At 41.5% G+C, this 103,154-nt stretch overlaps 5 protein-coding genes and 4 pseudogenes across 5 annotated transcripts in view; 3 read left to right on the forward strand and 6 right to left on the reverse strand.

The window, feature by feature from the left end:
* Positions 1-316, reverse strand: part of LOC114700292 (vomeronasal type-1 receptor 4-like) — a 963-nt gene extending 647 nt beyond the window's left edge. The window contains exon 1 of the mRNA XM_028879882.2: positions 1-316. This exon is cut by the window's left edge and continues 647 nt beyond it. Coding sequence (XP_028735715.1) covers positions 1-304 — 304 coding nt within the window. The 5' untranslated portion in view covers positions 305-316.
* A 23,434-nt stretch (positions 317-23,750) lies between these two features.
* On the reverse strand, positions 23,751-24,711 carry LOC114700284 (vomeronasal type-1 receptor 4-like). The gene has a single exon (XM_028879871.2). The coding sequence runs from the start codon at positions 24,687-24,689 to the stop codon at positions 23,751-23,753; it is 939 nt and encodes a 312-aa protein (XP_028735704.2). The 5' UTR covers positions 24,690-24,711.
* Positions 24,712-29,285: 4,574 nt separating this feature from the next.
* Positions 29,286-36,325, forward strand: LOC114702049 (annotated as a pseudogene).
* On the reverse strand, positions 34,289-35,411 carry LOC114701964 (annotated as a pseudogene).
* Positions 36,326-37,360: 1,035 nt separating the features above from the next.
* LOC114700475 (putative vomeronasal receptor-like protein 4) lies at positions 37,361-38,281 on the reverse strand. The gene has a single exon (XM_028880098.1). It carries the CDS (start codon positions 38,264-38,266, stop codon positions 37,361-37,363), a length of 906 nt encoding a protein of 301 aa, XP_028735931.1. The 5' UTR covers positions 38,267-38,281.
* Positions 38,282-49,583: 11,302 nt separating this feature from the next.
* LOC114700417 lies at positions 49,584-58,315 on the reverse strand (annotated as a pseudogene).
* Positions 58,316-70,424: 12,109 nt separating this feature from the next.
* Positions 70,425-71,421, forward strand: LOC114702039 (putative vomeronasal receptor-like protein 4). Its single transcript, XM_028882282.1, has one exon. The coding sequence runs from the start codon at positions 70,519-70,521 to the stop codon at positions 71,419-71,421; it is 903 nt and encodes a 300-aa protein (XP_028738115.1). The 5' UTR covers positions 70,425-70,518.
* A 15,942-nt stretch (positions 71,422-87,363) lies between these two features.
* On the forward strand, positions 87,364-88,324 carry LOC114700505 (vomeronasal type-1 receptor 4-like). Its single transcript, XM_028880145.1, has one exon. The coding sequence runs from the start codon at positions 87,373-87,375 to the stop codon at positions 88,315-88,317; it is 945 nt and encodes a 314-aa protein (XP_028735978.1). The 5' UTR covers positions 87,364-87,372; the 3' UTR covers positions 88,318-88,324.
* Positions 88,325-92,630: 4,306 nt separating this feature from the next.
* On the reverse strand, positions 92,631-93,509 carry LOC114700395 (annotated as a pseudogene).
* Positions 93,510-103,154: the final 9,645 nt, after the last annotated feature.

The raw sequence follows: 103,154 nt of genomic DNA on the forward strand, positions 1-103,154 counted from the left end.
TGGTGCAGATGGAGAGGCCACGGCCCATTCTTGACAGGTAAATGACGATCTTACAGCCTATGTCATCTAGGAAGTTTCTCAAACCAAAAGTTGCTATTGTCTTTGACAATCCTTTTGCAAGAAGGATTATGATGTTTGCAAAAGCCAAGTGGATGAGAATAAGGTGTATGGGTTTCTTCTCAGGGCCTTCCAATAAACTGATCATGTAATTCACAGAAACAAAAATATTTCCCAGAGTGCCAAGCACAGTCATGAAGAGGAAAACTATTTCCTTAATAAATTTTAAAACCATTTCTTCTTTCATAAGTAGAAGAACTTGTATTCAGGACATAAAGACTTTTTCAAGAATGCATCAGTAATGCTAGACATTTATCTGAAAAACATTTTGCATAATAACATTTTCTGGTACACAAGAGTCAGTGATGAACACATGTACTGTTGCATATTAGGTCCCTGAAACTCCCCCTTTTCCCTGGGGACTCTGAGTCATGTGTATTCCCTGACAGGTGAGTTTGGGAACTGGAATAAAACTCTAGTTTTAAAGGAGATGTGTCTGAGTTCTATATAGGCAACATTGACTTGTTCGAATGTGTGTGTGTTTGTCTGTGTGCATGGATTGTCCTGGTTAGCTCTCCACATAGCTGAATTGAGCTTCAAATTTTCCCAGCCAAATTTCTTCTTTTTCTCTATTTCATCATATTCCCCCACACAATTTCCAAAGACCAAGACTCCTTTCTTATTTTTATCTTAATTAGTGTAACAATTTCTAGATTTGCATTTGGCATCAAAGCTTTAAAACTTCTATTTCTACATCCCAATATTTTGAGAGTTTTTATGTTGGCCATTCTGTGATTTCACTCCATATAAATGTTTACTAGTTATTTTTTTTCTTTAAGTAGTTCTCAATGTCAAGTCCAGTTGCACAACCTTTCCAGATAGGGTCCTACAGTTAAAGCTGAATGCTCAAAATACAACCCGAAACTGTTCATGTAACTACCAGGTTACAGCTGGGGAAGGTGTTGGATAGCAGAGAGCTGTGACCCTAGTGGATTACCTCAGGACATAGAAGGAAGCAGGGATGATGATGCGGTGACCCTAAGAAGGGGATAATGAGGTATTACACACTGCCCCCCCCCAGAGGAGTGCAGTGCTTGAGTCCCCGATTGCAACAGCAGGTAGCACAGTAAGCTGCAGCTTTTTGGGGTGAGCAGGGATCCCCATCTAAGAGTTCATGGTGGCATTTGCCCCTGTGGGGCCTTCGGAGCAGCAATTATGTCAGTTGGTTTTGCAGACTGCTTTTCCTCCAATCTGTCTGTCAGGCAGGCTGCTTTTTCACTCACCAGTCCCAACTGATTCCAGAACTTGGACCTGGGTAGAATATTATTCTTCATGTTCTGGAGCTCCATTTTCATTTCTCAGGCATTTGTGGTAAGCTTTGGGCACCTTTTCTAGGATAAGAGGAATCTGACTATTATGGTGGCTGCATGGGTTTGTGTGTTCTGAGTACTCAGAAGGCCTCCTTCCTGTTAAACTCACAAGATCACCTTAAATGTCTGTGTCCTGATGATCTCCTGTGTGTCCTTCATCGACCTAGCCTTCTTCCCAGGTGTGTGTCCAGGTGGTCTCATGACTCTAGAAATGTCATCTGTTCCTTTCAATGGCTCCTCTAGCAAAGAGGTAATTACTGCCTGTATCAGTGAGTTCTAGAAACCACAATACCATCCTAAATATCTGTACAAATGAAATATGCTCCAGATATTAATAGAAAGCACATCAGCATTCACTGACATATTTAGAATAAAATTCAAATGTTTTGTCAGTGATTGGAATCTGTAAAAATCCCTGCTTTCAGTTCACCCAAGTACTGATGGAAAATATTAACATTTTCCTGTTTGTTTGGTCCTTGCTTTCCCAGGGATTCCTACTTTTCTGGGCTTCTCTTCCCTTTTCCAAGCTTTAAATCACATTTGAGACCCACTGCTGAGACTTCTAATAAGTGATTTCCTTTCTACTGAAGTGACTGTCAAAAGAGGGAGAAGATGACTCATCTCCCATATTATTTGGGAAATGCTAAAAGAAATTAATTTTAAAAACAGGAGGGCCTTGTGTTTAGATTGATGGGTGATACCATGATGAGTCTAGCCTCCAAGAGCCCGGCCTAGGTTACATCCACCCATCCTGGTTCTCTACAAAAGAAACCAGCAAGCAGGCAAACAGGCAAAACTCAGAAGATTGTGGATCTTTGCTGCTTAGCACTGGGAAAAACTTAGGATAAGCTCTTTCAGAATGTGCTAATTCACAGTCTGAGTCCTACATAGCAGCAATTCTCAAGATGGGAATGATAACTGTTACACTTAGTGGTACACTTCCCACACCCACCAGACATATGATGACTGGGTGGATACAAATAGAAAACCTTCAAACTGGGGGTTATAAAGTTATTGTAAAAAAAAATGTGCCAATATTTGAAAAGTGAAAATGCATCAAAAGTGAAAAGTATAAATGTTACAAATACTAGTGACACTGTTGAAGTCACAATGCTGGCAAATTTATACCTAAAGAAAAGAAAGACAAGGACTTTTGTTTGTCTTTCATATATCTAGTTATTTTTGAGACAGAGTCTCCATATGTAAACCAGAGTGGCCTTGAACAACAATTACTAAGCCTCAGTCTCTCTAGTGCTGATGTTACAGGAGTGTATCATTATGCTTTTCTTGAATTTTCGACAGACCTCTGAAAATCTTATCTATCTTATTGATTCGTTTAATAAGGTAACCTTAGGCAAAGACCCAGCCAGAGCTCTGTCATGATCCTCCAGCCTGAGGATGGACAGTGATGCTTCAGCATTTCTGTTCCATTTCTGTATCTCTAAGAACTAGTCTCCTTTGGTTTTCTGGAGTCAGGGACCAGCCTCCTCAGGGCCAGAAGGAAAGCAGAGGTTCTGAGGATCACAGAGCCTCTCAACTGATCCATGGCTTAGTCAAAGGGAGAGACTTCTGCTTTAGTGAAACTCTCCATGGCACAGCTGAGGGGATTGAAGATCTTACCTTCATGAACTCACCTGGACCTCTGTGGTGCAGACAGTCTCTGGAGCAGCTCTGGGAGGTGACATTTGCCAGGTCCTATTTGTACTGTCAGGATTTGTGGGGTTCTTGGCTGCCATCAGGTAGTGCAGACTTCAAGTTTCATGTTGTCACGGTGTCGGGGGGAAGGAAGGCCTCTGCAGGGCCCCAGTCCCTGAAGTACAGCTTCCCCCTCTCTCCACAATTACTACATTGTTTTCCTCAGAAGTTATTTCAAGCTTAATTAGGATTTAATGATTTTGAGAGGAAGGATGTGAGGTGAGAAAATGAACAGCTAACCATGTTTCTGTGTACGGAGCTTCCTGCATTGCTAGACTGGATTTCATCTTCCCAAAGGGCCAAGCTGTGACCTGGAAGGGTCGACACAGAGACCAAGTAGTTTTCTTCTCCCCATCAGACAGGAGTAGACTAAAGGGTGCTCAGCACTGGAGATTGTGCTTTCTGAGCAAGTCCCAAACATGAACCAGGACAGATTTAGAGTCCCTTGTTCGACCTGTGCCTATCGGTAGTGAAGGCCTTTGTGGTATATGATTGCTTTTCATTCCTGCATCATATTAAATACTTTAAATATCATATGGAGCTTGAAATATAAATGCTTCCGCAATATTGACCTTATTCTAAAAGCAATCTTTACTCATAAAACTTCAAGGATGCTTTTTTTTTTTTTTTAAACTTACGTGTGTCCAAGAGTGGTCCTTCTGTGTACTTTTCATTCTAGTTCCTAGGATGCCCTTCCCATCCATAATGCAAAATGATATAAATGCACGTGAGTTCAGGACTGAGACTTGTTCTTGAAAGAAAGCATCACTGAGTTGCCTTGGGAGATGGGTTCGGGGTCATGGCTCTTACTCTGTGCCCTGCATGATGGTGTCTCTATACACATCGGTGCAAATGGCCCATCACAGAAGGTAAATGTCCTTTTCTGTAAATGAAATGACAGCTTTTGCAGGAACCAAGATTCTACCCTCTCTATTGAACCGGGGATCCAGGAACAGGGAAACTAAGTTGTACGTTACATATGTCAGGGTAGATAGAAACTGGAAAATAAGAGTTGTTGGCCAAATGGGTCCAGTGGGAGTCCCCAAACAACCCGGGCTGCTGCCAAGACGATAGGTGGCACCTCACAAACTGACAGCAAGGCCCCATTGCTGACCACAACACCTGCATAACTCGTTAAAGTGGAGAGGTTGAGTTGGTGCCTACACAGAGGCTCCACTCCCGTTTCAGCTTCTTTGGCGCAGGTTACTCTGTTTGCTCACAACAGAGAACCATAAACACCAAGCCAGCCACAGCCCTTTGACCTGCAATGGTGGCACAAAGCTCGTGTCAGTAGCCCACTAAGGACTGCTTTGACTTAAGGCGCCCAGGAGATGGAAGCCATACCCAACACTGATCAGGTGACCACGAACCTGAGAGCAGATTGCCCGGGGAGCTAGAACAAAAACAAGTAATACTGGTCTAAGAAAAGAAAACAAATGTAGTAATAAAATGACTCCAAATGATATTCTGCTGAGCTCATAGATTGGTGCCTTGTCCAGCTCTCAGCAGAGAAGCTTCCTCCTGCAGCACATGGGAACAACGCAGAGACCCACAGCCAGACAGTACCCAGAACAGGAGAGACCTTGGAACACTCAGCCCTTAAATGATATGTCTACATCAAATTCTTCCCCTCAGAGGTCAGAGAAACCTCTAGAAGAGAAGGTGGAAAGAGGGGATGGGGAACACCAAGAAAACAAGGCTTGTCTAACATCTTGTTTTATCTTATTACATTTAAAAGTGAATGAATGAGTGAACTGATTAATTAATTAATTAAAACCTAGCCAACAGTGTAAAGGTTAATGACTGAACTGTCACTTAGAGTTTCTCAGAAAGCAAGTTTTCTCCAAGAGTGGCACTGGGTATTTAACCACTGTAGGACAGGCCTCATGTTCAGGAGTAGCTAGCTGACTAACATATAATTGGACTACAAGGGTTTTTTTTAGGTGCTTTATTTGGTTTTAGCTTGGTGTTTGATGGTTTTCTTTTTGGATGTTTTTTGTTTGCTTGGTTGGTTTTAGGTGATTCTATTGTTGTATTCTTTCTTTGTGTATGTTTTGAGAGTTTAAATTTGGGTGGGTAGAGATGGGGAAAGGATCTGGAAGAACTTAGGAGAGAGGAAGAAGTATGATCAAAATACATTTAAATTTTAAAATTGCTTTAAGTAATAAGATACAATGATAATAACAAAAAGAAATTTAAAAATAATTATATCTGGTCCAACAAGAAGCACTTCCTTCTGCTGTCTTTATTTTGTTTAGAAAAATTCTAAATATCATCTTTGTCCTTGAAATACAAAGAAAATAAACAATTTAAAGCTTGTAGTGCTTTGACTGGGTTATTCTATAAAATATGAGAAGAAAGCAGAAAGAGAACCCTGCATGCAGCTTCCATCTGGGAGGAAATCTTTAGAGAAAACTGGCTACCTGCAGAGAGAGCACATGCTCAGAGGCACTGATGACCTCCATATGTCCCACAAGCTGACCTCATAGAAAGGATATTCTCTTGTAACAGGGTAGCACTTAAGAGTAACAAACCCTAGCTGGAGAGGTTGCTCAGTGGTTAAAGTACTTTGCTTCCAAGTGTGAGTGCCACATCTCTTAACTGCCTGACATTTTTTGTATCCTCATCTTTTACATCCCAGCAGTTGTTATGGATTAACTAAGGATGTGAACTGAGAAAACACACAACATAGAATCCAAACATGTTCTGTAACTATCTTCCTGTGTCTCCAGACTGGTCCTCTACCCACATTTCCAAGCTCTGAACCAGCTCAGGGACACACTTGGGCTTGGGATTCAGCATCTCAAGTAATTAAGAGAGCAGTTTGCAAGGAGTGGGGAGAATGTATGAATCAGAAGAGTAATGCAGTTTTGTGGTGGATCTCTTTCCTTCAAGCATGACAAGGCCATTGGCCACCATGAAGTAGAGTTAAGGTATGTGCCACAGAATACCCTTGCCTGCAACCTCAGCAATGGTGTACACAGAACAGCAGAGAGGAAGCTTGCCTTATGGTACTGTTAATGAGACAGTTCAAGTCTCACAGGGGATGGGGGGCAGGGATGTTTTCACATCTTCACCTCTTCCTGCCATAGCCGCATATTGTTTGGGGGGTATTTAGGAGGTGAAAGCTTGATTGAGGGTTGGGATCTTTTACTGTACAGCTCTTTTGGGTTTGTCATCCATGTTGGAGCCAGACTTTCTAGATGTAGATTGATGTCTTCCATGCACCTATAAATAAAGATGTACCCAGCTGATCCAAGTAAACTGGTTCACTCAACACCACTTCGAAGGAACCAATTCTTTGCACACTTTTGTACCCTATCTGGGGTGAACAGATGCTTTTTAATGTCTTCCTAGGAAAAGCCACATGACAGAGAGACTTTAAAGGTGAAGGTTGGTAAGTTCTGAGTAGCCACAGATTCATATTTCTAATTATATGGAAGAACCAGCCACAAGCAGGTTCACAAATGGAGGTAGTTTCTGAGGGCTGTAGGCTGCCCACCACACACTGAAGGCTCTGTTCTCTTTTGTATTTAGGCTCCACTTATTAGTAAAAACATGTGGTGTTTGTCTACATGCAGCTGACTTATTTCATTATCCTAATGTCCCACAGGGCCATGCTACTGATGACCAATTCATCCAACATAAAGAAATCATCGGCTGGACACGGTGGCTAACACTTTTAACCCCAGCACTCAGGAGGCAAGGGCAGATGGATCTCTGAGAGCTCCAGGCAAACCTGGTCTACAGAGCGAGTTCCAGAATAGCCAAGGCTATATAGAGAAACAAAAGACCCTGTCTCAAAAAACAAAAACAAAAAACAAACAAGATCAAAAAAAAAAGAGAGAAAAGAAAAAGAAATTATAAAGTTTGAGATGTTTATACTAGTCCAATTCCAGTTGTCAAATCTTATGTACATCACCTGAAGGGCACAAGTGAGTCACATGTCCAGGTTGCCTTCACAATCCTCTACTTATTTAGATTCTAAACTATTTCCATCATGTATTAAATTTTTAATTTATCTTCTGATCAAGATTTTGTTTGTTTCCCCAATCTACTCTGACTTTTAAGGGGAAATTGAAAATTACAACTCTATGTGCCATTCAGAGTCCAGACCATCCTTGGGCACTCGGTGTCAACAATTATGTATCACCTGTCTACCCTTTTAGAAAAGTTTTTAATTATTTTAAAGTTTATTTTGTGTGTTTATGTATTGGGGAAAATTATAAAGGCCACTCCACGTAGTTAAAAGGAAGATTTATTTAGTGGATGACTTACAAATGAAGGAATGGATAGGTCGCGGGGATCTGGGTAAGGCGTATCGCAATCCAGCGGTGTTCTCTGGAGCTCTGCACAATCAATCTCCACCGTCCAGGGTCCAGGCGCAGAGACCGCGCCCAGAGAGAGCACTCACCCATCCAGCTCTCGGGTTTCCAGCACCTCCCCTCACCCCGCCTCGTAGGCGTGACAGTTGCCAGAGTCTCAATGGGGGTTGGAACTTCCAGATCCAAGCTGGAATGGCTACCCACTACATCTCCCCCTTTTTGTCTAAATAAGAAGGTTCTAAACTAATACAAGACTATATACAAAGGAATGGTTATCAAATATTGTCCAGAAATAATGAGGGATAATGACCTAGATAAGATGTAACTACAACCAGTGCAAACAATATCAAGCAAGAAACACATTCTAATATCCAGAGAAGTATAGAGCATAGGTAAAATGCATGTTATAAAGATCATTCAAAGGTGTCCTATCCTAAAAAACCTGAATCTAATACTTAATATGTTCTATCTAAGATATTATATATACTAAGTTGTAACTATAACTGCTAGTCTTCAATCCCATCAAAGACCTGAGAAGGAACATAATGGTACCTGAGAAATGGTAGACGGATGCAAGCAACTTTCGGGAATCTTGTAAGAGTAGACCAAGACAGCTGGCAGCCTGGACAGTCACCTAATGTTTCTCAGCATTGTTGGTGCATTCAAATTGGCTACAGGCCTAGAGTATCTGACAGACCATTTTTAGAAGCAGGATTTCTGAAAGACCATCTTACTCTGTCTTGGCAGAGTACAGTGGTCACTTTCCTTGTGTCCCGCTTGTCCAGAAAGGACAGCATTGCATTTGTACTGTCAGCCATCAAGGCAAGGGCAGTTCTTTGCCCAGTAGGCCATTTTGTGCCAAAAAGACAAACTTCCAAATGGAAATGTCTTAGAAGCCCAACATTCTCTCGGGATCAATTGGTGCAGCCAGGAGCAATTGTGCCTCACGTCAACAGAATTCTAAGTTATTTAAATGCCATATTCTCTAGGTCTATGAAGTGTTTGAAGATTACCTGTCCATCTGACCTATGTATCTGTAAATCTGGATAACCTAACTAACGTAACTATAGAGATGACAGGCATAGGACTATAAATCTATAAATCTTATCTACCGAAATAACCTAAGGACTAAGGCTTCACGTAAATAAGGTAAACAGTCTATAAGCAAATGTATGGTGAAGAACGATGACTTCAAAATTGTGACAATACACAAGATATTTATAACAGAGTTAGGAATATATAGTGCGATATGCAATATGACAATAATCTTAAATATATATCAATATACCAAATATCTTAACAGAAGTAGAACATATATAAAGTATGACAGATATAAATTTACATTTGTATCAATATAAAAATGTTTCAAATAAGAGTAGAAATATATGTACATTATAACAAATATAGTTCTGTATTTGTATCAATATACAAATTATCTTAAACAGGAGTATAAAAATAGTTTACATTTGTATCAACATATAAGAATCTATAACAGAACAAATTACAGTGCAAATTGTCTAAGGTTGCTATTTTACTAAGTTTGTTTACTAGTATATACAATGATTTACCATCATATCTTATACCTATCTGTTCCATTTTTTCTCCCCCCCCTTATTTTTTTTTTTTTTTACAATACCAAGTTAATATTTTCTTCCACCCCCAACCCTATAACCGTCATCCATAACCCTGAGAATTATGAAACCTAAGGGAGAAGGGGCGTCGTTTTCTTAGAATTGCTTCCTGCCGTTTAGGGGGTGATGTTATCTCTGTTGGGTACTGTGAGAAAGCTCAGATAGTTAAATCTCAGTTAGACTAACTGTAGGTTCTGCAGCAAGTTTTAGAGTAATGAGTAAGATTGTCTGAAATTCTGGCAAGAAGTGTAGTATGATGATGATTACCATGGCATCATTCTGGATTGGGTAGAGTTGTTGTTGTTGGGGCCCCATCTTCCTTCTGGAGACTTCTGAGATTGCTATTGGAAAAACTTATTTGTTATCAAAAATGGGAGGTTTGGATTTAAAGAGGACATAGCATGTAAGAAAGGATTCTGAGAAATCAAGAGTAAACATGGAGAGAATTAGAATTTAGAAGACAATGGTCCCTTTTTATTGGTTTTCTTCTGTCTCACACCAGAGGGCTCTTCTGATACAGGACTGAAGAATCTCTCAAACTTTTCTTTTAGCAATATGCTTGGGTTTAGAGAAGGAGTGAGCCAATTCCATCTCCAAAGCCAGCTTGGTTATAATTGAATTGGAACCACAACTTTTTTAGATTGATAGAGAGAAAGATGTTAGACAGTGAGATTTTACCATGTGTAGATTGGTACCAATAGATTCTTCCTTTCTGTTGTAAATATCCTTATATCCAAGGCCTTATAAGTTTTGGAAGATGGGTATTTCCATTATCCTGGAAAGACAAAAACAGAACCCTACCCCACCCTTTGATTGTTAAATTTTACTTACAACTTGTAGAGATGTCACATTGGTGGATGATCTTTTACTTCTCTTTATTAAGGGGTTTTTCCTGTTCGAATCGAATTTTTATTAATTTTGTTGGTATCCATAGCTTTTCTTCTCCTGGTCTTAAAGGCATATGTCTCCAATGCTGGCTGTATCCCTGAACACACAGAGATCTACTAGTTCTTCTACCAAGTGCTGGGATTAAAGGCGTGTACCGCCGCCGCCGCCGCCGCCGCCGCCACCTACGCCGCCACCACCACGCTCTTGCTATGGCTCTAATAGCTCTGACCCCCGGGGAACTTTATTTATTAACATACAATGAAAATCACATTTCAGTACAAATAAAATACCACCATATTTCCCCTTTTCTATTTTAATAAAAAGAAAAAAGGCAAAAGGTTATAACTAACAAAAGAGAAACTATATACAAAAGTACAATAACTATATACAATATATACAAGTAACAAATACCTAAACGATGTCTAGTCCATTTGTATTTGACAAATCAGAGAAAATAATTCCCTTATCTATCCTATTTTGATAAGTCCAAAATGTATCTAATTCACTTTCTATCCTAATTAATCTTCAACTATAACTAACTAACCTTCAACTATAACTAACTAATCTTCAACTCCCTCAGAGTCCCAAGAAGGAAAAATATTAGCTAACAAAAATAAAAACAGGAAGTGCATGCAAGCAACTTCCAAAAAATTTGTGAGTTGACAGAAACAGCCAGCTGCCTGGACAGTCACCTGAGGTTTCTATGCAGTGTTGGGGCATCATCTTCAGCCTATAGGCTTAGCGTATCTGACAGACTCATTTGTGAAGTAGGATGTACACAAGGTCAACAGTTCAACCTCACATTGGGTGAGAGCAGTCCATATACCAGAAACACCTGAATTCCACTAGTGTCATGCCATGATTCAGGATTTTAAATTCTGGAAATTGATGATGGTTTTTGAATTCAGCTGTCCATTCTTCTTGACTGTGTATATATGGCTTCATCTCAGCATCCCCTTCTTCTCCACATCCCTCTATTAAATGCCAGTCTACTATCGAGAGGCATGAGCTTTCAGCTGCTGTTCCATTGCACAACAGAAGCCATCTGCCCTCTGCCTGTTAAGCTGCCTTGGAAGAGAAGGGTACTGTACCATTGCCGGATTGCGAAGGCCACTTCAGGGATGGTGCCATATTGTCCTGGCCTCAGAAGATGCCTTTTGATAAAGCCATAACCACACTTGTTTTAGCAACAATCAGTAGTCCTTTGTTTCGTGTCCTGTCTGTCCATTTTGTCCTGTTGATTCAAGGATACTTTGTTGTCCAGTGGCTAACTTTTGCCACAATGAAAGTTAACTCCATATGCAGTTTCTTCAATGCCCATATTTTCTCTGAAATAGATTAGTACTGCCAGGAGCCGACATGTCTCAAAAAAGAAAAATTTCCAAGTTATTAAAACATATTAAATGCCATATTCTGTAGATCTCTGAAGTGTTTGAAGATGACGTGTCTAAAATATATCTGCTCAATTTTAATACATATCTAATATGACTACAAGTTCTATTGTAATGTCTAACTACTAACTTTCATTTCTTTATATCCTAATAGTTGGTAATAATAACCATTCAAGGATCAGAAAATTGCATTACATTGTTAAATGAATGGTATAAATATAATTAGAAATATACATATAGCATTTTCTAACAATATCAATTTCAAATTGTATACAATATAAAACAATCCAATCCAATATAAAGTATTTAAAACTAGTAATTGTCTTTTCCTTTTCTTTCTTTCTTTCTTTCTTTCTTTCTTTCTTTCTTTCTTTCTTTCTTTCTTTCTTTCTTTCTTTCCTTTCTTTCTTTCTTTCTTTCTTTCTTTCTTTCTTTCTTCCTTCCTTCCTCCCTCCCTCCCTCCCTCCTTCCTCCCTCCCTCTCTTTCTCTCTCTCCCTCTTTCTTTTTAAACAAGAACCTTAAATCTAATCTCCTTTGTTTAGCCTTTTTTCTAACCCTTGACAACAACTTGTAAACAACCCCCCTAAACAATGAAAATTATCCCAGACCCAAAACCCATTAAAAAGACCAAAAAAACCACCCGCCCCACACCATCTCTTTGGGAATGTGGGCATCGTATTCTTAAAATTGCTTCCTGCTGGGTATGGGCGAAGTTATCTTTATCCTTGTAGTTCAAAGTTGATCTGTAGATGATGTTAGTGATATTATTATTGTCCACGTAGAATTGTTGTTGTTGTGGAGCCCCATCTTCTTCCTGGAGACTTCAGTTGATGTTAGGCCTGGCTGTGATTTCCTGCAGAAAACTTGTAAGAGACTCGAACACAAAGATATATATATGCAGCTAATTGATGCCTTTTTTCTAGAATTAGTTAGTACTCTATATGACCATTCATATCTTAACAAAGTTTAAAATGTATATATAATATATATTAATCTATATTAATCTTGTAAGTTTTGATATAAAATTCATACTTTAAGAAAAGTTTGAAGAATCAGAATAGAATCAAAGAATTGAGATTAGTAATAGAATAGTCCCTTAATTAATTTGGCTTTTGTCCTGTCCCATAGCAGAAGATGGCTCTTTTATTCTGGCATGATACAAGGAGTTTGCATTTTCCTTTTAAAAACATGCTTGAGTTTAAAGAAGGAGAGAGCCATTCTCCAACTTCAAAGTCAGTTTTAAATTTTAATTGAACTGGGACTATTAGAAGACCAATAGTGTTAAATCTTTAGAGAAAAGCAGAAACAAACATTTAGGAAGACATAAAATTTTTTAGATAATATATACCCGTACGCCATTTCACTCTGTTTCCTGGGATAGATGATTTGGTCCTTTTCTTCAGTTGTCTCATTTGTCCTGTGTTCTTCAGATTTCTTAACCTTCATTCTCCTAAAAGACAAACCAAAAACCTTTCCCCAAGACTAATTTTGGGGATATTCCTTTTCAGCAAGTTATTATCTGATTAAATGAAAAGGCATGTGTTACTGGTACAAGTTAGTTTAAATTGGATGCTCATGCTGGTTGATGAACTATCACCTCCTCTAATTAAGAGGTTTCTCTTGTTCAAATCGAACCTTTATCAATTTTGGTGGTACCCACAGCTTATCTTCTCCTGTAGAAACAAAAGCAAAACCTCGTCCCCAACATAATACATACCCTGGTTTCCATTCTGAAGTCAGCACATCCTTAAAGTATATAGGCTGATTTAATTCTGTAGTTTTTTCTATTATCCAATGTCTCTCTGCAGCTGTTGTTCCTTTCTCATTGGCATTCAGAAAATTCAAAGTTAGAAGAGCATTATGCAGTCTATTTCTGGGGGTTTTGTTACCCCTTTCTGTTTATTTAGTATATCCTTTAGAGTTCTGTTTGATCTTTCTATAACTGCTTGACCTATAGGATTATGTGGTATACCTGTACTATGCTTTATATTATAATAAGCAAAAAACTGTTTCATTTTAACAGAGACATATGATGGAGTATTGTCAGTTTTGATTTGTGCAGGTATACCCATGATGGCCATAACTTCTAGAAAATGAGTGATTACAGAATCAGCTTTTTCAGAACTCAAAGCAGTTTCCCATTGAAATCCTGAATAAGTATCGATGGGGTGGTGTACATATTTCAATTTTCCAAATTCTGCAAAGTGAAACACATCCATCTGCCAGATTTCATTCCTCTGAGTACCCTTTGGGTTACATCCTGCTGGTAATGGCGTTTGATTGTAGAAGGAACAAGTAGGACATTTCTTTACTATTTCTTTGGCTTGTTGCCAGGTTATGGAAAAATCCTTTTTTAAACCTTTACTATTGACATGATGATTTTTATGAAATTCTGAGGCCTCCAGCACATTTCCTATCAATAATTTATCAATCTCATCATTGCCTTGTGCTAGAGGACCTGGCAGACCAGTATGGGATCGAATGTGAGTTATATATAAAGGATGACTCCATTTCCTGATTGTATCTTGTAATTGGATAAATAGTGAAGTTAATTCTGAAGCATCAGGGATAAATTCTGCAGTCTCAATATGTAATACCACTCTTTGAGCATACTGAGAGTCAGTTACTATGTTGAAAGGTTCTGAAAAATCCATTAATACCAACAGAATAGCATACAATTCTGATTTTTGAACTGAATTATACGGACTTTGAACCACTTTACTTAAATTTTCTGATTTGTAACCTGCCTTTCCTTGTTTGTTGGCATCTGTATAAAATGTACGAACTCCAGATATGGGTTTCTGCCGTACAATTGGAGGCAAGATCCACTCAGCTCTCTTTATAAGATCAATGCTATCGCTTTTGGGATATTTGCTGTTAATTTATCCCAAAAAATTACTGCAAGCTCTTTGCCAAGGTTCACTTTCTGTCCATAATTTTTCAATGTCCTCCTTAGTTAAAGGTATGACAATTTCTGCTGGGTCTATTCCTGCTAATTGACGAAGTCTCAATTTTCCTTTCCAAATTAAGTCAGAGATTTTTTTCCCCATAATTTTTTATTTGGTTTATTTGGTAAAAATATCCATTCCAATATAATATCTTCTTTCTGCATTAATATTCCAGTAGGAGAATGCCTAGAAGGTAAAATAACCAAAAATGCAATCCAGCCTTGGATCAATACAATCCACGTGCCCTTCATGTACTTTCTTTTCTACCAAGGCCAATTCTTTCTCAGCTTCAGGTGATAATTCTCTTGGACTATTTAAGTCCTTGTCACCTTCTAAGGTTTTGAACAAATTCGTCAGTTCATCATTTTTTACCTCCACAATAGTTCATAGATGAGAAATATCTCCAAATAATCTTTGAAAGTCATTAAGAGTCTGTAGTCTATCTCTCCTAATTTGCACCTTTTGGGGTCTAATTTTTTGTAGCTCTATTTTATATCCTAAATAATTAATAGAATCTCCGCTTTGTATCTTTTCAGGAGCAATTTGTAATCCCCAGCAAGGCAAAATTTTCTTTACTTCTTCAAACATTCTATCTAAATCTATCTGCATTTGAGTCAGCTAGTAAAATATCATCCATATAATGTTAAATTATAGATTTAGGAATTTTTTTTACGTATCATTTCCAATGGGTGTTGTACAAAATATTGGCACAGAGTTGGGCTATTCAACATTCCCTGTGGGAGGACCCTCCATTGAAATCTTATAACTGGTTGAGAATTATTATAAGTAGGCACTGTAAAAGCAAATCTTTCTCTGTCTTTTTCTTGTAAGGGTATTGAAAAGAAACAGTCTTTTAAATCAATAACTATGAGAGGCCATGCTTTTGGTAACAGAGTAGGCAAAGGAATTCCAGATTGTAGAGAGCCCATTGGCTGAATTACTTTGGTAATTGCTCTAAGGTCTGTTACCATTCTCCATTTACCAGATTTCTTTTTAATAACAAATACAGGAGAATTCCAAGGGCTGGTTGATTCTTCAATATGCTGAGCATTTAACTGTTCTTCTACCAGCTCTTCTAAAGCCTGGAGTATCTCTGTTGTTAAAGGCCATTGCTGGATCCATACAGGCTTGTCTGTTAACCATTTTAAAGGTAGAGCTGCTGGTGGCTTTGGAACATCATCAGTTGTTGTGCCCTGTTCTTGTATAATATGGATGGCTGGTGACCACTCAAAATAATGCCTTCTAATATTTCTCTCAGAAACATGTGCTAGTTTATGATTTGTTTCTGAGATTGGAGGGATGTTAATCTGAGTATTCCATTGTTGCAACAAGTCTCAACCCCACAGGTTCCTAGTTATGTTAGCCACATATGGTTTTAATTTTCCTCTCTGTCCTTCTGGACCTATACATTCCAGCCATCTTGCACTCTGTCTCACCTGAGATAATGTCCCAATTCCTAACAGTTGAACGTTTACCTCCTGAAGAGGCCAAGTTGGATGCCAAAATTCTGGTGCAATTATGGTAACGTCCGCACCTGTGTCTACCAGACCAGACAACAAAACACCATTTATTTTTATCGTTAATTTTGGTCTCTGTTCATTAATAGAAGTTTGCCAAAAAATTTTCTTTATGTTTTCTCCTGAATTTTCTATTCTCTCTGTTTCATCATCCTGACCAGCATGATTTATTCCAATAGGCATTTGGTTATTTAATCGCTCTGAGCAGGGGTTTCCTCTATGGCTGCAGGAAAGATTTGAACTGGATTTGCTATGGGGGTCCTGCATGAGGCCCCTCTGGGAGTTTCCCGAAGACTGAGGCAAAGGATTACCCTGTCTGTCCTTTGTTGACCTACATTCCTTGGTTCAGTGTTTTCCCTTACCACACCTTCTGCATACTCCAGAAGGAAGGGGCATTCTGTTGCCATTGTTCCTTGAAGAAACATTGTTTCTAGGAATGACCTGTTTACAGTCCCTTTTCAAATGTCCTTGCTTTCCACATCCAAAACATCTAACATTCTTCAAACCTTTTGAAATTGCTTCTCCTACCCACATATCATCATGCTTATGAGCCTCAACATTAACTGTATCTCTAATCCAATCTTCCAAAGGTGCAGATCTTGCCTTTAATGGTCTGATTATTCTTTTGTATGCTGCATTCGCATTCTCAAAGGCCAAAGATTCAATTATTATCTTACTAGCTTCTGAATCCGAGACCATTCTCATTACTGCTGAAGCCAGTCTTTGTAAAAAATCTGTGAAAGATTCTTTTGGGCCTTGCATAACCTTTGTAAATGACTCAGTTTTTTTTCCTGGTTCCTCAACTCTGTCCCATGCATTCAAGGCTGCCAGTTGACATAAAATTAGGGTTTGGACATCATATAAACATTGTGTTTGTACTGAAGCATATTGGCCTTCTCCAATAAGCTGATCCTGGCAAACTTGTATTCCTTTATCCCTCCATTGTTTTTCTATGTTTTTAGCCTCATCCTTGAACCAAGTTAAAAATTGAGGCCTCTGGCTGGGTTCAAGAACAGCTTGTGCCAGCTCCCACCAGTCCTGTGGTACAATCCTATTATATGTTGACCAAGAGTTTAACATTTGCTTTACATATGGGGAATGCATGCCATAAGATGCTATTACCTCCTTAAACCTTTTTAAATCCAACATTTCAATTGGAGCCCAAATATTTTGTGTAGTCATTTGATCAGGCAACTGCTGTACAGTTACAGGATAAATTAAGGGTGACTGTGTGAAAACAGGCTTTCTTTCTGTAACCTTATGATCCAAACTTGAAACAACTTCACTGTTAATTTCTTCTGTCTGAATTTTTACAGGTTTAACAAGTTTTTCTAAAGCTGTTATCCTGGCACTTAAATTGACTATCTTTTCAAATAGTAAAATGAGGATAAGCATAGTGATAAACTGCATAATTCCAACAATTCTAATCTTCTCATATAGTTGTTCCATTGTCAGACTGCCTAAAATTTCAAACAAAACCCATTCTTCCAATGTACACATAAAACCCATTTTTTTTTAATGTGGAAAAAAATTCTCTTTTAGATAGTTTCCTTTAAAATATCTGATATGTTATGACTTATCAAATCTGCATAGAACAGTAGAAATCCGAGGAAATTTCAAAACAGCCACCTAGTGTCCGAGGTGTGAATCCAGAGAGAGAGAGAGAGAACAAGAAAGCGTAGCCGGCTAAAGCTTAAATCCAGCCACGTGTTCCCCTTGATCCTAGTCAAGGCTTGGCTCTGGCTTCCTTAAGCTCTGACCACTTGTGTTGGCTTCACAGGCAAGGACCCTGTTTGGCAGGGCAGGCCTGAGTTGTTTGTAGCAGCTCACGGTTAGTCTGGCCTGAAGCCAAACAGACCTGGGCCCAGGCTAGGAAGCTGGCCGCTTGGACCAGGGAGACGACCACCTGGGCTAGGGAGCCGACCCTTGCGGGAAACAGACCTGCCGCCAAGCCAAGCGGTTTTTCTTTTTCTTCTTTTTTCTTTCTTTCTTTTTTCTTTTCTTTTCTTTTTCTTTTTCTTTCTTTCTTTTTTTTTTTTTTTTTTTTTTGGTTTTCTGAGACACGGTTTCTCTTGTGTAGTTTTGCGCCTTTCCTGGATCTCACTTGGTAGCTCAGACTGGCCTCGAACTCACAGAGATCCGCCTGCCTCTGCCTCCCCGAGTGCTGGGATTAAAGGCGTGCGCCACCACTGCCAAGCGGTTTTTAATGGATTCTTGTCACATTGGGCACCAGATGTAGATGTAACCAACCGTCTTATTAAAATAAGCACAGAACCAAAGTCAAAGAGAAAGCCGAGAGTTCAGAGCTCAGAGCTAAAATCTTACCTCCCCAAAAGAGAGCTACTTCCTGTGTGTATGTCTTTAAATAGTCTTTCTGTTCTGCCTTCTCATTGGTTGTAAACCCAAACACATGACTGCCTCATCACTGCCTATAAGTACCACCCTCCAGGTCTTAAAGGCATATGTCTCCAATGCTGGCTGTATCCCTGAACACACAGAGATCTACTTAGCTCTTCTACCAAGTGCTGGGATTAAAGGCGTGCGCCGCCGCCGCCGCCGCCGCCGCCGCCGCCGCCGCCGCCGCCGCCACCACCACCATGCTCTTGCTATGGCTCTAATAGCTCTGACCCCCAGGCAACTTTATTTATTAACATACAATGAAAATCACATTTCAGTACAAATAAAATACCACCATAGGGTAGATTATTGAATCTAAATTAAAAAACAACTATTAATCTCAAATATTTTGTATTGGTTTGGACTTTTGTATACTGATACAAATTTAAGGACATTTTGTTACCACATATTGTATATATGTCTCTACTCTTGTTTATGGTATTGTACCTATGCAGTTCATTTAAAAAATGTAAGGTAAAGTTCTAGTTTTTGAAAGCATTATTATAAACTATATAGGATAATCAATAGTTAGTCATTTATAACAATCAAATTTGTGGATATGTTAGGTATGTTTTCTAGGTTAAAGAAATATATTTAAGATAGATGGTTTTAAAATATTTCAAAGACCTATAGAATATGGCATTTAAAATGTTTTGTTAACATAAAGTTTTTCATGACAATGAGACACATCAGTACCTGGCAGCAACAATTTACTTCAGAGAAGATGATGGGCACTGAAGAAACTCCTTACAGAGTTTGCTTTCATTGTGGCAAGGTTAGCCACTGAACAAAGAATCTGTTCTTGTCTTTGATCACTGACATTGTGCTGTGTAGACTGGACATGCAGGGCACACAGGAAAAAAACTAATGAACTTTGCCAAAAGAAGGTAGGACAGTCTTTCAAAATTCGTGCTTCAAGAAGAGTCTGCCAGATATTTTGCAGGACACAGAGAAAAGCGACTAATGAACTTTGCCAATATAAGGCAAGACAGACATTTCTTCAGATTTCCTGTTCATTGAGAAATCTGCCTGATACTCTAGGCCTGTAGCCTGAAGATGGATGCTGCAAGTTTTCAGAAGGATCTTTGGGTGATATCCAGACAGTCAGATGTCTTTGTCATTTCTAGAGCTTTGGAAGTTGCTTGCAATGTACTTTTTGTTTACTGAAATAATATTATCCTTCTGGGGTCTTTGATGGAGTTGAAGACCAGATAGTTATGGTTGCAGTTTTCCTTAGTTATGATAGAGAGTAAATCAGGTATAAAACTTTGGATTCACTAAGATAGGATAGACAATCCATTATTTTCTCTGAATATGCTAACTACAAATAGACAGAATATTGTAAATATAATTCTTACTTGACAACTGCTTTTGTTGTGTATAATTTTACTATGTTAAAGTGAAAACTTTTCTTCCTATTTAGACAAAAAGGGAGAAATATAGGAGAATGTTATTTTAAGGTGTGTTACTTTTATTTATGTTTCATTTGTTTAACTTTGTGAAGCTGTGTCACTGTGCCTGTCTAAAACACCTGATGGTCTAATACAGAACTGAACGGCCAATAGCGAGGCAGGAGAAAGAGGCAGGGCTGGCAGGCAGAGAGGATAAATAAAAGGAGAAATCTGGGAGCAAAAAAGAAGAAGGAGCAAGAAAAGGAGGGGGACATCAGGAGCCACCCAACACACAACAAGCTACAGAGTAAGAAACAAAGTAAAGTTACACAAGGGATAAAAAGGAAAAAGCCCAGGGGTAAAAGGTAGCTGGGATAATTTAAAGTCAGGAAAAGCTGGCAATGAACAAGCCAGTCAAGGCTGGGCAATTGTAAGTAAGAATAAGCTTCTGTGTGTGGTTTATTTTTGAGCTGGTTGGCGGGCCCCCAAAAAGACTGATAACAAACAACAGACAGCATTCTGTCAATAGTTGAGGTAAAGGCAGTTTCTTTGTCCAAATGGCTAGCTTTTGCCATAAAAAAAACAAAATCCATATGCAGTTTCTTTGATGCCCATCATCCTCTTTTGAAACAAATTGCTGCTGTCAGGAGCAGACATGTCTAATTGTCATGAAAAACCTTAGGTTATTAAACATATTAAAAAGCCATATTCTGTAGGTATTTTAAGTGTTTTAAGACCATCTATCTATCTAAATTTATCCAAGTACAACCTTGAAAACATACCTAACATGACTTTAAGTTTGACCATTATAGATGACTATTAATCTGTATTTCTTAATTATGCATTTCATTTTAAATGAGCTGCATAAACACAATACCCAAACAAGAGTAGAAACATACATACATTATAACAAAGTTAAATTTAAATTTGTATCAATGTACCAAAATCCATACCAATGTAAAATATTTTGAGCTGTATAGTTGTTTTTTGGATTAAAGTAGAATCAATAATCTACCCTTTTATCTTTAGAAAGAGATCTTTGAAGTTTAACTCCTTTTTTAGCTTTTTTTCTGACTATAACCAGTAACAACTTGTAACCAACCCCCTAAACAATGACAAACATTTAAAATCCATTGAATAACCAAAACCCACCCACTCTCCATCTCTTGGGAATGCAGGCATCATTCTCTAGACTACTTCCTGTTGTCTGTGGTCACTGGTATCTTTGGGGAAACTTGAGAAAATTGGGATAATTGTTAGGTCATGGCTAGAGTAGTTTATGAGGTTGTATCATCTCAGCTGGCAGTCTTGAATCTGTTTTGGATGCATAATTCTGAGGAGATTGTAACAGGCATTTTGAGATGCTGAATCACCTAGGCCATCTGTTTTTATTGGTGTCTGGTTCTTTTAATCAGAAAATTGTAGCACTAATCTTAAAAGTTCTTTTTAATAAAAACAAACCTGGAGCCAGGTATTGGAGTGAATGCCGAAAGATCAGAGAAGCAGAACAAGTCACAGCTTCCTCATCTTGCCAATTCCCCAGCCGATCTTGTTTCCTTAGACTGGAAGCTTCTGAGTCCTCATCCGGATGGATCTCAGCTGAACTGCTACTCAAAAGCCTAAAAGCTTAACCAGCTCTAGTTCCTGGTCTTAATGCTTTAAATACCTTTCTGCTTTCTGCCATCACTTCCTGGGATTAAAGGCTTGTGTGATCAACACCTGGCTGTTTCCAATGTGGCCTTGAACTCACAGAGATCCAGAAGGATTTCTGCCTCTGGAATGCTAGGATTAAAGGAGTGAATGCCACCATTCTCTCTGTATCTAGTGACTGTTCTGTTTTCTGACCCCAGATAAGTTTATTAGGGGGCACAATATTTTGGAGAACACAATACCACCACAGAAAATACATAAACTTTTAACAGTAATACATGGCAGTATTAATACAAGTACAGACTGTGCATTGTACACAAATTGGCCAAAGATGATTTTTTGTTTTGTGTTTGAGCGGGTAACATATACATTACATGTTTTGTAGTTTTTCTGGGTTTATTTCTTTATGACTGTAGCAAGGATTTTCAGGGGGTCTTCCCTGATCAAACATACAAACCTGGAATGAATCGACAGCCTCTCATTTCCTGAGGGAATAAAAGCACAACCTCTTCCCCAAAGTAACGTATTTTTACTTCCATTTTGAAGTCAAGACATTTTTAAGATATATAGGTTGGTTTAATCCAGCAGTTTTCATAATCCAATGTGTCTTAGCAGCTGTCATTCCTTCATTAACAATCAGAAAATATAAAGACAGAACAATAATATGCAGGATCCAGACTCTGTGTGATTCCCATCTTTATGTGGCTTATTTTTATTTGTTTTTTATATTTTTACTCAACCCCCTTTTTAAAGACTTTATATTTTTAAACTATTTTGTATTGTATGACTGTATATGCCTTTCTCTTTTCTCTCCCAAGCCTATGTATGTTTTTAAATACACTGTAACCCGTTTAGAGGTTTTTTTTTTTAATCTGGATATGTCTTTACTGAGCATCTGTATTGTTCTTTTAATTAATTTTAATTAATAAAAGCCTCTGTGTGTTTACTTGGGTCTAAGTGGCTACAAGGCAGTGGGAGCCGGGCAGAACCAGGAAAACTTCAGCTACACTTAACTTCTTTTTTAAGACTTTATTATTTTTAAACTACTTTTTATTATATGACTGTATATATCTTTTCTCTTTTCTTTCCCAAGCCTATGTATATTTTTAAATACACTGTAACCTGTTTAGAGGTTTTGTTTTGTTTTTTTTTTTTGTTTTTTTTGTTTTTTTTTTTTTTCAATCTGGATCTGTCTTTACTGAGCATCTGTATTGTTCTTTGGTTGCATGAGACCAATCTTAAACTGCCATGTTAGTTGCCTGGCACTGCTCAGTTTAGTGCATTCCTTGGCTCATGGCATTGGCAGCTGGCTCCTCCCCTCTTGGTTCCCTGAGAGCCTGGCTTCATGGCCAAGGGACTGGAGGGGAGCCACATTTACTGCCCCAGCTCTGGGAAGTTGTTGGATCCATGCTGCTGCCTAGCTGCTCATTAAGCCCAGGTCAGCATCCAGGAGCAGGCCTCTTGAAAGAGCCACGCCCATGTTTGCCACTAGCACCCAGCCAGGAAGCTGCCTCTTAAAGGAACCACACCTCTGTTTGCTGCTAGCACCCAGCCGACCCAAAAAAGGCAGTCACCAAGAAGCCATATTTGACTCCATTTGTGTGTGTTTGGAACCCTTTATTTCTCTTTAAACTTCCTCAGGTTTTATGTGGATCTACGTTGCCCCATGTTTCTATGTTGAGTAATAAAATGTTTGTCCTATGTTTTTTCCTGCAGAGAATGTTCACCAATACAACACCAATTACACTTTTCAGTTCATTCAAGTGTTATGACTGGTGCATTGGTCATCTAGTGATTGACTGCACAGTACACATCATTCTTTTGAAGTTCTGTAAAATCTTTTCTATGGAGGCAATCTTAAGACACTTTGATGAATCCCCAATACCTTTGTAGTACAAGCATTTAGCAAGCACAGCATCAGGCACAAGATATGGAATTTCTTGGACTAACAGGAATAAATCACTATAAATTTTGATAAAATTTACCAAATTCATCTTCATGCTTCCAGTTGTGGTAATTGAAAAGGCAATTTTACAAATTCTAATTAAAGTCATTTTCTCAGTGCTTGAGAGATGGTTCACTTAAGAGCAGTAGCTGGTTTCACTGAGGATCTGGGTTCAATTCCTAGCAACCACATTTTGGTTCATAACTATGAGTCTTACTCCAGTCAATAACAGGGCATTAGATGGTCTCATCCAGCTTCTAGAGTCACCAGGCATGCACAAGTTACACATACATAATGCAGACAAACTATTCATACACAAGAAATGAATACAAATATAGAAAAGCTAAAAAATTAAAGTCCCTTCAAAAGGGTGACAATATATAGAATGTGGTTTCTATACCACTATAATTTGCTAAGGTTTCCCTCTTTGTCTGCTCAAGGCTTGAGTCACCAGGAAGATTGTCTTAGAATAAACACATGCTTAAACTGTTTTGTGGGATTTTGTCTTATCAACAATATTGTAGATCTGAGATCTCTTTCACACTCACTGAACAGATAAATGAGAGACACATTTTCTTAATTTCTTCCACTGAGCATACCAACACTCAACCGGAAGTCCATCCCTGTGAATCAGCACAAGAGGGCTAAAAGTTGCATAACCCAGGACCAGAATTTCTTGGATACTCACCATCAAGGAATTGTATTGTAAAGAGAGACTTAAAAGTAGAGAAAAAGCACAGTCAGTCCAGTAGAAGAAAACAAAACAGAGCATCAGAAGGAGGACACTCTGGGCAGCTCTCAGCTCAGGGGGAGTTCTGTAGAGAAGCTTGGCTTTCTGAAGGTAGAGGACATGCTGGTGGTGCTTGTGGAGAAGAGATACCATGTAGCCACTGGCCCCTCCCATGGCTCCCTGAAACACTGCATCTCTCAGGACCATGAGAGGGAGAACAATCCACTTTGTTTTCTGACTTTCTAGCATAAAATAACAATAGTTGTCTTCACTCTTAAGCTGTGATATATTCAGGTTTATACTTGTGATGGAGTGGATTAGGTTCACACTTATTAAAGAATTGAGTATCCAAAAGAAAAAAAAGAATGGAAGGATGTGCCATGAAGACTTTGGTCTGAGCCTCCTCCACCCAGATGCTCTGGGACTGATGATGATGGCCTGGACCACAGTGAGGAGACTGCTGGTGCAGATGGAGAGGCCACGGGCCACCCTCTCCAGGTAAACAATGATCTTACAGCCTATGTCATCTAGGAAGTTTCTCAAACCAAAAGCTGCTATTGTCTTTGGCAATCCTTTAGCAAGAAGGATTATGATGTTTGTAAAAGCCAAGTGGATGAGAATAAGGTGTATGGGTTTCTTCTCAGGGCCTCCCCACCAACTGAACATATAATTCACAGAAACAGAAATGTTCCCCAGAGTGCCAACCATAGTCATTAAGAGAAAAATTATTTCCTTAATAAACTTCAAAACCATTTCTTCCTTTCCTAAGTAGAAAACTTTGTGTCCAGGATGCAAAGGCTCTTTCAGGAAAGCATCAGTAATGCTAGACATGGATCTGAAAAACACATTTTGTACAATAGCGCTTTCTAGTGTGCATAAGGCAGCAATGGACACAGGTACAGTTGCAGATTAGATCCTGGAAATGCCCCAGTTTTCCCACGTGGACTCTGACATATTGTGTGTGCTCTGACAGGTGAGTCTGGTAACTGCTATTCAAAATCTAAAGTTTTAAAGGAGATTTTTATTTTTGAGCTGTGCACTAGCAAAATTGACTTGTTCAAGTGATTGTGTGTGTGTGTGTGTGTGTGTGTGTGTGTGTGTGTGTGTGACTGCCTGCCTGTCTGCCTGTCTGTCTCTGTGTGTGCATGGATTATCCTAGTTAACACTCTGAATAGCTGAATTGAACTCCAAGTTTATCTAACCAACATTTCTTCCTCTGTTTCTCATTCTATTTCATCATATTTCCCCATCAGACTCCCAAAGCCTGAGGCTCATGCTGAATCTGTGTGCCTTCCCCACATCACCTCACAGACACTGGAATCCCTGCTGGGTCAACACCTGTAACATATCTCAGATTTAGTACCTCACCCTCCACAGTCTCCTCCTTTGTTGATATTCCTTTCTTGTCCGCATCTTGACTAATGTAACAATTTCTAGATTTGCATTTGGCTTCGAAGTTTTATAACTTCTATTTCTACACCTTAATATTTTAAAAGTTCCTATATTGATCACTCTATGACTTCACTCCATAAAAATGTTCGCTAGTTACTTTTTGAGGTAGTCCTCAGTGTCAACTCAAATTGTGTAATCTTTTCAGATAGGACTTGACAGTTAAATCTGAGTCATAGAAAGATATGCTGAAAAATTCATGTACCCACCAGGTTGCAGGTAAGGACGGTGTCTTGCAGAACCCTGTAGTGCTTCCTAGGAGAGGGGGTAGCAGACAGCTGTGACCCCAGTTCATGACTTCAGAATGTTTGAAACTCCAGTGAGTGACCTTAGGGCATTTAGGGAGCATGGATCAGCTGTCCACCAGGGGATAAGGAGGAGGTGAATGGGAGAAGGGGATTAATGAAGTATTATGTGCTGCTATGAAATGAGTGAAGTTTTTGAGTTACAACTCCTCAGTATTTTCTATATACAGTACCATAGGTTGGGGCATACTGTGTGAGCAGGGATCCCCATCTCAAAGTTAATGGTATCATTTTCCTCTGTGGGGCCTTGTGAGCAGCAGTTTGTCAGTTTGCTTTGTAGCTGCTTCTGATTCTTCTCCAACCTGTTTATCAGGTAGGCTTTGTTCTGCATTGGTCTGAGCTGATTCCAGAACCTTAGATTTTGGCAGGATGTTATTCTTCACATTCAGGAGATCCGTTCTCATTTCTCAGGGATTTATGGTAAGCTTTGGGCACCTTCTAGAATGAGAGAAAACTGGGTATTTCATGGGTCTGTGTGTTCTGAGTACTTGGAACGCCTCTGTTCCCTTATTCCTGTGAAACTTACAGGATTGTTTTAACTGTTTATGTCTTGATGGTATCACCTGTGACCTGCATGAACCGAGCCATGTTCCCAGATTTGGGTCTCTGTTGCCTCATGACTCTAGAAATGTCAGTTATTGCCTTTCAACTGCTCCCCTGAAGGATGGGTAGTTATTGCCCTATTATTGGGGTGTCCTAGAAATCGCAATATCATCCCAGATATCTGCACATAATGAATATGCTCCAGAGAGTAATAACAAGCACATCAGCATTAACAATTTAGAATAAAAATGCAATGTTTACTCAGAGGCTGGAATCTATAAAAAATCCCTTCAATAATTTGTATTAAATCCTGATGGAAATATTAATATTTTCTGTTTGTTTAATATTTGATTTCCTGGGAATTACTACTTTTTTGGTCTTCTCTTTCCTCCCACCCAAAAGTTTCAATTATATTTCAGAGCAGATTCTGATCTTCTAATTAGTGATTCCCTTTACTGAAGTGGACTGTAAGAGGAGGGAGGGGCAATTCATCTTCCACATTATACTGGGAAATACTACAGGAAATTAATTTAAAAGACAAGATGGACTTGTGCTTAGAAATATGGATGATCCCATGTCTGGAAATGAACCCCAAGAAGGTGACAGGTTATATCCGTCCATCCTGGTTTTCTAAAAACAAGGAAACAAAAGCGAAACAGACTATTTCTCTTTGCTGTTTAGTACTGGGATAAAATTTAGATGAGCTATTCAGGATATGCTAATTCACAGCCTGTTTCCTTGATAGCAGGAATTCTCAAGCTGGTAATGAAGACTGTTACACTTAGTGGTTTATATTTCTCCACACCTGACAGGCATACAAAAACTGCAGCTGATATAAGTATGTATATTATTATGTGATAGACTGGAGAGACTAAGGATGGATACTGAAGGAAAACCTTCAAATTAGGAGTTATGACATAATTGTAAAAGAAAACATGTACCAGTATTTAAAATTGGAAATGCACCAAAAATGAGAAGCACCAACATTACAAACACTAGTGATGCTGTTGGAGTCACAATGCTGGCAAACGTGGAGGGTGAAACAAGAAATTCTGTTTTTGTTTTGTCTTGTTATTTTTGAGATACAGTCTCCCAATGTGAACCAGACTAGCCTTGAACAACAATCACCTTGTCTCCGTCTCTCTAGTGCTGACATTACAGGAGTGTATCCTGATTGTCTCCAGGATTTGAGAGACATCTGAAAATCTTCTATGTACTATTGATTCCTTTAAAGAAAAACAGAAGACAAAAAACAAAGAAGCAACCTTATGCAAAGACCCAACCAGAGTTCTGTCATAATTCCATAGCCTGGGGATGGAGATCAATGCCTCAGCATTTCTGGTCCATTTCTGTGTCTCTTTTGATCTTTCTGGAGTCAGGGACCAGCCTCCTCAGGGTCAGAAGGAAAGCAGAGGTCCTGAGGATCACAGAGCCTCTCAACTGCTCCCTGGTTTAGTCAAAGGGAGAGACTTCTGCTTTAGTGAAACTCTCCCTGGCACAGCTGAGGGGATCGAAGATCTTACCTCCATGAACTCACCTGGACCTCTGTGGTGCAGACAGTCTCTGGAGCAGCTCTGGGGGTGACATTTGCCAGGTCCTATTTGTACTGTCAGGATTTGTGGGGCTCTTGGCTGCCACCAGGTAGTGCGGCCTTCAAGTTTCATGTTGTCAGTGTCGGGGGGAAGGAAGGCCTCTGCAGGGCCCCAGTCCCTGAAGTACAGCTTCCCCTCTCTCCACAATTACCACATCTGTTTTGCTCGTAAGTTTTTCAAGCTTAATTAGGGTTTAATGAATTTGTGAGGAAGGATGTGAGATGAAAAAACGAACAACTAACTGAGTTTCTTTGTACCGAGCTCCCTGAATCTCCAGACTGTTTTTCACCTTCCCAAAGAGACAAGCTATGATCTGGCAGGAGACCGGCTTCTGACACATAGACTAAGTCACTGGCTTCTCTTTCTTAAATCCCTGCTTAAACAGAATTAGAATAAATGATGCCCAGTGCTGGAGATTCGTGTGCAAGTCCCAAACAAAGAGTAGAACAAGTTTAGAGCTCTGTTCTACCTGTGCCCATTGTTGGTGACGGTCTTTATCTTAACTGATTCTTTAATTCCTGCACATTAAATATCATATGAGACTTGAAATGAATGTCTTCTTAGCCTTATTCCAAAAGTGATATTTACTTATTATATAATGTCAATGAAATTTATAAAACATATATGTGCCCAAGAAAGGACCTTCCATATATATGTCATTCTAGTTCCAAGGAGGCCCTACCCATCCCAGATGAAAAAGGATGTAAATAAATATACAGGACTAAGATTAGAGGTGATGACATCATCATTTTATTCTTTAAGAGAAAGCATCATTGGGTTGACATAGGAGATGTGTTCAAGGTCATGACTCTTACTCTGTGCCCTGCATGATGGTGTCTCCATACATATAGGGGCTGCTGACATTCTAGAAGCTAAAAATGCTTCTTCTGTAAATAAAATGACAGCTTTTGAGGAAACAAGAATTTGTATCCTCTTTGTTGAATGTGGAATCTAGGAACAGGGAAGCTAAGTTGTACATTACATATGTCATGGTGGATGGAAATTGAAAAATAAGGGTTGTTGGCCAAAGGGCCCCATGGAGTCCTTAAAACAATCCAGGCTATTGCCAAGACTACAGGCTGCTCCCACAAATTGACATCAAGGCTCCATTGCTTAACACTTCACCCACACTACTCACTGAGCTTGGAGATGTCAAGTCGATGCCTACATAGAGGCTTCACTCCGTGTTCCAGCATCTTGGGTACAGGAAGGTACTCTGCATGCTCTCAGAAGGAAAACATAAACACCAACCCAGCCACAACGCCTTATCTGCAATGGTGCACTGCCTGCCAGATACGCTAGGACAATGGTGGCACAAAGATTGTGGAGTAACCCACTCCTCAAGATGAAATCCACACCTGACACTGCTTGGCTAAGCAGGAACCTGAGAAGCAACAGCCAGGGACCAAGAGTAAAACCAAATAATACTGGTCTAAAAAAGGGGGAAATGTATTGATAAAATGACTCCTAAATATTATGCAGCACTCATAGATGAGAGTCTTGTTGTGCTATCAGCAGAGAAGCTTCCTCCTGCCGCAGATGGGATCAAACACAGAGACCCACAGTCTGACAGTACCCAGAGAGTGAGAGACCTTGGAACACACAGCCCCAAATGGGATGTCTCCATCAAATCCCTTAATCCCTCCCCTCAGAGCTCAGCGAACCCCACAGAAAAGGATGTGTAAAGAGCATTAGAGCCAGAAGAGATGAAAGACACCAAGAAAATAAGGCCCTCCAGATCAACATGAGCAAAGCTCCTGAGAACTCAGAGAGACTTGAGCAGCATGAGCAGGGCCTGCACAGGTCTGCACGAGATCCTCCGTGTGCTTCTAGTTTTTATTAGATTTTGGGTTTTTTTTGCAGGTAGTTGATGTGTGTGTGTGTACTTTTATTTGGTTACAGTTTGGTGTTTCATTTTCTTTTGGGATATATATATATATTTTACTTTGTTTTCTTGTTTTGAGAAGATTTTGTTATTGTTTTGGGTTTTTGTTTGTGTTTGAGAAAGAGCTTGAAGTTTGGTGAGGTAGGGAGGCAGGGAAGATGTGGAAGATCTTGGAGGTGAGAAGAATATAATAAAAATATATTTTATTTAAAAATATTTTAAATGGCAAAAAATATAATAATAATAATAATAATAATAATAATAATAAAGAAATTTAAAAATAATATCTCTGGTCCAAAAGGAATACTTCCCTCTGTTGTCTTTGTGATTATTTTTTAAAAACTTCTAAATAACTTCTTTGTCTTTGAAACATAAAGAAAAATAAAACAATATAAAGCTTGTGGTGCTCTGACTAGTTTATTTAATAAAGAACAAGAAAATCTCAGAAAGCTAGCTTTCATGTGGCTTCCATCTAGAATTCCATAGAGAAAACTGGCCACCACAGGCAGAGGGCATGCTGGGAGTCACTGGTAACCTCCACTGCTTGAAAACTTCCCACATGAAGACACTGTGCTCTTGAATCTTTTTGTTCAAGAGAACCTGCTCCTGCATAGGGATTTTGAGTTTGAACTGGCACATTTTTCTGTCTATCACCCACCTTTCCCTGGGCTCATCCCAGATGACTAGGCGTAGGAAGTGCTGAAACAGAATTGCTAGTACCTGATGTTAGGTTGCTCTAAAAAGCATCTTCCACTCAGGGCCTCTCACAGGCCTTGCTAATACCATCTCAGAACTATGTAGTCCTTCTGTTGGCTCTCCTTCCCTCTTACATTTACACTCTCTGAAGGCTCTCCTTTATCACTCTGCTCACACCCAACCTGGATCGTGCACAGTCTTATTCAGCATTAGCACATTTCTCTAATGCTTTCCTCTAATATACCTTCTCCTACCAATCATGGCCAGCTACAGCTCCAAGAGGTGCCTTTTAGACTGTGCCCTAATCTGCCATGCTTTTACTGAAAATTCTTCAATGGCTTCCTATTATTATTCTCATACTCAAACCTACACACAGTGTCTATTACTTGAATTTTTGTAGCATAGCCCTGATCCACATCTCATCATCTGCATGCCTTCCTTCTGTCAAAAGGTAAAAATGTTCTTCACAGATGTCCACATGCAAAGTACTACACTTCCGTTAATTTTTTGTTTTCCTTAAGGGATAATATGCTTGGTCACAATTCTATATAAAGCAAGAAGTGTTTTCCATAGATACAGCTTCAAAAGAAATCAAATGTTTTCAGGGTCCAAATGCACAAGGACACTTTCAATGAAAGAACCCTTGGATATAGTCCAAATAAATGATAGGTTTGTGTGCAAAACAATACTACATATTTTTATTCTTATTTTATTGTTAAATTGTTTTTATTTTCAAATTAAAATATGATCACAAAATCTCCCCCATCCCTTTTCTTCCTCCAATCATCTTCCAGTTACCCAATCCCTTGCTTTCTCTCAAATCTATGGCCCCTGGGCCCTTTTTCTTTAATTCTTGTGTGTATGTACATGTGTGAGTATATATGTGTGTTCCTAATTATAGATACAAGATGCTCAGATTATGTTATTTGTATGTATATAATTTCCATGCTGACAACATGGTTTTGGAAATATTAAATATTAAAATAGTCTGAGAGATATTCTGGGTATACCGTTGCATGCCTTTAATCTCATAACAGGGAGAGGCAGAGGCAGGCAAATCTCCGTGAGTTTAAGTCCAGTCTGGTCTATATAGTGTGTTCCAGGATAACCAGAGTAATATCTTGAAAACCAGACCTTATCTTGAAAAAATAAAAAACAAAATCAAAGTAAATTAAATTTTAACAATATATAAATAAAGATGCTCTGAAGAATAGTTCCCTTTGAGATTAAAGCTGAGCTTCCTGTTCCTTCAAACTATGACAGGTTAGGTATCCTTTCCTCTAATATGTCTATTTAGTTATTAGCAAAATAAAATAAACCCACTGCACTAATGGATGTAAAGGAAGGTGGCAAAGGAAAGAATCTGTCCAGCTTTATCCACTCCTGAGCAGGTCTTAGGTTGCCTAGGACAGATTTTATATAAAATAATACAATCTGTTTTTAAAAGCATGGATTAACTTAATGATCTGATATGTGTGTACATCAGGGCACCGCTAAATCACAGCAGCAGCTGAGACCCGGTGCTCACTAGGTCCCCGAGCCTGTGAGCCTCACCAGTGGAGTAGTCTCACCACAGCGGTCTCTCACTGGGCTATAACTGGCAGTTAGTCTGCAAGGCGGGCGCCTCAGTAGTCCCACTCTGACCCCAGAAGCCTGGAAGTTTCCTGGAGAGCCGCTGGCTCTGCTCTTGGCAAAGGAATCAGCCCCAGCAACAGCAACAGAGGACATCAATTCAGAGGCCAGAGGGAAGGCCAGGCAAGCACAAGTTGGGAAGATCTTTTTTAATGTGGGCAGTTACCTTTAGGGACTACCCACAACCGGGGCGGGGCTTCCCACATCCATCAGTATAATCAGAACAATTCTAGGTGAGGTTCCCGAAACAGGGGATTCTAATTTGTGTCAAGTTGACATAGGAAGTATTCATACTAGTGGTCTTTAATCTGGATTATCGAAACATTAAGAACCTAGTTTATCTTAGAAAAGAGCAGTATTTCAGAGACCCATTGCCTGGCCTACCTCTTGTTATACTCCGAACAGTTTCAACTCTTGGACCCATAAAGGAGTTCAGGCAGCCTTGGTTCCCCTCCAGGCACAATACTGAGCTACACAGAGAGAGTTCAAGTCCACTCCCTGCAAGAACTGTTTGGGTCTTTCTATTTATCCTGGGCAGGAACTGCAGTGAGCTGATGCACAGCTTTGGTGAAGGGCCCTTCACAGCCCTGGATCCCTTCAGGAGTCACACCCACACTGCTCAGAGGAGACAGGAGCCTCCCTGGGACAACTGCAGTGCAGTGTCTTGAGGACTGAGATGTCTGCATTTCCTGGGCCCGAGACTGTGCAGTTCTCTAGGCCCCCTGGTGTCTTGCCAATTGCCAAGGCTGTGCCAACTGGCTCCCACCACACAGATCCAAGATCACCACTGCAGTTCCATTGTCTGCAGCTCAACAGGATGCACTTTGCAGCATCAGGAAGATAGAGTCTGGGATTCCAGGGAGGAGAGGCGGGGAGACCTATGAACACTGGGATGTTCAGCACAGGCCATGGGGAGTGATTGGAAGTGAGGTGGAGACTCCAGTGTAAACAAGGTCAGCAAAGGATTTACACGTCAGTGTGCCAGGGAGGCCCTGGCCTTGAGTGCGGTCTCCAGACATGGGATGGCATCATGTGAGAGGGCCTGTCAGCCAGAGACTCTTGTGGTGGTACCTTGAGGTCTTCCTGGTTGTAATTGTTCCACAGCATCCACACTAGCTGCTCATATTCAGGAATTTCGCCACATCAAACAACTGTTGATCATTTTTGCTGGGCTGTGGTGACCAGACTTGACTCATTGTCACTTTCCCTCTCGCTCACCTCAGAGACGGACAGGTCAGCCACCCTCTCTCACTCTCCTGCTCTGGCTTGGGGAAAATTGAAATCCTGATGTCTGAGTGAAGCATTGTCTCTAGTGCTTTCCCAGTGCTAATGAGAGGCTACAGGTCACATGACAGGGATGGGGGTGGGGATGGGAGGATGGGAAGAATCCACTTTCCACCTGCCTAGGAACCCTGAAGTAGTCTTATGATGGCGATGAAACACGAATTGCTAAATGGTCTTATAATAAAATATCCGGAGCCAGGTATTGGGGTAAATGCTGAAAGATCAGAGGAAACACAAGAACAATCCACTGCCCTGTCTTACCTCCAGGACTCCTCAGCTGAAAAACCTCCAGCCCAAAAGGGCTCTAGTTCCTGTCTTCTCGAGTCTTATGTACCTCTCTCTGCCCAGTCATATCACTTCCTTATTAGTGCTGGGATTAAAGGCCTGTGTGCTTCCCAAGCAAAGGCATCAGATCTCAAGTGCTGGAATTAAAGACGTGTCTTTAATTAATTAAATTAAATCCCAAAGTACTGAGATTAAAGGTGTGTGCCACCACTGCCTAGCTCTATTTCTCTCCTAGACTGAGTCAATCTCGTGTAGTCCAGGATGACTTTGAATTCATAGATCCAGACATATCTCTGCCTCCAGGTGCTAGGATTAAAGGTGTGTGTCCTCACTGCCTGGCATCTATGTTTAATCTAGCAGGGTGTTTAGTTCTTTGATCTTCAGGCAAATTTTATTAAGGTACACAATCTATCACCACAATGCACAGTGCTGGACTTCTTAAGAAAAAGAAATCTATTACTATAATATTTAATTTAATGTTGTCATATATTATAATATTAAGGTAAATGGAAGTTTGGTAGGCAACAATATAATCCCATCATATGAGATACTGAGACAGTTGAAGATTAGTCTGAGCTATATACTGACTGCCAGGTCAGCCTGTGCTACACAGCAAACATTATGTCCCACAGCTCTCAAATTCACCATGGCAAAGCAGCTTACAATGAACATACATTTGGCTCATAGGAATAGATGTAGAATGTAATTTCTACACTTCTCAGTGAGCATACATGACATTAGAACACCGATGTTTCTGTTGATCAGAACATAGGGGCCGACACTAGCATAACCAAGTTCTAAAAATGTTTTACTATTTAGTGAAGTGGAATCGTGTGTCACTGTGAAACCTGTGTAGAAGGAAAGAAAGAATGAAATAGAAGAAAAGGAAGCAGTTCTAGAATGAGAACACTCCAGGTAGCTCTGATTTCTGGAGGGGAATTATTTCCAAGCCTGGAGCTGTGAAGGTACAGGACACGCTTGTGATGCTTCTAAGACAGAAAGCCACGGAGCCCCTGCTCCAGCCCATCAGACTCTGAAAGGTGACATCACGAAGAGTCATGAGAGAGAGGAAAAGCCACTTGATTATATTTCTGGATGGCAGCATATAGCAATGGCCAATGTATGTTCCGGGTGTAGACATGTTCAAGCCACCACCTGCTTTGATGTAGCAGAACAAGTTGGAGCTTATGAGAACATTACCAATTCAAAAGAGGAGGAGAAAGAGAAGAACTTGCCATGAGGTCTGTGGCTTGAGCTTTTAGGAAAGGGTGGCCTTGGGGCTGATGGTGAGAGCCTGGACCAGGCTGTGGAGACAGGTGGTGCAGATGGAGAGGCCCCGTGCCATCCTTGATAGATAAAACACTGGCTATGTCTCTGATCCCTGTGGTACAAACAATGATCATATTGAAAAATGACAAGTGGGTGAGAATAAGGTTTACAGGCTTTTCTCAGTCTCAAAGACAAAAGTACACAATTATCTCACAAATATTAGAACAGCCTTTACGCCCAAGGTAGTTTTTAACCTAGGTGGACACTAACATTTAGCAAAGAGTCATCATTATTTGAGAAATCCACAACAAGGGCTGTTGCACACATTTCTTGGGAAAGTTTCAACTCCTGTCCAGGGAAGGAGAGTGGTCTCAGTGGCCCTGCTAGGCACTGTTTAGTAGTCCTTCAGAGACTGTTGAGGTTTTTCCATTTCTTGCAAGGAGCTGATGGACAGCTCTGGTGAGCAGCCCTTTACCAGGCTGAGTCCCATCAGGCGGTACACCAGGAGCACTGAGGGGCTACCAGGAGCAGACATGTCTCCCTGTCCAGAAAGTCTGAATTTTTAAACCATTTTAAATGGAAACATTTGTTATCCCTTGTCAGAGTAAAACTTGGCTCTCTGCAATTCCCTGTTCCAGAGACAGCTGCATCTTTTCATGTAGTGCCAGCCTCATTCCTGACACCATGGTGAATGTCGGTGTGAACAGAGGCTGGTGCCGAGTATGATGTGGAGTCTACTGATGTCTTCGCCACCATGGAGAAGGCTGACGCCCACTTGAAGTGTGGAGCCAAGAGGGTCATCATCACCACCCCTTCTGCTGATGCCCCCATGTTTGTGATGGGTGTGAACCATGAGAAGTACGATGATTCACTCAAGATTGTCAACAATGCTTCCTGCACCATCCACTGCTTAGCCCCCCTGGCCAAGGTCATCCATGACAACTTTAACATTGGGGAAGGACTCATGACCACAGTCCATGTCATCACTGCCACCCAGAAGACTGTGGATGGCCCCCAATGGGGAGCTGGGTTGGGATGGCTGTGGAGCTGCAGAGAACATCATCCCTGCATCCACTGGTGCTGCCAAGGCTGTGGGCAAGGTCACCGCAGAGCTGAACGGGAAGCTCACGGGCATGGCCTTCCATGTTCCTTCCCACAATGTGTCCACTGTGGATCTGACATGCCCCTAGAGAAAGGGGCCAAGTATGATGACATCAAGAAGGAGGTGAAGCAGACATCGGAGGGTCCACTAGAGGGCATCCAGGCCTAAACTGAGGACCAAGTATTCTCCTGTGACTTAAACAGTGACCCCACTCTTCCACCTTTGATGCTGTGCCTGGCATTGTTCTCAGTGACAACTTTGTGAAACTCATTTCCTGGTACAACAATGAATTCAACTACAGCAACAGGGTGGTAGACCTCAAGGCCTACATGATCTCCAAGGAGTAAGAAGCCCACCTCAGCAAGGACAGAGCAAGAGAGAGACACTGGGCCGCTGAGCAGTCCCTGTTCCATCTCTGCCCTGACACTGAGCATCCCCCTCACAGTTTCCATCCCAGAATGCCAGAATAGCTGGAGGGACTTGGGGAGCCCTGCTCTCTTGAATACCATCAATAAAGTTAACTGCATGCCTTCCCCAAAAAAGAGTAAAACTTGAGCATGCAAAAAAAAATGAAATAAATTTCTACTTTCCGGGATTTGCATGCTCTCCTGCATTTCCTGATGAAGTTTGCAACAGGCTAAATTGTAGTGGAATTGATAAATGGTCTTATTCAATAAAAACCCAGAGCCAGATTCAGGGGTTAAAATCTGAGAGCTCAGTGGAACAGGAAATGCCACAAGCCAACCTCACCTCACTGACCCGTCAGCTTCCAAAGAGACCTGCTTCCTGTCTACCAACACCTATATGCCTTTCTGTTCTGCCATCTCATTTGTTCTCTGCGTCTAGCTACATCACATCCTCTTCCTGCCCAGCTCTGTCACTTCCTGTCTGTCTGTACAGACCTCCAGACCTTTATGGTTAACTAGTGTTGAAATTTAGGTGTGTGCTACCACACCTGGCTCTGTTCCCAGTGTGGCCTTGAACTCACAGAGGTCCCAACAGATCCCTGCCTCCCGAATGATAGGATTAAAGGCATGTGCTACCATGGCCTGACTTCCATGTTTAATATAGTGGCTGGGTTTTTCTCTGATCCTCAGATAAACTTTATTGGGTTGCGCAAACAAAGTATCACCACACTAAATAAACTACATGATCGCCATGTTGGGATGGTGGGAGCGTGAGAATCCCTGCCAGCTCCCTGAAGCCTGAGCCAGTCTTCAACTTTCTAGGACAAGTTGATTGTAAAACAAAACAAAGCAAAATATAATCTATTATCTCAACAATTTATTGTTGTGATGCATGAGAAGGGAAGAGCAAAACCATCCCAGCGTCTGTAGCTTTAGTTGGTAAAGAGTTAGGTGTGAAAAGGAATTTCTTATTTCTCAGGGGACACGGCAGTGCTTAGCAACACGGACGTCCCTGATGATCAGGATGAAAGGGCTGAGAACGGCATAACTAAGAACTAAAAATGCTTTGATGTTGAGTATTGTGGAATCGTGTGTCACTGTGGAGCCTGTGTAGAAGGAGAAAATGAAATCTGCCCAGTAAAAGAAAAGGAAACAGGCCATGAGAGTGAGAACTCTAAGGGCAGCTCTGATGTCTGGCCTGGAATCATTTGCAAACCTGGAACTGTGAAGGTACAGGACACGTACGTGATGTTTATACAGATGGAGAGCCATAGACCCACTGCTCCAGCCCATGAGACTCTGGAAAACGACATCACGAAGAGCCATGAGAGAGAGGAAAAGCCACCTCACTTTGTGTGTGGATGGCAGCATGCAGCAATACCCGGTATACATCCCGACTTCAGACCTGTTTGTGCTGCTGGCTGCTGTGATATAGTGAAGCAAGTTGGAGCTTATCAGGGAATTAAAGATCCAAAAGAGGAGGAGAAAGGAAAGAACTTGCCATGCAGTCTGTGGTTTGAGCTTTCTGCAAAGGATTGTCCTGGGACTGATGGTGACAGCCTGGACCACACTGAGGAGACAGGTGGTGCAGATGGAGAGGCCACGGGCAACCCTTTCTAGGTAAGTTATAGTTTTACAACCAATGTCACCTAGGAAGTTTCTGAAATAAAAAAATGTGGCTATGTCTTTGACCCCTATGCAATGAATAATGATTATGTTCACAAAAGCCAAGTGAATGAGCATAACATCTACATTTTTTCTCTGAGGACCCATGAAAGTATACATATGTCTCACAAATAAGATGATGTTCCCTAAAACTCCAAGTCCAGTAAGTGAAATGAAAATTAGTCTCTGGATGAGGTCTCTCCAGATCATCTTCATAATATTTCCAGCACTAGGAAAAACCCTTTTGAGAAGCACAAGGAAGTAAACATGATATGGTTCAGGCCTGTGGGTGTTCTGTTTTCTTTAGTGAAGAGAACAGTGCATTATGTAAATGCAGAGTCCTTTGTTACAGATACCTGAGTTCGTTCTTGCCCCTCCTGTTCTTGTTTCTAGGGATACAGCAATGATGCTGATGGTGATTGAACATAAACACCATGCTGATGCACTCACTGCTTTACAGAAGACAGTTCTTTATACCCTCCATCTCTAAACTTTTTTCCACGAGGACACCCAAACAAAGGACAACATCACTCAATTTCTGAGACATGATATGGAGCATCAACTTAGATGCCTCTCTTCCCAGATCCTCTTTGCCATCCTGTACACACTCGTCCCTCAAGTGTTGAATTAATAGAAAACTGGAGATACTCCAAATAACTGTAATACTTACCCAAATGGGGATGCTTTTCAGGGAAAGTCAGGTGGCTTTTCTCTGTCTCCAACTTTGAACTGACCTTGGCAACAAATAACACATAGATTAATTAGGTAGAGCAGCAGCAGCCCATTCCCTCACCTTCAGTGGGATAGGGTGATTAAATATTGTTCCTTATCACTTCGTGAGTGGGATGTATTAAAGGAAACCACACCCCTACTTATGTGCCTTTATTGACCAAGCCCTAAGAATGCATCCCAAGAAAGTATCTCCCAAGAAAGCATCATATATCAGCTTTCAGCTTGGGCATTTTCCTTTGGACTTCCAACAAAGGCACAGTCTAACATTTTGATTTTCAAGGTTCATCAAATCAGTGATTTTATCAGTCAATAATGCTATACCCTATAAATGACAAGCAGCCTACAACCCCATACTATTGTGAAGTTTTACATGTAACATCCATTCTTCTGTTTTTGCATTCTGCTTAAATTGAAGTGAGGATTAAAACACAAATGAATTCATGTTGCTTCCACTTTTACAAATCATAGTTTTACGTGGGAAATCTAAGTCTACTTTCTTCCACTCTTTAGTATTCTCTGCTGTTCACAAAGTTTATCTCCAGATTGCTTTCAGATTCTTCCAAGCACATGTAACACAGGCACTGACCCTGTTCCAAGGGGACATGTGATGCCCTCTTTGTGACCTGACTCCAGCCACCATCCTTCCTAGCTAAGTGCTGCCCACAGGTCACAAATGTGTCTCCTACCGTTTCCCTGAAGCCTCCGAGTGTGCTGTCCGTTAGCCTGCTTATGACATCCGCTGTGCTGACAACACCTGAGAGATGCTTTAGGACATCAGAACCTCGTATAAACCTGTCATGGAATGCTCAGAAAATGGCTTCTGAGTAAATTATTAACTGAATGTTATGGTTGTAATATTCTATGTAAACCACAGAGATGAACTGAAAGCAAAGATATTCTGGTTGTGCTCTTAAAGTGCTGGGGAATCCACATTCAGGAATGATTACTGTATTCCTTGCATGCACAGGGGTGGTAAATTTTCAAGTTCCCATAGGTCCAATGACTATCATGGACTACCTTTAAAGGCATCATCAATGTGGCTAAGTTTTAGTTGCATTATCTCTGAAATGATCTTTTTATGACTGTGTGTTTTAAAGGTGTACCTCTTATTTCTTTGAGATACCAATAATGTATACTGAAGTGAGGAATCTGTCACTGTTTCCTGAATAGTGTCACTCCTGCACTGAAAAAAAAATTATCTATTTAAATATATTCAACTGCTGGAGAGACATTTTTATGTAGATTTCCATTAATTTCTTTTTCAGTTTAGTTATTTTATGTGTATGAATAGATGGCTGGGTGCTCTTGTGTCCCTGAACCTACAAAGGTCAGGATAAGGCATCAGGTCCCCTGAAACTGGAGTTGCGTATGGTTGCTAGCTTTGGTGCAGGTGCTGGGAATCTCAAGAGTATCAAATACTCTCAACCACTGAGCCTATTCTTCAAACATGCATGGACAATTTAACACGCCTTCACAAACTCCTTACCTCTGCCATGCTTGAACTGATTAATCCAGTCTGTGTGCGTCCAGATAAATGAGGGATTTTACTGCAATGATGTGGTGGAGGCTTACACATATTCTAGAAGCTGAGGAATTCCAAAACTTTAGAAATAGAAAGTTCAGGATTCATAAGAACTTGCATTGTGACCACCCACTGTGGATTAAAATTCTGCCTTTCCCATTTCATATATTCATCATGTTAAGAATATTATTTGGCTTCTTTAAAAAGCATTTTTCACATGTAAATTGTGTTTTGTGCAATACAGGTGTATTTTAGGGAGTCAGTGAACTGACATGTGTAGTGCCTAGGGAAGAGCCCAGCATGCTTTAAAGAACCATTTTCTAAAAGCAGTTATTAGTGTTAGTATTTTGCCTCATGTCTGCTTGATCCACAATTCTCATATTCTATGGTTTACATTGGATCTAGGGAAGAGAAATTCACAAGAAATGAAATCAGGGTAAAGAAGGAAAGAGTGCTCCATCTGCAAAAGACTGTAGTCACTAGAGGTTACACAGCTCAGATCGAAGCTCCCAGTCCTTGGAGGGAAAAACACACAAAGATCGTGCAGAAGCTGTGGGAACCGGAGCTTCCTCCTCCAGGCTGCAATGCAGGTCTCCCTGTCTCCTGCTCTGCCTGTCCTGTGTAATGAGCAGCTCTGGCCCAGTGGCCGCACACACTGTCCACACGGCTGATGCAGCCATCCTGGATTGCAGGTAGGGAATGATAGACCATCTTCTCCCTGAATCCTGCCTCTTCCCTCTCCCAGAGTGACAGGGAGCCCACATCCTTGTCTCCTGCATGTCTGCCCTCCACAGATTTCTGTCCACACCAAAGGCAGCTCCACCCAACCATGATGTGCAGCACTCACCATGCAGTCTGTGCAGCAGCGCGGGGTGGGTGTCCTCACTGCACCAGCCAGGCCCTGTTTATCAACCTGAGACCTTAACTCAAGAGAGGTGTCAAGATGTCACCATCGGGAGTTTGGCTTCATCAGGGGAAAAGGCTCCTCCTGCACATCTCCATCCCTGAGGCCTGCTCTGCCTTCTCCCTGGTGCTCTGTCATTTCCTGAACCCAGGAACTTTCTGATTATAGTTATGGTCTCTGTGACTAAGGAGAAGGAGGGGTTGGGCTTTTGAACTTAATTCCAGTCTGTCCTCATGCCTCAGTTTACCTCCTTAACCAAGAACTGCTTCAGAAGAAATATCTGATACTCAAAGATGATCACACTCTGAATAATTTTCAAGCATATTTTTTATTAATAGCAAAAGATCATTTAGTACTACAGGCAGGGGCTACAGTCAGTGTCATGTTTAGGACAATCACTAGGAGACTGTGGGAGCCTCTGGGTTCTTAGTGCAGTTTTGAGTGTCTGCTGCATGCTTTACAGTCAGTCCTGAGTATTTTGGGTTTTTTTCTGTACTATTTTTTTCTTATTAAAGTTTTATACAAAATATTTTGATCATGTCATTCCATTCTCCCAACACCTCCCGCATCCTCCATACCTCCCTATGCAACTAACTCTGTGTTTGCTCTTTTGTGCTCTCTCCCACAAAAATAACAAAACAAAAGAAAACCTTAAATAAAGGAAATGAGAAGAATCAAAATAAAATAAAAAGCCCAAACAAAATGAAACAAAAGCGTACAAAACAAACTGTGGAGTTCATTGTGTTCATTTAGATAATGATTCCTAGGCATGGGCCCTGCTCTGGAGTGTGGTGAGTGTCACTCTGTGACATTTCAGTGGAGAAAACTGATTGTCCCTTTTCCCAGCAGGTATTAATTGCAAATAGTATTAAGGATGATACACAATTAAATATTGTTCTATCGTATTTTGAACCAAATTAGTCAGCATAACTTTTAAATGAATTATGAGCACACCTTAGGTATCAACAATGTTGACAGACTAACGCTGCCCATTCCTTCATATCTTTGATGTGAAAATCTGAGATGGAGCTGGAGAGCTGCCTATGAATAACAAGCAAAGGATTGCTTACTAGATATTTGGTTTTGAATTATTTTCAAAATAATATTAATAGGTTATATTAATTAACAATAAGATTGCAATGTTGAAGGTTTTTGCTGTTTGTCGGATAGGAACAGTTTGAAGTAAAGGCAGGAGGAACCCACAGCCAGGATCAGCCTGTGCAGACAGTCAACCTCCAGGCAGCCAGAGCTACAGGAAATGACTCTTTCTCACTCAAACTAGTACTGACACAAATAAACATGAACAATCATATCTGCAAGATGGAATCGAGACCTGAAATCCTTAAGTCAAGTGTGACTGTGAAAGTAATCAGGGCACAATTTCTAACTTGTTTGTTTTTTCTTCCCAAAGTATGTTTTGTTTTACATTAATTTATTTATTGGAGATCAAAATGTCTTTATCTGCAGACAATGACAGTTATACATAAATGGCCCAAAATATCCTGCCAGAAAACGTAAGTGACCCCCAAAACTCCTGCAGCTGGTAAACTCTTTCAGCAAAGTAGCTGGATATAAACTTAAGTCGGAAAACTCGGTAATCGCTCTAAATACAAATGACTAACAGACTGAGAAATAAATCAGAGAAAAAACACCTTTCACAATAGCCTCAAAAAACATAAAATACCTTTTGAAAAAAATTAATCACATAATTCTTTATTGATTCCTTGGGAATTTCATACCGTGTACCCCAATCCTGCTCACCTCCCAGTCCTTCCATAGCTGCCCCTCTCCCCCGCAGCATCTCCCCAGAAGGAAACTCCCTAAATTAATTAAAAACAAAAACAAACAAAAACTCTTTCCTCCATCCTTCCCACCTCTCCAACACCTCTTCATTCGTCATAGTGACACTGGGAGCTTCAGTGTGTCATGCAGTGTACCCTTTTGTCCAATCAACCCCACACAAACGTGCTCATTCCAGTGAGTCATTGGTCCGTCAAGACCTCTGGCCTCTGGCACACCATCATCACTGGACCCTCACTGAAACTCTTCTACCATATCCTGCTGTTGCCCAATGTCTGGAGATCCTGTGGCTATTGTTCTACAGTAGCAGTCCCTTCAAGTTCTCCAGCATGTCATAGATGGGGTAGATGTTAGGGTCTGCCAACTCAAGGCCCAGGTTGTGGGTCCTGGTTGGTAGCTGAGTAGTCAGTCCGGGCCACTGGGACTGGTCCCTCAGGTGAGGGGCAGAGCCAGCTCTCCTAGGCCCATGCCATTGGTGCCATCTCTCCCTAGTGCAGTGGTGGGGGGCAGCTCTCTGATAAAAGGTGGGACCAGCTCTCCTGCTGCTGTGTTCAGCAAAGAACAGGGTCAACTATCCCAAGGCCAGTGAAAGACAGGGCCAGCTGTGGAGCATTTACCCACCACCCCCACAGCTCCCCAGAGTTATCTTGAGTGCGAGCAGCAGAAAATATTAGATAAAAAGATTTATTGCAGAGAATATTGTGGAGATAAGCAGATAGAAAATAAAGGATAGCTTCAAGAGGGCCTGGAACCTTTTCCAACGGGCCCCTGACTGTCTCTGACCCAGGGTTTTTATAGAGACACCAAGGGGTGGAGCAAAAGACCTCCTCCCCCAGCACAGCTAAGTGCAGACCATCTCAGACACCTGCACTCAGGCCCGTGGTCCTGATCATCCTCTACGTGGACCTGTTGGGTAAAGCCACGAGGAACCCGAGAATGGGCTCCCACAGCCAGCTCAGCCCAGTCCTTGGATTTCAACACCACATTGTTCCTATGGCCACCTGGGGGTCATTGACCTCACCACAGACCCCAGCTGCTGCAGGATCATGGACACAGACATTGCCCTCAGTAGCAGCTCAGGCCCAGAGGTCACCGTGGCCCCAGTGGCAAGGTAGGTCACTCAGATCACCGTAGCCCTGGAGGCAGCATAGCCCTCAGAAACCTACATGGTCTCAGATGGCTGACCAGACCCCAGCTTCCCCTTGGTGCTCAGTGGCAACAGGAGCTATGGACATAAACTCAGACCCTGACCACTGCTGGGCACAGGTAGCATCTCAGGGCCATAAGATACCATGACCCCAGGTGGCAGAGCAGGCCATTCAGATAGGCATCACTCCAGTGGTAGACATCAATATGGCCACAGGTTGGACCTAAACCCCAGGGATCTTTGTGGCTTTTGTGGCAACATGGGCCATAAAGATCCACATAGACCCCAGCTGTGGTAGGACCACAGATCCAGACATTGCCTTAGCAGAAGACTAGGCCTGGAAGTCACCATGGTTCCTACAACAACGTGGCCTTTAGACACCATAGGCCCCAGTGCTACGCCCACAGCTGTGACACCTGTGTAGCTGTAGCAAAGCATGCCGCTGCACTGGGGCCCAGCAGCTGAAGGGTTGAGGTTAGAGCTTCCTGGAGCGAGGCCTCAAGCGGTTCCCCCACAATCAGCAGTCGTCATGCAGCCTGAGGATTCCAGGAGGCCCTGGAGGACAAGATGGCCTTGGCGACAGTCCTTGTTGGCACTAGTCATGCTTTTTCTCTGTATGTCTTTTCTGTGTCGGGGGGCATTGGTGGACAGCCCCTAGGTGGACCCCTGAGAGTGGAAATTACCTAGAGCTGCTCCCATATACGGGAGGCTATGATGAAGTTGGGAATAGATGGGTGAATCATGAAGGAAAGAAACAACTTTGGAGTGATTTGCCTTTTATGGAAAGGCTAGCCAGGACTAGAAAGCCTTGGTGCCTTTATAGTAAGGAAGAAAGACAGCAGATCATAGAAAATATGAAGCCAGCCCTAAGGTATTGGTATAGAAGGGTATATGACAACTGGAAGGATAAGTGGATATATAGGAGTGAGAAAAAAATAAATGAAATTATACAAAAAGTATATAGAGGGTGAGTTAAACCTTGGCTGGTAAAAATCTGGTTCCCACAGATGTGGTCTTTGGCGCAAGACAGATTTCACAAAATTCTGAGATCATGCCCTTAAGCAACAACCACAATGAACTCCAAGCTGCGGAAGTGATACACAGAAATAGATACTGATGTACTTTGTTATTGTCTCTTGCATTACACAAAAATAGATACTGATATACTTTGTTATTGTTTTTTGCTGATTCTGAGTAATTGTAAAAGTTAAAAGTCTGATGTAATCCCCTGCCAAGTTCCTTGATTGTAAAAATATATAAGCACTGATTTTGCAGAAGTAAATCTGCAGCAGCACATCAACACATTGTGTGTCTGTCTGTCATTTCCTCGCCGATTCCTGACTTCTCCTCGAGCCTTCTCCCTGGTTCTCCCGCAGTGGTGGTCTCCCTCTGGGTGGTCTGCGGCAGGTGGCGCCCGAACAGGGACCTGAAGGACAGGTAATCTTTCTCTCTCTTTTTCTCAGAAGTCAGGTACGGTTCTTACCAGGGAGCTGCAGTCCCGCCGGTAAAGGATCACCGGTTAAGAGTAAGTAATCAAGGAATCATGGGGCACGCATTGACTAAGAATGAAAAAATGTTGGTTACTATGATACAACGCATGTTAACCAAATCAGGGTTCCGGACATCAGTTTCATTGGCTAGCATTAGGCAAGGTACTGAGGAACCTTACCCAGAGTATATAGCTAGACTTGAGGAAGCTGTGTTTAGAATGCTCCCTCCCTCTGAGGGAACGGACATTCTTTTAAAGCAGTTAGCATGGGAAAATGCCAATGCTCTCTGTCAGGATCTGATTAGGCCAATCAGAAAAACAGGAACCCTGCAAGATTATATTAAAGCACGCCAAGATGCCTCACCGGTTGTAGTTCAAGGAATGGCCTACGCCGCAACAATGAAAGGACAGAAATTTAGCGCCTATATAAAACAGACATATGGGAATGGCAAGAAGGCCACCCAACCTCCTACTTGTTTTCAATGTGAAAAAGAAGGACATATGCAAAAAAATTGCAGGCAGGGAAACAGAGCAGAACCCAAAAAGGGGGTTCCTGGCCTATGCCCTTGCTGCAAAAAAAAGTAAACATTGGAAAAATGAGTGCAAATCAAAATTTCATAAGGATGGAACTCCCCTAGGTAGGGGAGGTTCCGATGATGATCAAGAGGAGACAAAAAACTAGGTCAGGGGTGTTCTCCTAACCCCGCACCCAAGGGAGAGGAGGCCAAGCAAAGGGCACCTCCCTCAGGGTTAAACCCTGATGCTCCAGAATTTACCATTCATGATTTGCCTAGAGCAACCCCAGAGAGTGCTGGCTTGGATCTTGCTAGCACTAAGGATATAATATTATCCAAATGGGATGGAGTAACATTGGTCCCCACTAATGTGAAGGGCACTCTGTTGCCACAAACTGTGGGGCTAGTCATTGGACGAAGCTCCAATTATCAAAAGAATTTTGAGGTCCTACCAGGAGTTATTGATACAGATACAGAAAGTACAATCAAGGTTATGGTGAAATCTTTAGCTGAAACTATACAAATTCATAAAGGACAGAGGCTAGCTCAATTGATTCTTTTACCTTTTGATAAGTTACCCAATCCTGTTATTAAAGGTGCTCAGGGGCAAGGGCAGTTTGGATCCACTGAAGGTGCATTCATGATACAGGATCTCGGGGATAGACCCTTTAAATGTATTATGATCAATGGACGGAAGTTTTGGGGTCTGATGGATACAGGTGCGGACAGGACCTGTATAGCTGCCTCAGATTGGCCCAATAGCTGGCCCGTCCATAAGACAGGTTCCTCTTTGTTAGGGCTTGGCTCTGCTTCAGGAGTTATGCAGAGCACTGCAATATTAAAATGGAAGAGTGAAGGCAGGGAGGGATTGATTCAACCTTATGTGCTTCCTTCTCTTCCCTTTACACTATGGGGAAGAGATATGTTAGATTCCATAGATATAAAGTTAGTAACCTCAGACCAAATTAGTCATCAAAATTTTTCATAGGGGCCACTGCAGAACATCTATATGCAGATAAAATAGAGTGACTTACTCACGAGCCTATATGGGTGAGTCAGTGGCCCCTAACAACAAAAAAAATACAGGCTCTAGAACAGCTGGTGCAGGAACAATTACAAAAAGGACACATAATAGAGTCCAATAGTCCATGGAATACTCCTGTTTTTGTTATTAAAAAGAAATCAGAAAGATGGAGACTGTTACAGGATCTTAGAACAATTAATACAGTCATGAAAGACATGGGACCTTTACAGCCTGGTCTGCCCTCACCTGTGGCTGTGCCACAAGGATGGCATATAATTGTCATAGATTTACAGGATTGTTTCTTTACCATTAAACTTAACCCCTCAGATAGTGAATATTTTGCCTTTAGTGTTCCCTCAGAGAATTTTAAACAACCTTTTAGGAGATATCAATGGGTAACTTTGCCCCAAGGAATGAAAAATTCACCCACATTGTGTCAGAAATTTGTAGACTTGGCTTTACAAAAAATAATACAGGAACATTGTGATTTGTATCTTATTCATTATATGGATGACATACTTTTGGCTCATAAAGATAAAACCCAGCTAAAAAAATATTAGAGGAAACTATAGAGGCACTGACTATATATGGTCTAGTAATAGCCCCTGATAAGGTACAAAGAGATAGGCCTTTGAATTATTTGGGTCAAATTATTAAAAAAGGTTATATTACTTCTCAAAAGGTTTCCATTAGAAGAGATAAATTAAAGACTTTAAATGATTTCCAAAAACTTCTAGGGGACATTAACTGGCTTAGGCCTTACTTAAAAATTACTACAGGAAGGTTAAGCCCTTTATACTCCATTCTTCATGGCGATTCAGATCCAAAATCTAAACGGGAATTGACAAAGGAAGCTATTGAGGCTTTACAATTAGTGGAACAAGCCTTAACTGAAGCTAAAGTCAAACAGATAAATTATAAAAAAACCTTGGTCTTTACTAATTTTTGCAACCTCCTATATACCCACTGCCTGTCTTTGGCAGGACGGGGTGTTGGAATGGCTACATTTGCCACACACTCAAGCAAAAATGTTAGCTGATTATCCATATTTGTGTTCCCTGTTAATTTGCAAAGGCCGCAATCGATCTAGGGAATTGTTTGAAAGAGAACCTCATAAGCTTATTGTTCCATATAATAAGGCCCAATTAGAAAATCTGTATCAATTTAATAAAGATTAGATATTGGCATTACAAAATTATACAGGCCAAATATTATATCATTACCCTAGACATCCTATAATAGAATTTACAAGGCATGTGGAACTGATATTTCCTGTCTGGTTCTCTCACAGCCCCCTAGATCATGCTGTAAATATTTTTACAGACGGCTCTTCCACAGGAAGAGCTGCAGTTTTCACCCAGACACATGGGCTGTGGGTAGAAAAAAGAAAAAAAACTTCTACACAACAAACAGAAATAAGAGCTGTTATTTTAGCTTTTGAGAAGTTTCCTCAAGAGCTTAACCTTTTTACAGATTCAAAATATGTAGCTAATTTGTTTCCAGCATTAAAAACTGCTCTTTTATCAGGGAAGTCCCCTATATTACCATTTTTACAAAAATTGCAGAATTTGGTACACAATAGATCACAAAAATTTTATGTGGGACACATAAGGGGACATAGCAAATTACCTGGCCCACTGGCTCAAGGAAATGCTATGGCAGATCTACTAACACAGAATTCTTTAGGAGCCTTTACTATACAAGAGGCTCAACAGAGTCATACAATGCATCATCAAAATGCATCTGCTTTAAAAAAAATGTTCTCTATAACAAGGGAACAAACAAGACAAATAGTGAGGGAATGTACACATTGCCCTCCTATTCATCACCCACAAAAAATGGGTGTAAACCCTAGAGGCTTAAAACCAAATGTCATTTGACAAATGGATGTGACTCATATCTCCTCCTTTGGTAGGATGGGATATGTCCATGTTACAATGGACACTTATTCTCACTTCACTTTTGCCTCAGCCAGGACTGGGGAAGCAGTCAAAGATGTGGTTCAACATCTCACACAATGTTTTCAGATTATGGGCCTTCCATCACAAATAAAGACAGATAATGGGCCAACATACACTTCAAAAGCATTTGAGCAATTTTACAACCAGTGGAAAATTGCCCACACTACAGGAATACCCTATAACCCACAGAGACAAGCTATTATAAAAAGGACTCATCAAAATCTAAAGCTACAAATAAAAAGGTTACAAGCCTCTAATTCATATTTTACTCCTCATCATGTTTTATCTCATGCCTTGTTTGTGCTCAACCATCTAAATACTAATGACAAAGGACTCACTACAGCCCTAATTCACTGGGATTGTGAGTTCCACAGTACATCTCTGCCGTTGGTGTACTGGAAGGATTTATTGTCTGACACATGGAAGGGACCGGATGTCCTCATAACCGCGGGAAGAGGGTATGCTTGTATTTTTCCACAGGATGCCGATTCCCCATCTGGATCCCGGATCGCCTTATCCGACCTACAAAGAGAAAAAAGGCGCAAGCGCCGCTGGAGGAAACAACAAAAAAAGCTGCTGACAAAAATAAAAAAGAAAAAAATTGACAACGAGAAACTAAAAGTGACTTGGTCACAGATTCGGCTTCTGACTCAGAACGCAAAGAAGCTGCTGATTGAACAAAAAAAACCCCTCACCGCTTCATTTTATTTCATTGCCTTTCTGTCTTTGATCTCTGCTCCACTACCGATAGCTCAGGGAGTTTCCTACTGGGCGTATGTTCCTAATCCCCAGATCATTCAACCAGTGGGATGGTTAGATCGGGAACCCATCAAAATGTTGACAAATGACTCAGTCAGGCTAGGCGGAGCTCAAGATTCTGACGCCCAAAGCAGCTCCTCCTCTTTAATAAATTTTGAGGGCAAAACAGATTCACTACCAATCTGCCTGACGCTACAAGGGAAAGTGCCTTACGGCTGCTTTCCAACATCTTATAGAACCTTCCTGACTGACGGTCCAGACAAAGCGAGTACTGATAGGCGATGGATTTGGGAGCTACGGATACAAACTTTAGGAGACAGACTGTATAGAGATAATTTTACTCAAGTTAATACTATTCCTATAACTCCTTGCATTCAAAAATATAGAGACAAGGATCAATTTTGAGATTCTTCCTTGTCCAAGTTTCCAGCTTGGTTGACTTGTGGCTTTCCTAATGCTACTGCGTGGTATGAACCACGGGGGTGGTTGGATGTGCTTAAAATTTGGGACTACTCTAATTCTAATGACAAAGGAGAGACTTATAAAAATTACTTAAATACTCATAAAGAGAAATTTCATGAGTATGTCTTTGAGGGACATGGAGAGCCCCTTAGGAGATGGTTTTCTCCAGGCCTTGTGAAGCCCACCTGGTTTACAAAACAAGACAACATCACTAAAAAACATTCTGATTTATTTAGGCTTGTTACAGCTGCCAATATGATGCTAGAGAAAAAACCTAACCATACTCAACTAGAGGCCATTGGTCTTCGAGCCTGCGTATCCTACCCTAATGCTTTACTCTTGGCACAATCTTCCTTTGTTAATATTTCACAAGATGGTAATTCATTTCGGATAATTTGTAGTTCTTATAAATTAACAAATTGTATCACTTCCTCGGAGCCGAAAGATTTGGGAACTGTGATTATAGTTCGGCGACCTCCTTTTGTCATGTTGCCTGTGGAACTAGGCCCTGAGCCTTGGTATGATAATTCAGCCTTACAAGTATTAAATACTTTGAGAGATTTGATTCGGCCAAAATGGTTTGTTGCTGCATTAATTTTGGGCATTACTGCATTAATTTCTATAATTACTACTTTTGCTGTTGCAACTATAGCTCTAGTTCAAGAAATTCATACTGCTCATTATGTAAATACTCTTAATAAGAATGTCACTATGACCCTTTTAGAACAAGAAGCTATAGATAAAAAATTAGAGTCAAAAATTAATGTTTTAAAAGAAATGGTTTTGGCCTTAGGACAAGATATTTCTAACCTTAAGACCACAATGTTTGCTCGTTGCCATGGTAATTTTAAATCCATCTGTGTTACTCCATTACCTTATAATACTTCTCAGCCTTGGGAAAAGGTCAAGGCCCACCTACAAGATGTCTGACAAAATACAGATATTACTCATGATTTAGATGCACTTCAGAAAGACATCTCAGCTATGAGTCAGGCCCATTTGCAGATAGAAGGTTTACAAGACCTAGCTTCAAAAATAACAAAAAGAATTAAAGATTTGAATCCGATGGATTGGCTACAATATTTTATAGTCATTGAAATGCTTATTTTACTGGTGGTGCTTGTCATTTTTCTCTTTCCCTGTCTCATTAAATGTCTCTATACTTCCGTAAAAACAGTACAACAAGACATGTTCGAGCTTCATTTTAAAAACAAAAAAGGAAAAACTGCTACGCCCACAGCTGTGACACCTGTGTAGCTGTAGCAAAGCATGCCGCTGCACTGGGGCCCAGCAGCTGAAGGGTTGAGGTTAGAGCTTCCTGGAGCGAGGCCTCAAGCGGTTCCTCCACAATCAGCAGTCGTCATACAGCCTAAAGATTCCAGGAGGCCCTGGAGGACAAGATGGCCTTGGCGACAGTCCTTGTTGGCACTAATCATGCTTTTTCTCTGTATGTCTTTTCTGTGTCGGGGGAGCGTTGGTGGACAGCCCCTAGGTGGACCCCTGAGAGTGGAAATTACCTAGAGCTGCTCCCATATATGGGAGGCTATGATGAAGTTGGGAATAGATGGGTGAATCATGAAGGAAAAAAACAACTTTGGAATGATTTGCCTTTTATGGAAAGGCTAGCCAGGACTAGAAAGCCTTGGTGCCTTTATAGTAAAAAAAAAAAGACAACAGATCATAAAAAATATAAAGCCAGCCCTAAGATATTGATATAAAAGGGTATATGACAACTAAAAGGATAAGTGGATATATAGGAATAAAAAAAATAAATAAAATTATACAAAAAAATATATAAAGGGTAAGTTAAACCTTGGCTGATAAAAATCTGGTTCCCACAGATGTGGTCTTTGGCGCGAGACAGATTTCACAAAATTCTGAGATCATGCCCTTAAACAACAACCACAATGAACTCCAAGCTGCGGAAATGATACACAGAAATAGATACTGATGTACTTTGTTATTGTCTCTTACATTACACAAAAATAGATACTGATATACTTTGTTATTGTTTTTTGCTGATTCTGAGTAATTGTAAAAGTTAAAAGTCTGATGTAATCCCCTGCCAAGTTCCTTGATTGTAAAAAAATATAAACACTAATTTTACAAAGGTAAATCTACAACAACACATCAACACATTGTATGTCTGTCTGTCATTTCCTCGCCGATTCCTAACTTCTCCTCGAGCCTTCTCCCTGGTTCTCCCGCAGTGGTGGTCTCCCTCTGGGTGGTCTGCGACACCCCAGGTGGTGGCCCAGCCCTCTGGCATCAGCATGTCCTTCAATGATAACCAGAGCCATGGACATCAACATAGACCCTGGCTGCTGTAGAGCCACAGACCCTACATGGCCCTCAGCTGCAGCTAGGGCTCAAATGTCACCATGGCATCTTGGGGCAACACAGGCCACACAGATCTGTTGGCACCAATTGGAGTATGATCCTCAGACACAAACATGGCCTTAACTGGTGGCTCAGACTCCAAGCAACCTTATGGCATAGGATGGCAACGGGGGTCATGGATGTCAACACAGACCCCAGTGCCTGCAGGACCATGGACCTAGACATGGTCCTTAGCAGCAGGCTGGGGCTGGACTTCACCCTGGCCCTGGGGGGCAAGCAGGCCAGCCACATCATCCACTTCCTAAATATATTTGCTTCTTCAGTTCTGCCTCTTTCCACAGCACATGGACAGTTCTGCTTCTCTTTCTCTCCCATTTCTTCACCATATATTTGCTCATCATAATGGCATCTACCTGCCCAGCACCGTGTGGGCCTGTGGATGTCTTCAGCCAGCCAGGACTGTAGGACCCAGGCTTGCTGTGGAATAATCCCTCTGTACACTATGAAGATGTGTTGCTCTCATTGTTAATAAAAAGCTGATTGGCCGATGGCTAGGCAGGATTTCAGGGGCAGAAAGAACAGTGGGGAGAAGGACAGAGTAGGAGAAGGTGCCATGAGATGCAGAGGGAGCAGTATAAAAAATACATAGATGAAGTAAATGAACCTTGGGCAGCACATAGAATAATAGAAATGGGTTGATTTAAGTTATAAGAGCTAGGTAAAAACAAGCCTGAGCTATTGGCCAAGAATTTATAATTAATATTAAGTCTCTGAGTGGTTATTTGGGGATTGGCTGGAGGAACAGAGACAATTGGCAGTCTAGACAGAGAACCACACCTACAAAAAGTGCACAATGTTCAGGGCCACATATGTTCATATAGAACCCAAAAACACTTCTTTAAGAAGGTTCAAAACCCACAAAAATGGAGTCAAACACAGTTTCCTAGTCCTACAGTCTCTCATGCAGCCCATGGTACAGGGAGGCATCTCCCAACCACTGGCTGCATGATTGAGCCACCAGCATGAGCCCTGCCAACAGAACATGAGCTAAGACACATGGCAGGTTTAAGGTTTTGCTCATGCAGACATAAAGATTATAGGTATGCAATGAAGACAGATGCAGACAAAAGAAACCTTTAAATGGGTTACAGTGTGTTTAAAAATGTACAAAGCCTTGGGAAAGAAAAGAGGAAAGATGTTGACAGTCATAGATAAAGAATAGTTTATAAATAATAAAGTCCTTACTGAAGGAGTAAAGTAATATAAAAAATAAACTGGTTGGAGATTGAAAATACACAGGGAGTCTGGATCCTGTGTGTTATTGTGTTGTCTTTAAATTTTCTGATTGCTGATGAATGAGCCATACCTGCTAAGAGATATTGGATTGTGGGAGGTTCTAGATTAAACCAATCTATATATTTTTAAAATGTCATGACTTTTTTAAAGTCAAAGGTGTGTTGCTTTGGGCAAGAGGTTATACTTTTGTTCCCCCCAGAAAACAAAAGTCAGTGGGTTTGTTATGAGTTGAAGAAGTTTGAAGGAGGAAGACACCCTGAAAATCCTGGCTACCAACATAAAGAAATAAACCTAGAAAATCCATAAGACATGTGATATATAATTTACCTGCTCAAACATAAAACAAAAAATCATCTTTGACTGACTTTTGTACAATACATAGTATATTTTAATGAAGGCAGATATGTACGTTACCTTTAATAGTTTATGTATTTTCAGAACAAGGGAACAAGACATCATTGAAAACAAATGACCTAGGTAGTCTAGCATCTCAGAGTGCCTCCACTGCAGTTTTCTCAAAGTTCTGCTTCCAGAACAACTTTAAGGCTGCTGACTGAGATGGTCCAGCCTCACAGACTACTCCAGCCAAGATTTAACTATTATCCTGATTTTCTCAAGTTCCCCCAAAGATTTCAGTGCCCCCAGACAACAGGAAGCAGTCTAGAGAAAATAATGCCTACATTCATACCCAAAAGAGGGGTTATGGATATTTGTTATCAACTGGGGTGGAGGGTGGTTACAAATTGTAGTTGGCCATGGTCAAAAAATAAAGTAAAAGAGTTAGATTCAAGGATCTCTTTCTATTGGTAAAATTATTAAAGCCACTCCACGTAGTTAAAAGAAAGATTTATTTAGTGGGTAACTTACAAATGAAGGGATAGGTAGGTCGTGGGGTCTGGGGAAGGTGTATTGCAGTCCAGGGCTGTTCTCTGGAGCTCTGGTCTGTCAACCTCCACCATCAAGGGTCCAGGAACAGAGAGCGAGCTGGCCCATCCTAATCTCCGGTCTCCAGAGTCCTCCCTTGGCCCCACCTTGTAGGCATGACAGTTTCCGAAGCTTCAATGGGGGTTGGAACTTCCAGATTAAAGCTGGAATGGGTACCCACTACATCTTTCTAAGAAAAAAAGGGGATATGGAAATGATGAGATTAAAGGAAAGATAATTAAATCTACTTTAATCCAAAAAAGCAACTACTAGTCTTAAATATTTTACATTGGTTTGGATTTTTGTATAGTGATTCAAATTAAAGGTTATTTTTGTTAGGATATGTTATACATACATTTCTACTCTTGTTTAATGTATTGTGCCTATACAACACATTTAACAATGTAATACAGATTTTCACTCCTTGAAAATTATTATTATAAACTATTTAGGATAAGAAAGAAATACAGAGCCAGACAGTGGTGGCACACATATTTAATCCCAGCGCTTGAGAGGCAGAGGCAGGCAGATCTCTGTGAGTTCGAGGCCAGCCTGGCATACAGAGTGAGTTCCAGAAAAGGCACAAAGCTACACTGAGAAACCCTGTCAAAATAAAGAAAGAGAGAGAGGGAGAGGGAGGGAGGGAGGGAGGGAGAGAGGAAGGAAGGAAGGAAGGAAGGAAGGAAGGAAGAAAGAAAGAAAGAAAGAAAGAAAGAAAGAAAGAAAGAAAGAAATGCAGATTGGTAGTTAGTCACCTATTACAAACAAGCTTATAGTCAAGTTACATATATTATCAATGTCAAACAGAGATATATTTATATAGATAGATAGTCTTTAAATGATTCAAATATCAACAGAATATGGCATTCAAGTTGTTTTAGTAATATAAGGCTTTTTATGACAATGAGAAATGTCTGCTCCTGGCAGTACCATTCTACATCAGAGAAGATGATGGGCATTGAAGAAAATCTTCTTTGTGGTGAAAGTTAGCCACTGGACAAAAACTTGATCTTGCCTCAACTCCTGAAAGTATGCTGTCCAAATCTGTGAAGTGGGATCCAAAAGAATGTGAATGCCAAATACCATGACAAGGCAGGACAGGCCTTCAAAATTCCTGCTTCACAGAAAAGTCTGTCAGATATTCCAGGTCTGTAGGCTGAAGATAAATGCCCCAGTTTACAGAGGAACCTTGGGTGTTTGTCCAGGAGGTCAGCTGTCTCTGTCATTTCTTGGTTTTGGAAGTTGTTGCTCTGCACTTCCTGTTTACTCCGGTAATATCATATTCTTCTCAGATCTCTGACAGAGTTGAAGACTTATAGTCTTCCTTGTTACCAGATAAAGAAAAGAACTCAAAAAAGAGGTGTAAAGGGTATAAGCTTGAGAAACAAAAAGTATAGTTTTGGGTTGGTAATATAAGTTAGGATAGAAAGTGAATTAGGTACAACACTTTCGACTCACCACTATAGAACAGAAAATGGAATATTTTCTCTGAATTTGCCAAATGCAAATGGACCAGAATTTGTAAATGTAATTCTTACCTGATATTTATTTTTAGTGTATATAATTTTATTATGTTAAAGTTAAAAACCTTCATTTTTAATTAGACAAAAAGAAGGAAATGCTGTGGAATAATCCTTTTGTATACCGTGAAGACATATTGCTCTCATTGTTACCAAAAAGATGATTGGCCAATGACTAGGCAGGATTTACGGGGCAGAGTGAATGCTGGGGGGAAAAGTGGACTCAGAAGAGGTGCCATGAGATGTAGAAAGAGCAGAATGTGAAATACATAGATGAGGTAAATGAGCCTCAGGGAAGCACATAGGTTATTAGAAATGGGTTGATTTAAGTTATAAGAGCTACCTGAAAAACAAGGCTGAGCTATTGGCCAAACATTTATAATTACTATTAAAGCTGTGTAGTTATTGGGGATTGGCTGGTAAAACAAAGCTAGTTGGCAGCCTAGACAGAAAACTCCTCCTACACAGGCCGGCCTGTGGGTGTCTTTCACCCACCTGGGGCTGAGTAGCACAAGGCAGGCCTGTGGATATCTTCAGCCAACCAGGATTGTGAGGACCCAGGCTGACTTGTATAATGCATTTATTTTCATTCTAAAAATAACACATAAATTTTATTATTCAATGGGAGTCACTGTGATATTTATGCATTGCTTCTATTGTGTATTGACGGTGTGCTTCCATGACTCTTTCTACTACCAGAAGTGGTGATCATGAATGATCCTTTATACACACAAGAGAATATCAGCTATTTCATGGAGGAAGGCAAGATGGAGGAAGGGACAGTTGTGGCTTTGAACTTTCTTCAGCCTCATTATTAGCTAAGCACAGTCACCATTTGTTGAGTGTTTATCCACCACTATGTGTTGAGATACTCTTAGTCGATATGGTATTATGTGCACCTAAACAAAATTATCAAGTTTTGTGTTTTGTATGCTGAAAGGATACATGGACATTTATCAATGCCTGACCTCTCTTACTGAGTGTGACAACATTTAGTCAGATGTCCATCTCTCTGAATAAGTATGAAGGGGCTGATAACTGCATAACCAAGTGTTAGAAACTCTGGAACATATAGTAATTTGGAATAATTCTCTATGAAGAAAGTAAAATATAAAGAAATAAAACAATCTGCTGAATAGAAGAAAAGAAAACAGAACATCAGAAGGAGGACACTCTGGGCAGCTCTCAGCTCAGGGGGAGTTCTGTAGAGAAGCTTGGCCTTCTGAAGGTAGAGGACATGCTGGTGGTGCTTGTGGAGAAGAGATACCATGTAGCCACTGGCCCCCCCATGGCTCCCTGAAACACTGCATCTCTCAGGACCATGAGGGTGAGAAAAATCCATCTTATTATCCAGCTTTCTGGCAGAAAATAGCAATAATTGCTGCCTTTTTTTAACCTGTGTTATGTTCACACTGTTGATACTTTTGATATAATATGGTAAATTCATGCTGGTCAAGAAACTGAGTAGCCAAAAGAGGAACAGCAAGGAAAGAATGTGCTGTGGAGTCTTTAGGGTGAACCTCTGCCACCTGGAGTGTCTGGGGCTGATGGTGATGGCCTGGACCACAGTGAGGAGACTGCTGGTGCAGATGGAGAGGCCCCGGGATGTCCTTGCCAGGTAAACAACAACTTTACAACTGTTGTCATCTAAGAAGTTTCTAAAATTAAAGGCTTCTATAGTCTTCGGCATCCCTTTCGAAAGAAGCATTATGATGTTTGTGAGTGCCAAGTGAGCAAGAATGAGGTATATAGGTTTCTTCTCTGTGTTTTGGAACATGTGCATGTAACTCACAAAAACTGAGATGTTCCCCATGGTGCCAAGCCCAGTGAGACAGAAGAAGACTGTGCCCTTCACAGGGTCCAAAACCATCCTTATTTCTGAGGCAGAAATACTTGATCCAGCAAGCACCTTTTTGAAGAAATCAGTAAATCATGGTAAGTATCAGAAAAAATAATCTTTTAAAGCCACTCAGTTTTCTGGAGAATAGGGTAATGATCTATATTATTGTTCAGATTTATTGACCCAGAATTTCCTTGAAGACTTGTTTACAGAAATCTATATTTCCAAGCTATGTGTTGAACTTAATTACATAATCTCAAATTATACTAGTAACAACAAAATCAAGATGTTGACACAAAAACCAGTTGTAGATCAAGAAAATAAAGCAGAGAGTCTAAATACAAACCAATGCGCCTTCACCCAAAACACACTGAGTGTAGCCTCAGACAGAAGGCAGAAACTAGATCCATATCCCTTATACTTCATCAAAAAAAGTGAAAATGTGTTCAAAGCCATGATGTAGGAACTGAAGCACTGGGAATGTACAAAAAAAGCTCAGGGAAAACAACTCAGGGCACAGCAGGATCCTCAGAGTAAGCTCCTCTCCCAGCCTGCACTGAAGACAGCCTGCACCCATCACAGACTCCCCACTCATGTCAGCTGTGTTGGAAAGGCAGGAAAAAAACAGCCACAGAGCCACCTAGAAACACTGCTGCTCCTGATGTCATGTTGTCACCGAGCAGCTGCAAAGAGCCACCCTGAGGATACAACCCAATGAACACCCAGGCAAACCAGCTGAACACTTCTGTAAGAGGCAGCAGAAATGGCCAACGAACACAGGAACAATGCTCTCTATTTTTAGCCACTGGGAACAAGGCCTTTGAAAAAAATCAAATTATCACCCCAGGGAGGGTGCCATGTAGGAACCATGAGATTCTGCTATGGAAGGTGTTGAAAGGAACACTGGACTCCCAGTGAGTGGCTTTGGGACCTTTAAGGGAGCCTGGAGCAGTTCTAGATGTTTAGAAGTTTATCGTGTGGATTAAAAGATTAATTAGACATGGTGTTATAAAACAAAGACATGTTCAAGTAAGGGATTCCATAAAATTCTATTTAAAAATAAATAAAGGACCTGGCACCCTCTTTTGGTCTCTGCCAGGATAAGTCGTGAAAACAGGGCACTTCCTAGCAGGCAAAGCACACAGAGAGATATTTAAAAATAAAATAAATCTTATAAAAGTAACTGGTTGGCACATCCCTGGTGTGAACTGTTCGTTCACAGGAACAGTCAAGGTGGACTTTGCAGCTGCCCTGTGACATCAGGAGCAACAGTGTTTCCAGGTGGCTCTGTAGCTCTTTTATCCCTGCCTTTCCAACACAGGTAACACCACAGGAGACTGTGAATGTTGCAGGCTGTTCTCCCTGCAGTCTGGGAGAGGATCTTGCTCTTCTAACTCTAAGAGCTTCCGTCTCCTTAACTAGGAATTCATGTCAAATGATGGGCACTTTCTACAGAGTGAAAGAGATCAGGATGCTTCATTCAAACTTTGGGATTTGTGCATGTTTTGTATTCTTGAAATGCAATTCTGCAAGCCTCCTGCTTTTCCTTTGTATAAAGTATTAAATATGGTTATAGATCTCTGTCCTGAAGGTCTCTGACAACATGAACTATGGAGACTAGGCTTGTACTAGGTAGATACAGGCAGCCTCACTCTTCTAGGAATATCAGTTATTGCCTTTCATCTCCCCTGACAAATGGGGTTATTAGTACCTGAGCCATTGCATTATAGAGAGCAGAACACTGCTGCAAATCCTTAGCACATAATGAAACATGCTGCAGCACTTATAGCAACTGCAGTAGTGTAAATGAACAAGCTTGAAATAAAAACCAAGTATTTAGTCGGAGATTAGAATGTACTAAAAGTGTCGACACTCAATGCATCTCAGAGTCCTGATGGACTTTTCAATTCTTTTCAAAGTCTTTCTGTCTGTACATCTGTCTGGGATTGCATGCTTCTTTCCAGCCCTCTGTTCCTTTCCACAAACCTCAATGATCATACTTAATAAGTAAAGAGACAAGTGAATGAAATGAACACTGTCAGAGGAAGACGGCACCATAATACTACTGAAAGTCCTTTAGAAAAGTAGTGGGTTTTTTATCTCCTTTTTACTCTATTCTTCTCTCATAAAATACATCCTAACCACAACCTCCCCTTCCTCCATTCTTCCCACCCTCCACCTCCCCTCTCCCCCATATCCACTGCACCTCCATTTCCCTTCAGAAAAGAGCCAGCCTTCCAGGAATACCAACCAAACAAGAAGCAATAAGACTAGGCACAAACCCTCATATTAAGGCTGGATGAGGCAGCCAGTGGGAGGAAAGGGGTCCCAAAATCAGACAAAAGAGTCATAGACACCCACCCTTCTCACTGTTAGGAGTCCCAAAAAATCCCCAAACTAAACAACCGTAGCATATTTACATATATATACACACACAGAGGACCTGGCACAGACCCGTCGCCATCTCCGTGGTGGTTGCTTCAGTCTCTAGAAGCCCCTGGGAGGCCAGGGCAGTTGATTCTTTGGGCTGTGTTCTCCTAGTGTCCTTGACCCCTCTGGCTTCTAGAACGGTTCCTCCCCTAGAGAGCTGTGCATCCTAGTCTTGGATCAGCATAGGACTACTTATCCAATAGGTATCCCAGAGGCCTGGCACCCATGGAATCTCACTTGGCAAGGATTAGTAGACCTGGGACAGAATAGGAATTTACAAAATTCCTGCATTTTTCAGGTTCTTTTCTCTCTCCTTATATATTCTTTGGGCAGTTTTTCAGTTTTACTCTGTCAGTCACACATGCAACAGCTGTAATTTTACCTAGAAATTCTCTTTTTTCCAGAATATTTTCCAATATGATTCATCGGGGGACTAATGCCTCTCAAATCTCTTATCTGGAATTGCTAACTACAACTCCTAAACCGGGTAGTTTTTCTGACTCAATAGAGACAATTAGGTACATATGAGAAAACAGCACTTGGAACTTTAACCATGTCTCACAGTTCTGGAAAGGAGAGTAAGGAATGCGTACACAAAATAGGGAAAAAGTCTCAGGAACGCACATGGTGCCTACCATTGAGAGTAAGTTCCCTGGACACCAAGCATATAGAATCAATGGTAGGCTCTGGTAGGCTCCAAGAGGAAAATGTGCAGTGTAAAATATGGGATGGACAGAGCCATCTTTACTATACATAGGAGCTTATATGGTGGAAGAGTATGGTATAGTGAGTTGGGAAAAAAGTGCCTTATCAAAGTCTGCCTTTTATACAGAGATAGAGTTGGGACCTTCTTGTGGAAAAGGGAACTATATAAAAACATATCTTGCAGACAGGAAATAATTGTGTTGGTTTTAATATTGTTGTCCTTAAAGTGTTGTATCCATGTTCATTACTTTCTGACTTTGTAACTGCAAGTAGCTGCCAGATGAGGTAAGTACTGCAAGAGCAGGATGTGTCTGGCTCTGGATTTAGTTAAGCCTGCAAAATACTGAACTCTGTGTCTACAAGAAGGTTATGTAGGGGGTGGGAAAGTGTATTTGGGGAAGCATAAAGGGGAACAAGGGGGTCTTTTATAGTGATTACAATGTATTTCTTAAAATATAAAATATTTCTTAAAAGTCAAAAAATAAGGGCCAATATTTATGCAAGCCTGGTAGAAAAAAAAAAAAACTCTGTTAAAGTATAAATAAAGACAGCTCGAGCTATTCCAGGCCATTTAAGTGCAATCCACCTGGTGGTCAGATGCTTTCCTTCCTCTAAGGCCCCTTCCCCTTCTCAGGACCTGAACCTGAGCCAAAGCTGGACCCTGGCCGGTACTCCTCCACTTCTGCGGGGTTTCCTGAGCTCTGCCTGACATTTGGTTATGGGTCTCTGCATTGACCTTGGGCACAACAGTGGTGCCTCTGATTCCAGGAAGGTAGTTTCAAAAATAGACTTCGCTAGGAGGACCAGTGGGAGGGGAAAGAAGAATGAACAGCAGTAAGGACGAACACAGGAAAACACAATGACATGTGCATGAAAATGTCTCAGTGCTTCCCGTTGCTTCACACAGTAACAGAAGAAAAACAGCAGCAGCAGCAGCAGAAAAAACAAAAAACAGGGTGGCTCTGCATTCTGATGGGGGGTAATGTCCCACCCGGACTGACTTCCAAATCAGCTGGCAAGGAAGTGAATCTATTTCTTAAATTAAAACATAAGGTTATTGCTCCTTGATTCACTGTACTGGGGTGAGATCATCAGGAGTTATAGCAACTCAAGTCTGGCAAGTTCGTGACTATGTTTTTAATCTTTTGTTGTAGTTGTTGTTGCTGTTATGAGATGCCTGGGTCTCTCCTAGACGGGCCTTGCTCTCACAGAGGTCCACCTGCCTCTGCCTGTCTGTTGCTGGGATTAAAGGTGTGTGCTACCATGCCAGGCTTACTTTTCCATCTTTGTAGTTCTTAACAGTCCTCACCACGGTCTAGGAACACAATGAAGATACTGACTTACTACTTCAGTGCAACATCACCTGTCAGGATGGAGACTTTAAGGATGGATTCACAAAAGAAACCTTCACGGTGAACAGCTGCAGCCTGGAGAGTTAGCCGGCAGACTAGAACAGACACAGTTGCTGACACAGGCCATGTAGAAATTCATCAAAAATGAAATGGATGGACTAAATTTACATCACTGACATCCTTATAAGGCAAGTGAACTTTGAGGTTAGAGAAAAATGGACATTTTCCATAGAAATTTGAAAAGTTTCTATTTATTTTTAGTTATAGGAAGAAAGGAGAGAATATTAGACAAAGATTCACCCCAAACTCTCTCAGAGTGGCAGACCCTGGCCACAGGGTAGGAAGCACCCTGCATCCTGGCGTCATGTGTCCTGGAAATGGCCCCAGTTATTTCAAGTGTCAGCAGAAGGCTGAAGGTGACCAGGCTCAGCCTCTCCTCTCCTCCTCAGCTCATCAAAGAGTCACATGCATGTCTTTAAGCAAAACACTGCCTGGCACATGAGATTAAATGAAACTGTGATGTCTACTCACCACGATGATGAGGTACACATGGGCTCCGGGTACTTCTGGCAAGTGAGCCTGCCCGGGTCATATTTGTACCTTCAGTGTGTGTACAGCACTTGTCACCATAAAGTATCCTCAAGACACTAACACATCGTGCTGTAGAGAAAAGGGAGCCCTCTGCAGAACCTGGTCCCTAAAGCATGGCTTTCCCTCTCCCTCCTCAATTACGACATTTGTTTGCCTCCAAAGTTACCCCTGGATTAATTAGGTTTTCATTACATCACAGAAACATGTGAAGTGAGAAAGTGAACAACAGCAAAGTTTCCATGTTTAGAGTTCCCCATATTCCTGATCCCTTCTTTACCTTTCTAAACTACGTGTAAGACGAATCAGAATAGAGACCTGCCTCTGGTACAGAGGGAAGTCAGTTCTCTTTCTCCAGCCCTTGTTGTGTGGAGGACATAACAGATGACATCTGTCACTTCACACTCTACTTTCTGAGCACATCCCAGCCACACACGTGGGCAGAACAAGGTGTCTTTGCCTCATCTGCGCACGTTCTAGGTCACCATAGTCTGCCATAAGCAATGGTTTTACTCCTTCTTCCTTAAATAAATGGTATCCCCTTTCCAAATTATGTTCTAACACCACTATATCCTCATAAACAAAGATACTCCTGATACCCAATGCAGGATAAACACACTTAACTGTAATTGAAGGAAATTCCTTTATCATCTTCATCCTTTCTTTAAATGTGAAATTGAATCCTGGAGGGATCAAAGGTCCCATCGCATTTTCAAGGGTGAATACAAATATAAAAATGAAAATCCTAATTCTCCCTGAAGCAAAAGGTCATGATTAATGTCAACTTCTTCTTTTAAAACATTTTCATCATACATTGTGTATATATTTTCTCTTTTTTTTGAGTTTTCTATTGAATTTATTGAATTTATAGTTAATACAAATTCTTGTATATATACATATCTTATAAAATGTACATGTAGTAAAATTATTTATAAGTCTATCTTTTTTTCCATTTATTTTATTTTACAATACCATTTAGTTCTACATATCAGGCACAGATTCCCTTGTTCTCCCCGCTTCTGCCCCCCTCCCCTTCCCTCCAGCCCACCCCCTATTCCTACCTCCTCCAGGGCAAAGCCTCCCCCGAGGACTGAGATCAACCTGGTAGACTCAGTCCAGGCAGGTCCAGTCCCCTCCTCCCAGACTGAGCCAAGCATCCCTGCATAAGCCCCAGTTTCAAACAGCCAACTCATGCAATGAGCACAGGACCCGGTACCACTGCCTAGATGCCTCCCAAACAGATCAAGCTAATCAACTGTCTCACCTATTCAGAAGGCCTGATCCAGTTGGGGGGCCCTCAGAAAGACAAATATTGTATGTACTCACTCATAGGAGGATACTAGATGTGGAACAAGGATGACTGGACTGCTACTCACATCACCAGGGAGGCTACCTGGAAAACAGGACCCCAAGAAAGACACGAGGATGGCCCAATGATGGAGAAATGGCTGAGATCTACATGAACAACCTGGACATGAGTGGGAGCAATGAACGGCGAGGGTGGAGGGAAAGAGAGCGGGAGATCCCACCTGGATCAAGAACAGAGAGGGAGAACAAGGAATAGGAGACCATGGTAAATGAAGACCACATGAGAAAAGAAAGAAACAAAGTGCTAGAGAGGCCCACAGAAATCCACAAAGATACCCCCACAATAGACTGCTGGCAATGGTCGAGAGACAGCCAGAACTGACCTACTCTGGTGATGGGATGGCCAAACACCCTAATAGTCGTGCCAGAAACCCCATCCAAGGACTGAGGAATCTGGATGCAGAGATCCACGGTTAGGCCCCGGGTGGAGCTCTGGGAGTCCAATTAGCAAGAAAGAGGAGGGTTTATATGAGCGAGAATTGTTGAAACCAAGGTTGGATAAAGCACAGGGACAAATAGCCAAATGAATGGAAACACATGAACTATTTTTTCTCTTACCCCTTTGATATGTTTGCAAAGTTTTGATTTCATCAAGACAATAACCTTTCATTCATTCTCTTAATGAACCTAGAATCAATCCTAGGGAAGATCCTGGTATTTGTATGACATGTGTATATTTTTGTCATTGGTGCTAAGAAAAAAATAAAGACTTTATTCTCTTCCACTTGACTTTCTGAAGCATTTTTGTCATGGAGAGATTGACTGCAAAGAGAGACACAGGTTTTTTACTTTTTATTTTTTGACCAGTTTAGAGGGGCATTTACTGCGACTTAGAGACACAAAATGCAGGCCTGTGCTTCTGCTCTTGACTGTCAAAATATGTGATTGCAAGGCGTCCTTTAGAATGAGTCCCCATAGGGGTACCAGAGAGCCAAGAAATGCTGGGGATCCATTCTTCTGTGTCTGCCTTGAGGAATATACCATCTGGAGTCTCTGAGGTGTTCTCTTGCTAGAAGCCCTACAGAAGGGAGAGGATTCTCCCTTTACACGCCATTTTGCCTTGCATCAGATGCTAGAGTCCGTGTTATCTCATTACAGATCTAAAACTGAGTATTTCTGAATTCACCTCACCTCTCTTCATCTACTCTTTACTCTAACACAGCAGTGCCTTTCCCTCCCGCACAGTTCTCCTTTTAGTAAGAGCATCTGATGTTTTATTTCCGTCTTGTGGAGACTCCAGCCAGAGCTGACTGTTTCTAACCTGCCATCCTCCCCACATCACTGTTGCTGTCTATCATAACCAGCAAAGCCTTCGCTGTCACAGTAACACAGGGAGAGGACATTCCACCCAACACACTGGGAAGCAATGGAAACAGGGGCAGGGTTTCCTTGGAAACTGCAGTTCTTTTTCTAAGGATGCTTTCCTGGAATTAGCATTTGAGAAACAATCAACATTGGGGTTCCTTTAGTGACATGTGTCTTAGTTAGGGTTTCTATTGCTGCGACAAAACACCATGACCAAAAAGCAAGTTGGAGGAAAGGGTTTATTAGGCTTACAACTGGATCTCATCCTGGCGTTTCCTCAACTGAATTCTCTCTCTCTCTCTCTCCCCACCCCCGCTTGCTGGTCATGATTTCAGATACTACTCCAGCTCCATGCTTGCCTCCATGTCACCATGTCCCCTGCCGTGGTGGTCATGGACTCACCCTATGAAACTGTAAGCAAGCCCCCAATTCAATACCTTCCATCATAAGTTGTCTTAGTCACGGTGTCACATCACAGCAGTAGAATAGTGTTTAAGAAACCTTGAAACTGCTTTCTTCACAAAACTCTGAAGCAGGCCTTGGATTCCTTGCCATTTTAAACTAAAGGAGAACCTAAAAAGATATAGATGAAGTGATTAATAAAATGACCCTCAACCAGGAATCAGCGATTAGCCATAACTCAGTACTTGATCATCTTCTATTATCAGTGCTACTATACTTTGCAGACATTCAGAAATTGACCCGTTGGGATCAGCAATGTTTCTTTCCAATCTGTTCCTGGCTTCAGTGTAATGGGAGGTGAGAGGAAACTGGAACCAAGTCTGAGGAAGCAGCACCCTCAGGACACTGCTCACCCTCACTTCCCACCTCATCACCCACAGACTCTGCAATTACAATCATAATGATTTGTGAATCAGCAAATGACAGAGAACCAGGGAGAGGGCTGGCCTCAGGGATGGAGATGGGAAGAAGGAGCCCTTTTCCCCTGTGAACCAAACTCCTGACAGCAGGGAGAGCTGCTGTGAACACAGGGAGTGGGGATGATAAACAGGGCCTGGCTGGTGCAGTGAGGACACCCACTGAGTCCTGCACAGACTGCCCAGGTGAGTGCTGCTCTGTCATGTAGACTGAAGCTGCCTTGGACTTTGGAAGGGACACTGTGAGGCAGGGTGACTTTAGGTGTGAATAAGGAGGGTCTCAGTTCATCTGTCACTGTGCAAAAGGAAGGCGGCAGGACCCGGGGAGCAAACAGTTTATCACTTTCTACCTGTCATCCAGAACCTCGGTAAGTCAGAGTTTGCAGCAGTCCGTGGTGCATGGCGGCAGAGCTGCTCATCCCATGGCCCGGCAGAGACAGGACATGGGGGTCTGGGGGCATTTGAGTCTGGATGTGGGGAAGGACTTACGCTTTCCACATTTTACACTCAAAAAAAAAAAAAAAATCAAAGATTTTATTTGAGCTGAGTGTCTCATTTCTCATGTTTTTCAGTCTTTTAAGATAGGGCTCCCTTGCCTCTGACTCTGGTTTTGTTTTTCTGAACTTGCCAAACTATAACATAGTGAACACAGTGTACAATTGTACAGACTTGGCAAAGTATACTTGACACCTCACAGTATGCTTGCATGGGACAAAGCAGCATCCTCAGGTTACAGAGGAGAACACTGGATGTGAGGAAGCCAGATTACATGATCAACGTGATACAAGCAGAAATGAGAGACTGGATTTGAGTCTGGAGTGGTTGACTGTAAAGAAGGTTCTTGTGCATGCTTAACTTTGTGTGTGTGTGTGTGTGTGTGTGTGTGTGTGTGTGTGTGTGTGTGTGTGTGAATACAGGGTGGGGAGAACATGTTGGTATGTGCAAGTGGTGGGGGTACATTGGTATATGCAGGTAGAGGTGTCTGCATGTGTGTGCATGCATGAGTGTGTATGATTGTGTGTGGACAAGATATCAACCTCGCATGTCTGCAGCTCACTGCTTCTCCTCGACTGGCTGGCTAGAGACTCCAAGAGATCTTCCTCTCTCTGCATCCACAATGCTGGAATTAAAAGCAGGATGCCACATGGCATTTTTGTGGGGCTTCTGGGCATGGAACTCAGGTCCTCATGCCTCTACTGGGGTATTTTACCAAGTGAGGCATCTTCTCAGCACCATGAACTTTAAACTTCTAAAGTTTATGGTATTTTCTCAAGCATTTGGTATATTTGTAACGCACTCCCACATATTTTGCTACAGAAACCTTGATTTCATTTCATTCACACAGAGTAAATTTACTGCTACATGCCTTAGGTGAGAAACATATGAAAAGCTTATTAAAATATGGCATAGCGGCCCTGGATTAGACGGGTACTTATAGACATTAGACTTCAAGCTCTTTCAGTTCAGATGCAGCACTGTTAAGGAGATCAAGGGCTACTTCATTCTTACAAATTCTATTGCCGATGGCTCCAAGAACTTAGAAGTATCTGAAAACCTCATCAAATCACAAAATAATTAATAGAGATATTGCAAGTCAATTTAAACCACTATACTTTTCTTAAAGGATAATTCATATCTTTCACTAAATTGATGGAAGCTTGCAAATTCGTGTACCAAATGTGTCACCCAAACTAAGTTGATTTCTTCAGACCATTCAGTTTTTAAATATCATAAGAAAGAGACCAATTTGAGTGTATCTACACGTGGGCTGCCAGCTTTCCTCTGTGTTTAGTGTGCAGTTTTAAAAAGAAGTGCCTCATTTAATAACTTGTTCATAAACTAGTTTTGAGTATGCATTAGCAGATTCTCCAAACCAAAGCAGTGTCTCTGAGGCATGCTTACTATCCAGGGCAGGAAGGCAGCAGATCCACAGGGAAGACAGCCTGGAGAGTTCAGGGAAAGCACAGCAGGTGAAACTCGGAGCTGATATGGATAAGATGGAGAGTAGGTCGCTGTGAAGCATGATGCCCTGACAAAGATCAACAGGGATATATTATGCACAGTCCTGTGGCTAGGAAAGCACCAGTGCTACATTTGAGGTGGTGAAGGGAATTCAGGAATAATTGTGATAAGGAAAGGATGCTAAATAGTGAAGGACAAAGACAATTAAGGTTGAATTGCATTCTGAATGTTTTCTAAGAGGTGAAGCAGATAGCATATTTGTTTGTTCCAACAGCATTGTGTGTTATGTGTAGGTGTTTTTTGGGGGGAGGGGGGTATATGTGTGCAGTTAATCTTGCACAAGTGTGTGTGCAAGTAGAGGCCAGAGATCAGCATTGGGGTCTGCTTCAATAGCTTTCCACCATCAGTTTTCAGTCAGGTCTCTCTGAACATAGAGCTCCCTGATTCTACTAGGCTAGCTGACCAGGGAACTCCAAGGACATGTCTCTCTCCATATCAAATCCTTTCCCACCAGCACTGGGGCTTCAAATCTGCACTTGTTTGGCCAGTTTGTATTTGGTTGCTAGGGATCAGACTTGGGTCCTCATATTTGGACAGCATGCCTTTTACAGACTATGCTGTATCCCCAGCTCCTAAAAGAATATTTTGACTTGAATATATAAGGAGAAATATGAAAAGGATACCATTCATAAACAGTTTACACATTTGCATGGAATATTAGAGAGATGTAGTTCATTGGTTGTGGCATTTCTAACTGAGAAATTGTTCGTCTCAACACACCTTAAAGCATATAATCAGCTGCATGCCTCTTGGGTTAGAGTCCATATAGCCAGTGCCTGAGCTAGGAAATGTTTGCGTGGTGTTTTCTTTTAGAGGAAGTCTCAGTAGAAAGAGAGAGCAAGACCAAGGTAGGTGGGAGGAAAAGGAAATTACCTTCCTGGTTTGTCGTACCTAGAAAGCTGGGAACACAAATCCCATCAGACTTACTTCCACCTTGATGTGAGAGGACAGGACTCCTGTCCTCTACATCCCACAAAACATTCACTCCTGTGCCACTTATGGAAAGGGATATGAGAAGTGGAGTATATCATACAATCTCCCCTGAGAACCTAGTCCATTTGTTCAAGAACAGTTTTCTGGAGGAGTGTCAAGCTCTTTATTAGTTCCACAACCACTTCAGTGATGGTTGCATATGGACAGTGAAGAGGACCAGGATGAGGAGCCAGCACAGTCCAGGAGCCTGAGGTCACACTGGGTGTGAGGAGGGAAAACAAAGTGGCCTGTCAGGTAATAATCAGGACTGTGTTGTTTGGAGAACTGACAAAGTGATGCCATGCTTTTAGCTTTGTTCTAGGAAGAGCATGGTCACATGAAATTGAGGGAATGAGGATCATCATAAAAGGTAGGATTTATACCCTTATTGTAGCTATATCATTTCCATGGGAATGGAAAAAATATAAACCAAAAACAAATAAATGAACAAAAAAAAAAAGAAAAGAAAAGACGAAGAATATGACCAGGCATCATTAAGAAAAGAACAGCATGTGTGTACATACTTGAAACCATTCCTTTCGTTGGAATAAGCAGAGAACATCTGACATGTTTCTCACATGATATTCCCTAGTGATGTGCATAAAGTCAGAAGATGAAGTGGAGTAACATTATCCAGACAATAATCTTCCTTTGTCTTATTGGGCCTGGAACTGTGGGAAATATCCTAATGTTTGTGAGACAGGTGTACACGTCTGCCTTGGGCACTGAGAAAAAGCCTGTGGACCTCATTCTCATCCACTTGGCATTTTCTAATATGATCATTATTTGCACCACAGGAATCAGAGACATAGCCACAGTGTTTTATTTCAGAAACTTCCTCGGAGATATTGGCTGTAAAGCTGTGGTTTATCTGGCAAGGACGGCCCGGGGCCTCTCCATCTGCACCACCTGTCTCCTCAGTATGGTCCAGGCTCTCACCATCAGTCCCAGGACCACCATTTGGAGGAAGCTCAAACCACAGACCTCATGGCAAATTCTTACCTATGTCTTACTCTTTTGGATCTTTAATGGCCTCACAAGTTCCAACTTGTTGTACTATATGACAGCAGGCGGCAGCTTGAACAGATCTGGAGTTGCAGGGTATATTGGATATTGCTATATGCTTCCATCCAGGGACACAGTCAAGTGGCTTTTCCTCTTGCTCATGGCTGTTCGTGACCTCATCTTTCAGAGTCTCATGGGCTGGAGCAGTGGACACATTTCTTTTTATCTGTATAAACATCACAAGCAAGTCCTCTACCTCCACAGCCGCAGGCCTGTAAATAGTTTCAGTCCAGAGATCAAAGCTGCACAGAGCATTCTCATTCTCATGGCCTGTTTCCTTGCCTTTTATTGGGCAGACTTCATTTTCTCCTTTTACACAGGTTCCATGGTGACTCATGACTCCATCATACTAAATATTAAAACATGTCTAGTACTTGGTTATGCTGTTCTCAGCCCCTTTGTCCTGATGAGCAGAGCTGTTCCTGTTGCTAAAGCCTTGTGTTCGCACTGAGAAAAATTAGGATTACATTTCCCTATGAGCTCAAGATACATAGTGTTATTTATTTGCCTTAATTTTGGAGGGCACATGGTGAGCACATAGCTTTGCTATGTATTGTAAGCTGTCCTGGAAGCATATTTATAGCCCAGGCCCTGACCTAGCACCTTCCTGGGCATTACAAGCACTTGCCATCATACCACTATTTGTCTTGGTATGCTAATATATCCAAACATTAAATCAGTTAAGCATTATAATAATTAAAAATAAGACTACTATGGCAGTTTGAATGTAATTGGCTTTCATAAGCTCATAGGGAGTGGCACTATTAGGAGGTGTGGCCTTAAAGGAAGTGTGTCACTGTGGGGCCAGGCTTTAAGGCCTCCTATGCTCAAGCTATACAGAGTGTGGACACAGACACCTTCTATTTTCTACTGCCTGTGGATAAAGATACAGAACACTCAGCTCCTTCTCCAGCACCATGTCTGCCTGAGCATCACCAATTCCCACCATGATGATAATGGACTAAACCTCTGAAACTGTAAGCCACCCCAATTAAATGTTTTCCTTTATAAGAGTTGCCCTAGTCGTGGTGTCTCTTCACAGCAATAGAAACCCTAACTAACACAACTAGTACTAAGCCACTTAAGAGGAGTTTAGGGTTTCTAGGCAGGTGGAAAGTAGATTGTTACTTTCCATTAACTGTTCCTATCGTGTGACTTGTAGCTTCTCATTAGCATTGGGGAAAATGCTGGAGGCAACACTGTCAGAAATCAACAGTTTTCCCCTTCAAAGGAGAGGAAGAGAGCAAGACAGTGTAGGTGCCGAGGAGGAGGACCTTTCCTGGGGTAGTTTGTACAGCAGTGAGGAGGACAGGGAGACAGGAGATGTCATCACAGTCCACCAAGTTTGCTCACCAGTTGTTTGACCTTGTCAGGTCCAGAATGGTTAGGAAACTCGTGATGTCAACGCAGGACAATTCTCATCATGTTAGTTCTTAAATAATCACCACGGGAGGCTTGGCCACCGGGTTCTATCAAACGATGCCATCGCGGGTCCGTAGACCACGCTCCAGGCCAGAGCCTCACTGGCACACTGATGTGTAAATGTCTCACTAACAGATTGTTAGTAACACTGGGGTTTCCACCTCTCGCTCCCTGTCACTCACAATGATTTAAACTGCACATCTGGGTTTGGCTAAACCAGTTTGACTGGAATCCCAGCCTCCTTTGCGCCCTATGCTGCACAGGCACAGAGGAACACACACTGCTGAGCTGTGGGCTCGGAGACCAGGGAACTGAGGACGCACTGGAGATCTGCTTGGTGAAGGTCAGGAGGCACACCCTTGCCAAGCAGAAGGACACTGGTGGCTGTGAGAACTCCACAGCCTCAGGCCAAAGAGGAAGTGGAGGGTCCAGAAAGCACCCCAACCCTGTGCCCTCCAGAATCCTGTGCTGTGGACTTCCCCTGGAAGCTTCGATCAGTGCAGTGTGTTCACCGCCCAGGGGACACTGAGGCTGGTCGCCAAAGCTGTCCATCAGCTCACTGCAGTTCCTGCAGGAAGAGAAATGTAAACACCTCCACAGTTCCCGAAGAAGTGGAGCCAAACCAACTCCCTGCAGCTCAGTATCAAACAAGCACCTGGCAGGAAGGAAGCTCAGTCTTCCTGGTCTCTCCAGGGCCCAAAAGTTGAAACTCTCCAGAGCACAGCAAGAGAAAGCCCAGGCCGTGGGTCTGTAAAATACTGCTCTTTTTAAGATAAACTAGGGTGTTACTAAGGTCTACCTAGGTTAAAAGCCACTTTCAGAGTATTATGAAGTAGATGCATGGCTAGGGAGGAGAGCTGTTTCTCTACAGCAGTTATATTTACAGGTTGTATGAGTCTTTCTTATGAGTGGACAGTGTGAACAGAATGACAGATCTGTTCCTAACCTAGCGTTTCTATCCAGATCTGTATATTGTCTACATTTTCTCTTACATCTTTAAAAGTAAAGGTGATATATAACTAACCTTCAAGAAATGTACCTTTGATACACAGTGTGTGATGATTCCCTTGGAACAGCTGAAATCACTTATCCACTTACTCTGGACTGTTATTTGGTGGGTATAGTGAAAACCCTTGAAAATTCTCCTAGGGACTTCCCAGTGTCCATTACAGTGGAAACAGTAGTCCCCTGCTCTGCAGGAGGTCTCTTTAGATAAAGAACAGCTAATGGTTGCCCACGTTTGTGCCCCCAGTTAGCTTCAGTAGTTATCATGTAAGGGAACTTACCCAGCACTTCCTCCTTGTCACAGGCTCTCCCAGGAGCCATGAGCATGAGAACAACAGGGGAAGCGGTGTAAGGAGATCGGATACTTTAGAGAGAGACGTGTCCCCTCCTCTGAACTTCAGAATATTGACATACCCAAGGAATTACCATTTGGCTATTTCCCTACTGCTTGTGTGTTTATCTCAAGAAAATATTCCATTTTTGGGCACACACTATAACTTTGGATGGTCAGGAGGAAGATTTTTGTATAAGTTGCATAATTCTGATGATTAGAAATAACATTGGAATGTTTTTTATAACTGACACAGGAAAGCAACAGAATTCTCAGTCACAAAGACAGTTAATTTTAGATTTCAGAACAAATTCAAAACAGACTAACTGCCCCTGCAGAGAATTCACAAACCTACGTGTTCCAGGTGTTTATCACTAAATCGAGGTCAGAACTGAAGCACCTTTGGTAGCTCTAACCCTGTGCAGTAATTCTCTTTCTGCAGGTACCCAACCACTCAAGGTTGAGGCAAGTACTCTTATTGTTAAGTCCTGAATTTCAGTGTCATTCTCTGTCTGGGAACGCTAACCACTCAGGTCACCTGGTTGGCCAAGTGTTACTCATTGGCCGGTCAGCATGACCTTCTGCCCTGAGAAAAACTATGACCTATCATGAGAATGGGTCGGCCGCTGAAAATGTAACATATAATTGTCCAGAATTTGACTATGAGAAGGAGGAGTGAGTGTGTGTGTGTGTGTGTGTGTGTGTGTGTGTGTGTGTGTGTGTGTGTGTCTGAGCGTGTGTCTGTGTGTTGGGTGGGTATATAGAAGGAGTTGAGGAAAGAACATGAGTAGGCAAGAGAGAGAGAGAGCAAGAGAGAGAGAGAGAGAGAGAGAGAGAGAGAGAGAGAGAGAGCAAGAGAGATTTTTCAGAGAGGATTTTTTTCAAGATGAAGTAAAAGAAAGTTACCATCAGAAAGCCTGTGTGTTTCCTTATTTTTCCCCTCAGATCAAAAAAGTCTAGCCCTTGCTGCCTTCATGGATTATTTATATACACCATGGGCCCTCCAGCTACAGGTACCTGGTTAGGCCAAACCAAAAGAAGGCCATTTGCTTTGTCAGTTTGTTTCCTAATTTCCTTAAAGAAGCAGTGGCCTTGTGAAATTCTTTGCAGTTTCCATTTTTCATGTGTGAGTTTGTGCATGTTTGGAATGTGTGTCCATGCTTACAAGTGGATGGGCACAGGTGTGTGTGAAGTTGTACACATGCACATTTGTGCTCACCTGTATGCATGAAGCTGAGGTTGGTGTCAGGAATCATCCTCCATTTCCCATTTTACTGAGTCAGGGTCTTTGAGGCAAGCACAGAGCTCACCAAAATAATTAATCTCACTACCCAGCTTCCTCTAGGTCTAGTCTGTCCCTGGCTTCTGAGATTGGAATTACAGGCAGGCTGCCACCCCACCAGGCATTTAAATGAATTGGAACTCACACTTGGAAGCCAAGCACTTTGACCACTGAGCAAGCTCTCCAGGTAGGGTTTGTTAATATTAAACGCCACCCTGTTACAAGGAAATATCCTCTATATGGGATCAGCTTGTGGGACGATATGGAGGACACCAGTGAAAGAAGCGAACTCCCTGCCGTATAATAATTTCAGATGGTGGTGCTTTGCCATTACTTGCTTGAAAATTGCAAAAAAAAAAAAAAAAAAAAAAAAAAAAAAAAAAAAAGTAAGAATAAATGAACTAAGATAAATGCAGACACACTGAAGACCTCGTAGCGTGGTAACATAGAAGGGCCATGGCCCCGCAGCACACACAGGCCCATCAGGTGTGTTTCCAAGCCCACCACCCCACACACATTGGTCAGGTAGTTGGTTTCAATCCAGACCTGGATCTTGGCCAGAGACGATGATGTCAAGAAAGCCATGACAGCCACCAGAAAGGTGCACAACGGGAACCAGCAGGTGACCGCGGGTGACAAGCATATGTGAGTCTTCAAGTAGGTCCTTTGGATGGAGCCAAAAGGGAAAGAGGAAAACAAGAAGAGGAGAGGTAAGGGTGTGATGTGTGGCTCCAAGACCTCTCTGAAGACAGCTCCTCCCCAGGATGATAGACATGGACAGTGATGTCACCAAGGCGAGTTGCACAACAGACATCCCCCCTATCAGACAGACCGCAGCAGTGGCTCAGGCCTCCCCCAGTGCCCAGCGCAGTGTGTTCCTGGGATGGCATGGACACCAAGGCAGAGGAGACCCAGGAGCGAGTGCCTCACAGCTGAAGACACTTCCGGCAAGCAGGACTCAGGCTTCCATGGAAAACCTGATGAGCAGCTCAGGAAAAGCAGATCTAGGGCTGGCAGCAGAGACTTTCGGCTCTCTCTAAGGAGTGCTCGCTCTAAACAGATGCAACAGTCAGGCGCATAGCTCAGAAAGAGTGCCTCCATTCTGTAGGTTGTCTCTTTACCGCAGTAAATATTTTCATTGAGCTACAAAGTTTTGAACTTTGTGGGATCCCTCCTGTCTATCATTTGCTACTTTACTGAGCAGCTGGAGTCACACTGAGAATGTGCTTGTCTATATCTTAAAGTTGTTTGTGTTTTGTTTTTTATTTTTTATATTTTTTTTATTTCCTCAAGTAATTTCTTAATTCGCTATCTCACATTAAGGTCTTTGGAGCTGAATCGTTGGAGGATAACATATACAGATCTAGAATACATCTTCTACCTGTGTGTTCTCAGTTTCCCCAGCACCATTTGTCCTTCTCTGGGGACCAAGCATGCTGAACTACCAAGGTGACACCCAGGACATGCCCAACTGTTGCGATAAAGGCATGGCTGACAGGGAAACAACCAGATGCTCTCTGGCTGGATCTGAAACCCCATAAACAGAAGGGACTTCACATCTGATACCACAGAGCTGGTCTAAAGCCTGTGGTGGGGTGGGGTGTCCACAGCCCTAGTGAGGAGGCTGCAGCTGTTACTTTGCTAACTAGACATGATGGGCCTGTCAGATCCCACTGTAAATACTTGACTATACCCAAGTCAGTGTTGCCATAGGTTTAGTCACAGAAGCTTCTTTTTTGCAGTGGGTAGTTACTTCAAAACCTCAAAGCTAGAAACAATGCTGATAGTAAGTTTTATAATCGTCAACATCTTGCCAGTCATATTTCTTGTGTCTTCATGTGAGGCTGATTATGTTGTAATGGAGCTAGTTTAAAATAAAATCCATTTTGTCCTAAGATTTAGTGTAGCATAAATCTTAAAAGTTCTTATCAATAAAAACAAACCTGAGGCCAATTATTGGGGTGAACGCTGGAAGATCAGAGAGACAGAACAGGCCACAGCCACCTCACCTCACCAGTTCTTCAGCTGGTCCTGTTTCCTCACACTGGAGGAAGCCTCTGAGTCCTCATCCAGAATGAATCTCAGCTGAACTGCTGCTAGAAGCCTGAAAGCTTAACCAGCCAAATGCTTCTAGTTTCTGGTCCTCACACCTTATATATCTTTCTGCCTTTTGCCATCACTCCCTGGGTTTAAAGGCTCACTTCTTGGGATTAAAGGCGTGAGTCACCATGCCTGGCTGTTTCCTATGTGGCCTTGAACTCATAGAGATCCAGAGGGATTTCTACCTCTGGAATGCTAGGATTAAAGGTGTGAGTGCCACCATTTTCTAGCCTTTGTATCTAGTGGCTGTTCTGTCTCTGACCCCAGATAAGTTTATTAGAGTATACAATATTTTGGGGAACACAATGCCACCACAATTTAGAGTTGATAGAGTATTAGAATTAAGGATGTTGTATTTTATGTAATACTGTCCTCTTATTTTTTTTATTTTTTATTATTATTTTTTATTTTACAATACCATTCAGTTCTACATATCAGCCACGTGTTCCCCTATTCTCCCCCCTCCCACCTCCTCCCATTACCCCCAGCCTGCCCCCCATTCCCACCTCCTCCAGGGCAAATCCTCCCCCGAGGACTAAGATCAACCTGATAGACTCAGTCCAGGCAGGTCCAGTCCCTTCCTCCCAGACTGAGCCAAGTGTTCCTGCATAAGCTCCAGGTTTCAAACAGCCAACTCATGCAATGAGCACAGGACTTAGTCCCACTGCCTAGTTGCCTCCCAAACTGATCAAGCCAATCAATTGTCTCACCTATTCAGAGGGCCTGATCCAGCTGGGGGCCCCTCAGCCTTTGGTTCACAGTTCATGAGTTTCCATTCATTTGGCTATTTTTTTTCAATAATTGAGTAGAACCGAAATTTATTATAAGCCACAGTCATCCTAGGGGCCTCTATGCTGTATATATATAGCCTCTATGGTTCTAAGGGTTGTGGTCTGATTGTTCTTTATTTTATATCTAGAATCCACTTATGAGTGAGTACATGCCATGACTGTCTTTCTGGGTTTGGGTTACCTCACTCAGGATGATTTTTTTCTAGTTCCATCCATTTGCCTGCAAATTTCATGCTTTCATTGTTTTTCTCTGCTGAGTAGTACTCCATTGTGTATATGTACCACATTTTTTCCATCCATTCTTCCATTGATGGGCATCTGGGTTGTTTCCAGGTCCTGGCTATTACAAATAGTGCTGCTATGAACATAGCTGAGCATGTATCTTTATGGTATGAATCAGCATTCCTTGGGTATATGCCCAAGAGTGGGATGGCTGGGTCTTGAGGTAGTTCGATTCCTAATTTTCTGAGAAACCGCCATACTGATTTCCACAGTGGTTGTACAAGTTTACATTCCCACCAACAGTGGAGGAGTGTTCCCTTTGCTCCACATCCTCTCCAACATTGGCTGTCATTGGTGTTTTTGATGGTAGCCATTCTGACAGGTGTAAGGTGGTATCTCAGAGTCATTTTGATTTGCATTTCTCTGATGATTAAGGATGTTGAGCATTTCTTTAAATGTCTTTCAGCCATTTGTAGTTCTTGTTTTGTGAATTCTCTGTTTAGCTCTTTAGCCCATTTTTTAGTTGGACTGTTCAGTATTTTGATGTCTAGTTTCTTGAGTTCTTTATATACTGTGGAGATCAATCCTCTGTCAGATGTGGGGTTGGTGAAGATCTTTTCCCATTCTGTTGGTTGTCTTTTTGTCTTATTGACTGTGTCTTTTGCCCTACAAAAGCTTCTCAATTTCGAGAGGTTCCATTTATTAATTGTTGTGCTCAGGGTCTGTGCTGTTGGTGTTTTATTTAGGAAATGGTCTCCGGTGCCAATGCGTTCAAGCCAAATGCTTCCTACTTTCTTTTCTATTAAGGTTAGTGTAACTGGATTTATGTTCAGGTCTTTGATCCACTTGGACTTGAGTTTTGTGCATGGTACAGATATGGATCTATTTGTAATCTTGTACATATTGACATCCAGTTATGCCAGCACCATTTGTTGAAGATACTTTCTTTTTTCCATTGTATAGTTTTGGCTCCTTTGTCAAAAACCAGGTGTTCATATGTGCATGGATTAATGTCAGGGTCTTCAATTCAATTCCATTGGTCCGTATGTCGGTTTTTATACCAGTACCAAGCTGTTTTTTTTACTATAGCTCTATAGTAGAGTTTGAGGTCAGGGATGGTGATGCCTCCAAAGGTTGCTTTATCGTATAGGATTCTTTTAGCTATACTGGGTCTTTTGTTTTTCCATATGAAGTTGAGTATTTTTCTTTCCAAGTCTGTGAAGAATTGTGTTGGGATTTTGATGGGGATTGCGTTTGGTAAGATTGCCATTTTTACTATGTTACTCCTACCTATCCATGAGCATGGGAGATCTTTCCATTTTCTGATATCTTCTTCAATTTCTTTCTTTAGAGATTTAAAGTTCTTATCAAAAAGGTCCTTCACTTGTTTAGTTAGTGTTATCCCAAGGTATTTTATATTATTTGTGGCTATTGTAAAGGGTGATGTTTCTCTGATTTCTTTCTCAGCTCTTTTATCATTAATGTCTAGGAGGGCTACTGACTTTTTTGAGTTGATCTTGTATCCTGCCAATTTACTGAAGGAGTTTATCAGCTGTAGGAGTTCCCTGGTAGAGTTTTTGGGGTCACTTATGTATACTATCATATCGTCTGCAAATAGTGAAAGTTTGACTTCTTCCTTGCCAAATTGTATCCCTTTGATCTCCTTATGTTGTCTTATTGCTCTAGCTAGAACTTCTAGTACTATCTTGAATAAATATGGGGAGAGTGGACAGCCTTGTCTTGTTACTGAATTTAGTGGTATGGCTTTGAGTTTCTCTCCATTTAATTTGATGTTTGCTGTTAGTTTGCTATAAATTGCTTTTATTATGTTTAGAAATGTTCCTTGTATTCCTGATCTTTCTAAGACCTTTATCATGAAGGGGTGTTGGATTTTGTCAAAGGCTTTTTCAGCATCTAAGGAGATGATCAAGTGGTTTTTTTCTTTCAGTTTGTTTATATGGTGTATTACATTGACTGATTTTCATATGTTGATCCATCCTTGCATCCCTGGGATGAATCCTACTTGGTCGTGATGGATGATTGTTTTGATGTATTCTTGGATTCGGTTTGCCAATATTTTGTTGAGTATTTTTGCATCAGTGTTCATGAGGGAGATTGGTCTATAGTTCTCTTTCTTTGTTGCATCTTTGTGTGGTTTGGGTATCAGGGTAATTGAAGCCTCATAAAAAGAGTTTGGTAGTGTTCCTTCTGTTTCTATTGTGTGGAACACTTTGAAGAGGATTGGTATTAGTTCTTCTTTGAAAGTCTGGTAGACATCTGCACTGAAACCATCTGGTCCTGGGCTTTTTTTGGTTGGGAGACTTTTGATGACTGTTTCTATTTCTTTAGGGGTTATTGGTCTATTTAAATGGTTTATCTGGTCTTGATTTAATTTTGGTATGTGGTATTTATCCAGAAAATTGTCCATTTCTTTCTGGTCTTCCATTTTTGTGGAGTACAGGTTTTGGAAGTATGATATGATGATTCTCTGGATTTCCTCGTTGTCTGTTATTGTGTCTCCTTTTTCATTTCTGATTTTGTTAATTTTGGTGCTCTCTCTTTGCCTTTTGGTTAATTTGGCTAGGGGTTTGTCTATCTTGTTGATTTTTTCAAAGAACCAACTCTTTGTTTCATTGATTTTTTGTATAGTTCTCTTGTTTTCTACTTCGTTGATTTCAGCCCTCAATTTGATTATTTCCTGGCATCTATTTCTCCTGGGTGAGTTTGTTTCTTTTTGTTCTAGAGCTTTCAGTTGTGCTGTTAATTCATTGGTATGGGATTGCTCCATCTTCTTTATGTGTGCATTTAGAGCTATGAATTTTCCTCTTAGCACTGCTTTCATAGTGTCCCATAAGTTTGGGTATGTTGTACTTTCATTTTCATTGAATTCTAGGAAATCTTTAATTTCTTTTTTATTTCTTCCTTGACCCATTGATGTTTCAGGTGGACATTATTCAGTTCCCATGAGTTTGTGGGTTTTCTATAATTTTTGTTGTTGTTGAGGTCTAACTTTAAGGCATGGTGGTCTGATAAGATACAGGAGGTTATTCCAATTTTTTTGTATCTGTTGAGATTTGTTTTGTGTCCAAGCATGTGGTCAATTTTTGAGAAGGTTCCATGGGGTGCTGAGAAGAAGGTATATTCTTTTGTGTTAGGATGGAATGTTCTGTAGATATCCATTAGGTCCATTTGAGTCATAACATCTGTTAGGTCCTTTATTTCTTTGTTAAGTTTCAGTCTAGTAGATCTGACTTTTGGTGAGAGTGGTGTGAATGTCCCTCTCGGCTGCTGTCACCAGGCCCATCTACTTCTGCGGCCCGTCGCTGGGCCTGTCTACCTCTACGGGCCACAGCCGTGGGCCTACCTGTGTCTGCTTGTCTCCGCCGCCATCGGTCCTGTCTCTGTCCTCTTATTTTATTAGCACACATACACTATTATAATGATCAGAAATTAAGCAATGATCTTTTAGCGTAAGATGTGAATTGAAGTGCAGGCTGGTACAGACTGAGGCCCAGGACCCTCTCACCAGGCAAACAGCAATCCTATAGCATATATAAAAGGTGATGGTGCTTGGCTGCATTCTTTGGGAAACGGGCATTGCAGCTGCAAAAGTCACATTCTTGAGATACTGTGTATACATTCCTTCCTGGGGATCCCGTATGGATCTGTAATCCACAATACACAAACGCTCCCCACCATGCCAAGTGCCATTAGGAAAAGACAACTGCTTCACTGACGAGTCTCAGAACCATTTCCACTTTTCTAAAGGACAACCTGGATCCAGGTAACACCTTTCTGAAGACAGCAACAGGAATCAGTACGTATCTGCAGCAAAGGCTTTATATTATGGAAAGTTTCTGGAGTGGAAGAGGCAGTCATGGTAAATGCCATCATGCAGATATTTGACCAAGGACTCTATCCTTTATTCTGTGGAACCATTAGTGGGTCAGTCTGGAGTCTCCTATGCCTTCTAGATGACTGATGTTCAAACATCTATTTCTCAGTTCAGAATGTTCATGAGCTTCATGCCATCCAGACCAATGCACTTATTTAAGTTGTTAGAGAGATGATGGTGAGAACCATGTCATTGAACTCAAAATAAATAAACTATTCACATGAGGAATTTAGCATGCCTCATGTGTTTTTCATAACAAAACTAGACAAAGAAACACCATGACTATAGAATTATCCCCGAGCACATGACTTTTTCTTTGTTGACCACTCTCCATGTCTGCTGATGCAGAAATTGACAAACACTTAAGTAAGTAAGTAAGTAAGTAAGAAAATAAGGCTCAAAATTATAGAGAGTTGCTAAAGTCTGTTTAGAAGAAATGGATGCTCTATCAAGAAGGGACCTTAAATGTGAAAGGAAAATAAACAAGTAGTATGAGATTAATAAAAGTGGTAATGATTATTATTTTCTTCCTGTCAGAAAGCTGCAAAATAAAATGGATTTTTCATTATAATAATTCTGAGAGATGGCCTATTGCATGGCATCATGGCTGGCCCACTGGCTACATAGTATTTCTGCTCCAAGAATACCACCAGAATGTCCTCTGCCTATAGGTGACTAATTATTTTTCTACAGAACATGTCCTAGATGGAAGCACCATGAAGGTAGGTCTCTCTTTCTGATATTTTCTTGCCTTTTATTGAATAAATCAGGCAAACTACTACAAGCTATAAATTGCTTTATTTTTCTTTATACTTCAAAGGTAAAAAAGATACTAAGAAATTCTACACAAATTAACAGAGAGAACAGAGGAAAGTGTTCCTTCTTGGACCAGAAATAATTATTTTATTTTTCAACTTCTGTCCACCCTGACATATGTAATGTACAACTGAGTTTCTGTGCACCTGAATTTCCCCATTCAATAGAGAGGATGGAAATCCTGGTTTCCTCAAAAGCTGTCATTTCATTTACAGCAGAAGCATTTCTGATTTCTATTAGATGTCAGCTTCACCCACGTGTGTAGAGACACCACCACACAATGCACAAAGAGAGACGAGAGACCTCGAACTCATCTCCCAAGGAAACCCAGTGGTGCTTTCTCCTCAAGAACAAAACGATGATGCCATCATTTCTACAGTCAGCCCACACCCACATTTATTTACATCATTTTGCATTTGGGATAGGAAGGGCTCCTGGGCACTAGAATGCAAAGTACACAGAAGGACCACTCTTGGACACACATGAGTTTTAGAAGTGTCCTTGAAGTTTCTTAACAAGTTAACAGTGTCTTTGGAATAAGGTCGTGGCTGGGGAAGGCTGGACTTTATATTTCAAGTCTCATATGATATTTAAAGTGCAGGAATGAAACAGTCAATTACAGCGAACACCTTAACTACCAACAGGCACAGGGAGAACAAGGGACCCTAAACTCATCCTGGTCCATGTTTGGAACTTGCTCAATAAGCAGAATCCCCAGTGCTGAGCATCATTTATTCTAATTCTGTAAAAGGAGGGATTTAAGAAAGAGAAGCAGGTGACTTATCTAAGAGTTAGAAGATGGTCCCCTGCCAGATCATAGCTTGTCTCTTTGGGAAGGTGAAAAACAGTCTGGAGATTCGGGGAGCTCGGTACAAAGAAACTCAGTTAGTTGTTCATTTTCTCATCTCACATCCTTCCTCTGAAAATAATTTATACCTAATTAAGCTTGAAATAACCTCTGAGCAAAACAGAAGTAGTAATTGTGGAGAGAGGGGAAGCTGTACTTCAGGGACTGGGGCCCTGCAGAGGCCTTCCTTCCCCCCGACACTGTGACAACATGAAACTTGAAGTCTGCACTACCTGATGGCAGCCAAGAGCCCCACAAATCCTGACAGTACAAATAGGACCTGGCAAGTGTCACCTTCCAGAGCTGCTCCAGAGACTGTCTGCACCACAGACGTCCAGGTGAGTTCATGGAGGTAAGATCTTCGATCCCCTCAGCTGTGCCAGGGAGAGTTTCACTAAAGCAGAAGTCTCTCCCTTTGACTAAGCCATGGATCAGTTGAGAGGCTGTGATCCTCGGGACCTCTGCTCTCCTTCTGGCCCTGAGAAGATAGGTCCCTAGCTCCAGAAAGATCAAAGAAGACTAGTTCCTGGAGACACAGAAATAGAACAGAAATGCTGAGGCATCTCTATCCATCCTCAGGCTGGAGGATCATGACAGAGCTCTGGCTGGGTCTTTGCCTATGGTTACCTCCTTGCATTTTTTTTTTTAAAAATGAAGCTATAGGATGTATAAAAATTTCAAGAGTGTATCAAAATATTGAGACAGGGACTGGAAAGATGACTCTGTGGTTAAAAGCACTTGCTGCTCTCCCACAGAACCTGGGTTTGTCTCAACACTCACATCATATCTCACAATCACCTGAATCTATAGTTCTGGGAGATCTGATGTCTTCTTCTGGCCTCCACACACACCAGGCATGCATGTTGCATATACATATATGCAGACAAAACACCCATACATATAAATTGATAAAAAATGAACTAAAACAAAACAAAATAAATACTGAGACAGGCAGAATAGAACACTCCTACTATATCAGTACTAGGGTAATGAATTAGAAAGATTACATGCTGAGGACCAGCCTGTTACATAAGAAGACCTTGTCTCAAAAAAGAGAGAGAAAGCCAAACAAAATGTTGTTTTTTTTTCAGTCTCCAGATTTACTAGCATAATGATTCTAACATGTTATTACCATTGTGATTATAAAATTTGTACTTTTCAATTTTGGTGCATTTCCATATTTCATATATTGGCAAATGTTTTCTTTTACAAAGTATTGGTAGGTCCTAAAAACACTGAAGATAAACTGGAAGGTTTTTGTTAGAGTGTCTTGATTCTGTCTCATGATATCGTACACACTTGTAAGTCAATTTTAATCATTGTGTGCTGGAAGATGGGGAGAAGTATAAACCACTAGAGCAGCAGCTGCCGTTACCATCTTGAGAATCCCTGCCATAAAGGATCCAGGCTGTGAAGGATACATCCTGAAACAGCTCGTCGTAATTTTATCCCAGTGCTAAGGAAGAGGAGCAATAATCTTATATTTATTGGCATGGAAGAAATTACCAATGCACCTCAAGGTTCTGGAGTTATACAGGATGTGATATTCTTTGTCTCTGTAGATAGAAATCATGTCTCCTAAAACATTTCACAAGATAATCTAGGAGATGAGCTGTCTCTACTTCCCTGTGATTCTTCATATGAAAAGAGAAATCAATTTTGAGATATCCCAGGAGCTGGCTTCAAACAAGACACAGAGCTTTAAAGTGTAGAAAAAGAAAAGAGTATTAGAAATTAGAATCCCTAGTCCCTTGGAGAAAAGAAAAGAGTTAGAAAGTCGAATCCTTAGTCTGTGAACAAGTGGAAAACATTCAATATTTTCCATCGGGACTAGAGGTGAAAGGATTGCAGGGATTTCTACAGATTCCAATCTCTAGGTGAAGAGTTAATGATTATTCCTAATGTAGTAATGAATGTAGTGATGCTGATATGCCTGCTACTAATGTCTGCAACATGTTTCATTATTTACAGACATATAGGATGGTATCCTGAGTTCTAGCATGCAATAGCACAGGAGATAATTACCCCTTCGTTAGAGGAGCAGTTCAAAGGCCATAAATGACATTACTAGAGTCATTAGACTACATGAACCCACAAGGCTATGTTCATGCAGGTCACAGGTGATATCATCAAGACGCAGACATTTAAAGCAATCCTGTAAGTGTAACAGGAGTGGGCATAGGGAACCGAAACATTCCAAGTACTCAGAACACACAATCTCATGGAGCCACTGAAATATCGAGTTTCCTCTCATTCTAGAAGGTGCCCAAACTTACCATAAGTCCCTAAGAAATGAGAACGGAGTTCCTGAACATGAAGAATAACATCCTGCTGAGATCTAAGGTTCTTGAATCAGCTCACACCCTTGCAGAACAAAGCAGCCTGCCTGATAAACAGATTGGAGAAGAATCAGGAGAAGCAGCTGCAAAGCAAACTGACAAACTGCTGCTCACAAGGCCCCACAGAGGCAAATGACACTGTGAACTCTTAGATGGGATCCCTGGTCACACAGTATGCCCCAACCTACGGTACTGTATGTAGAAAATACTGAGGAGTCATAAGTCATGAACTGCACTCATTTCATAGCATCACATAATACTTCATTAATCTCCTTCTCCCATCCACGTTATCATCATCCCCTGGTCCAGAGCTATTCCAAACTCTTTTAGATGCCCTTAGGTTGCTCATTGGGGGTCACAGATTCCCTGAAGACATCCACCGAGATCACAGCCCTCTGCTACCCACTCTCCTAGGAAATGTCCCAAGATTCCTCTTGATGCTCTTCCTAATTACAACGGGGTAGTAACATGACTTTTTAACCCAGGACTCTTTTTCAGGATGTCTTTTGATGATTCAGCTTTAATTTTTGGACCCTATCTGAAAAGATTATTCAATATGACTTTTCACTGAGGATTGGTTTTTTTTTTTTAAAGCATAATCATTTATATGGAGTGAAATCACAGAATAGTTAATGTCAAAACATTTAAATGGAGAAATCCAAATTATAAAGCTTTGAAGCCAAATGCAGATCTGGGAATGGTTCTACTAATCCAGATGCAGACAAGAAAGGAATATCAACAAAGGAGGAGACAGTGTGGAGGGTGAGGTACCAAATCTGAGATAAGTTACAGGTGGTGACCCAGCAGGAATTCCAGTGTCTGTGAGGTGATGTGAGGAAGGCACAGAGATTCAGCATGAGCCTCAGGCTTTGGGAGTCAGGGGAGAAAATATGATGAAATAGAATGAGAAACAGAGGAAGAAGTGTTGGTTAGATAAACTTGGAGTTCAATTCAGCTATGTTGAGAGTTAACTAGGATAATTCATGCACATAAACAGACAGACAGACACACACACACACATACACACACACACACTCACACACACACAACCAAGTCAACTTTGCTAGTGCACAGCTCAAAAATCAAAATCTCCTTTGAAACTTTAGATTTTGAATAGCAGTTACCAAACTCATCTGTCAAAGAACACACAATATCCCAGAGTCCACAGTGGGAAAAAGGAGGCATTTCAAGGATCTAATCTGAAACATTACATGTTTCCATTGCTACCTCTTGCACACTAGAAAATGCCATTGTACAAAATGTGTTTTTCAGATCCATGTCTAGCATTACTGATGCTTTTTTGAAAAGTGTTTACAGCGTGGAAACAAGTTTTTCTACCTAAGAAGGAAGAAATGGTTCTGAAGGTTATTAAGGAAATAGTTTTCTTCTTCATGACTGTGCTTGGCACTCTGGGAAACATTTCTGTTTCTGTGAATTATATGTTCAGTTGGTGGAGAGGCCCTGAGAGGAAACCCATACACCTTATTCTCATCCACTTGGCTTTTGCAAACATCATAATCCTTCTTGCTAAAGGATTGCCAAAGACAATAGCAAATTTTGGTTTGAGAAACTTCTTAGATGACATAGGCTGTAAGATCATCGTTTACCTGTCAAGGGTGGCCCGAGGTGTCTCCATCTGCACCAGCAGTCTCCTCACTGTGGTCCAGGCCATCATCATCAGTCCCAGAGCATCTGGGTGGAGGAGGCTCAGACCAAAGTCTGCATGGCACATCCTTCTATTCTTTTTTTTCTTTTGGATACTCAATGCTTTAATAAGTGTGAACCTAATCCACTCCATCACAAGTATAAACCCGAATATATCACAGCTTACGAGTGAAGTCAACTATTGTTATTTTATGCTAGAAAGTCAGAAAACAAAGTGGCTTGTTCTCCCTCTCATGGTCCTGAGAGATGCAGTGTTTCAGGGAGCCATGGGAGGGGCCAGTGGCTATATGGTATCTCTTCTCCACAAGCACCACCAGCACGTCCTCTACCTTCAGAAGGCCAAGCTTCTCTACAGAACTCCCCCTGAGCTGAGAGCTGCCCAGAGTGTCCTCCTTCTGATGCTCTGTTTTGTTTTTTTCTATTGGACTGACTGTGCTTTTTCTATATTTTTAAGTCTCTCTTCAGACTTATCTCAAAACGATTCTGAGATAATGATTATTCAAAAATTTCTGGTCCATGGTTATGCAGTCTTCAGCCCCCTTGTGCTGATTCACAGGGATGGACTTCCGACTGAGTGTTGGCATGCTCAGTGGAAGAAATTGAGGAAATGTCCCTCTCGTTTATCTGTTTAATAAGCATAAAAGAAATCTCAGTTCTCTAATATTGTGTGGGTAAGACAAAATTCAACCAAAGCACTTTAAAGATGTTTTTATTCTTAGACAGTAATCCTAGTGACTCACAGCCTTGACTTGAGAGAGTTCTAAGCAAACTACAATGATATGGATATTTTCTCCAGCTACACACCCTGGAGAAGTGCCTTTAACAGCAGATTATGAAAATGATTTTCTCAGCACTGTGAGTCCAGGAGTGGGATGTGTGAGGACAAATTGGGTAAATTTTATCAAAAGAACTCGTCTTTCTCTCTTTTAGCTAGGAATTTCTTATCTTAGATCTATAGCCACAGGTAGATTTGTTCTTTGAGAATTTCACTGCGGGAAAATGTTATACATTATGGAATTGTTGTTTCCTAAAAACAATAATGTAACCACAAAAAGCCCATTTTTAACTGCTTGAAAGCAGGTTAATTATCCAGCCACTGAAAGGATCTTATGGAATTGTAAAGAAATGGTGAAGAATCAAGACACCTTTATCTGGATTGACATGTACTATGAAATTTCAGTCAATAGAATCCATTGACACCAATCACAGAACTGAAATGCATGGAAACATTAATCGATGCATGAAGAGAGTCTGCAGTAACATAGATTATAGACTGTGTAACCAGGTATTGTATGCACAGTAAAGTGCCATTTTATATCCCTCTATAATTGCTTTATTCATAAAAATGTGAATTCATTTTTCAATATTGATAAATAAATGTGTTTGCAAGCAGACAGGACTTGTTGGTAGCTGCCCTTTGTTGCACCCTGACTCTTCACAACACTAGTCATCTCTCTGTCATTAAAGAACTGCATAAGAATCTGATTCTAATTTAATTTAATTGACAATTTCTGCAATTACAGCCACACAGTAAGGTACTGGGTAGAAAATATGGGTCTAGTTATCAGATATCGGATGAACCTATTATGAAAAATACTTACTGATAGTTAACTTATTATATTATCTTTGAACATAAAACTCTAGAATTGTTAGAGACAGATTTGTACACTATTTGAAAATACCATTTCTATCACCTATGGTGAGAACTCCTATAAACATCTGGGTACATCATGGTTCTACTTTACAATGGTGAATACATATTTATTTTGTGTTTGGTTGCACCAAAAAATGTTAGCAATTTCTGTTATAATTTTATGCTATAGTTCCTTAAGTAGCTTGGCTTTCTAGTATAAATATTACCTTGCAGTGTGAATGTAAAAATATCTTAGATTTCAAATATTTTCTTCAGTTATCATTTATTCCAACATTATGAAAGGTTTTGTAGGCAATCATCACTGCAGGATTTGTTTTTATATTTTTATTTTACTGGCAACACAATCTATGAAGAGAAGAGAGTAAACGCAGCTCCAATTCCAGTCTGTCCTCTCTTGGGCTGTGTCAATGGTCATGCATCTGCTGTCTGCTCTTAATGCTCAGCAACCTTCCCTCATGTTCAGATGCGGCACACTGTGTGTCACCCCATCCCCAGGATCTTACATCACTTCCTTTGAGTCAGCGCTCAAAGACTGATTTAGAAAGCACTTGTGTGAACTCTGGTTCCTTCAGATCAAGGCGTTTTGCCCAGTGTGGTGTGCATGCCTGCAATCTCAGGACTGAAGGGGTTAAGAAAGGAGCGACAGGGAGGGTGAGGATAAAGGAGGAAGAGGAGAAGGAGGTGGAGGCCAAGCGGGGAAGATGACTACACACACACACACACACACACACACACACACAGTTTAAATAGAGCTACCCCACACAGAGAATAATAATCCTCCCAAAAGCAATGGACATAGAACCCTAGTGCTTAGTAAGGGATACTGCTCTTTGAGTTATTGGTCAAGGATATCCAAAGACCCCCAAAACAATATAGACTATAGCCATCATCCTTGCTTTGCAGTGGGATGTATTTCTATATGCTGTGAATATGTGTGGCTCATGGGAAATCCAAGCAGAGATACAGAGAGAAGGGTGGAGTCAAGAGAGACAACAGCTCCTCCACAGGAGTAAGGAGATGCCAGCAGACCAGTAACGCCACAGCCATATGGCAACATGTAGATTAATAGGAATGGGTTAATTTAAGATGAAAGAGCTAGCTAGCAAGAAGCCGAAGCCATCGGCCATACAGTTTGTAAATAATATAAGCCTTTGACGCTGGGTGGTGATAGTACACACTTTGATCCCAACACTCAGCAGGCAGAGGTAGGCAGATCTCTGTGAGTTTGAGGCCAGCCTGGGCTACAGAGTGAGTTCCAGGAAAGGTGCCAAAGCTACACAGAGAAACCCTGTCAAAAGAAAGAAAGAAAGAAAGAAAGAAAGAAAGAAAGAAAGAAAGAAAGAGAGAAAGAGAGAGAGAGAGAGAGGGAGGGAGGGAGGCAGGGAGGGAGGGAAGAAGGAAGGAAGGAAGGAAGGAAGGAAGGAAGGAAGGAAGGAGGAAGGAAGGAAGGAAGGAAGGAAGGAAGGAAGGAAGGAAGGAAGGAAGGAGGGAAGAAAGAAAGAAGTGCAGATTGGTAGTTAGTCACCTATTACAACCAAGCTTATAGTCAAGTTACATATATTATCAATGTCAAACAGAGATATATTTTAGATAGATAGGTAGTCTTTAAATGATTCAAATATCAACAGAATATGGCATTCAAGATGTTTTAATAATATAAGACTTTTTATGACAATGAGAAATGTCTGCTCCTGGCAGTACCATTCTACATCAGAGAAGATGATGGGCATTGAAGAAAGTCTCCTTTGTGGCAAAAGTTAGCCACTGGACAAGAAATTGATCCTCCCTTAACTCCTGAAAGTATGCTGTCCAAATTTGTGAAGTGGGACCCAAAAGAAAGTGAATGCCAAATACCATGACAAGGCAGGACAGTCCTTCAAAATTCCTGCTTCACAGAAAAGTCTGTCAGATATTCTAGGTCTGTAGGCTGAAGATAAATGCCCCGGTGTTACAGAGGAACCTTGGGTGTTTGTCCAGGAGGTCAGCTGTCTCTGTCATTTCTTGGTTTTGGAAGTTGTTGCTCTGCACTTCCTGTTTACTCAGGTAATATCATATTCTTCTCAGGTCTCTGACAGAGTTGAAAACTGGATAGTTATAGTTATAGTCTTCCTTGTTACCAGATTCAGAAAAGAACTCACAAAAGGGGTGTAAAGGGTATAAGCTTGAGAGACAAAAAGTATAGTTTTGGGTTGGTAATATAAGTTAGGCTAGAAAGTGAATTAGGTACAACACTTTGTACTCACCACTATAGAACAGAAAATGGAATATTTTCTCTGAATTTGCCAAATGCATATGGCTAGAATTTGTGAATGTAATTCTTACCTGGTATTTATTTTTAGTGTATATATTTTTATTACGTTAAAGTTAAAATCCTTCATTTTTAATTAGACAAAAGGAAGGAAATGCTGTGGAATAATCCTTTTGTATACCATGAAGACATATTGCTCTCATTGTTACCAAAAAGATGATTGGCCAATGACTAGGCAGGATTTACGGGGCAGAGCAAATGCTGGGGGGAAAAGTGGAGTCAGAAGAGGTGCCATGAGATGTAGAAAGAGCAGAATGTGAAATACATAGATGGGGTGAATGAGCCTCAGGGAAGCACATAGGTTATTAGAAATGGGTTGATTTATAAGAGCTACCTAAAAAACAAGGCTGAGTTATTGACCAAACATTTATAATTACTATTAAATCTGTGTAGTTATTTGGGGATTGGCTGGTAGGACAAAGCTAGTTGGCAGTCTAGACAGAAAACTCCTCCTACACAGGCCGGCCTGTGGGTGTCTTTAACTCACCTGGGGCTGAGTAGCACAAGGCAGGCCTGTGGATATGTTCAGCCAACCAGGATTGTGAGGACCCAGGCTGACCTGTATAATGCATTTATTTTCATTCTAAAAATAACATATAAATTGTATTATTCAATGGGAGTCACTGTGATATTTATGCATTGCCTCTATCATGTATTGATGGTGTGCTTCCATGACTCTTTCTACTACCAGAAGTGGTGATCATGAATGATCCTTTTTACACACAAGAGAATATCAGCTATTTCATGGAGGAAGGCAAGATGGAGGAAGGGACAGTTGTGGCTTTGAACTTTCTTCAGCCTCATTATTAGCTAAGCACAGTCACCATTTGTTGAGTGTTTATCCACCACTATGTGTTGAGATACTCTTAGTCGATATGGTATTATGTGCACCTAAACAAAACTATCAAGTTTTGTGTTTTGTATGCTGAAAGGATACATGGACATTTATCAATGCCTGACCTCTCTTACTGAGTGTGACAACATTAAGTCAGATGTCCATCTCTCTGAATAAGTATGAAGGGGCTGATAACTGCATAACCAAGTGTTAGAAACTCTGGAACATATAGTAATTTGGAATAATTTTCTATGAAGAAAGTAAAATATAAAGAAATAAAACAATCTGCCCAGTAGAAGAAAAGAAAACAGAACATCAGAAGGAGGACACTCTGGGCAGCTCTCAGCTCAGGGGGAGTTCTGTAGAGAAGCTTGGCCTTCTGAAGGTAGAGGACATGCTGGTGGTGCTTGTGGAGAAGAGATACCATGTAGCCACTGGCCCCTCCCATGGCTCCCTAAAACACTGCATCTCTCAGGACCATGAGGGTGAGAAAAATCCATCTTATTATCCAGCTTTCTGGCAGAAAATAGCAATAATTACTGCCTTTTTTAACCTGTGTTATGTTCACACTGTTGGTACTTTTGATGTAATATGGTAAATTCATGCTGATCAAGAAATTGAGTATCCAAAAGAAGAACAGTGAGGAAACAATGTGCTGTGGAGTCTTTAGGGTGAACCTCTGCCACCTGGAGTGTCTGGGGCTGATGGTGATGGCCTGGACCACAGTGAGGAGACTGCTGGTGCAGATGGAGAGGCCCAGGGATGTCCTTGCCAGGTAAACAACAACTTTACAACTGGTGTCATCTAAGAAGTTTCTAAAATTAAAGGCTTCTATAGTCTTCGGCATCCCTTTCGAAAGAAGCATTATGATGTTTGTGAGTGCCAAGTGAGCAAGAATGAGGTGTATAGGTTTCTTCTCTGTGTTTTGGAACATGTGCATGTAACTCACAAAAACTGAGATGTTCCCCATGGTGCCAAGCCCAGTGAGACAGAAGAAGACTGTGCCCTTCACAGGGTCCAAAATCATCCTTATTTCTGAGGCAGAAATACTTGATCCAACAAGCACCTTTTTGAAGAAATCAGTAAATCATGGTAAGTATCAGAAAAAAAAAATCTTTTAAAGCCACTCAGTTTTCTGGAGAATAAGGAAATGATCTATATTATTGTTCAGATTTATTGACCCAGAATTTCCTTGAAGACTTGTTTACAGAAATCTAAATTTCCAAGCTATGTGTTGAACTTAATTACGTAATCTCAAATTATACTAGTAACAACAAAATCAAGATGTTGACACAAAAACCAGTTGTAGATCAAGAAGATAAAGCAGAGAGTCTAAATACAAACCAATACAGCTTCACCCAAAACACACTGAGGAAAGTGTAGCTCAGACAGAAGGCAGAAGCTAGATCCATATCCCTTATACTTCACCAAAAAGTGAAAATGTGTTCAAAGCCATGATGTAGGAACTGAAGCACTGGGAATGTACAAAAAAAGCTCAGGGAAAACAACTCAGGGCACAGCAGGATCCTCAGAGTAAGCTCCTCTCCCAGCCTGCACTGAAGACAGCCTGCACCCATCACAGACTCCCCACTCATGTTAGCTGTGTTGGAAAGGCAGGATAAAACAGCCAAAGAGCCACCTGGAAACACTGCTGCTCCTGATGTCATGTTGTCACCGAGCAGCTGCAAAAAGCCACCCTGAGGATACAACCCAATCAACACCCAGACAAACCAGCTGAACACTTCTGTAAGAGGCAGCAGAAATGGCCAACGAACACAGGAACAATGCTCTCTATTTTTAGCCACTGGGAACAAGGCCTTTGGAAAAAAGTCAAATTATCAGCAGGCTGCCCCCAGGGAGTGTGCCATGTAGGAACCATGGGATTCTGCTATGGAGGGTGTTCAAAGGAACACTGGACTCCCAGTGAGTGGCTTTGGGACCTTTAAGGGAGCCTGGAGCAGTTCTAGATGCTTAGAAGTTTATCGTGTGGATTAAAAGATTAATTAGGCATGGTGTTATAAAACAAAGACATGTTCAAGTAAGGGATTCCATAAAATTCTATTTAAAAATAAATAAAGGTCCTGGCACCATCTTTTGGTCTCTGCCTTGATAAGTCGTAAAAACAGGGCTGTAGCAGGAATCTTAAAAGTTCTTATTAATAAAATCAAACCCAAGGCCAGTTATTGGGGTCAATGCTGGTAGATCAGAGAGACAGAACAAGCAACAGCTATCTCACCTGGCTGGACCCTCAGCTGGTCTTATCTCCTCAGACTGGAGGCCTCTGAGTCCTCATCAAGAATGAATCTCAGCTGAACTGCTGCTCAAAAGCCTGAATGCTTAACCAGGCCAAATGCTTCTAGTTTCTGGTCCTCATGCCTTATATACCTTTCTGCTTTCTACCACCACTCTCTGGGATTAAAGGCTGGCTTTCTGGGATTAAAGGCGTGAGTCACCATGCTTGGCTGTTTCTAATGTGGCCTTGAACTCACAGAGATCCAGAGAGATTTCTGCCTCTGAAATGCTAGGATTAAAGGCATGTGCTATCACTGCCTAACTAGTGGCTTTTCTGTTCTCTGACCCCAGATAAATTTATTAAGGTACACAATATTTTGGGGAACACAATAACACCACACAGGGCACTTCCTAGCAGGCAAAGCACACAGAGAGATATTTTAAAATAAAATAAATCTTATAAAAGTAACTGGTTGGCACATCCCTGGTGTGAACTGATCGTTCACAGGAACAGTCAGGGTGGACTTCACAGCTGCCCTGTGACATCAGGAGCAACAGTGTTTCCAGGTGGCTCTGTAGCTGTTTTATCCCTGCCTTTCCAACACAGGTAACACCACAGGATACTGTGAATGTTGCAGGCTGTTCTCACTGCAGTCTGGGAGAGGATCTTGCTCTTCTAACTCTAAGAGCTTCCGTCTCCCTAACTAGGAATTCATGTCAAATGATGGGCACTTTCTACAGAGTGAAAGAGTTCAGGATGCTTCATTCAAACCTTGGGATTTGTGCATGTTTTATATTCTTGAAATGCAATTCTGCAAGCCTCCTGCCTTTCCTTTGTATAAAGTATTAAATATTGTTGTATATTGGTGAAATTATAAGGCCACCCCACGTAGTTAAAAGGGAGGTTTATTTATTGGCGTAACTTACAAACAAAGGGATAGGCAGGGTCTGGGAAAGATGTATCACAGTCCGGCGGTGTTCTCTGGAGAACTCTGCTCCATCTACCTCCAGCATCCAGGGTCCAGGAACCAAGAGAGACAGTGCATCCATGTCTCAGGTGTTCAGGGTCCTCTCTTGGCCCTGCCTTGTAAGCGTGACAGTTACTGAAGCCTCAATGGGGCTTGGAACTTCCAGATCAAGGTTGGAATGGCTACCCACTACAGTTGTAGATCTCTGTCCTGAAGGTCTCTGACAACATGAACTATGGAGACTAGGCTTGTACTAGGTAGATACAGGCATCCTCACTCTTCTAGGAATATCAGTTATTGCCTTGCATCTCCCCTGACAAATGGGGTTATTAGTACCTGAGCCATTGCATTATAGAGAGCAGAACACTGCTGCAAATCCTTAGCACATAATGAAACATGCTGCAGCACTTATAGCAACTGCAGTAGTGCAAATGAACAAGCTTGAAATAAAAACCAAGTATTTAGTCGGAGATTAGAATGTACTAAAAGTGTCGACACTCAATGCATCTCAGAGTCCTGATGGACTTTTCAATTCTTTTCAAAGCCTTTCTGTCTGTCCATCTGTCTGGGACTGCATGCTTCTTTCCAGTCCTCTGTTCTTTCCACAAACCTCAATGATCATATTTAATAAGTGATGTCACTTTTTCTGAATGAAATGAACACTGTCAGAGGAAGACGGCACCATAATACTACAGAAAGTCCTTTGGAAAAGTAGGTTTTTTTTCCTCCTTTTTTTTTCTTTATTCTTCTCTCATAAAATACATCCTGACCACAACCACCCCTTCCTCCACTCTTCCCACTCTCCACCTCCCCTCTGCCCCATATCCACTGCACCTCCATTTCCCTTCAGAAAAGAGCCAGCCTTCCAGGAATACCAACCAAACAAGATGCAATAAGACTAGGCACAAACCCTCATATTAAGGCTGGATGAGGCAGCCAGTGGGAGGAAAGGGGTCACAAAATCAGACAAAAGAGTCTGAGACACCCACCATTCTCACTGTTAGGAGTCCCACAAAACCCATAAACTAAACAACCGTAGCATATATACATATACATATATATGTATATATATATACATATATATATACATATATATGTGTGTGTATATATATACACACAGAGGACCTGGCACAGACCCGTCGCCATCTCCGTGGTGGTTGCTTCAGTCTCTAAAAGCCCCTGGGAGGCCAGGGCAATTGATTCTTTGGGCTGTGTTCTCCTAGTGTCCTTGACCCCTCTGACTTCTAGAATTGTTCCTCCCCATAGAGAGTTGTGCATCCTAGTCTTGGATCAGCATAGGACTACTTATCCAATAGGTATCCCAGAGGCCTGGCACCCATGGAGTCTCATTTGGCAAGGATCAGTAGACCCGGGACAGAATAAGAATTTACAAAATTCCTGCATTTTTCAGGTTCTTTTCTCTCTCCTTATATATTCTTTGGGCAGTTTTTCAGTTTTACTCTGTCAGTCACACGTGCAACAGCTGTAATTTTACCTAGAAATTCTGTTTTTTCCAGAATATTTTCCAATATGATTCATCAGGGGACTAATGCCTCTCAAATCTCTTATCTGGAATTGCTAACTACAACTCCTGGTAGCTTTTCTGACTCAGTAGAGACAGTTAGATACATATGAGAAAACAGCACTTGGAACTTTAACCATGTCTCACAGTTCTGGAAAGGAGAGTAAGGAATGTGTACACAAAATAGGGAAAAGGCCTTAGGAATGTACATGGTGCCTACCATTGAGAGTAAGTTCCCTGGACACCAAGCATATAGAATCAATGGTAGGCTCTGGTAGGCTCCAAGAGGAAAATGTGCAGTGTAAAATATGGGAAGGTCAGAGCCATCTTTACTATACATAGGAGCTTATATGGTGGAAGAATATGGTATAGTGAGTAGGGGAAAAGTGCCTTATCAAAGTCTGCCTATATACAGAGATAGAGTTGGGACCTTCTTGTGGAAAAGGGAACTATATAAAAACATATCTTGCAGACAGGAAAGAATTGTGTGGGTTTTAATATTGTTGTCCTTAAAGTGTTGTATCCATGTTCATTACTTTCTGACTTTGTAACTGCAAGTAGCTGCCAGATGAGGTAAGTACTGCAAGAGCAGGATGTGTCTGGCTCCGGATTTAGTTAAGCCTGCAAAATACCGAACTCTGTGTCTACAAGAAGATTATGTAGGGGGTGGGAAAGTGTATTTGGGGAAGCATAAAGGGGAACAAGGGGGTCTTTTATAGTGATTACAATGTATTTCTTAAAATATAAAATATTTCTTAAAAGTCAAAAATAAGGGCCAATATTTATGCAAGCCTGGTAGAAAAAGAAAAAAAAAAACTCTGTTAAAGTATAAATAAAGACAGCTCAAGCTATTCCATGGCACTTAAGTGCAATCCACCTGGTGGTCAGATGTTTTCCTTCCTCTAAGGCCCCTTCCCCTTCTCAGGACCTGAACCTGAGCCAAAGCTGGACCCCGGCCAGCACTCCTCCACTTCTGCGGGGTTCCCTGAGCTCTGCCTGACATTTGGTTATGGGTCTCTGCATTGACCTGGGGCACAACAGTGATGCCTCTGACTCCGGGAAAGCAGTTTCAAAAACAGACTTCGCAGGGAGGACCAGTGGGAGGGGAAAGAAGAAGGAACAGCAGTAAGGACGAACACAGGAAAACACAATGACATGTGCATGAAAATGTCTCAATGGTTCCCATTGTTTCATACAGTAACAGAAGAAAAACAGCAACAGCAGCAGCAGAAAAAACAAAAAACAAAACAGGGTGGCTTTGCATTCTGATGGGGGGTAATGTCCCACCCGGACTGGCTTCCAAATCAGCTGGCAGGGAAGTGAATCTATTTCTTAAATTAAAACATAAGGTTATTGCTCCTTGATTCACCGTACTGGGGTGAGATCATCTTGAGTTATAGCAACTCAAGTCTGGCGAGTTTGTAGCTATGTTTTAATCTTTTGTTGTAGTTGTTGTTGTTGTTATGAGATGCCTGGGTCTCTCCTAGACTGGTCTTGACCTCACAGAGATCCACCTGCCTCTGCCTGTCTGGTGCTGGGATTAAAGGCGTGTGCTACCATGCCAGGCTTACTTTTCCATCTTTGTAGCTCTTAACAGTCCTCACCACGGTCTAGGAAAACAATGAAGATACTGACTTACTACTTCAGTACAACATCATGTGTCAGGATGGAGACTTTGAGGATGGATTCACCAAAGAAACCTTCATGGTGAACAGCAGCAGCCTGGAGAGTTAGCCGGCAGACTAGAACAGACACAGTTGCTGACAAAGGCCATGTAGAAATTCATCAAAAATGAAATGGATGGACTAAATTTACAACACTGACATCCTTATAAGGCAAGTGAACTTGAGATTAGAGAAAATGGACATTTTCCATAGAAATTTGAAAAGTTTCTATTTATTTTTAGTTATTGGAAGAAAGGAGAGAACATTAGACAAAGATTCACCCCAAACTCTCTCAGGGTGGCAGACCCTGGACACAGGGTAGGAAGCACCCTGCATCCTGGCGTTTTGTGTCCTGGAAATGGCCCCAGTTATTTCAAGTGTCAGCAGAAGGCTGAAGGTGACCAGGCTCAGCCTCTCCTCTCCTCCTCAGCTCATCAAAGAGTCACATGCATGTCTTTAAGCAAAACACTGCCTGGCACATGAGATTAAATGAAACTGTGAAGTCTACTCACCACGATGATGAGGTGCACATGGGCTCCGGGTACTTCTGGCAAGTGAGCCTGCCCAGGTCATATTTGTACCTTCAGTGTGTGTACAGCACTTGTCACCATAAAGTATCCTCAAGACACTAACACATCGTGCTGTAGAGAAAAGGGAGCCCTCTGCAGAACCTGGTCCCTAAAGCATGGCTTTCCCTCTCCCTCCTCAATTACGACATTTGTTTGCCTCCAAAGTTACCCCTGGATTAATTAGGTTTTCATTACATCATAGAAACATGTGAAGTGAGAAAGTGAACAACAGCAAAGTTTCCATGTCTAGAGTTCCCGATGTTCCTGATCCCTTCTTTACCTTTCTAAACTAAGTCTATGAATCAGAATAGAGACCTGCCTCTGGTACAGAGAGAAGTCAGTTCTCTTTCTCTAGCCCTTGTTGTGTGGAGGACATAATAGATGACATCCGTCACTTTACATCCATCCCAACCACACACGTGAGCAGAACAAGGTGTCTTTGCCTCATCTGCACATGTTCTAGGTCACCATAGTCTGCTGTGGGATGTTCTGTATGTCCTGTGGGAGCCCTTTTTGGGTTCTTTGTGGCGTTACCCAGCAGGTCCGCATAGAGGATGATTAGGACCATGGGGCTGAGTGCAGGTGTCTGAGATGGTCTGCACTTGGCTGTGCTGGGGGATGGTCTGTTTGTCAAGTTGTTCTGATTGATCAATAAATAAAACCTGATCAGCTGTGGCTAGGCAGGAAGGATAGGCGGGACTAACAGAGAGAGGAAATAAAAGGACAGGAAGGCAGAAGGACTGACTGCCAGATGCCGCCAGCACAAGAAGCATGTGAAGATGCTGGTAAGCCACGAGCCACGTGGCAAGGTATAGATTTCTAGAAATGGGTTACTTTAAGATATAAGAAAAGTTAGCAAGAAGCCTGCCAGGGCCATACAGTTTGTATGCAATATAAGTCTCTGTGTTTGCTTGGTTGGGTCTGAGTGGCTGTGGGACTGGCGGGTGACAAGGATTTGTCCTGACTGTGGGCAAGGTAGGAAGACTCTGGCAACAATAGTCTGCCATAAGAAATGGTTTTACTCCTTCTTCATTAAATAAATGGTATCCCCAACCAGATGGACCTCCCTTTTCAAATTCTGTCTTAATAACACTGTATCCTCATAAACAAAGGCACTCATGATACCCAATGCAGGATAAACACACTTGGCTGTAATTGAAGGAAATTCCTTTATCATCTTCATCCTTACTTTTGAACAGGAAATTGAATCTTGGATGGACCAAAGGTTCCATCACATTTTCAAGGGTGAATACAAATATAAAAATGAAAATCCTAATTCTCCCTGAAGCAAAAGGTCATGATTAATCTCAACTTCTTCTTTTAAAACATTTTCATCATACATTGTGTATATTTTTTCTCTTACCCCTTTGATATGTTTGCAAAGTTTCGATTTCATCAAGACAATAACCCTCCATTCTCTTAATGAACCTAGAATCAATCCTAGGGAAGATCCTGGTATTTGTATGACATGTAGATATTTTTATCATTGGTGCCAAGACAAAAAAAAAAAGACTTTATTCTCTTCCACTTGACTTTCTGAAGCATTTTTGTCATGGAGAGATTGACTGCAGAGAGAGACACAGGTTTTTTACTTTTTACTTTTCGACCAGTGGAGAGGGGCATTTACTGGAACTTGGAGACACAAAATGCAGGCCTGTGCTTCTGTTCTTGACTGTCAAAATATGTGATTGCAAGGTGTCTTTTAGGATGAGTCCCCATAGGGGTACCAGAGAGCCAAGAAATGCTGGGGATCCATTCTTCTGTGTCTGCCTTGAGGAATATACCATCTGGAGTCTCTGAGGTGTTCTCTTGCTAGAAGCCCTACAGAAGGGAGAGGATTCTCCCTTTACACGCCATTTTGCCTTGAACCAGATGCTAGAGTCCGTGTTATCTCATTACAGATCTAAAACTGAGTATTTCTGAATTCACCTCGCCTCTCATCATCTACTCTTTACTATAACACAGCAGTGCCTTTCCCTCCCGCACAGTTCTCCTTTTAGAAAGAGCATCTGATGTTTTATTTCCGTCTTGTGGAGACTCCAGCCAGAGCTGACTGTTTCTAACCTGCCATCCTCCCCACATCACTGTTGCTATCTGTCATAACCAGCAAAGCCTTGGCTGTCACAGTAACACAGGGAGAGGACATTCCACCCAACACACTGGGAAGCAATGGAAACAGGGGCAGGGCTTCCTTGGAAACTGCACAGTTCTTTTTCTAAGGATGCTTTCCTGGCATTAGCATTTGAAAAACAATCAACATTGGGGTTCCTTTAATGACATGTGTCTTAGTTAGGGTTTCTATTGCTGCGACAAAACACCATGACCAAAAAGCAAGTTGGAGGAAAGGGTTTATTAGGCTTACAACTGGATCTCATCCTGGCGTTTCCTCAACTGAATCCTCTCTCTCTCTCTCCCTCTCCCTCTCCCTCTCCCTCTCCCTCTCCCCCTGTTTGCTGGTCATGATTTCAGCTACTACTCCAGCTCCATGCTTGCCTCCATGTCACCATGTCCCCTGCCGTGGTGGTCATGGACTCACCCTATGAAACTGTAAGCAAGCCCCCAATTCAATACCTTCCATCATAAGTTGTCTTAGTCACGGTGTCACATCACAGCAGTAGAATAGTGTTTAAGAAACCTTGAAACTGCTTTCTTCACAAAACTCTGAAGCAGGCCTTGGATTCCTTGCCATTTTAAACTAAAGGAGAACCTAAAAAGATATAGATGAAGTGATTAATAAAATGACCCTCAACCAGGAATCAGCAATTAGCCGTGACTCAGTACTTGATCATCTTCTATTATCAGTGCTACTATACTTTGCAGACATTCAGAAATTGACCCATTGGGATCAGGAATGATTCTTTCCAATCAGTTCCTAGCTTCAGTGTAATGGGAGGTGAGAGGAAACTGGAACCAAGTCTGAGGAAGCAGCACCCTCAGGACACTGCTCACCCTCACTTCCCACCTTGTCACCCACAGACTCTGCAATTACAATCATAATGATTTGTGAATCAGCAAATGACAGAGAACCAGGGAGAGGGCTGGCCTCAGGGATGGAGATGGGAAGAAAGAGCCCTTTTCCCCTGTGAACCAAACTCCTGACAGCAGGGAGAGATGCTGTGAACACAGGGAGTGGGGATGATAAACAGGGCCTGGCTGGTGCAGTGAGGACACCCACTGAGCCCTGCACAGACTGCCCAGGTGAGTGCTGCTCTGTCACTGTAGACTGAGGCTGCCTTGGACTTTGGAAGGGACACTGAGATGCAGGGTGACTTTAGGTGTGATTAAGAAGGGTCTCAGTTCATCTGTCACTGTGCAAAAAGGAAGGCGGCAGGACCCGGGGAGCAAACAGTTTATCACTTTCTACCTGTCATCCAGAACCTTGGTAAGTCAGAGTTTGCAGCAGTCCGTGGTGCATGGCGGCAGAGCTGCTCATCCCATGGCCCGGCAGAGACAGGACACGGGGGTCTGGGGGCATTTGAGTCTGGATGTGGGGAAGGACTGACGCTTTCCACATTTTACACTGAAAAAAAAAAAATCAAAGATTTTATTTGAGCTGAGTGTCTCATTTCTCATGTTTTTCAGTCTTTTAAGATAGGGCTCTCTTGCCTCTGACTCTAGTTTTGTTTTTCTGAACTTGCCAAACTATAACATAGTGAACACAGTGTACAATTGTACAGACGTGGAGAAAGTGGACATTACTCTCAGGTAAGGGAAAAA

The sequence above is a fragment of the Peromyscus leucopus genome, chromosome 5, assembly GCF_004664715.2.
Source record: "Peromyscus leucopus breed LL Stock chromosome 5, UCI_PerLeu_2.1, whole genome shotgun sequence".
NCBI lineage: Eukaryota > Metazoa > Chordata > Mammalia > Rodentia > Cricetidae > Peromyscus > Peromyscus leucopus.

Excerpts from the sequence above, each read along its gene's own strand:
- LOC114700284 (XM_028879871.2), bottom strand. The coding sequence starts at position 24,689 with ATGGTTTTGAAGTTTATTAAGGAAATAATTTTTCTCTTAATGACTATG.
- LOC114700475 (XM_028880098.1), bottom strand. The coding sequence starts at position 38,266 with ATGAAGATGATCTGGAGAGACCTCATCCAGAGACTAATTTTCATTTCA.
- LOC114702039 (XM_028882282.1), top strand. The coding sequence starts at position 70,519 with ATGAAGTGGAGTAACATTATCCAGACAATAATCTTCCTTTGTCTTATT.
- LOC114700505 (XM_028880145.1), top strand. The coding sequence starts at position 87,373 with ATGGTTCTGAAGGTTATTAAGGAAATAGTTTTCTTCTTCATGACTGTG.